This window comes from Pieris rapae, chromosome 10 (genome assembly GCF_905147795.1).
Source record: "Pieris rapae chromosome 10, ilPieRapa1.1, whole genome shotgun sequence".
Lineage (NCBI taxonomy): Eukaryota > Metazoa > Arthropoda > Insecta > Lepidoptera > Pieridae > Pieris > Pieris rapae.
In genome coordinates, this window is record NC_059518.1 from 5,270,896 (window position 1) to 5,415,074 (window position 144,179).

The 144,179-nt window shown below is 34.3% G+C and overlaps 2 protein-coding genes and 1 pseudogene across 2 annotated transcripts; all 3 read left to right on the top strand.

Annotated features, from left to right (window-relative positions):
* The first annotated feature begins 10,261 nt into the window (after positions 1 to 10,261).
* Positions 10,262 to 101,020, top strand: LOC110991315 (neuroligin-1-like). The gene is made up of 15 exons (XM_022256640.2): positions 10,262 to 10,625; positions 77,583 to 77,706; positions 79,926 to 80,118; positions 81,667 to 81,785; positions 82,044 to 82,193; positions 82,704 to 82,898; positions 83,107 to 83,242; positions 83,972 to 84,223; positions 84,662 to 84,923; positions 85,657 to 85,888; positions 86,693 to 86,830; positions 92,661 to 92,850; positions 95,889 to 96,016; positions 96,829 to 96,896; positions 98,346 to 101,020. The coding sequence occupies exons 2-15, from the start codon at positions 77,604 to 77,606 to the stop codon at positions 98,433 to 98,435; spliced, it is 2,256 nt and encodes a 751-aa protein (XP_022112332.2). The 5' UTR covers positions 10,262 to 10,625; positions 77,583 to 77,603; the 3' UTR covers positions 98,436 to 101,020.
* Positions 101,021 to 119,621: 18,601 nt separating this feature from the next.
* Positions 119,622 to 120,894, top strand: LOC110991285 (carbonyl reductase [NADPH] 1-like). The gene is made up of 2 exons (XM_022256599.2): positions 119,622 to 119,687; positions 119,900 to 120,894. Exon 2 carries the CDS (start codon positions 119,958 to 119,960, stop codon positions 120,822 to 120,824), a length of 867 nt encoding a protein of 288 aa, XP_022112291.2. The 5' UTR covers positions 119,622 to 119,687; positions 119,900 to 119,957; the 3' UTR covers positions 120,825 to 120,894.
* Positions 120,895 to 126,253: 5,359 nt separating this feature from the next.
* Positions 126,254 to 127,509, top strand: LOC111004489 (annotated as a pseudogene).
* Positions 127,510 to 144,179: the final 16,670 nt, after the last annotated feature.

Below are 144,179 nucleotides of genomic sequence, written 5' to 3' on the forward strand. Positions count from 1 at the left end.
TCTCTGATCATGCACATCTAAGTATGATTATGGAATTGAGAATACACAACTTTCTTTTCACTTTGTGTTGAAGCATAAATTTGTGCTCTATATATATTTGGATTACGATTAGCTGCTGTGTCTAAATAGATTTGCAGAACCTGATTATATCGTTTCAGACATTGTCTCGAATAAAATACTTTCCTCTAGTACTTCTATTTAAATATTATAAAAACTATAATTTTAATGTGAACTAATAATTAAAAACTTTTTTTATATAATATGTAGATTAACAAAGCTCTGTTTTTGACAAAGGTATAGAAGGGGAATTAATAACAATTATATTGCTGGAACAAGTTAATAAAAGCTCAGTAATTATAAACATTTTGGAAGCTCGCCGACGCCAAGCAATCCCAAGTCTTGACTAGTAATTTCCGGAGCCGGGGAGAATGGAGTGAAGAGGAAGAAGGTTAATGGTAGAGGTAAGGAAAAAATTTTCTTTTATCTGTTATTGTTTTCCGCATTTTTTCCCATCATTTTTTTCGTAATGATTTTGTAAATATGGGAATTGTTTTATTTATTTCATTTTATTTACATTTACTTATGGAAATAGCAGTCTAAGGCTAAAAATTAACATTAAAACTTATTTGTAACACTTATCTACTAAACGGTCTGTCACTATCATACATAAATATATATTTTCAATTACATTCTACCAATAACGATTAGTAAGAAACTTGAATAGTTTAGATCTTTTTGTATACCCCAGACATAACTTGTGCCTCACAGCGAACTTGTTCATTTTCAAACTTTGCATTTACATCACGTACACCGCATTGTTTTCAGAAACAAAAGCCAAAACTACGTTTCTATGTCTTTCTTCATAAAACTACCCGCTTTAATAAAGTGTGGTTAAAAGCTTTTTATAATAGTCCATTAACGTTAAAAACATCTCTGAATACAGCAATATTACAAGAAAAAATGTATACGTAGTAAAATTTGCGTCTCCAAGTTTCCCTTTCGAGCCGAACGGTTTTAAATGAATATGTCACTCTAAATAATATATAGCGTATGTAGAACACATTCATTTCTGCTTTTGACAACATCTCACTTCAACTGCTCAAAGACATTCCTATCGTTTATTAACAAGCATCGCAATTCAGTATCACGTAGGCATGTATTTACTAACTATACATTGACTGGTCTGTACCAGTACTAAATTGCAATTGTTGTTAAAGGCTGGAAATGTATTGCGTGCAGTGAGAAGTTTCTCTGATGTCGTGGTCGGGTGAAGGGTTAAGACGTGGTTAAGTACGAGAGGCTCCACAGAACAGACTAACGGCACTTGAGTTAAACTGTCAGTGCTCGGCCTGATACACTACACACTTGACACTACATAACGTAATATGAGGCGGTCAACTTAAAATGCTTTGTTAAAAATGGTTTCTTTCAATGTTTTTAAGATAAAATTATAAGTTCATATGTATACAAATAATTTTCTATATGATATATTTTAATAACTGTTAGTAGTTGTTACTTTTCATAACTTAGTATATTATGTAATGTAGTATTAGAGATTTATAACCTGCTGATCCTATGTAATTTTCGTTCGATCTAAAATTCTTTTTCTTTATTGTTCTGTTCCCTTACCATTGTCTGTGGCTATACGCTCAGCGTAAAGCTTAAAAAAATGTTTTTAAGATTTAGGCATATTATCTGTAAAACTTTTAAAGAGGTCTATGTTAGGTTAGGTTTGTTAAATAACAAAAAAAGGGTTAGGTTATATTGTAATGTAAAAATGTTGAATGTGATGACGTCTATTGTAGTATAATACACACATAGGAAATATTTACTATAGCCAGTATAAGATAATCTTTTTTTTATAGAACAGGGGGCAAACGGGCAGGAGGCTCACCTGATGTTAAGTGATACCGCCGCCCATGGACACTCGATGCTAGAGAGCTCGCGAGTGAGTTGCCGACCTTTTAAGAATTTTTACGCTCTTTTCTTGAAGGACCCTAAGTCCAATTGGTTCGGAAATACTTCAGTGGGCAGCTAATCTTAATCAAGGTTTTGTATGATAATTGAAACGATAAACTAGTTACTATTATAATAATTTTGCCCTAATTAATTGTTCATATAAACGCTTCACAGGACATGATTATGGAGGACTAAGAACAGACAATTCTTAGTCCTCCATAATCATGTCCTGTTACGGACAAAACGGTTATATTCATATGTAAATTGGCTAAATATGCGCAAACTGTATGCAGCACACCACGGTGTCCTTGGCAATAATTGAGATTATGTTTATTCACTTATATATTACACATTATATACCCATTTGTTTATAACTTCATTTTTTATGTAATAATTAGGCAGGAGGAATGTAGATTTAAGACTATTTACTTAATAAAGGTTTTTTTTTTGTATTTTTGTTTGATTTTGTTTTTTTGTTAAAAAAAGGAGGCACACATGTTAAGTTATTACTTAACATCCGCCCATGGAGTAACATTGCCAGAAGGCTCGCAAGTTCGTTGCCGGCCTTTGAAGAATTGGTAACGCTTCTTCTTAATATAATTACTTAAATAACTCGATGTTTCGAGTGCTTAATGGTATTCGTGGTCTGGTCAGAAGATTACTTCATTAAATACTACTTTTATTTTGAAATTATATACCAAAATCTACTACCGAATAGTTGGTATTTGCAATACCTATGTTGCTCATTAATATGACGTTTTTCTAGTATACACGGTCCTTCTGTAAAACAGTTTCTAAGTAAACGAAGTTTAGTTATAAAAGATTGTGTTTTTGTGTTGTTCACTTATTCCTTTGTTGTCGTCCAAGTGTGTTGTTTGTTGTATAGTTCGCACGAGTTAGCACGTTGATGACATCACTGATTGACATAACATGAAATTGAGAATTTCCACAAAAGAGTGTGTTAACATTGCCTTAAGTAATAATTGTAGCTAGAATTATATATTTTCTAATCGCTTTAACATTTTGAACGACTTTTTCAATAAACTGTAACGTATTTTTTGTAATTAATGGATGTAATTTTAAACTGCATTCTAGTCATTGTATACTTTCTGGTTTAGTATTAAAGTTTATTATTAAAAATATTTCTTTTGCGCTGTTCTCTCTTCAGTATCATAGAAATAGTTAATTAATTCAATAATAAGCATGTTTAGTTATATGGGATAAGAAATGTAACTACTTAATTGAATTTAGAATAAAATAATATTTTCCTTGAAACATAATTTTCTGCCCACCTCACTGAACACTAATAAAAATTCTAATTTATCCGGCTTACTTATAAACCAAAAATTCATTAAACAAAGATCCCGGGGGCGTTTCATTAAAATATCCATTTATATCTCGTTAGTGGGCATCGCACAATCTAGCCATTCAACCGTAAGTATCAATTAAAGAAAAACGGCGGTAAAAGTGTCGGAGATGGCTGCGCCATAGCTGTCTAGAGATAGGGCTCGGTCGCTCGCGGTCACTTCGTGATCGTGCGGCCTAAAGGGTTCTCACTTACCGCTTTTTAAAACACCTGGGTTGTTGAAGCATTGGGTATTAATTTTACGAGTATTCGTCTTATGAACTATACTTATTCTCGCATTTATATCCCTCGTTACTTAGCCTCAGCCACTAAGTCGTAGCTGTGAGCTGGAGGCAACCCTGCGGCGTGAAACGGTAAATCTTTGCGATACTAACCGTTAAAAGGATTTACTTCTAGAGTCCGCTATTCATTGGCGAGGCGCGAAGGCCCGATTGGATATTGATGGCCTCTCTTAAGTGTGCCGTATATCCTCGCCAGTGAATCTTTCCATTATTCCATACTTTCTGTGAACTCACAGGGTTTTATTAAATAAAATATTTAGAATTTACTTAAGTTTCGTCATTATTTTTACCAATTTTTTAAATATTTTTCAATTTTTTTTAGATATTCGCTAATTACATCAGTTTGTATCATCATCATGTATTGTATTGTATTGTCATCATTATACTTACATGGCAAATGAAATTTGAAATATTTGGTATTATTTGTCATATTGAGTGGACAGTTTCTTTCTCTCTTCTTTTTAAGTCGTTACTTACACTACACTAGCCAATACAAATATTAATGGCCTGGGGTGTTAAACAGTTTCTAGCGATAAACGAAAATAGTTCTTAATTTAGACATACTAACACTTGTCGACATACTAACCGTGCCTTCATATAGCGCAAACAATAATACATATTATTTGTCAGCACAGACAGTTGAATACCCAAGTGTCATAAAAAATGAGGCCAATGTTGTCCTATTTGCATCGGTGTTCGACTCTCATTCCTGAGATTTGATCCCTGGCTGTGCACCAATGTCTACGCGCATTTAACACTGGCTCGTACGGTGAGGAAAATATCGTGAGGGAGCCGGCCTTACACCCAAAAATCGAAGGCATGTGACACAGATACAGATCACCTGCATGCCTATTAAAAAAACGAGGCTAGAAATGGTTTTTATTTTTGAGTCGTCTAATTTCAATACCAGAAACAGGGCATGTTAATGATATATATAATTATAGATTTTGCATACAATGAGTGGTTAAACTAATATTTTATCAAAAGTGTTTTAAGGAAGATGCTGTTCTTTTTTCAACTTAAAGACAGGATCCTCAACTAGTCTAGCCAATAACTGGCCTGCCCGCAGGCCCCATTCTTAGGTCTCGACCTATCGACCCGTACCTTAGGTCGAAGGCCGTACCTGCCCGATAAGTCAGTTAGCGCGTCTCGATGTATGACGTCATGATGATTGTAGCCTCGGGTAGTGTTGCTATAGGTCATTGCATAGGTTGTTAGATTTATCCACAAGCGTACCTTACCTTCTTGTGATTGGACAGTGTGTAGGTCATCCTTCAAATGTTCTGAAGCGCTCTGGAACCAGAACTCAGCGTCTTATAATACTTAATTTTTTTTCAGACACCCTTTTGTCTTCAGTCACCGCGACCACGCACGCTGTAAAGCACGCGAAACGTCGGAAAAATTATAATTATGTAAAATAATTATAAATTTATAATACATAGCTTCAATCCATTGAAATAGTGTTTTCTTTAAATACGTGATTTGCTAATATCTAATAAATAGTCTAGTTAGTAATACTAGATTTATGTATTGATATTAATACAAACTATAGTATGAAAAGTTACTTCAAACTGTATTGAGTTAATATAAATTATAATTGCGTACAAATACTCAGTACTAGTAGTACACTAGTAATCCTGCTGTAAGCTTTGGCTTCCGCTACGGAAGTAGCCCCGACATACCGCTTCCGGTACGATTAACCCCCTAAATAACAATCAGCCTCTACAATTTATAAAGCTTTTAAACTAAACCAAACACATTTACCGCATATTAAACCTCTGTAGATTGACTAATTACAATACAATTACGTTGTAAATTAGTATCGTATTAGTACATATTAATAGTTAGATAATTTACGTATAATTATAACACCATTACTACTCACTTACATTCACGCACTTGCTATAATTTATATGAAATATTGTAGTTTCCCAGTATATAAGATCCAGGTCTATGAGAAAGTAGTTGATAAGTCAGAAGACATTATCGATTTTTAGAGCCCAGATAACCTGGATTCCTCTAAATACTTTCAGTCCCTGCTAGTGTTAATAGTGGCCATAGAAATACATAAAAATTAAATATTAGTACACAGCGGAATTTAAATGAATAAGGCGATCGAGCTTCATTTTAGTAATAGATTAATGTTTTGATTTTAATATGATCGTTTAATTTAGAAATAGCACTGAGATTTATCAACATAAGTATTAATAAAATATCGCATAAATAAAATCTACAAGAATGAATACGAAGCAATAACTTTTCTTTAATTTAGTTAAGCTTTCATTACAACTTTAATGAGTTGTTTCATTCGAGGTACAGCCGCTGTAGGCTAGGCGAGAAGCTTACACAATAGGTTACTAATAATACTTGACCAGCTCTAATGAAAATCTTTATAGAGTTGACATTTCCCGTTAAAGTAAGTTTTTGTTATGATACACTTCTATAAATTGGTGGTTTGTATTCACTTTTACAGTTACAGGAACGCAATTTATACGTGAATTATACGTATGTATTATATTTTTTACAGAATATATTTACTTTTTGTTAAATACACAAAATTATACATTTTTTTTATTGATAAAATAGAAAATCACTAAATACAATTTTAAATGTGACAAACACTTAAAGGCAAACAAGATATTTCTTGACAAAACAAAAAAAAAATGAAAACGATATTGATTTGATTTTTATGTTGCTTAAATATTTAAAGTTATTATAGGTTTTTTTCCTATGAACCCGCCAACCAGCATTTGGGACAGTGTTATAAGCAGAAATAGTGCACGCTTGACGCTTGGTGGCGTCTTTAGATAAATTTGACAAGTATCTGGATCCTGTGACAACTTTAAGATCTCATGTTGGAAAGAGTATAGTGTAATATTATTTTTACGTCACAGAAAAAAAATTTGAAATTTAAGACGTATAGGTCGTTAAGAAGTTTAACTTTTAGTTAGTTGAATTATTTTGTCATGGAAATCTAATGTTATTATAGTGAACATAACCAATAACATTGATTTATTCAAAAACAATAGGTTACTCAAAGTTAAGTATATAAAGTAAGTAAATATTAGGAGGAAGAAGACAGATAATTTTGCTATCTCTTAGTTTTTATATTGCTTTTCTTTTTTATAGAACAAATTAAATCTACAAACTTTACCTCTACAAATCAAAAGGAATCATGTCAACAACATTCTAATATACTTATACCGCTTAACTTTTATTTTTAATTACAAGTTTTTAATATCGCTTGAATAAATGTTGTCTTAAGAGATTGCTTTTGAAATAAATATTACTGGAAATTAATAGAAGTGGTCTTATAAACTAAGCGAGTATAAATGTGGCTCTCACCGCAATGAACGGTATTCATATTTTAACCCCCTCCAACTCCATCACCCGGCGAGCAGCTTTAACTAATAGTCGTCACATAAAGAGCTTTTTATAAAAACATTCTTTCACGTGTGCGACTAGCAAAGTGATAATTTTGTATCCACATGCATACTTCTTTTTTTCCCTTTGCGGAAAATTATTTTATAACACAGCTTCAAAGGAATAACACAATGAAGGGAGCCAATGCAATTTATCAAGTTTGGCGAACGTGCTACGTATTTCGTGGAATTTCCGTAGACACCAGTAGAGTGCTACATCGCTCCGGGCGGCTCTTGTATCGGCCGACAGAGAAGTATAGCGCCGCATGTTGTTTTATAATTTATCTGTTATCGCCGATAGCGGAGCTTTGCGCAGGGCGAAGGGGAGTGGGGTGTGCCTGTACTCTGTAATGAACTCGGTTCGCCAGTAAACAATTAGCTATCTGAGATTTATGCCTCAAGGATTATTAATTACTTAGACGTAAGGAAAACTGAATGACAGTGTTATTCAACGGTAAAGTCGTGTTAATATTGTTCCTGTTTTATGAAACGTGTATGCGTATATTTTTATCAATTTGTGACGTATGTACGTATTGATTTATTGTATTAAATCTCTGTAACACAATATATACTGTGGCCGATAATAATATTTGATTGTGTCATGCAAAAGATAAAAAAAGGTTTAGTCTAAGAAATAAGTAAGTTCTGACAATATACATAATGACTTATATTGAATACATCTTATATATAAAATTCTCGTGTCGCGGTGTTTGCGGTTAAACCCTCCGAAACGGCTTTACCGATTCTCATGAAATTTTGTGTGCAAATTGGGTATGTCTGAGAATCAGACAACATCTATTTTTCATCCCCCTAAATGTTAAGGGTAGTCCACCCCTAAATATTTTTTTTTAATTTTTAGTTAAATTTTTATTTTTTTATCAAATGTATCAACAGCATTAAAAAATGCATACAACCCTAAATTTTCAACCCTCTACGATCAACTCCTATTATTTATTATAAATGATATACATGGCCAAAAGACGTTTGCCAGGTCAGCTAGTCTACTTATATAATCTTCATATTAACAAGCGCCGGAAGTATGTACTGAATCGCGTATGTACGCGATCCAATACGTGTACAACAAAAGGCAGCAAGATTCAAGAAATCCTCTCCGACTTGAAAGTGCATAGACCTCTAGATCTCGGACAATGCAGTAATATGATCGTAGCGAGCGAAGGAAATCAAATGGCAGCCAATCTGATGCGATCAATTTCACGAGAATAGCTACTTCTAAATAAAACTGGATTGAACGATTCAATTGCTTTTTAAGGGTAATTCTGCAGAACAATTAACTCCTGAATGCCCGATTGTGGGAAACAAAATTTATTGCTAATCACCCAGTACTACGGAATCCACAATTATTTATACTATTGTATTGTTAATATAAGGAAATTTTTATTGCATTTTAGCTTTAGAAGCGCATTTAGTAAATTACAAATTACATAAGTAAGATAGAAATGAACTTACCGATTGCCTACTACACTACTATAATAAATCATATAAAAAAATCGGTTAATTCTACGTATTTTGTTTACAAAAACGTTCCGTCGAACGTAAATAGGCACCCTTTTTGTAAAACCTAAAAAACTTTCACTTTTTAAAACCTGCACTTGTCAACCAAAATTTTAGTCATACCACGTAAAAAAAAATAACTCAAATTTGTCTTTTTTCATCACAGCATAAATGTCATATGATAGAAAAAGACTAATTAATAATTTAGTTAAACTAGTTTTAATTAAAAATAAACTTTATGGCTGTATAAAATACAAATAAAGTTTGTACATGTTTGTTTGTTTGCTGAGGCTAACAATGACTTTTCAGGTTCAACTTGTCGGAAACCCTTACAATATAAATAACAGGGTATCGTTGATAAATTGCGTTACCAAAAAGGATACTACGAGAGGTACAAAAACAACGTCTAAGTAAAAATGTTTTATTTATCAGAGTTTTATTTAATTAATTGAATAACACGTACAAGAGAAAGGTCCCAATGTCAATAGACCACGGGGTCGTCAGAACACAGCTTGTACTAAATTATTCCATGAACCCTCACGTATAAACAGCCTTCTACTTCACGTATATTACGAAGCACCGCGAAGTCGATTCGAAACGATTTTCTTAAACGGGTACGCGCAAAAAGGTTAAACTTTCCGTAACTCCGCCCAAATAATACAAATTTCGTAAAAGTTTAACAAACGAAATAAGAAAAGTTGTTTCTTATTAAAAATTCATTATCGTTGCTTCGCTTCGCGCTTCGCTTTAGTTGTCTCAGACAACAGTTGTAGCCGTTAAAGTTGCGAGTACACAATTATTTGTTACAAATGAATTGTAAATTATCGACGTCACTTTCATACTTATTATATTAGAGATAATATAATTAATTAAGTTATTAAGCATACTTGATGACTCTATTTGAAAACGTGGACTTCGAAAACAAATTATATTAATTAATCAAAGCAAAGACGTCGTTAAAATACTTTGTTTCATAACTGGTATTTAAATGAACGTATGGAATGAGAAGTCAGTGATTTCTGGTGCTAGGTTGTATTTATACACAACCTAACATAATTAATGAAGTTATGAGGCCTACTAGATGACTCTTATGGAAAACATAGATTTTGAAAACAAATGATATTATTGAATCAAAGCAAAGACATCGTTAAAAGACTTTATTGCATAGCTGGTATTTAAATGAACGTATGGAATGAGAAGTCAGTGATTTCTGGTGCTAGGTTGTGTATAAATCAAGGTGGTGGTGACTGGCGAGTACAAGTTGCACAACGCCGTGGACGGTGCTAGTTTTCGCATAAATTTCCGGCAACGTTTATTGTCCGCAAGTCAGTTACTGCTGTTGACCAACTCTAGACTACAACTGTGCAAGTATGGTCTCCTTCAGAATTTGAATTAAATTATTTTTAAACATATGTTCGACTGTCTCTTATAAGTAGATTATAATTTCTCATTGATGAGTTAAAAATTATACAATTAGTTTTAGAGTATATTGCAGGTATAGTATATATCTAATGATTTCCTACATATTTTGAGGAAAACATATTTTCTGAAGGAGACGTGATTGATATCAAATTGGACATCGTTTGACCACTGATGTTGACCTTAGACCATATTAGCTTACGGTAACTCAAACGAAAACTTTGCGCGCGCCTCTCTCGCTCGTAGCTCCTAGGTGCTACGAGCTACGCACTCGCCACTCAGTCGCGTGGTGTTCGCTGTATTCTCCGCACGTTTCTCTCCGGAAAAGGCTTCAAGTATCGAAATAATTTCGCATCATATATTTGACTGAAGACGTCTTTAAACTTTCGCCGCGTTGTGGACTAGATCTTAGGTGGTATTGTGCTATGTCACGCAGTACGGGCCCGTCTGAGGTCACTCATCACCTGTCACATTAGTCTTGAGTGAAGTGTGTAATTATGTATGTAAGTGAGGGCAGAGCGCGCCGCGTGATTGTGTCGACCCTCATCCTGCGAGCGCCCTTTGTGTCCCGCAGATAAGTTGCCCAACTGACAGGATCTAGGGGACTTCATATTTTGATATGATTAACATTTTGAACATTGGATCAGTTCGAGGATTTTAATGACGGTAATTTGTTTTAATTTTTATATTATTATTATAACATTTATAATACAATTTGATTAAACTTGTTTACGATTGAGATAAAATAAAAATATCCGGCAGTAATGGAGCACCGAAGCCAATTCTATCTAAAGCTTGATTGGGTTCACTGGCGTTGAATTTCAACAGAACTGTGCAAACTACATATTCAAGTACTCGATGTGCAACATTTAATTAAATATAGAAAAAAATCTAATTCATACAGTTAAGAAAGGACCTTTTTCATTACATACTGGGTACTGGAGGTTTAATTAATGTTAGAACAATGATTGATAGTTCTTGTGTACTAATTATTATCCTAATAGTACTATTATAATCAAAATTGTTCCTAATTATACAAACACTGAACTGAAACTTTTCGTTACATTTATTATGATAATTATCATGTCATACAGTTGTATGAACGAATCACGAAATAGGATTATTTATCTTATATAAGCCGTGAATTAAATTTGTCATATAAATAAATATTGGCATTAAATGATACGACCTAATGGTTTTTAGATCGGTTCGTTACTCTTTTTGATAAGGGGAAGTCGTTAATTACTTGTACGGGATGACAAATGGCGCGTGGGGCTATTTATTGCAAAATGTCGATGTTATCTCTTATTGAGGTTTCGTTAATTATCCACAATTAAAGAATACCTACTAAAGAACGATTGATCTTTAGTAATCTTGTGTTCCTGATAGCTTTGTGTTGACAAAAATAAATATAAATTTACTTTATATGGATATATTATAAATTCATATTTATTTTATTATTTTAAGAGCTGTGTTAGCCTGAATTCGGCGTGCGACTCTCATCTCTGAGGTCGTAGGTTCGATCCTCGACTGGGCAGTAATGACTTTCGTTTTATGTGCGCATTTTACATTTTCGCAAAACATCGTGAGGCAGAAAGTCCACGACGTGTGTCATGCACAGAAGGCTGATCACCTAAGTAGGTGATCATGAACGATGATACAGATACATAAATCTGAGACCCAAACTAAAATAAAAGATTTAGGCATAACCTTTACTTTTTTAGAATAGTTATTACTCGTTAATAAGTAAACTACTATTGTCATACATTTTTTAATTTATTTATTTTACTAAGATTGATTCATGTAAAAACAAGTATAATTTGTTTCATTAGAAAACCGCTGTTGTTTGTATAAATGTAACAGTACCAGTCTTATTTAAGACAGCAATAAATGCATATAAATGGACTGACTGGAAAACTCTATTTTAGCCGCGGTAGCAAATATCTTATTATCAGAGCACAATGGCTAATTATTTTTACCATTTAGGCTAGTGTGTAAGCCCACTATGAGACTGACTATATATCTTCGTGTTAGTTACTGTCGTCTGGAAGAAGGTAATTGTTGATACAATTTAATACAAGAAGTTAATCTGAGATTGCAGGATATTGAAATATCTTATTAATTGTAACAGAATTAATGGCTGCTTCTGGTTATTATTTTTACGCGAAGTAATTAAACATCCCACGCTTAATCACTTAGCATACACTTACATTGATATTACATATGACATTAATTAATACACACGAAATTAATGTAATAAAATTATATGAAGTCTCAATTGTAAAAGTTTGTGCTGTGTATTTTTGGATGTTTTTGTATTACTGATTTCTATTTACCTTAGTAAAACATAGTAGTTCAAATCTTTTCACGTTTCACTTTACATAAAGGAGAGGGCTACGTTCAATTAAGGTTCTATTTTTAATTGGAGAAGAGTTGTTAAAATGTGAGCAAAAGTTGAAATTTTGTTTCCGTTTCAATGAACGATTTTAACAATTTAATTTGTTTCACTTGGAACTCGAAATTCCAAAGCGAAATGTTTCAATTGTGCCCTTTTGGTAAAAGCATCTAAGTGTCTCTTTATCATGCTTCACCTATTCCAAGAATAATAATTAACCTAAGATGTTAATATATAATTATATCTCAGAGAAGAGAGTATAATATAAATCAGAGTTTTAAAATTTACGGCCAGCGTAGTCCTAGTAGTAAAGTGAATTTAAACCGCGGCGGTATCACAATGGATGTCTCTTTCACAATACTTACTAATACGCCGAATGTAAACATCATGAGAAAATCTTAATGCAAAATCAAAGAAAGCACGGAGTTTTCACCTACTTTCTTACTTAGTACTCACTAATAAAACAAAATCATCTTAGTAATAAAAAGAGACTAAAGGGACTCCTTTTAATAATATATTTTAATTATAACATTTTAAGGTTAGTTATTAGTTATATTAGAATTAACTAAAATTATATTTTTTATTGGTTTAATGTATTGATGTAAACTGATAAATACATTCATTGACTTATATGAATATTTATTTTTTTATATTAAATGTACATAAAGATGCTCCTTACATTAATATTATACTGTCTTATCATTCACATTAACAAGTCAACCTAACAAGTAAAAAATAACACAACATAACACTACAAGTCTCCTCTAGTACGAGTATTTATAAGCGTTTTATTTTATACAAAATCGAGTGATTTAAGTGTTATTAGTCTCTATAGTAAAATATTATGAATATTATAATAATTCTCCACGTAAAATATTAAAAAGCGGAAATTAGTAGTGTGGCAATTCATCATTCCATATCGTTCGTAACTCCCGTTCACAGTTGTTGTTAAAATCCACTTTAAACAGAGTGTTTAGAAAAGTTTAAAAATTTAACTGATTTCGTTAAACGGAGGTTGCACACCAGCGCATGGTTCATTGGCTTCCCTCATGCGTATCGTTAAGCTAAGCATATTTCAGTAATCGCTATTTTTTGGTGTCGGGTCGGCGTCAATAATAAAAATAAAGAAGATATTTTATCTATTTCTGTAGTTTCTTAGTCAGATTCCGCTCATGGCGCCAGTAATAAAGTTGTTTTATGCCCGCAATATCTCGGTTCGTGGTTCGCATCTTGTTGCTATTATGCTGTAAATTTTAAAGCGTCCTTGTTTCAAAACTTCGTGGCACGTAAAGTATGTGTATAACAATAAGGTTCTCTAAAATTATTAACTCATATTACGTTATAGTAGGCGAATATAATATATTGTTAAAGGAAATCTAATCAAGATTAGGGTCTTTTAATTCTAACTGGACTGGAGCAGTTTCTATGTGATTTATATTTTAATTAAAATAACATGCAATATAGCAGTGACATTAATTAACGAAGCTGACCAAAGGTATATGTGGGTATAATAATTGTAATGGTACATACGTCCCTTTGAACCCACATCCCTGTTTGTGACAGAATATTAAGACCTTTAGAAATGTATTTTGTATCGAATATTTTGTAGTTTCATCAATGTTTGAGGGGTCAATAGCGGAATTCTGACCTTTCAATTCAATTTTTAGCAATGATTGATTCCTATTTTATATAAATATTTTATTTATTTTTAATAATATATTTTCACATGAAGGCTGGACGTGCTATTCAATACCATATTTTGTCAGACCGTCTGCATTATAATCGGTACATAAAATAAGAAATAGTTACAAATTTAATTACAGTATAATTAAAATAAATATTGAAATCGCGTACCTATTTCATTTAAAATAAAGTGTTATCCATTTTTGTATTTTGATCAAGATTATTTTTACTCTGAGCTCACTCACGGCACCATAACTACGACAAATGGAGAAAATAAAGCAATTTCTATTGAAGCTTCAATATTTCTGTTTGAAAATCCCGTATTTTTTGCCATGGCTTGTGTCAGTGAAATATAATTCCCCTACTGTCCTCAATAGTTAACTATATCTATTATAATAGTTACCTATAGCTGTTAACAATAACTGCGAACGATACTTGAGAAACAGAGAGACTATTTGATCGTGAGATTAAACATCGCGAAGATACGTTGGAACGGTAAAGAATCCAAAAATCGATGCTGTATCCAAAACACAAGCCTTTTCACTCACATGCTTTTAATATGCAGGAAGGTACAGAATTTTAATATTTAAATGTTTTCCTGGTTTAGCTGCCAGGTGAGACTTACCTGTTAAACCTGTGAGATACAATTTTACCATGTTGATGGCCAGGTTTTAATAAAAAGATTTACACATAGTATTTGGTCTATGACCTAATACTGTTGAATTAAGGTATGAAAAGGATTTCTTTTAAACTGTATTGATGTTCAAGAACATTATGATATCAGTAGAGAATTTATAAATTGTAAGATATTATACAGTATTCTATCAGTATTTTGACTTGACTTGACTTGAAAGAAAAATAAACGTGTGATTAACAAGAGCATTGAAGCATTTTATAAAATCGTAATTTCGCGAACTTTAGTGACGTTGAGCTCTCTGAAATATAGCCTAAAAGTTTTTACCAAAGCGGCAACATGGTTTTGTAGTTAAGCCTCATTGATTACCTGCTTTAATATTGCTTGTAATATTACAGAATTGAGAACTTTCCCATTACAGATAACATTTTTAAGTTTGACCTATACAAATATTCTTTTAATATTTTATGGAAGTATTATCATGAAATGGTAATTTAGCTCTTAATTTAACTGGTGCCTAAGGTACAGTAAACGCATAAGTGGGAGACAACTGAGAAGGTGGATAGACCATATTAAAGAAACAGCAGGAGGTACATAGCAGAGAGTGGCATAGCAGACAGCGCAGAGAAGAAGAGGAATCCCGCCAGGATTTGAAGGAGGCCTTTGCCAAAAAAGGGCACACAGATACACTAGAAGAGGATTAAAATGAAATTTGTTTAAATGTAAATATAAAATGTGTCTAAATAAAGGCTATTATTATTATTATTACATATATATTACTTTAGAAGATGCGACGTTGTAAAAAGAATATATATATCAAATTTAATAAATCATATCAATCCCAACGACATACGAAGAAGTTTTTATGACAGGACGATCTCATTTTCTCGGAGTTCTATGACGGGAAAACTTATGAAATATTAGGAACAATAGGAAATGTGTCGAGTAATACAATCTGAGAGAGGCGGAGTTTACGGCTCTCAAAGCCCTTGAGTCGCGTGAGGGGAATAACTGCGGATCAGCGACGGCATATACATGACGACATGCCACATCCGATTAATGAAGAGCCTGTCACAGTTTAAAATTGTAACTTAAACCTTAGAGATGCTCAATGACCACATTGAGTTGTGCGCGAATGTAATCACTTACCACTACATTAATTAAAAAACACATTTGAAATAAATTCCTAATGACAGTGACAGAAAACTAAACATGTTTTGTTTTAAACTTTGAAAAGTTATATAATTTATTTTCTCATAAATCATTCAAGCAACTGCAATAAATTTCGAACACACATGGAGGAGAATTTGTTTTTATATAATATAAAAGCCGATTTCTTTGTAGGAATTATTCTAAACTCTAGAACTCAATGATATATCTATCATCGTTAAGACAGCGATCGTAAAAAACATCGGTTGTCCGTTTTTTCTCAGACTTTCTTTGCAAATCAGAATTCGAAACAGTATTTTCATTATAATATATAGCCTGTTACATCCACAAAGAACGTGCCTTTCTATTAACGAATTTACAAAATCGGTTTAGTTAGACACCCTATAAACTTAGCATCTTTATAATATTAGTTCATAATCGGACGTCGAGGCAGAATATGAAATTCCACCCATATCACCTCGACGTCTGTTCCACAACTGAGCGTTTTTCAAGGCAGTTTTTGCCAAGCACCACCACTTCGTGGAATTAGCTGCCCACTGAAGTATTTCCGTAGCAATTGGACTTCGGGTCCTTCAAGAAAAGTGCGTACATTTTCTTAAAAGACCGTCAACGCACTCGCGAGCCTTCTGGCATTGAGGGTGCCCATGGGCGGCGGTATCACTTAACATGTGAGCCTGTTGGCCGTTTGCGTTCTATAAAAAAAATGGTATGAATGAAAATCACACTACAATAATATGATTTGCCGAAAACGTGTTTTAGCACTGTTGTTTAATTTTAATCCATGTTCAGAGCATAGCTGACGCATGTTTAAACTAAATTATGATCAACAATGTCGCGTGGCGCTATCGGGTTTAACATATATGTGATGCGACATAGCACATACGACATTAAATCGACATAGACCGCACGTTTCACTCGGTTTCATTGTTTTGACGTGTAATCTTTTCACTAAGCCTCAATCAATTAGTGTGTAGCAATATGTTTGCATGTGTTGCGATATCATTAGTCTATAACTATCGTTTATAACTTATATTATAAACTTTAAAAAATAAATTAATCTTTAGGTCTTATTCTCAGATTTCTGAAATCTGTTTCATGATCATTTTTAAATCTAATAGGCATGTAGGTGATCAGCCTCCAGTGCCACAGGCCGTCGACTTTTTGGGTCTAAGACATGTCGGTTTCCTCACGATGTTTTCCTTCACCGTTCGAGCAAATTTTGAATGCACACATAGAAAGAAACTCCATTGGTGTACAGCTAGGATCGAACCTACGACCTCAGGTATGAGAGTCGCACGCTGAAGCTACTAGGCCAACACTGCTCTTTAGTAAAAAAAATAAAGTAATAATCACACTAAATTTACACAGATAAATTAAGTGACAATATCATATAAACTGTTATAAATTGTTGGTTGTGATCTATTTTCATGCCTTAATGGAATTCATTTATGTACATAGTATTTATACATAAAACCGATATAAGTATATTTTATTTATTTGGCTCAAGAACTCATACGTCAGACTATGAAAGGTAATGGAATAAAGAAATCTCTTTAACCGTCAGTCAATTATGATGAAAACAAAAATAATAATTCTGATATTGATAATTTTGTAGCTAGAATTCATAAGTTAAACGTAGGCTTTTTCGCAAAATTTTGTTAGAGTAAAGCTCGCTCGAAACTCATTTAAAAGCTTTCATCTTGTGTGTTTTTTTGCGGCATTTTATGGTTCAATAAAATCTGAAATGGCGTCCGTGCACCGCTCACTGTAATGCTTACACCGCGTACATACCCACAGCTAGTACAATATTATGAGTCTAAATCACCTAAAATTGTTTCCGGTCCCAATAAGGGCAGGGGTCATCATTCCCAAGGGTGAGATTCAAGCAACTGTGGTTTTCTCTGACACTTCGAAAACATAAGCTTTTCAAAGCCCTTAGGCACGCTCATCATTCTGCAGGTTTAGTCTTTTGCTATCATAATCTTGATACAATATTGAGTTAACCTTGATACAATTTAAATTAGTTGAAAATCGAACCTAGTCTTCATTTACCGCGACTATTTTGAAGAATCATCAATCTAATTCGCTTCAATTGGTTTTAATCATCAAAGGAACAGCTATTTATTGTCTTCTTATATGCAAACATGAAACATTAAATGCATATGGTGGGTATTATTCAAATTATAAATTTATATGTAAGGAATAAAAATAAGGATTATTGTTGATCATATATTATAGTTTTCATTTTTATAACTATATACGCCAACGGTGGCACACTATCTCATAGATTAAAAAAAATTTTTTAATGGTAAATACAGTATTCATTAGAACGAAGCTTTAGCTAATAACGCTAAGTACTGAAAGTCATAAAAAGAACAACCTTGCGTTAAGCCTAACATGAGCCCCGATTCTGTTTAATACTAGCTTTTATACATCCTTTGAATGCGATATGTCTTAGATAAGTTAAGTGCTGTACTGTAAGTAGTAGATTCATTCCTAGCAGTTTAGCTTGATAAATTCAACAAAAAGCTTTGAATGGCGTTAATATATTTAAGAAGTGCATTTTGTTTGATAAATTTAATCGTTAGCACAATAGAATTGTTTAAAGAATCGCAAATGTTATTTCCAATGACTTATTATCAGATTAGCGATTGTCTATCATTACATTAAATGTTACTGTTTAATATGCTTGAGTGTGTGATGCATAAATGCATATAAAAAACAAGGGCGCTAATTCTTTTATGAATGTCTATTGGTGCAGAGCTGGGATTGATTGCTCGCATGCTGAAGCTAACACTGCTGAAAATTTAAAAAAATATTTTTTTCCATTATCATTCTGAGAAGATAAGAAATCTTAAATTAGGCGATGTTATTGCCGTGTTATTTAAGACAATACATTTGTTTTAGTTTGTTTGTTTCTCTGGAATCACGCAATGCGATCCATGCGATGCAACCTAATCGTATAATTTGTGTGGATTCCTATCGGAGTGTAGAAGAAGCCGTATTCGTACAATTTCATGGTATGGGTCGGGTGAACACCCCGTAAGCCTTTAATACGGATGTTTATTGTCGCTCTTTGTTTACTGAGAAATACAGATTATCGAGAAATACGATATGCGATTTTTATATATATATTAACTTTACGTTAGAGTTAAAACTTCTTTAGTTGTAAATTACTATTCATCAATCGTGGAGTAGCAAATTCTAGGAGACTAAAATAATCATTCTAACGTCTAAGTGTAAATTGTTAAATCTTTTATTATATATCGCATTCGCAATCCTACTGAATGTAAATAAAAAAAATCTAAATTACGTGTCATAGGATGATACCAAATGCGATATAGGACAATGAACTGTTTGAGTATGTTTTATGAACTTTATGCAGTATTTGCCTAACAGTTAAGTGTGCTATCTAGATAGGATTATGTGCGTGCCATCACCAATACATGTTTATTTGTATGCGCACAATTTACTTGCACGTAAGGTCAGAAGAAGATCGCTGTAATGTAAAATGAATAAAATGCAGAAATCAAAAGCAAAGTTGAAGCTTTTGTTATATTAAGGTCGTTGTAAATATTAAATTATTTAATATTGCTTTTACTTAGAGCATAGTTATAAGATGCTATACTTACTCTCTTTGTTACTACCATTTAACCTTGTTACACTTATTTTCTTAATAAATGAGCTAAAATTTCTTTGTAAATATTGTCGTTGTCACTCCGTGTAGCGCGTATCAAGTTACTCGTCCTTCATATATTGTAAGAAGGGCAAGATATTGGCTCACGTCCCGAGGGACAGACTGTAACAGTTCACGCGAGTCGTTTACGTTATTGAGATTATTGTGTTAGCAAAAATTTTGCGTCAAATTGAAAACGGCCTTGGTACCCCATTAAGCTACTGGCAGTAAATGTATCTGTATTAACAGTATTTTACGAAAATAGATCTCGTAAATATGGCCATACAAAATCGAACTAAAGGTGTTAAGAACTGAGGTTTTAACACAACCTTTACGAAAGTTTCAAGTAATCGTTTACGTACAGGCCTGGTTGCTGGCAGTTTATCGGCCTTTTCTCCCTCTTTAATCAGCAGCTCATGTCTGAGCGTCGTGGTCAGCAACGAAGCATCTAGAGCGGACTATCTGTTGCTATGGTTTCTGTCCAGCGCCTCCCCTATGACAGTGTATAGTTTTGAAGATGATGAGTCTTGATCAATCCATCTGGTTGGTGAATGGCCACGTGATCTTTTGCCTTCTGTGTTACCAACCACGATCAGTTTCTCCAAGTTTGCTGTAGGCATACGGTAGACAAGCGAGTTCGTATGGGAAGTTGGGCCAGGATTGATGTGTTGGTGCGCTTCGCAGTCCACGGTATTCTGAGCATTATGGGTCTTTACCGGAACATTATTAGGTATGGGCAATGCCCGCGTAACTGGCTGGCTAAATTAGTCAGGGCTTTACGCAAAACGGAACAAATTTGAGTCTTGTTGCGGAAAATGAGTCCACCCACCTAACCTAGCCTAACCTGCACGCGTAACTGGTGCATCCCTGAACAAGTTAATTCGCGCTCAGAGTACAGCCTTACACACAGTAATAATTTCCGTCCATGTGGTTAATCGGTACTTACAGCACTCACTAAAATATCTGCATTACGTACCGAAATGAAGTCGTCCCAGTACCTGGATCATGTAAATGGTGAACAATTGATGTGAGCGTAAAATCTAAATTATTCTGTAATTGTATCGGTTAGAAGAGCAGCGCTTTGAAGCTTTGATCCGGGTCATTTTGATGTGATAGCGATTGGTTTGAATGTCAAATGTCAAGTCCAGCACAATACGCTTTTAAGATAACGACGATCCCTCGTATTTTTTAAATTTTATTTGATCGATATTCTTCGATTATCATGCATATAATAAAAATGAATATTAGCGAATTTACATATACCTAAGTAGCAGACTCGGCCAAGCGTTGCTGTGGCTAAGGTTTTTGTTATATTACATAGTAGTAAACTATTCAAGGGAAACTGTAGAGGAACTTATGTGAAGGGTAGATAGCTTATGTGAAACGTTGGTACTTTAAACAAAGCGCTATCTGTTAGAATTGTACCAAATAGTTAACAAATAAATAATATTGCGGGTATAAATTGAGATGTAAGCTATCCTATCTTTTAAGTTAGATCAAACTGCATACGGTGTATAAATTTGATTGATATCGGTTCGGTAGTTTAGGAGTCCATCGCGGACAAACAACGTGACACGTAATTTATATATATTAAGATTGTCTACTGTTTTTTCGGGAGGAAAGTAGTTAGCATATTGTTACAGCTTGTGGAAGGTTCATATTAACAACGAATAAGACAACAACAAGAATAATTGAATATTCATTTATTAATATTTTCTTAGATAAAGAATTTAATGGGAATTCCTTATAGGCCAGAAGAGGTCAAATACCGCTTTAATAGCCTGCGACTTTTGGGGGATGTTTTCAATTATTTTACACACATTTATGTTCACGAACACGTTTTATGCTAGTGTTATTGTTACAAATGAAACAATAATATGAGCAATTATTGTTGTTGAAGCAGTAAGGGCCGCGGGAATTCGCTCAATAGTGGGCTTAATGTGGTAATATAGTTGGCTTTGTGGGCAGATGTATTGAGCTGCCCCCCTCCCTCTGATCCTCGGTGTAACGAGCCAGTGCAGGTTGATGTGCAATGCTGAATAAAATATATTGTGTAAAGTATAAAGACAAACTTATATATTACGATTATACACACAAACTTATATATAGGAAAAATACATTTACGAACATACATTACGATTCGGGAAATCGTTAAATTTAATTATTAATTTTTAAGTTAATATTGAATTTGTTTTGGACTTAACGTCCTAAACAACCTGATTAAACAAAACATACCTTCATAAATACTATTTATTGCTATTGTAGGTGCTTAAAAGTAGGGTGGAACAATTATTTTCCAATAAATTAGAAACAAAGATGTATATGTTACTCAGCGATAACGTAAATTTCTAAAGTAAGAAAAAATAAACATATGACCCTTATAGACAGGTTTTACGCTGTAGTATATATGTCAATACCACAACTGTCACCTAACACAAACGTCGACTGAAAGCAAATTGCTTGCTAAATAGACCGAAGACCACACACACCGCACTAATACATTCCCCTTCCCAGGCATCCTCACTATACGATTTCATTATCATTATTATTTACCTAACATACACTATTAATGTCGCATTTTAATTTTTATTTGTATATTGAACTTTATTTCTTATTACAAACATTTATTTTATTAACATGAGAAACCTAATATGTATATACGAGCGGGATACACGTTGCCAGTAGCCGTCCAAATCTAGTCCACTATGTTCACTCTAACATCAATTTATAATAAATACCTCTTTGAATTTGAGAAACGCATTTGCAACGTAAGCAACGTTGCAAATTTTAGACTGTAATTGCACGACCTAATAGATTTCTACAAATAATTTGTAAAGCTGGAGCCGCAGCAAACTCAAGCAAACTCGCACGACGAGTATTGCGTGTAATTGTGTAGTTGATTTATTAAATGATAAGCTACTATTGAAAGAGTTAGTTAAAATTTACTGGAATATACTAAAAATACATTTATTGTAAGCTGTGACATGAAAAACTTACTGAATCTTTATAATTTCTTATTAATTAGATTAAATTACTGTTCTAATATACCAAGTTCTCTAGCTTGAGCACAGACTACAATCAAATCTGAAACAAACAACCGTAGATCCAGTGAACATAGATAAATTAGCTTAATATTTTATAGCAACATTAACAGATTGAACTTTATCACGCGTTAATTTCGCCGGCAGTGATTGAAGGATGTTTACAACGACTAAGCGATAAAATTGTTATAATTAAACACTTTGTAATCCATTTTGTAATATTTTTCGCATCACATATAGAACTTCATTAATAAATCCATACAAAAATCGGTTAGACCAGAATGTTAATATGATTATTATTTGTTTGTTAATATGCAAGTTGTAAAAAAACTTTACTCTAGTTAGTTAGTTACTAAAGTTACCATTACTATTTTTTTATTTTTCTCAATGCATACGATTTTTTTACCTTATTTTGCGTGATAGAGATCTTACGTTGTAAGTGCATAATCTTAATTGTTGGTACCTGGTGATGGTCCCTGATATTTAGATTTAAATTGTGATATCTACGTAATTCCTTTGTTAAGATGTTTAAATTATTCAAGGATTAAGTGACAAACGCGGCTATTGGCGAAGTTCGACCACACTGGGTTCACTCTGTCCATTCAAGCTGAAATCGAGTCGTTAACTAAATTAATAATATCTTAGTCCCTTTGTAGTAGACAGTGAGTGTTAGTCAGTCGTCGGACCGAACAAATGGCCCGTGTAATGGCCGGCTACGCGCGGCCGCAAACCACACAATAACAACACAAATATCTAACAATGCACTGAAATTCCTGAGATACCAATTCTAAGCTAGAATATCCATATTTAAACGTAAATTAAGAAAGGATCTTTTGCGTCGCTATGTTAACTTGATAAGTAATTTAGTTACAAATTTGTAATTAGAAGGGTTTTTTTTTAATAATGGGGGGGGGGGGCATATTCTCTAAAGTTATTTTTCAATAATCCACGTAATATAAGTCCGAGTAGAAAATTCCGACATTTTTAGATTTTAAAATCTACGTTCCGTAAAAAGGACTTAACACTATAATAATCTTTTGCAATTAATTTTATAGTTGTTACAAGTTGGTTCTTGAAATGCTTGATAATCTATTAAATAACGAATGTAAGCTCATTTTAATATCGGAAGGGTAAAATATCTGAGCCCATTCAACATGGAAGAAAAATGCTCCTCCATGTGATGGAAATACCCCGAGTGAGCTCTATTATGTTTGGCTTTAGCCCTTATTAAAACATATTAGATTTATTTATTTACATTTCAACTGCTTAGCTGTGTCCAGCAAATTGCCACAAATTGATATACAACAATTTAAAGCTGTAACTGAAGAGACTTATTATCCTTTAAAAAAGTTTTGTTTCTATTTGAAAGCAGCAAAAAATAACAATATCCGAAATTATATAGAGGTTATCAGAGCGCATTAAACTTCTATTCAATTTACCCAGAAACCTCCACTAACTAGCGGCTTTTAAAAACTCTGAAGCTATTAACAGGAGGTTTTTATCTCGATCGGTATCGACGCACATTTCTTTGAATTTTAATTAAAACCGATTCAACTTTTAATGAAGGAGGGAAGCTTCGTACTCGTCTTAATTAAACCCAAACTTCAACTATTCGCTGCACCATTGTTTCGATGCTTTTTTCATGAAAGGTATTACGATGGAGCTATTAGTTACGCTCTGTGATTCGTTTACCGAAGTAGATTCCGTTTGTAAGTCTGTGTTATTTTTTTAAATTACAATCGTTCTATTTTTCTTTTAGTCATTACACCATAACAGTTCTATAGTTCTCAAGTTAAAGTTTTGTCGTAAACTATTCATACAATGTATATTCTTAAATATACGTTTAAAATATATATATATATATATAGGTATAGAGCAGTGTTGGCCTAGTGGCTTCAGCGTGTGACTCTCATACCTGAGGTCGATCCCTTGCTGTGCACCAATGGACTTTATTTCTATGTGCGCATTAAACGTTTGCTCCAACGGTAAAGGAAAACATCGTGAGGAAACCGACATATCTTAGACTCAAGAAGACAACGACGTGTGTCAGCCACTGGAGGTTGATCACCTACTTGACTATTAGATTTAATAAATGAAACAGATTCAGAAATCTGAAGCCAAGACCTAAAGAAGTTGTAGCACCACTGATTTATTTATTTATAAATTCTAATCCATAATAAAACAGTACTTCATTTTTAGACGTACTATACGTTTGAACTAGTAGTATTCTTTATATACTGAAAAAATGAAGTCTTATTAAAAATAGCAATGTCTACGGAATGTTCATAAAGTCATTATTTTCCCTCGAATTTCCAATAACAAAGTGCCTTGTACTCGTTGATCGGTGACCTGTTCCAGAGATCTACAGAAAGTTAAGTCAAAAGCGAAACCTTTTTTGTCGTTAAATATAAAAAAGTATCGTTTCCCGGATGGAAAAGCTCCTAAACTTGTTTGCGGAACGTGCTCAGAACTGAGTGCGAGCGCCGTCCGCCGCCAGTCACTTTCTTTTTGCTTCGTTAGAAACGAGAGAACGGGTCTTAAAGCTTGTAGCTACAAGCCGCTGACAGACACTTCGACCAGCTCAGGAATGTATAGACTTACCAATATTGCATCTGCTAGATCTATACTATAAGAACACCATCTTGTTTTTGTGCCGTGTGTTTTGCACTTTATGCCTGTGAACATAGATTATACAAGAGTAACCTCTGAAATAACAAACTTTTTTATCTTTATAACATACACATGGTATTGAGAATGTGAAACTAAATACGAAAACGATGGCGTATTTTGTTTGCTAAACAGAATCTCTAGTCTAACAATCAAATTTTGGTTGTGTATTTATTGCTGTGATCAAGATTAAGGTTATTTTCATGGTTTGCGAAGAAAACAATCCCACCAATACCATTATCTATTAACATTTTGCCAAATTTTGGCCTTAGATTGTCTAATTTGACACCTCCACACCCAAATAAAAATATGTGAGTTGGTCATTTCATTACATTCACATGGATAGTTGGACATGAAAAAATATTTTTTATAGCCTTTCTACAATACAAATGTTCTGCAGTAAACGCCATGCAAGTTTATGTTACAATTCATAAAGGCATGTCCACAATTCTGGATCATAGAAGTAAACATTTCTGTGAATTCAGTTTGTGTAGGAGTTATGCTTTGACTGACGTAGGGTCAACAGAAGTTGTTTATGTAACAAGTCTGTCACAATTTACTGTTACATATATGAACATATCTCAAATTGCATTAAAATTTATAGGGTCAGATACATGCTGGTATGTAAGGAACATTTATTTACCATTTTATATTTCCGATATTGCATAACGATTGTTGTATTATTTTTATTTAGTGATTAGTAAAATATACGTACACTAAAACCCTACTGAAACGTTTTATATAATATTAATTACTGAACCAGTAATTATTATTCTGTCTTTGCGGGAGTTAAAAGAGATTAGGTTCACATCTATAACACAGCATTACGGTCAGCAATTATAGACTTTTGAAAAAAGGTAAAAGGAAATCAGGCCAGTGCAAACATAATTAACGAAGGGAAATATTAGCGCAGCCAGGTTGCCGGGATGGAATCTCGTAACGAATGGCGTTTTGCAAGTATTAACTGTAATTTCAAAGAATTGCTTCGATGTTGCCGTGTGAATAATTAGCTGAACTCGTGCTCACCTAACGAGACAATTAAGTTACCTTCTCATTAGTAGCTCTCTGAGAGCATTACAGCTTTTTACACAAAAGTGTTTCATATACGCAATTACTTGATAAGGAACACGTTTTTAGAAGCTTACTGCGTTATCCTTAGTAATCAATGATTAGCTAACAGTTTTGTCTAAGATCCATTCAAGTATTAATTGAGCAGATTGATAAAAAAAGATTGTGTGTACTTATGTACACGCGTTAGAAGTTATACTTCTTTGGTGTATGGAAAAAAATAACTAAAATGCAGTAGTGATTAACGTTAAATATTAAAATTAATCAAAAAGATTTTATTGAAATAAATAAACTATTAGTAAATACTATCACCGTCGCATATGAAATTGATTATTTTTTGTAGGTATCCTCGTAAATGCATTTCGTTTTTAAGCACAGACAATTTGTGGGTTATATGTAATAAACACCCACTAAAAATGGGTGTCTATGGGCTGCGATGACTGCCTTTTTGGGCGTCCTACAGGCTCGTTTGCCCCCCTATGATATATAAAACAAAATAGTATTGACTTAATCACCAAATAAGAAAATCAATATATATGTTAACTTCATTGTAGTTTCTTCGTCATAACATATGGTACGATTTCTTTGAAAACGGTATTAAAATGAATCAACCTGTTTTTAAACTGTCTACATTAATTTCTATGTAATACCTTTATCTATTGTGTAAGATGAATAATATATTTAGTCGCGTCGTAGCCAGGTATTGAATCGATTCATTCCGTCCGAACAATCTAAAGAGTAATTAATTCACAAGTGCCAAAACGCTGCGACAAAACTGAATACTAAGCAGCACTAATCGGCGCACACTAAATCAATTAGAAGAACGACCGCCGACGGCCGGATTTATGCGACGGACAATAAAAGCCGATTTGCTAGAAATAATCACTAACTACCCTTCTTGTCCCTCAGCTATTACTTGGTAATCTCTAGGAGAGTTTCCTCTGAATCAATTACCCTTGAGCCCTTTAAGAACTATAATTAATATGCATTTAATTTTGTTTTCTTTCGTAAATCCCTCAGTGCCGATTTTGTTTTAAATATTAATTTTATTCCCTGAGCGCTAACTTAATCAAAAATAAACAACCCGTCCCTGTAGTTGACGCGTTTTGATAATAATGCTATATACGACTAATTTAAATGAATTATTTTAGTCCCTAAATCGGAGATGTCAGAGCCAGGAAGTAAAATTATACATTGCAATTTAAATATGACCATAATTACAGCAGAGTTTGTACGTATTTTTTTTAAATCTCCAATATATTAAAAACATTTTCCGAAGTTTCACTTTAAATCATTTGATTTTGTAATTACTAAGTAATACTAACTGTGTCTTTAGAGGTCCATATCGTTAAACGGTAAGTAGAGTGAAGACATACAATAAATACATAATATGTATAATATAGCAAATAAACACAACCAATTTAGGCTTAGTTAAATAAATTAAATCACAATTAGTTAAATGTATTTATTATTATTTGTAATTTGTTTGTTTCTTCCCTTTTGTAAATATTTTTGTAGTAAAATGTATCATGTATTCCATCTTATTTTCAGTGTATTTATTTCGAATTATATATAATTTATGTTAGCTACTAAATTAATAAATAAAGAACTTCACTTTTATGTAATTTTACCATAAAATAATCGACAAATATATTTTTATCCCTGTAATCATTACCCTTTTTTGCTCTCCATATTGTAAATGATAGAAATCAGAAACTATCTGCTGTGGTCTCTGGCAGAATGACCAGCGCTGTGGAACACTCTGCTCCTCAGCATAATGCTGAGCCAGGGCCAATTACAACCACAGCACACACGAATGACACACTTAAAACGTACATTGTTCTTTAAATGAAAAAAAAAAGGTTATCTCACATTCTTTTTTATGTTTTTTTTTTCTTTTGATTACTAGCCAGTGTTTCTGCGTGTGCGTTTTGTTTGTAATAAATGTGACGTCTATGTCTAAATCAATGGCATTCGTCTGAATTTTGGATAAAATTTAGAACAGCTTTCATATTTTGTTATTATTTATTGCTCCGCTTCTATTGGAGATTGATGGTTATTACCATCAATTACAAAGTTGTTGATGGAACACATGAGTTGCGGCCGGGACTCCCTAGGCCGTTTAACTAATAACTTTGATTGATGTCTCCATTTCTCACTTATTTTCCGATACTGTTTAGAATAAAAATAAAAATACAAACCTAAGAAACAAAGGACTCCCAACCCTTTTCAATTACTCAGCATATCCCTGCATAATATATCTCCAGTCTTTGATTAATATACAACAAAATAACACAAAATAAACATTGATTGATGAATAATAGATCAATCAGTTAGTAGAAAGCGCCGAAGTCGCGAAATCAAATAAAACCAACGTTTTAGTTACCGCCCTATTTTCTTTACGTTAAGCAGAGACGAATCTAATTAATAAATCAATAGGCGATGTTTTAAATTTAAAAAAATCTGAAATTTTAACAATCATAAGGTTGGTTAGGTTTTTGATATCAATCAACGATGTGCGTCTATCGAACGCAAAGGGGAATTCCCCGTCATTCGTTTTCGATCGGTGTATTTTTTTTGGCTTGCGCTTCTTTTAGGGAGGATTTTTCTGTAAAAGCCCAGAGCCCCACAAATTCACGGTCCAGCAATGTTTTTAAGGTATATATTGAATATTATAATTGCAGGAAGAGGAGTTTTCATTCGCATTTGAAGATTAAGGTTTTATATGGGTTTTCAGTTAGTCAATACACTAGAGTAAGTGTGAACAACTGACAAAAATAAAGGCTGCATTGGTTAGCATTTTCAGGTTAGTTTGAATAGTGTATATCTAGCTGGAGCAGTATTGGCCTAGTGGCTTAAGCGACTCTCACTTCTGATGTTGTAGGTTTGATCCCCGGCTGTATACTAATATAATTTTTGTAAATTTTCGCATTTTTAATGCTTGTTTGTATGAAGTAAAACTTAGTGAGGAAACCAGCATGTCTCAAATAAAAAAAAATGTCTCAGAGAAAAGGCTGTAGGTTCTGACCTAATCTATGAAATCTAAATGATCAAAGACACGTATGTAATTTGAGACCAAGAGGCTCTAGCACAACTGGAAGTAACTGTGCAAATATATAAATATATATGTCTAATGTCTATCTTAACCGCAGTACATACTAAAGCATTCTCTTTTATGCGAAAGTAAGTAATAATAATTTTCATGTCACTAACATTATTGTTTGTGGCGATATTTTTAATTTTGAGAATCGTTTTTGTAAAAAGCAATTTCGGAGATATTACTTATTTTGTAGATGTAAAGATTCCATGCCTCCCGCGCAGTGGGGTCGGCTATCAAACGATCTCCGACCTCAGAAAGGAGCTCCAATCAGCTTTTATCCGATTCGCTTATTGACATTAAAGAGATGTTATGAAAATACGCGATTCGTGTGTTTTTCACAAATTTGCCTAATATCCCTTTTATGGAAAAGACTGTAATATTTTAGAATATTACAGTCTTTTATATATAAGTTTTTTTTTATTGAGGGGAATGCATTTCCGCACAGAGCGTGGGACTCGCTCTAAAAGTCCTACCCACTAAAGCCCTCGTCACTGAATCTTGTCCACTAAATCTCGTCACTGTTGGCGTTACTTAGGATCCCCCGTGAGAGACCCCGTGACTGGCTGCTGCAGCAACCATCTTCCATTATATTGGAATATAATATATTATTTAATGGAAAATAAATAAATAAATAAAAAAATAAATAAATAAATATTAACATCGCCTTAGAAGTCTTTACAGTAGGGTTTCAATTTCTTTTTACCCAACATGTGATTCGCCGCCATGTTCTCGCTTGAACATATAACACAATGTGGTGCTTCGTCACATCTGACAGCGTTGTGTCCCGCATTGCTACGGTCCACCGTGGATGTGCATGACGCCCGTGTAATAACATTATTACCAAAGATTAAAGGTAAGGTATAGAGAGATATATGTATGAACAGTGAAAGAGTAGTTAGTAAAAAAAATCTAATTCTGTCTCGAAGTTTCTACGGCCATCGTGATTATTATATTTAAATTATACAACGATAAGAAACTCAAATTACGACTATAAGTATCAACTTTATCGTGTTCTTAACAATGTTGACCAACTTTTTGTTTTTGTGACACACAAAATCAATAATCGCTTCGAACAAGCAATTAGGAGATTATAACTTTTATCGGCTGAAAAATGAAATGCGACATTTGTGAATTCTTATCCAAAGTAATTTATAACGCAAACAAAAATATCTATTGTTTTCATTATAATTAAATGTATTTGATATTATCGTTTATATGTGTTCTAGTCCCATCTGATCCGATTTAATTAATTTAAATATATTATACATGTCATATTCATATCCTATTTGGAAATCACGTCAGTGGTTATTAGGCACCCACGCCCACCCACTGAGCGACCTGGTGCAGTTGGCCTCTCAAAGCGCTTTTGATTATGCATAACACTTATTTCGAAATATGAAGTTAAGAAATACCTCAAAGCTTTGAAGTATACCAAAGTATCTCCATCTCAATCTAAAGTATAATAATCTAAAGATTAAATCAATAAGAATACAAGAAGAATTCAATTATTTTTTTAGTGGCATCACCACTTTGTGGAACCAGCTGCCCACTGAAGTATTTCCGAACCAATTCGACTTAGGGTCCTTCAAGAAAAGAGCGTACCAATTCTTAAAAGGCGGCAACGCACTCGCGCGCCCTCTGGCATTGAAAGTGTCCATGGACGGTGTCACTTAACATCATGTGAGCCTCCTGCCCGTTTGCCCCCTGTTCTATAAAAAAAAATTACTTGAAATATATAATCGTATAATTATTAATTTACTTTTATAAACGTATCTGAAAATAATTTCGCACTGGAATCGGCCGAACACATACACATGATTGCGTGTTAAGAAATAAGTCATGTAACACGAGGTAAAAATAATATATATCACTTATTTCCACTTTGTAACAGAAAGGTTTGCAAAGAACAGTCGTAGTTTGAGGGTAAAAGAAAAGGTCCCTGGATCAGTTTTATTCAGCAGATTAAATACGATTAAAGAATACTGAGCCGTCAGCGGCGGGCGGCTTGATAAATTGTTGTTTTAGCGAGCTCTGGCCTCCCATCTGCCCACTGCCGCCTTCCGTAATAAACGTTAGAGGAATTTCTAAAAATATATAAAAAAAAATCGAAGGTTCCGTTTTATCAATTAAATATAGTATTTGTATGGGAAAATATCTATATGTAAAAAATGGTTTTGATTAAAATGTTATCTTGAATCCCAGTGTTGCAGAAAATATATGCCTACTGCACCTATGACTAACATAAATAATAACTACAAGTATTGCAACTTTATCGTGTTGACCAACTTTTTCTTTTTTGTGGCACACAGCACTGCACCTATGACTAAATTATAGAATCTTTAAAAGCGATTGTGTGATTCCTTTCACTAGAATTGAATTAATAAAAGGTTTATACACCAATAATATAAGACATCAGTTTTTATTATAAAGTCTCAACCATTATAACTACACGCATCTAATGTGCTGTTCTTGTTAATAACGCGAATCGTCCAGATAAATTATTTTTATTAAGTAGGTTCTATCTGAAGCTTCGATCGCGTAGATTTCCTGTATAGTAAGATTTTTTGCCACTTCAACAGTATCTACATAAAACCTACAATTATATACCTAAACCATCACTATGACGTTCATATATACTAACGAGGCTAACCGACTTTATTTTAATTAATAATATAATAGTCATACTTTTTCATTAAAAAGGTAGTATACGTTCAAATGAAAATTGATGATGAATCATTAGTAATTAAATCAATATTAATATCCAATTCGCTAATGCATTGTATGATATCTCGTTCAAATATGACACAATGATTGCGATGACTGTCGCATACATGTAAATTAGCCGCTAATTCCTAATCTATGTTATTAATTCACGGAATTCAAACATTTATAAAGTTTGCTTTTGGTTGGCTTTGCTAATTTGCTAACTAATAGTAGTTATTCATCGATAAAACGGTAAATCTTTTATTTTTATCTTAATATTAATGTAAGTCATTATATACGTCGTTTCAGTATGTCCATCTCTTCTCTTCCTGAAGTCTGTAGATATTTGGGTCAAGTGCGTATAATCGAGACACATAACATATAGAACGTTCAGTTCATATGTGCAATATCGAGCATCGAATGTACGACCCACATATCACCTCAAAGCTACTAGTCTAAAGGTTTTTGGTAGAATTTAATAGTTATAAAAGAGAAAATTTAAAATACATAGCCGACGTCAAAACATACCAAAAGTATGAAAATGGATTTGATGTGAATATTTAAGTTTTCTTTCGTAAGTTTTGTCAATTTTTATAATAATATACCTATATATAAAGCAATGTAATAACGGTAACCCGCTTGTGTATGTATGTTCTAATATGTGATATCGTATTATGTAAGGATCATTCGAATGTTCTGACAAATACACGCATAGTTGGGGTCACTTTGATACCGATTATCGAGACATAGTTGCGGCCTTGGCAAGGCTCCTGTGGCCGCCTCGGGCATCCCTCATTCCCTTCGGAACACCCATACTCCCACCCTGTCGTTACAAAAATATGTAGTTCGTTTGTTTGTCTATTATTATACACCGGATGACATATGATAATATATGTTGTAATAGTAAATAACCTAGCCTAATTATTTATGTAATGTGTTTAGTTATAATTGAATTATTTGTATTAAATAAATACATGTATAATGTTACTAAAGAAGGTTATCACTTTAAATTACTGCGTCGTAACATTGGTCCTTTTTTTTATAGAACAGGGTTCTTAACTTATTCAGTCCCATTGTAATATGTAAATGTGTGCGTAATGTGTTACAAACTTTCGCCGTAACCGCTGCCTATAAATGTTATATTCAGTAAATTCTTGAAATCGAAATAGATTCGGGTTGTACGAAAAATCGTTAAAGTGAATAGTCCACTTGAGCACCCAGTCAAGAGTGCGGAATGTGGGATGAAACCGTTAAAGATATTCGACTCACGCTAACCACAATTCCAATCGCGCCCGGTTGAGCCCGGTGCAATATCAGCCGGCTCCTCACAGACAACTTGTGACGCCCGCTGAGACCGATCTTGAGTGTAAATTGGGAAAGTTTGGGATTCCTGGATTAACATAGGATTTACGAGATTGGCGCGTACTTTGTGACTTACGACTCTAATGTCGGCCCGCCCTCGTTACAATATTTTTAGCAACTGTCTCACCTTGGAAATTGGAATTCTTCGAAAGCGGTACTTTGTTCCAAAATATTTCGCTGTATATTTTGAATAAAAAATAAATCAGTGGCGCTACAACCTATTTAGGTCTTGGCCTCAGATTTCTGAATCTGTTACATGATCATTTTTAAATCTAATATGCAATAGGATCAGCCTCCAGTGCCTGACACATGTCGTCGACTTTTTTGGGTCTAAGACATGTCAGTTTCCTTACGATGTATTCCATCACCGTTCGAGCAAATGTTAAATGCGCACATAGAAAGAAACTCCATTGATGCACAGCCCGGGATCGTACCTACGACCTCAGGTATGAGAGTCGCACGCTGAAGCCAACACTGCTCTATGCATTTGTATTTTGAATTATACATATAATTTCTTAAAATGTTTTCATTCAAGAGTCTGAATCCTTACAACAGCGTCACAATAGATTAAATTATTTAAACATGCTGGCAGGACATGGGCTGCTTCCCGGGCACTGTCTACCTACTAGAGAGTCGAACTGCCTCGACCATGTTTTTCTGAAATTCGATAAACTTAAGAGCTCTGCTTTTGTGGCTGTCTTGACTACAACTATCACGGACCATGCCATGGTAGTATTAAACCTAGCACAAAAAACTGTAACTAGAAACTGCCATAGGTATTCAACTTCTATTGACTTTGAAAACGCGTGTAAAGACTTATTTAACTCAGACATGTCATTTTTCAATATTTACAATGATCCGGAGACCTTGGCTAATAAATTTATCCATGAAATAAAAACCATATTACTTTGTAACACTAAAACTAAGACAATCTCTAATAGCAAGCGAATTCTTAAACCTTGGATATCACTAGGAGCCCTACGCTGTATTAAACTTCGCAATAAAATGCAACTTAAACTAAAGAAAAATCCTTTTAACGTAATCTTAAAAATAACATTTAGACGCTTTCGTAACTTCTGTTCAAACTTAATTAAAAAACTTAAACGACAATTTCATAAAACTCAAATAGCTAACTCAGTTAAAAATCCTAAACAGCTTTGGATAAAAATTAATGAAGTAACTCAATTTAAAACCCCCAAATCCTCAAATACATGTCTACTGAATATTACTCCGAATCCGCTTGACTCACTAAACCGTATCAACCAATTCTTTGTTAAAATAGGGTCAACTTTAGCTGAGGACATTTTACTTAACTTCGGTAACCCAACAACTACAGACATTTGTTCTCGGGTGTCTTCGTTTGTTCTTCTTGAGACTAGTCCTCGTGAGGTGGATGCTATACTCATGGGTCTCGATTCTGGGAGCGCACCTGGTTGGGATGGTATACCCACAAAGTTTTTGAAAATGTCCAGAGACTTTATTGTCCCGCTCATTAGCCAGCTGGCTAATTCCTGCTTCAAAACAGGAATATTTCCAGCCGTATTTAAGAGATCGTTGATTACGCCTGTGCATAAGAGTGGGGACCTGAACGACGTCAATAACTACCGTCCTATATCCGTACTGCCATGTATCTCTAAAATATTAGAAAAGTTACTGAACAATAGACTGGTCAATTACTTAAATAAATTCAAAATTTTATCCAACACACAATACGGATTTAGGAAGGGCCTGTCTACACAAGATGCCGTGACTGCACTTACTAATGACATAATTGATAATGTAGACAGAGGTATTAAATGCGTAACAATATTCTTGGACCTTAAAAAGGCATTTGATACCGTTTCCGTTCCCATTCTTCTGCGCAGGCTGGAAGCCATAGGAATTCGTGATACAGCTCTCTCCCTTTTTAGAAGTTATCTACAAGGTCGAAAACAACAAGTTAAAATTAATAATTTGATAAGTGAAGAAGAAACCGTGGAATATGGCGTCCCGCAGGGAAGCGTGCTTGGCCCGACATTGTTCCTGATATATATAAATGACCTTTGTAATATTCGGAGCAATGGTGGACGGATCTACTCATACGCGGATGATACCGCGATTGTGTACACGGGAGCGACTTGGATGGCTGTGAAATCCGCAGCTGAACTAGGTCTGGCTGAAGTAGCTGGCTGGCTTAATACCAACTTACTTTCACTTAATGTTAATAAAACAAATTTTATATGTTTTACTGCGAATCAAAGATCTCAGCCGGGTTACGACTTTGGAGTTAGGATTCATAGGTGTGGTGATCCGATTGCCCAGAATTGTAGCTGTCAGACCATAGAACGTGTCAACTCTACCAAATATCTTGGAGTTACAGTGGACCAAAGGTTATCATGGCACTTACACATCGAAACAATTATGGCCCGGGTTAGAAAACTTATTTGGATATTTAAAAACTTACGCTACGTCATGCCCGCGTCATTGCTTAATAAAGTTTATCTAGCCCTGGCTCAATCTATTATAATATACTGCATTCCCGTATGGGGAGGAGCAACTAAAACTAAGTTTTTAGATTTAGAGAGATCTCAAAGGGCCCTTATTAAAGTAATGAACTACAAACCATATAGATACTCTACCGATGACCTTTACAGAAATAGTGGCTTAGTGAGCGTTAGAAAATTATACATTTTGCATATCACCCTACGTATGCACAAAACACTACCATTTAGTCCAGGTAAACTAAAGAAGAGACGTAAAGATATTGTAGCATACGCCCCACGCGTGCACACAGTTTTTGCTCAACGTCAATATACTACACAGGCTGCCTACATCTATAATAAACTGAATCAGAAATTAAATATATATCCGATGTTATTATATAATTGTAAGAATACCGTAATTGGGTGGTTGAAAACTATCACATATGAAGAAACAGAATTAATTTTGACGAGAATCAGATAAACACACACACACACACACACACACACACACACACACACGCACACACAAACACACAAACACACACACACACACACACACACAAACACACATGCACGCACTCACACGCACGCACGCAAAGACCGTGCGTTATTATTTGTTTAATTTAGTTAGTTTTTAATTCAAAAATAAATAAATAGAAAAATAATATATTTTGTAACTAAGTTTGTCAAGTCATATTTCAGTTGTTTTGGTCCAAACATTGTAATCTATAATTTAAGGGAAGTTGCGAGGTTGCTCCATCACAAGTATTATTTAACTTACTGGGGCTACCTCAATTTTACATGTATGTTAATGTTTGTGATTCAATAAAATACTTTTTTTTTTTTTTTTTTTTTTTTTTCATACCCTGAGAACTTATTGATAAGGGTCGGTTATATAAAAGGATAAAATAATAAATGTCTCCTGGGACACGCATAATGTTTCACGGATAAAGATAAACGATTTCCTGTTGTGATGAAAACATTAATGTTCCGCCTAAATCCATATCATCCATCAGCGGATATTTCAGATTCAAATTAACTGCTATCTGTGGGGATGTAAATCAATAAAAAAAATATAATAGGCCGAACGGCGAGCGCCCCACGAAACGATTAATCGTTTCATTTATCATCGGGCGTCCTGAAACAAAAACGGACTCTAAGGACGATTAAAGCTGAGCTTCGAGATAACGATGTACTTTGACAGATGGCCACAGCGCCACTCCATCACTAAGCCCTACTCCATACATGTATACATAATGTCACAATAAGCAACTCGCTAAGAGTAAGATTCAGAGTTGAGTTAAATCCATCAAGTTTTTCTAAGAAATTCCCATAAAATCATCATTGGTGATTCACGTTAAAGTGCTATTAACACATTGAATGCTTAAACAATAGATACAAAGTAATAGAAAACCAAAACTTTTTATAGCGAATTTTGGCAGGATACTCGGATCCGAGAGCTAGGGATGGCAATAGCCCCGCTACACTCGGATCCGAGAAAAGAGCACTTAATGTGTTAAGAAAAGTCACTACTCAGGTAAATATATGAGAAGTAAAATTTCAAGTAGTAAATATTCACCTTTGTTTCTATCTCTCAAATTCTGCTAGCACTGTCATGAAAAAATTGTGACTTTTATTGACTGTGACATTGAAAAATTTGTTAAAAAACCTTAACTAAATATGACCCGCCAATCATTACTGCTTGTTTAGGACTAATTGTTCATCAATCAACATCGAGGCGCCGACGAGTGCGCAATTATTCGAGCTATCCTAATAAATCAAACAAAATTATTGAATTACGGAGAGGAGCGTGAATTGTACTTGAGATACTCGTGTTATGACAATTACGGCCACCGTCGTTGAAAATTCGTGTAATTTGATTGCTTGAAGAGTGGATCTTGATACTACAGGAGTTTTATCGTTGACTCTTATAAATTATGTTTAACGCATAACAAGCAGCTATCGATTTTATATATTCCAACATCCCATGAGGATGTTTCCTCATACATAATTATCTATATAGTATATATATAGATAATTATATATGTATATATATAAATGTCATGGCATCAGGCGACCGGCTGGACCGATTTCATTAATTCGTTTTTGTTGTGTTTATTATTGTCAGGAGAAGGTTTAAGAAAGTTTAAGAATAATTAACCACCATACAATTCAAACTTTTTTGATGTAACCTTGTGGCGTTTGAGATGACAGTGACAGAATGCGTGCTGCAAATATCGTCAGAGGATATCAGAAAATTATGTTGATAAAATACATATAAAATCAATAAATTTATTTTAAAATGGTAAACTATGTAATAGACTATACTTATAACTAAAACAGCACACTAAATCATCAAAGTTTTAAAAAGACAAGAAACTGTATGAGCTAATATGTAGGTATATAATATCTTTAAATATATGTATGTCACTGATCTCTTAAACGTCTGGATCAATGTGAATGTTACTTTTGTATGGGAGGCGCCCTGGATGGCTTAGATCACAAATCAGGGCCGGCAGATAGCGCTGCAGTCGGTATTCTCATACATTGTTGAATATACTAATTGCTTGAAATATCATGCAAGACAACGTCTGTTGGGTCCGCTAGTTATAAAAAATATTGTTAGCATAATGGTATGTACTCTCAACCAGGTGCCTTCAAACTTCGACGGTGGAGGATATATTTCTTTATTTAGTTACTTAATAATAATTTTAGGATAAGATTAGGTGTCAAGGGTCGAGTATGACTCGGATATGTCAAATCCAGGACGTTTTTGACATGTGGGAGTTATACTTATAAAACTTGACCCTGCACGTTATACTTAGGCCGATTAAGTAAATAATATCTGTCAAATACTCCTCCTACTTTTTTCTTTTCTTTTTTTGAGTGATACTTCATTGGATGTTATGAAGCTTCTAAAATAATTTAATTTCTTTAGTAATTGGTTTCGTGTCTTTTGTTAAAAACTGCAAGTTTTAAAGTTTGTCTTCTAGAATTACTTAACAAAGTCAATGTTTATCTTACTAAATTGCTTGCCAGCAAAGTTCTAAGCTGTTTTCTAAATTAAAATGCTTTATAAAAGAGTTTTGTAGATTTGATTTTAGATACATTTTTATGTTTGTATATCTTTTCTCGTTAATAGGCCGCAACGAAGGCGGCAGTATCACTTAACATCAGGTGAGCCTCCTGCCCGTTAGCCCCCTATTCTATAAAAAAAAACGAAGGAGCCGCCTATTATCAGTTTAGGCAAGGAGCAATGTTGGACTAGTGGCTTGAGTGTGTGATTCTCATACCGGTTCAGGTCAGTTGCAGGTCCTAGGTTCAATCCTTTGCTGTATTGAAGGATTTTCTTTCTTATATTGAATGGTAAAGAAAACATCGTGAGGAATCTGGCTTGGCTTAGAGCCAAAAAGTCGACGGTGTGTGTCAGGCACAGGAGACTGATCACTTTCTTCCCTATTAGATTCACAAATGATCGTGCAACAGATACAGAAATCTTAAGATAAAAAAGGTTTCAGTGCCTTGATTTATTTATTATTTTTTTGAAATGGATATTAAAATTTAAATTAGAAATAAGTTTTGAAAATAAATGTTATGTGTAAAGAATGTTTTTCCTTAAATATTTTCATGTTCAATATCAATCGAACAACACAAATATAAAATCATTTTCACTGTATTTTCTATTTGATATTTATACGAAGGTTGAAAATATTGAGTGAACACTTAATTAACGTTACTTCAAACTTGATGATAAACATGAAAGGAAAGTAAACTCACTAATTTATATTCTACCTTTTAATGATATTTAATTTGATGTTTAAATACTACGAGGAGGAGCTAATTAATATCTTATAATTTCACTTACGCAAGTCAGCATGTGTACCCAGTATATAATTAAATTTTACTTATTATAAAAGTACACCACATCTCATTTCATAAATTTTAACAGTATAAAGTTTATTCAATCGTTTTAAAATATATGGCGAATCAAAAGAGAAGATGAAACTTCTAATTTGTACTTGAATCTTCTTTATTTAATCTGTAGATTTAACTTAATCATTTAGTAATGATAATATAGTGAGATAATAGGGTAAATACCCACTACTGAATATATCAAGCTTTGAATGGTTGCGAAGATGTCGGGTAATGGGCGACTGCAACCAGGTCAGTGCTAGACACGGAATTAGAAAGATTCTGTTGATGTTGAACGCTGGTAATGAATCAGGTACATTTATTTGTTTGTATTCTGTAAAATATTAGACAAATACTACTTACTTGCAACATCACGTAGATTTTTAAATTTTTACCAATTCTTAAAAGGCCGGCAACACACTCGCGAGCCCTCTGGCATTGAGAGTGTCCATGGTTTGCCCCCTGTTCTATAAAAAAAACATGTCTTTATAGAACTTTGGTATTTATTCAATTGACTAATAAAAGTGATCTTGTTTTGAATTAATTATTGATTAAAGTGTCGTTCTATCCACGAAACGCTAGTTTCAGATGTAAGATGTAAAAAACTGTAACGGCATCGTAAATAAAGTAAAAAAGGCAAAAATTACAGACTGCGATCCTGATGTTTAAAGACTCAAAAACAATTCACTTAATATAAATAAATAAAATAAATCAATATTTAATAGTTTAGAAGTAATTTGATTCAAACGTCTAAAACGACGCCATATACAATAACATAGTAATCATATAATGTATTTTAAAAAATCAAGTTGTATTGGTCTTTTTATCATTTTTATATGTTCTGTACTATTTGTTCAATGTTTCAATATAGTAAAGAGAAATGAAAAATGAATTTTAAACGACACAACTAAAATGTTTACTCACATACAATAAAATAAATTAAACCGTACAAATAAGTAAAATACATTTCATGTATTTTTGCATATGTGTGCGTGTGTTTTGCGTATGTCCAAACATACTATGTAATTCTAAGCATACAAATAGTTCGATAACTCCAGACTGTAGTTTTAATTCGGATTATCGGGAATCGCACAGATAATCGTAAAACTACGACTCTATTAAGCGAATGCCCGCGCAGCTCATTTGCTCCTCCTATTATTATTCCCCTGGCAAAGCCATCCATCATAGAGTTTGCTTCATCCCCACTAATGATTTTAGTCGCCTTCAGAACTTCTATATGACTGAGATACATTAACGAGCTCATCTTGACGCTCAAATTGGTTCTGAATACTTTAAATGTTAAATCTCTATAACTAGATTAATTTGTTCATCTCTGCCATAACTTTGCTCTGAACGTGTAGTTTATATTGAACACTTCTGAAAAGTATTGTATAGTTTTTAATTGATATTTATTGGGGCTCGTATGTTATAATGTTTTACAACTAATTAACTGCAGTGTTTTTAGAACGTAGCACATAGTTTAAAACATATTTATATTTGGAAAAATAAAAGCTGCATTGTATGTAATAATTTCAGAATGTCCATACTTTCTTCTAACCTTGATTTTAGTATACATATGACAAGGTAAGGCTGAAGTTATGTGAAGGCTTGATAGTTATGTTTTACCTACAAGATTCCGAATGCGGTTAACTATTTATCGCGTCTTAACTTAGCTCACCTATCAAACAGTAAAATTTGAAAATGCCAAAACACCATGCAATGTAAGAAATATATATAAAATTCGTCTTTGACGCAATATTAATATTTCATCTAAATAAATTTTTCCCATTGTTTTATATCAGTAGGTTGCGTATAAAAATAGCTGCTCTCGCAAAATGAAGATTGCTCACTTAAATGTTAGAAGAAAGAATTCCGGTCGCCGCTCGACGGAACAGCGATGAAATGGGAAAAACGTCAATCCGACATTTCGTAAAATAATCGTCTACAATTTCACTTTTTAATGGTAACATCAAGATTTTATCACAATTTTATCTTCGACATCAAACATAATGGCTCTGTAATCCAGCAGTAAAAGCTTGGTACCAATTATTGTTCAAGACAAATGTAAAAATGCCTTATATGCATATAAATGCCATATGTCTAGGTATGTATGTTACTGTTATATTTGTCTTAGTTCTATAACTGATTGGATGCGGGAGTTCTTATAACTAAGGGGACAATATCTTTATTTTAATTTATAAGACGAGTATATTTCAAAGCGATTTAGTAATTTCCGTGTATTTGTGTCTCGGAACCTGTCAAAAAATATCTCAAAGTATTTAATTGGGTTTTCAATTTTTGTATCAATTAATTTTATAATTAAAAAAGTCACCGTGCAATTAATTATGTGACTTGATATATTTCGCCAATACTGAGTTATTTTTTGTTTTCTCGTAGTTTATTACTTCATAAGTGAATGCATTGGAGTAACACAAACAAAATATTCAAACATTAGAAACTTGTCAACACCGAATAGAAAGAAGCATACATAATATAAAACTAAAAGATAAAGTTTGATAGATAACAAAAAAAACAAACTAAAATTATAGACATAAAATACCAAATCAAACAAGTAAAATGGAAATGGGCTGAGCATTTGGTAAGAAGTAATACGGAACAATGGACCAAAGAAGTTATGGAATGGTGTCCGAGACATAAAACGAGAAATAAAGGTAGACAACATCGTAGATGGAAAGAAGATATTAAAAAGGTGGCAGGAGCAACATGGATGAGGAAAGCAAGCGATAGATCTTTTGGGGACGCCTATGCTGAAAAGCAAGACTATCTAGAAACCGGTATCTAATAGGAAATAATATGACATTTCCTTTAAATAAATTTCGTTAATAAGTAAGTAGTAAATAAAGTAGAAATAAGATAAAATGTATATTTATTTATTAAGCGAATGAAGATTAATAAAGTAAATATATTTAACACGTTAAACTGGCGCTGCAATCGTAAACTTACTTAACCAACTAATAATTTATAGATATTCTCATGTGGAGTTTTTGAAGTTGAAACTATAGTGTTATCTGTATTTTTGAGAATACCTACACTGACTCCTTATACTAGTCCGCTGCTACGGTTCTAACTTATATTAGAAATATATGTGAATCACCCTTACTTTTTCGTATAAGGAATACGAACAAAATTTTTCGAAGTCTTGTAGTAAAAATTGTTGGCTCAGATTGTTCATTAAATGGAATTCAATTTAAAATTTAACATTTCACTGCTTTGGTTGAAATGACGATGTCGAACAATGAAATTTATTGCTTTCTTGAAATTGGCTTTTAATTCATTATTTTGTGTAGCTTTATTTATTGATTAAAGTTAACCACATCATACATAGTACTAAATAGAGGGTATATGTTACAAATTTATCTAAAATGTATGACAAAAAAATACAATTAAAATATATAATAGTTAAAATAAAAATTTCAGATTTTTTGTTATGCACAAAAAAATAAAAACGTTTATATCATATAAATATAATCAGACACGAAAATTTTGCGGGTCAAAATGTGGTGTAACGTTCCGCGCCAGTGAGCCGAACATATGAATTCTGCTTCATCCGTTAACGGATAGAGGGGATTGGAACTGATACCGATATATCTATTGTACCCTGACTCAGCATGTTTTGTCAATGCTCTGGTAAACTATGAAATGTTCAAACATTGTGAACCCAGTGAGATTCAACCAAAGCAAAACAACACTAATAATTTCATAATACATTTCTCTCATATAAGCAATATGTATACTTTTTAAACTTATAGTGTAAGAACTAAAATATATTATTAAAAAGAGTCCCATTAGGCAAGGTTACGAAGATACTGGCAGCGTTCCCCCCTTTGAATAGCCAGACTAATTCTTTGTCTGAGGTAGCTGCCAGCTCTTCGGTCTCCTGTGATGTCGACTAACCTTTTTGATATTTTCCTAAAAAGCCTTATACTTAGCCTTAGGATCCCACGAAAGGGTATCGACACCGTATGGGGCAAAATTATATTCAGATCCTAAACCCCTGTATTTGCAGGTTTTTTCAGCCGCATCACAAGGCGCACCAGCTCTGTTGTTGGTTCTATGAAGATGGGAAGGGGCCAGTATGTCTGAATAGGTTGCATTCCCTGCCAGCACCCGGCTCTACTTCCATGGAATCAACCTCATACCGTCCGGTCTCTTGACATCGTCTCTTGTAATTTCAGTCGTCTCAACCTGGCACTTCGACGGTGGCAAGGGACCGGCGTATGATATCGTTGAGTGCACTTAATGTGATTTTAAAGTTTATTTACTCGACTTAATCAACGACAGCATTATATGTATTTTTAAATGCCTGTAAGTGACGAATGTGCACGGTGAATGCTAATTTTATTCAGTGACAATTCTGCGATTATGATATTTTGTAGTTATCCCTAAGGATAATTGTGACATAAAAAATTTTAATCCCGAATCCCCTGTTGATATGTGGTGAGAAGGACTCTAAAAAGTTTGCCTTTGACGAGTAGAAAAACTATAATAACACTTCCTTGGTGGAAAATATATATATTAATATATTTTATGTGGAAGTGTTATTTCATACACGTTATAATCAGTCTAGTTCGTTAGTTTTCACCTACGTGGTACTTTGAGATTTAGCTTCCAACAGTCAGCGAACTATCGGAATGTGTAATGGAGGGTAGTTAGAAAATTACCGGAAGCCGGATTCGGGTCATGACCAAATTGATTCCTTTATACGATGGGGCTTTGACGTTCCAAACTAATTTTAGGGCTGCCGTCAAACGGAATAGTTATAAAAAGATTGACTGATTGATCTTGTTTGGTATTAAAGCTGGCTTCACAGAAAAATAAGCCTTTCTAAATATAATTTAGAGTACAACTGTTCTAGCAGTAGTGCAGTGTTGGCCTAATGGCTTTAGCGTGCGACTCTCATACCTGAGGTCGTAGGTTCGATCCCCGGCTGTGCAATGGACTTTCTTTCCATGTGCGCATTTAACATTCGCTCGAACGGTGAAGGAAAACATCGTGAGGAAACCGACATGTCTTAGACCCAAAAAACGACGACGTGTGTCAAGCACTGGAGGCTGATCACCTATTTGCCTATTAGACTTAAAAATGATCATGAAACAGATTCAGAAATCTGAGGTTGTACGCCACTGATTTCTTTTTTATTTTTACAACTGTTCTAATACTGTACAATTATTTTAATAAACTAAATTGCCTATTTGTATACTATTCCAGTTTTCTGTATACAGTTTACTATTGTAAAGTTTATTTATAGTGGTCCAGCATCCGGTTAGGAACCTTTTGGTTGCTTCCGGTACGTGTATACCTGAGTATCTTTATCAAATAATAATGTAACCCTTTGAAAAATACACGTTCCACCCTAGGCCTATTTAATTCAATCCTTAATAAATTATTTCAATTAGCCAATGAACTGAGATTGAAATAACTGTGTAATTTGTCGAATTACATGTATTAAATGCATAAAAATCAGTAGAAATTTTACGTAAATTGTAGTATGAGTTGTTACAATGTTAAGTAATATGTTTTAATATACATACGGAGAATTAAAATATCTTATGCACACTTTTGACTAAACACACAGATATATTACTAATTATAGGGAATTTACAACGAAGGTTAGTGTGTGGGTTTAAAAATTTAGATTACACGTTTAAACTTAGACAAACGAACATTACCGAACAATCATAAAACAGAGATCATTGAGATAATTGTAAAGTGCGTATTTATGTAAGGCTAACAACTATAAAAAGGTTTTTTAGTTTTTTCATAAGCTGTGTGTGTGTAAACTTTTAAATATTATAAACATATATCTTAAGAATGGTCAAAGTAATAGGAACGTAGACCAAAAACAGACCGTAGCATATATCGTAGAGCTTCTACGGACCAGCTAAATAAAACACGGTTACAATTAAACCAAAAATAATATCATTGTTGAAGGAAAGTGAAAATGTTGTAAAATGTACGTGAGTCCTTTGCAAAAGGAATATTTTGATAGTGATATTATTCCGGACGGTCGCTCATCCTGTGCAAACTCACCTGCTCGCTTTCGTCTCTTATTGCTACTGATATTATTTGTTTGAGATCATACGCTTCTAAAGGCACGTTATTTCACCTTTAAATTTTTAAAGTGTATTAGTTATTGTAATATCAAAATTAAGTTAAAGTAGCATCGCTTCATACAAGCTTTAGCGTTTATTTAAAAAAAGTTATGAGCCGAGTTAGATAAATTCAAGGTAAATACAATTTGAAATAAATCTAAAATATATTGACAAAAAAAATTGTGCAAAAACTAATCTACGGCAAGCCAAACGCGATGTCGTAACATCAAAAAATGTATACAATAATCTGTGGATGTGTAAAACGAGATGAGGGCTATCAGTCAGGCTGACGGGCTCCAGGGGGGAGAGAGATAGCTGTCAGTGTGGGGTACTAGGGGATTATCCGGCGATACATTACATTACTTCTCATATTCCTCCGCCATCGATCAACGCGCCAATGTACCGTCATATCGACAGCTTAAGCGATTAATTGCTCTGATTGAAACTTAGACGATACACAATCATGTTAGCGTTACCAAGAGGCACGCCTGTTATTTAAATAATAGTTCTTCTGATTTATTTATATTCACCCGGATTATTATAAATTAAAATCGATTTGTGAATTCTATTAAGGATTACTAAGTTTAACTTCTTATTAAAAGATAAACTAATCACATTTTTATATGTCTTATTCTATATAGTTTCTAGAAGAATCCGTCGATAAGAACGAATCATAAAAATATTTCCGTGTTTAAAAAAAAATATATCTATCTGGTTCTATTCGTGCGTTGTCACGCCAGTGAGATTTTGGTCAGCTAATACGCATATCGAAAAAAACTCAACCTGAAACATTAAAACTTCATAATAATTTGTGTAATGGCAAGTTTTTTTTTAAATAGAAAATCCAAACACTTTTTTTTCATTATATATTTTAACGCTGTAATTTAGAACGAACGTGTGTGAGATGAATGATTTGTCAAGATATGTTTGACACTCTCCCCAAGGCAGTATTCCTCTCACGAAATCACTTTGTCGAAATTGATTGGTTTGCTCGTGTTTCATTGCTTACCTTTTAAAAGCTTTTTACATTATGTACTTGTAAAAATATTTTTCCACGACCGACGGAATGAGGTACTCGTCCGTAATTTCATCATGTGAAAAATGCTGTGAAAATCCTTCACGAGGTTAGCTTAATATTTTTCTATTCGGGCAACCTTGAGATTTAATTCTTAGGAACTAGTGATTTTTATGTAACAGATACCTATGCTTATCAAGAAACATACCTGTAAAGTTTTTGATATCTATCTATTTTGACTATTTATGTTAGGCTATCACAAGATTCGATGCGACTCATATTTCTCCGCAAGCTTAGCCTCACATTCTTGGGAAGTAATCCCTCTTGAGGCAAACACACTAGGCTATAAATAGATTTATACATTAAGGGCGTATAACATATTATAATTTTTTATAGAACAGGAGGCAAACGGGCAGGAGGCTCATCTGATGTTACGTGATACCACTGCCCATGGACACTCTCGATGCTAGAGGGCTCGCGAGTGCGTTGCCGGCCTTTTAAGAATTTGTACGCTCTAATTATTTCAAAGAGATTTCCGTAACGTCCTTCCGTTCATTAGTGTTATTTTGTCTTAAAAATTCATGCCGTCGAGTACCGTCACTTTGAAAGACTTATTTCATTTAAAGCAATATTGATGTCAAACATTCGGTATCAATTAAATCTCTGTGTAATCGTCTCGTGTTTGCCTCCGTTTATTCATTATGTCTCTTTGTTCTAACGAATTGGCCGAAGGGCGTTTTGCTTGTTCCCTTTTAAATTTAATTTAAACGCCTCTTTGATTTGAAACGATTGGAACAAGGAAAAATTAATCGGCTTAAAAAATTATTTACGCATTCAAATAAATCGTACATCGAGTTTTCATTACTAATTCTGAACCACGTTTCTTGAGAATTTTTTGTAACCTATTGCTAGTGCGAGGTTTTAAGACGCGTGAAGGGAAAAATCCAATAAAACAACGTATATGATGTTGTTGTGTTTATTATGTTGTTTTTCTAAGTAAGAAAAGATCCATTCCTTAGTTGTAGTTGGAAGTAGTAAATTTCACGCTTTCGCTTCTTAATGTCAAGTACTGTTCAACATTAAGAAGGTGTTCATTCCAGCTCCGAATGAACAAGTACTTGCTAACGGTCCATTACCAATGAAATGAATAGAACATTTTAATCAGAAAAACTACTGAAATAGAGACGTAAATCTGTGAACACAGCAAATAATTTTAAAAAATTCAAGTAAATACAGTTCTGTATTTACTTGAATTTTTTATTTATAATTGTTTTATATTTATATGTGCAAATGTTTACTATTGGTAAGAGTTAGTAAAGTGGATAAACTATTCTACCAGAGACAGTTTAAATTCCGATCGGAAAGTATTATATTTTTATTGCAGAATAATAAATTATTATTATTATTAATAGGATACTAAAGTGAAACTTCGCGAGAAAACTGGCTGCTACCTAATTCAATATAAAGTTAAATTTAATTGAAAAGTACTAAAATCCAAGAGCAAAAACTACAGGGCCACTACATTACTTTTATTATTTATTTACCAGCTAACCATTTTTTATATGTTTTTTGAAGGATAAATAATAAACGAACAATTCGTATAGGGAGAAGAGGAGAAATGGTACCGTGGCGTTATTACTTGTCGGGATTACTCATATCTCGCGTCAACCCGATTTATTTAATGCTGATTTATCGGCCAAAAGCCAGCCGCTTATAACAAATTAATTCATTTATCCCTTCATAAATGATATGTGTTTTTTGACGGATAATTTTGTCGGCGATAAATAATATGAGAATTTTTTCTTGTATACTGTTAGAATGAATATAACTCTTTTGACTGTTGTATGTTGGATAATATTTCACATAGTACTTAATGGTCGAGAATATTTTGGTCAGTTGTTTCAGAACCCACTACTGCTGTGCATGATTTGAGTCTTGTTAATCTAATATATAAAATTCTCGTGTCACGGTGTTTGTAATTAAACCTACCAAGTGGCTCAACCAATTTTCGTGAAATTTCGTGTGCACATCGGTTAGCTCTGCGTATCTATTTTTCAATTTGTTGGTCCAACCCTAAGCTTTATTGTTGACACAAAATATATTTTGTTTTTACATTGATACAGCATACAATTTCAATTTCAATTCACAACCCTTAATTTCCATCCGTCGAAATTAAAAACTTATGACTTGAACTCTGAGGTTTATAAAGAGAAAAATTCACAGAAATCCTGAAAACCTTGGTATGTCCAAATAAGTAGGCTAAGTCACATCACATAAAGAGAAATTAAGGTCGCGGGGATAGTTAGGAATGATTTATTCCACTACATTATTGTACCTTAATAGTTACTACTAATTCGATAGAACACCAAAATAATACCCACACCAATTATAATACATAAAAAAACATTAAAAATTATACTTATATGCCTAAATCTTATAACTAATAATATAGCAAGAAACTCTTGTGAACTCAGCCAGTGTACAAACAAATAGGTCTACCTCCATAGAAATTTCTTTAATTATTTGTATTAGTCGCGTGAGTGGCGCTTTGCTAACCAAGTTGCATGTGCGCGCGGTAGATACAATAAAAAATGATATAAATTCTTATTAACATTGTCAACGAAAAAATAGCAGCTCCAGATTTACTAGCAGACCGACAATTACAGAAAATCAAACTACCAAAAGCCGATCATTACGTACATAGTACTTCAAGTCTTGGGTGTCGCTCGCTTAACGAGACACATCTCTCATCACCCCTCGCTGCATACCAATTAAGGAACTACTTTACTCGATACTCAAATGCAACTTCTGCAATCCCTGTTTCTTTAACCCCTAATCATTCGAATAATTGTTAGTATAAGCTTTTTAATTAAGTTGTCAACTAGATGATACATAACTTCATTTTAAACTGGAGTATGCATTTCTTAAGATGATAATAAATAAGAGAACCCGCGAGCATACTGACATGCTATTCCTGCTTAAAAATATAGCATAATATAATTTTTTGTTACTGGAGGCAAACGAGCAGAAGGCCCATCTGATGTAAAGATATACTCGCAAGCACGCTGTCGGCCGTTTAAGAATTGGTATGATCTTTTCTTGAAGGACCCTAAGTGAATCCGCATTGTGGTGGAATCACTGAAGTATTTCCGAATCAATATAATGGTAAAAAAATCTGTTGTGTGGTATTATTTTATGACATTATGTCACATTATTATTATGACATTTAACTAAAAATTTTTGGAATAATATTCCATTATGTACACATAAATTTTTGGAATAATATTTCATTAAGTACATATTAAGAACATATTAAAATAGAGTGGAGCACTGGCACAAATGAATAATATTCTATACACTACACGGTCAGCTGCTGCGAACTATGTGCACCGCCATATATTAGCCTTGGCTGCTATGACGAGCGCCTTTCACTTTATCCCTACTCCGCGGCCGACCGTCACGCGACATGCGCCACACAGACCAAAAAGTTTGAGACGATGTAATAAAAGTTTAACTTTAAAAAAGACTATATTTGTCACTTATCACATATCACCTTAATGCAAATTAAATTAACCATGAATGAGATGGTTTAACTGAATTTCAATCTTTACCTATATAAAGGAGTAAATCTGTTGAAAGTTGTTCTACTATCGGATTTCTCAAACGAATTCAAAAGGCTGACCTTTAGCAGCTCGTTAATTAATAGTAAATTAGAAGTGAATGCTGAAACCCAACTAATGTAGTGAATGCGTGAGGATGGGTTTAAACTTGCTTAATAAAATTAAATATAGCGAAGAAATTCTCTAAGAAGTGAAAAATTTGATTTAAAAATGTTTCCGCTGTTTGCGATAGTACAAGTCTTGTTTCAATTATATTTCACTCTTCGGGCGATACGGTATATTTTATTACACTCCACTAAATGCTTTGTCGTATTTTATCATCTGTCTCGAGAATCGACGATCCGGAATATTAAATTAGACCATCGATATTTTATTTGTAGTAATGTCTCTAGAGAACCAACGGATTAACCTACCTTATTTGGATATAATGTTTAAAGTATCAAAGAAAATTATATTACAACTATAACATTTTCCATGTGATAAATATTGTATATGGGTCAAAGTCAAAGTCAAAATTCATTTATTCATTTAGGTAACATAATGTACACTTATAAACGTCAAAAAAAAAATTTTAAATGAATCTAATATATGACACCCTCCACGATCCTCACCATCTTCATATATGACATATTGAGTAATAAAGATTAATAAAATAAATTAAAAACAGGTTTGTCCTCTATCAACAGGAGGCATGGTGAAATAGGAGCACGCACTTACATACTCGTGAGAACAACACGCAAATACGTAGTATAAACAACTAATATGTATCACCGCATACACGAATTCAAGTACGACCAGTCACCACAAGTAGCAACCGTTCACGAGTATGACGCATGGCTAGCCATCGGCCCCCTCGCCATATTTTAGGCAGAGAGACAACCCGACGCATGGACGCCGCCACAAGCAATGACATGAAGTGAGCATGACGATCCTTGAAATGTGGACTTGGCTACACGGGAAAATATGCATTTGACAAAATTGCTATGTATCAATTTATTAGTAAAATAATTAATAATTTAATAATAATTAATAATTAGAACTTTTTTGCGGTGATGCCGCGTTGGTTGATCACATTCAGGTCCTTTATTTCTGTCAATATTCCTATTTCAACTGGTTATTTCATTTTTCCATTGGCCCCACATTATTTATGACCGAGTTCTCTTCACGAGTGATAAATTACGTCCCCCCTATCCCTCAAGCCGGCACATTTGACATCTACACGGAAATAAGATTTCTTCTATGAAGGCAATATGCGAATCGTTTTCTGAGCACAAAGCCGTATTGTACCGTCGACTTCCCTCGCATATACGTCATAGCACTCTTAATCTTCATATTTCTCATACAAAACTATTCTCGCACGTAAGATTTTATATTTATTTACGATTTAACACACGATAACTGCAATGCCGTCTAAATAAAGTAATTAAGTTAAACTATAATACTATTCATTTAATTTATAATTGTAAAATCAAGCCCCATTTCATATATCTAATTGATATATGGGGTACAGTATGCAAAAACAAAATTTCTACCTTACAAACACTACAAAATAAATTAATAAAAGCATTATTCAGATACAATTTTTTAACACAGACTAATAAAATCTACCAAGAAACCAAAATTATGACGATTAAACAACTATATGTGTATAGGACCTGTATCTTAATTTAAATAAAATAAAATAAATAACTCTCTCCATAGTACCAGTAAAAAAATGAAATACAAAACTATACGCAATACTCGTCGAGCGAGTTTGCTTATCTTGCCGAAGCCGCGTACAAATTATTTAAAGAAGTCTATTAAGTATGAGGGTGTGCAATTATTTAATCAATTACCATCTAAAATTCATGTAGAGTGAACACTGTTGACTAAAATTGAGACGGCTTATGGTAACCTGTATCTCGCTCGTATATACATATTAATATGAAGTTTCTCATGTAAATAAAATATTTTTTTTGTTATGAGAAATAAAGTTCTTTAAACAAACTATCCTGGAAACAAACCCACAATCATTATTACGAAAAAATAAATATGTAGTCCAAATATTGAATGTGAATAATTATGAAATGAGGTCAAGTCCGTCGCGAGAACTTCAAACAGCCTTCTATTCAGGGTTTATTACGAAATAAAAATTGTACCTACATTGCGCCGAAATAATTAATTAACGTGAAAAACGAAAATTCCACTTTGTTTCAATTACATAATAAATATAAACGAGAGAAGTACAATAGTCGTGCGGGTACGTTATGAACTCAGGAGGGCCCTTAAATGTTTGTCTCAGCATTTTGATAGCTGACTCACAGCTCACGCGACTTTACCCTTTTGATACTTGGAATACTATACGTTAATATTCAAGACTAGCGGCCCTTACCGTCTTCGCACGGGTGAACAATTACTTTTTAAACATTTTTGTAGATATTGATATGATCTTCAATATTGTGGAACAGTTTTTTTTCTATCAACAACAGTTTTCGCAGCGCAGTTTTAATACCTTGGGTAACATTATTGTAGTTTCTGTAGGGGTTCTTATATTTTTCTTGCAAATAAAATAGCCTATCATTATCAGAGATAGGTATAGTAGCATTCAAATGGTGAAAGAATTATTAAAATCAGTCCAGTACTTATTGAGCCATTTCGTTATAAATATAGGTACATACAAATCTTTCCTCTTTATAATATTAGTATAGATTGTTTTAATAATAAATAACATATAAACAAAAACAAAATGTAAACGTAAAGTAATGTTACTAATGAGTGAAAAACAGTTCTCATTTAAATATTTAGAAAATAAAATTCCCATTATAATTAACCAATGAAACATTGTTATATACGAACTTCTATAATATTTTCTACATACAAAGAGGTCTTTGATTCCACGACTGCTCACACAAATTAGGTATCACATACATATTACGCAAAAAGTAACTACTTCGTGTATCTGAAAGTTTGACAACTGTGGTATCAAATCATAAATAGTATGCAGTGTATCGAAGGATATCAGTGAAACAATAAAATTACAAACACCTCATATTTATTCGGCGTTTTATTTAATATATAATTTTGTAATGGTTGCTTGACTTATTTTTGTTGTTTTACCAACTATGTTATAATCGAATTGCTTACTATACCTAATAAATTAAGTTTACAGTCATATAATTCAGTATTTTTAAACATCTTTATGATATATAGTCAGAAGTTTTATCTGGCTAATGAAACGGATCCTAAGTGAAGCGTGGAATATGCGAAAAGTTTCGTCAGCTTTCGTTCAGCGGCCCAATAGCGCGGGAAATCGCCCCCCATTCCTCCCATTGCCTCGGAATTCGCCGAATGTTCATTGTTCAACTTAAACTTTGTGTACAATACACTCAAAATTGAGCTTTTTTTCGACCTTTACAAATAAATACCGAAATCGAAAGTTCGCTAATTAGATGCGATATTGACGCTATACCACAAAGTAAATTATTATAGATATTACTAGATGACCTGGCAAACGTCGTTTTGCGATGTATATCATTCATAATAAAAAATAGGGGTTGATCGTAGAGGGGTGAAAATTAGAGGTTGTATGTATTTTTTTAATATTGTATCATAAAAAAAATATAATTTTTTTTAATCTAAAAATGAAAAAAATAGGGATGGATTACCCTTAACATTAAATCCGATTCTCAGACCTACCCAATATGCACAAAAAAATTCATGAGAATCCGTCAAGCCGTTTCGGAGGAGTTTAACCACAAACACTGTGACACGAGAATTTTATATATAAGATACAACTACATATTAATAAGAATATTTGTTAAGTAATAATCAGTTGGGAATGGAAAAAGATGTGTTCGGTATTTACTTAAGTGTAATATATTTAACATAATAATAATTATTAAATATTGATAAACAGTCAGTTAAAACAAATTTCAAAAGTTTTGTTTCTGTGGCTTTTAAAGTATTTTCTCAAACTTTGATTTTGTTCTCTTGAAGAGACTTTTGGGCCGTGGGGTTCAAGGTATAGGCGCTCATTTAAGTTGGCGCCTGGTAAATAGTGCCCCAAATTGCCCGTTTGCCCCCTGTTCTATAAAAACTGAAGTGCTGCTAGCATTAGGTAGGTTCACTGCCACAGAGACCAAACTTCATAAATTTATTTTAATTTTCTAATTACCAATATATAAATGGAGGTTGATCTATCAAACTTTGATCTTAGGATATGTTTCACAATGTATGGATAAAGTACCAAATAGCTATGCAACACATAAACTATTCGAAAGATAAAAGTTCCGAATAAGATACTTCGCATTTCATGACGTATAGCGCTATCTGACTAAGTAATAAATAGCTTATTTGGGACTTATCCGGACATTGTGAAACAGACAGAAATCAAAGTTTGATCTTTTGTTATCTCTGAAATTAATTTTAGTATCCAAAATCGACAATCGATATACAAAAGGAGTAAGAACTAAATATTTGAAGTTCACAAAAGTAGTTACATTTAATTGAATTAATGAGTTGTCTTATCGTGTTTCTTGTTTGATTTGTATTCGATAGGCGCATTGGAGAATATTTTATTCATGGAATGATTTTTAACCGCTAAAACAGTGACTTGTTTTTATAGACTTGTGTGATTGATGAAGTGTCCTGAAAGCGTGTCTCTATTACCACGCTACAAAGCTACCGGATGTATCCAGCCCGCATCCGACCCTTACTTTTGAAAGAGCTTCGTACAGATCTTTGACGCCTTGTTTTAAACACAACGTATTTCACGTTGACCTTTAAATACTTTAGGATTTTTGTTGATTACGATTATAATCATTATTTAAAAATATTTGCGTATTACAAATTTAAATTTAACATTTGATTAAAATCCTGACTGACACACGATTTTTAGGCATTTGCATCCTGGTTTTATCACAGTATGAAAGAATAAAAGATGCATACATAAAAAGTAAATGGTGCACAGCCGAGGTTTGAAGATGAGCTCAAGGTTGGGATCTAGAACACGATTATTTGCGGTGATCACCATACTATAGGTAAATAGTGTGCTCATATTTAACTAATTTTTTGCAGTTACTAGGAAAATCTTCTCTTCTTCTTCTCTTGTTACCTCTCCTTTACTGGAGGTTGTCCGTCTTTTGAAGCGTGTCTTGTCCTATGCCAGATGCAGAAAATCTTTCGCAGTTGGAATACCTGTCCACTCACTAACGTTGCGAAGCTATTTCTTCCTTCCACCAATACGCCGTTTACCCTGGATTTTACCCAATATAATAAATTGAAGGAGGTGTTAGCGGTCATGGCGCAACACTTGGCCCGGTACGAAGAAATAATAAGATATACTTTGAACCAATTTATCTTGCTTATATTTATATAATTTAATTTCCTGTCGAGCTATTCCATCCCCTAACTAACTGAAACACATAGTCTCGGCACGTAACTTGGCAAGATTTTGAATTCTTGTATTGAAACTTAAACGCCGCGAACTACTTTCAGTTACACCAATTATATAAACTATAGTTTTTATTTATTTAAAGTTTCTATTGAGAAAGACTAGTACTGTTTACAATAAATAATCATTTGTTTTGTATGCGTGATTTGTAATAATAAATGTATTATAACGAGCACAATGGTGCGCGTATAATAATATAATACAAAATTTTTTAAATTAATTTATTTTCTATTAGCTACTTTATAGTAATACAATTGAAAACGTATTAATATATATGACTAAAGTCATATAATAAGCAAAACAAGAAAACTAAAAACCTAAACCTATTCATAAATAATGCATTTCTTGTGAACAGCTACGTATCTAAATATTCGTCTTACACGCAATCATATTCACGGTAAAATAACTCGTACTTTGATACTACATATATATATCAGTACCTCTTAAGGTCTTTCAATGTAATAGGCGAGTAGGTGATCAGCCCACTGTGCCTGACACATGCTCTCGACATTTTAAAGCTGTCGAGCGCATGTTTAGTGGGCACATAGAAAGAAAGTCTATTGCCCGGGATCGAACCTACGACATCACGGAAGAGAGTCACACGCTGAAACCTACTACTAAATCTGTGCGTCTGACAAATAAAACTTATTGCCAAAGTAATACAAATTAAAGCGTGGAATTATGAGGCTCAACATGCAGAATGGTTGACAATAATGTCGTCAAACTTAGTTATTTTAAGCATGGCATTAAGGAAGCTGCAGTGTGAGAAGGGGGGGTGGGGAGACTGGGGCGGACTCAAATAATTTGAAACTCCCAAGTTAGCCGCGCCTGTCATACTTTGATAAAGGTTCCCTAGCCTTGTTGCTTTCAGAGATCCATCCATGCTTTTGCGCGAATTATTACTCATATTTTAAGAAAATTTATCCTTAATCTTGAGTTGTTTTATTTTTTCATTGGAGTTAATTGAATTGGAAATTGTAAATTACTTCAGATAAAAAAAGAGCAGTGTTGGGCTAGTGGCTTCTGCGTGCGACTCTTATCCCTGACCTCGTAGATTCGATCCCCGGCTATAACAATGGACGTTTTTTCTATGTGCGCATTTAACATTCGCTTGTACGATGAAGGAAAACATCGTGACGAACCGGCTTGCCTTTGACCCAAAAAGTCGAGGGCAGGCACAGAGGGCTGATCACTTACTCGCCTATAAGATTAACAAATGATCATGACACAGGTACAAAAATCTGAGGCCTAAAAAGATTGAAGCGCCATTGTTTTTCTGTATTCCAGATAAAAACACCGAATTATATCGTGATTTTTTACATTTAAACGTAATACCTACGCCACGTTGTTTATATTTATTCCAATACATGACACAAAATTTTTCAACATTCTACTATTATTGAAATATTTAAGTCCAATTAATTAGATTAAGGTTTATCCTACCAATAAGTACTAAATAGCTTATGTAGAACTTCTCCGTACATTGTTAATAAAGCCCTAAAAGTAAAGAAATAATCGATTAACAACGGAACCATTATTGTTGTCAACTAAGGCAGACTTAAAAAGTCTAACGAAGCTCGCGTAGGGCGGGCGGTTGCAGCGGCTTAACGTCACTCTTCTAATTCAATTTATTTTACATTTTCCTTTAAACTATGTCTTAGATAAGCGCAGCTCGCTCGACTAACTTTGTCACTTGCTCTTTCAACAAAAGCGCTGTACTATTAAACATAACTACAGTTTTATGAAACTTGTTTAAGTTTGGCCGTCGTTAAGTAACACTAAACGATAACTAAGATTTATTCAAAGATTTTATATTATACTAGCTGACCTGGCAAACGTTTATTTATAATAAAAAATAGGGGTTGGTGGTAGAGGGTTGAAAATTCAGGATTATATGTATTTACTAATTCTGTATCATAATTTTTTTTATCTAAAATTGAAAAAAAAATTAGGGGTGGATTACCCTTAACATTTAAGGGGATTTTCCGATTCTCAGACCTACCCAATATGCACACAAAATTTCATAAGAATCGGGAAGCCGTTTCGGAGGAATTTAACCACAAACACGAGAATTTTATATATAAGACTAGCAGACTCGGCCAATCGTTGCCGTGGCTAAGGTTTTTGTTATATTACATAGTAGTAACACCTTCAATTCCTTGCCCTGGGACTGTATCCTGGATGGCCTGCGCCACCACGGCTTACCGGCCCATATAAGAAGATGTGTAGCATCGTACCTTAACGGCCGTCGTGTCATCTTCCCGAAACAAAATAGCATAGGGAGCCACCTCATCAAGTGCGGCGTTCCACAAGGTTCGGTTCTTGGCCCCCTCCTTTGGAACATAGGTTACGATAGAGTGCTGCGAGGGGAACTGGTTCCGGGAGTGTCAACGATATGCTATGCAGACGACACCCTCGTGGTCGCTATTGGACAAGATTTTAAGGAGGCGCGCCTTCGAGCGACAGCTGGAGTAGCTCGGGTGGTTTCTGAAATCAAAAAGATCGGCCTCGAGGTCGCCCTTCAGAAATCAGAAGCTATATGCTTCTACGGACACAGAAAAGCTCCACCCCAAGGCGCAGACATAATTGTCAGTGGAGTAGTCATCCGGGTTGGTACCACGCTTAAATACCTAGGGCTGATTCTCGACCCACGGTGGACTTTCAGACCACATTTCGCAGCACTTGCCCCTAAGCTCACCGCCACCGCAAACATGCTCTCGCGCATAATGCCGAACCTCGGCGGGCCGAATGGGGGGTGTCGCCACCTTTACGCAAATGCGATCCGGGCGAAAGCACTCTACGGGTGCCCAATATGGGCCGACAAACTTACCAGGCACAATCGCACGATTCTCAGGCAGTCGCAGCGAGTGATCGCAGCCAGGGTTGCGAGGGCGTACCGCACTGTGTCCTATGACGCAGTGTGTGTCATAGCCGGTACCGCACCCTGGCATCTCGACGCGGTTGCTTTTAGCGAAGTATATTGGCGGAGAGCCGAAACCAGGGAAAGAGGAAGCAACCCCACACTGGAAGAAATAAACGCTTGGCGAGCCCTGGAAGCCCAAGAAATGCTAGCAGAGTGGGAAAAGGAGCTGGCGGGAGCGACTGCCGGTAAATATACTATAGAAGCCCTCAGACCCCTGCTCCAACACTGGGTAAGGAGGCGCTGGGGCCAGCTCAGCTATCGTCTTGTGCAGATCCTGTCCGGACACGGATGTTTCGGTAGTTATCTGCACAGAGTAGTAGGGTGTGAAGAGGCACCAACCTGCCACCACTGTGTCGGAGACAGCCCGGATGATGCCCTGCATACGCTGAGAGACTGCCCAGCATGGGACGTGGAAAGGGGACCGTTGCTGGATGCACTCCAGGGCGAGGACGCAACACTTCCAAATGTATTGAAGGTTTTAGTGAGCGCGAGAAATGACGGCCCGTGGAAAATATTTTATAATTTCTGCGAGGCGGTCATGAAAATAAAAGAAGAGGCGGAAAGGACCAGGGAGCTTTGTCCCGATGCCCATCCGCGACGGCGAAGAAAACCACAGGCCCGTCGCATAAACGTGCGACGCGCTCACCAAATTCTCGCCGCCTAAAAAGTGCCTAAGCGGGGAGCAGGGGTCCATGCGTCTAAAAGAAGGGATGATGACCCATCCCTGCAAGTACTGGACCCGATCTCCCCTAGCTATTTGTAAATGCGTATGGCCCGGTCTGTGAAAGATGCTTGCTGTGTCAAGCATCCTCACAAATCAACAATGGGCGGGAAGAGGCGGACGCAACCGCCGCATCGCGAGTTGGGAAGCGGATAAGGCTCTGCTGTTACCGCATCCCGCATAAGGCGATTGTTGGTGGCACCTTGGGGTTTTAGTGGGTATGCACAATGGCGAGTCCCACATAATCCTTCTGCACCAAGCAGTCGCGCCGCGGAAGGGTATGCGCAAAGCATTTCCCCAAGAAAAAAAAAAAAAAAAAAAAAAAAACATAGTAGTAAACAATTCAAGGAAGATCAACAACACAGCGCCATCTGTTAGAATTGTATCAAATAATAAACAAATAATTTGCAATAAAATAAAATTGCGACTATAATTAAAGATCTAAGCTATCCTACCTCTTAAGTTGGACCAGACTGCTCACGGTGTGCCAATTTAATTTAAAATCGGTTAAGTAGTTCAGGAGTCCATCGCGGACAAACATCGTGACGGGAGATTTTTTTTTATAGAACAGGGGCCAAACGGGCAGGAGGCTCACCTGATGTTAAGTCATACCGCCCATGGACACTCTCAATGCCAGAGGGCTCGCGAGTGTGTTTTAGATTTATATATATTAAGATATATTCTCTGCCGTCGTTGATGATGCATATTTAGAAGTAAAATAATGCTTTTACATTACCTGCTATGATCATGAAGGCAATATTGTAGGTAAAGTGCTCCGTAACATTAGGAGCTTAGCTTTGGAGGTTTGATCCCCAGTACAAAGTTGGGCACCTTAAAGCGACCGTCAGAACACGGGGCTTACTAACTTTTCCTTTACGACCTTTCACGATAAACATTCAGAAACTTCCAAGATCATTGTATTAAATATTTAGAATTTATTTAATACGATACAAAGCTTTTTTATGCGGAACCGTGTCTTTAATAACATTTGTAGCCCTTATTAATTATAGCACAAAAACATAGCAGGTTGCACCTTTCTAAATAAATTATAATGAGGTTAATTTGTTGTGAGGTGCTCCCTGAGGCACCGGCAGTCCACAAAGAGCTCACTGTTATATAATACCTACATTATGTGTTAATTATTATATTGATTTAATTACTCTTCTTAGCTCAGGTAAAGAGGAAAGGGAAATTAACTGGGAACTATTAAGTTTTGTTACATAACCCATCAGAATAAAAATATAAGGGCTGCATGCAACAGAAATATAATAAAACCGAAATGATATAGGTAATTGTATTTCCAATTAATTTCAAACAACTCTGACCAATGTGCATTTCATGATATTAATGCTGCAATGTCACTTTTGACGCGGAAATTTCAAGAATCATAAGAAAATGTATGCGAACTTTTTATTTTTAATAATTTACTCAAGCTATATCTGATGTCATGATAAGAGAGAAATGAAGAGAGAAAATAAATAAGTACAACGTTAAGAAATATAACTAAGGTAACAGATCTTACAAAAACAATGAATAAACTAAAGTCTAAATTGGCGGGTAGACCAGTGGACATGGCAAGGTGAACAGAGAAGTGGAGCAAAAAACTACTAGTGCCCAAAGGGGCCCTAGTAGTTTTTTGTTACAGCAAACGGAAAAGAAGGAGACAACTTAGAAGGTGGATGGACCAAATAAAAGAAACGGCAGGTGGTACATAGCAGTGAGTGGCACAGTGCAGAGAGGAAGAGGAATCCCGCCAGGATTTGGAGGAGGCCTTTGCCAAAAAAGGGCACACAGATACACTAGACGAAGATTAAAATGGAAATGTGTTTAAATGTTAATGACAAATTTATCTGAATAAAATCGATTATTATTACTTTTTAATTGGGCACAGGTACTCACAGGGCATTATCCACAAACAAAGAAATCAATATACAACAGGAATAAATAAAATAAATCAGTGGCGCTACAACCTCTTTTGGTCTTGGCCTCAGATTTCTGAATCTGTTTCATGATCAATTTTTTAAATCTAATAGGAAAGTAGGTGATCAGCCTCCAGTGGACTACACACGTCGTTGACTTTTTGGATCTAAGACATGTCGGTTTCCTCACGATGTTTTCCTTCACCGTTCTAGCAAATGTTAAATGCGCACATAGAAAGAAACTCCATTGGTGCACAGCCGGGGATCGAACCTACGACCTCAGGTATGAGGGTCGCACGCTGAATCCACTAGGCCGACATTGCTTTTACAACAGGAATAAACTAAGACGAATAAGCAACAAGAATTGCGTCGGACCATGAGCACCGGTTTTAATGGTAATATGAAGTGTCACTATATTTTAATGGTAACATTTGTGATATTATCAATTTTTATTTTGTGTTTGGCTATAATAATTAAATATTATGATCGTGATTTTTATTATTGCTACAATAGTGGATTTGCTTTTGGGTAATAAAAGTTATCTAGTACAACAAACTGTATTTTATTATGTCACAGAGCAGAGAGAGATGTTATTAAAATTTCGCGCCTTTCTATGACGGTTGTCATAGAAAGGCGCGAAATTTTACCATACATTATGCAGAATAAATTACAGACAGCAGAATAAAATATATGTTATATTTCAACAAATTGTAAGAAAAAATATCGAAAAAAAAAAATATTTTACGCGGTCTTTGAATTTCAGTTGCATTGCAAGTCATTCCAAATATACAAACGCACTCTGCTGTGAGCAGTCGAAGAGTGAGGTAGTGTTACACCGCGCAATAAAACGATCGTAAAATAACACGCGAATTTAAGTTTGATAATTAATTAGTGAGAGTGTATTGTGCACTGTTTTGGAACGGCTGTTATGTTTGCACCTAAGATGTGCTGATTTCAAAAAAAAATTCGGGAATAAGGGTGTTAGTCTATGAAATGTAAATTTGGTGCCTTCAGCAATTATTATAGAATACATTACTTATTGTCTATGTTATATCTGGTATCTATGATTTGCTCTGTGTAATATAATTAAGCTTACTTCCTTTTTCGCCATTGTCTGGTTAACATTAAAATATAATTAACACAGTGATTAAATAAAATACTCGTTTCATTTAACAGGTTATGGGCCCAGACCACCTGATTTTATTTAAAAACAAAATAGTTAAAGTGAAAAGTACGAAATTGAGTTCAGTATAACCTCAAAACTCGCCACGCGTTTTTCAATTTTCTTCATCAGCAAAAAATGTCTTCAAATAATACGATGGCACTGATTGAAAAGCTGACTGGAAGAGAAAACTATCCTACGTGGAGATTTGCAGTGCAAACCTACCTCGAACATGAGGAATTATGGAGTTGTGTCACCGCGAAAGACAATGAAGCAATTGATCCCAAACTTAACACAAAAGCGAAGTCAAAAATTATCTTATTAGTACATCCCATCAACTATGTACATATACAAGAAGCCAAAACAGCTAAAGAAGTTTGGAATAATTTAGCCAAAGCTTTCGATGACAAAGGTTTGACACGCCGGGTTGGTCTGTTGAGAGATCTGATCAATACAACACTTGAAAATTGTCTGAACATTGAAGATTATGTTAACAAGATCATGACCACTGCTCACAAGTTAAGAAACATTGGTTTTGAAGTCGATGATGAATGGCTTGGGACTTTATTACTTGCCGGTTTACCAGAAATGTATCAACCAATGATCATGGCACTTGAAAGCTCTGGTGTGACAATTACAGCTGATTCTGTGAAGACTAAGCTTCTGCAAGAAGTGAAAAGCTCTGAGTCTAGTGCATTGTATGTCAAAAGTAAGGGAAATCAGTTTGTCAAACAAGCTCAAGATAAAAACAAAACAAGTAAAGGTCCAAGGTGCTATGTGTGCAATCAATATGGGCATATAAGCAAATATTGCCGAAGTAAGAAAAAGGAACAGAAGTCTAAGGAGAACACAGATTCTGGGTATGTTGCTGTGCTATCTGCAACAATAAACAACGACAATAATTGGTATATTGATTCTGGAGCATCAATGCATATGACAATGAATCGTAACTTGATTTACGATGAAATTACACCTCCAATTTCCACAATAAGAGTAGCTAATGACAAGAAGCTAGTTGTGAAGGCCTGTGGAAAGGTAAATATTAATGTTGTCAATACACAAGGTAAGTTGGAAACTATCAAGGTACAGAATGTTCTCTATATTCCTGAGTTGGCTACGAATCTTCTCTCTGTCAGTCAGATAATAAATAGTGGCTGTCAAGTACAATTTGACAAACAAGGTTGTAAAATTTTGAATAAAACAAACAAGCAAGTTGCAGCTGCTAAAATGATAAATAATATGTACAGGCTAAATACACATAGTATTCCAGCATACATATCTGCTTCAACAGAAAATGATGATTTCTACTTATGGCATCAGCGTATGGGTCATTTGAACTACATTGACCTGAAGAAGCTGGACACCTGTGCTGAAGGTGTGCAAATGTCCCTGAGCAGTAATGTGACCTGTATTTCCTGTATAGAAGGTAAACAAACAAGCTTGCCATTCAAAAGTGAAGGTTTCCGAGCAACAAAATTGCTAGAACTTGTTCACTCTGACGTATGCGGGCCCATGGAAGTGAAGTCACTTGGAAATGCAAGGTATTTTCTTACCTTTACTGATGATTATTCTAGAAAAGTGACTGTTTTCATTTTAAAATCAAAGTCTGAATGTCTTAATAAATTTAAAGAATACAAATGTCTTGTAGAGAACCAACTTGACACTAAAATTAAAGTATTAAGAACCGATAATGGAACTGAGTATATAAATAATGATTTTACTGAATTTTTGAAGTCATCCGGCATACAACATCAAACATCAATTCCATACACGCCTCAACAAAATGGCTTATCTGAACGTATGAACAGGACACTGCTTGAAAAAGCCAGATGTATGTTAATCAATGCTAACTTACAGAAAAACTTGTGGGCTGAAGCAATAATGACAGCAGCATACATAGTGAACCGTTCACCTACACGAGCACTAAATTATAAAACACCTGAGGAGATGTGGAGTGGAAGGAAACCTGATGTAAGTCACATGAAAATATTTGGTTGTTATGCAATGGCTCAAATACCTAAAGAGAAAATTAAGAAATGGGACTCTAAATCACAGAAACTTATTTTTGTTGGTTATTGTGAAAATAGTAAAGGATATAGATTATTAGATTCCAAAACAAAAAATATCATAAAAAGTAGAAATGTAATTTTCCTAGAGAATAGTATAACAAGAAATGTGGTTCCTCTCTCATTGTCAGAATCAGAAAATAAAGAATCAGATCATGTAATTGAAAGTTTTTCAAACCGTGAAGATAACACCACAGATTTGTCGTCTCATACACCCGTGGATCACAGCGATGGTTCTGATGACCCTGAGTATGTACCGGAGATGTCAGTGAAGTATCCTCAGAGTTCTAATATTACACTTCGTCCTCGAAATAAAATTAATAAGAACACAGAACCTAAGACATACCTATGCTCAAGTAATGTACCACTCTCTGTCACACCACAAACATATGCAGAAGCATTGTCATCAAAAGACTCTAACTTGTGGATGAAGTCGATTGAAGAAGAGCTGAAAGCACATAGTGATAATGGTACATGGCAGTTAGTAGAACAGCCACCTGAAGCTAGAGTTATAGGATGTAAATGGGTGTTTCGTATAAAGGATGAAACTGAAGGACTAAGGTACAAAGCAAGGCTATGTGCTAAAGGATTCACACAGAAAAGCGGTATTGACTATACTGAGACATTTGCACCAACTGTCAGGTATGACTCAATTCGCTTACTTTTATCTGTTGCTGCAGAACAGAAAATGTCAATGATACAATTTGATATTAAAACTGCATTTTTATATGGTGAGTTGAAAGAACAGATTTACATGACGCCGCCAGAGGGCCTTACTGTTCAAAAAGATATTGTATGCAAGCTCAAGAAATCTTTGTATGGCTTAAAACAATCACCTAGGTGTTGGAATGCTAAATTTGATAATGTTTTAAAGAAATATGGTTTTAAGAACAGTCATGCTGACAGATGTGTTTATGTGGGCTGCATCAATGGTATTAAAATATATTTATTACTGTATGTGGACGATGGATTATTACTGTCTACAGATGCCTCTGCTCTTACTCAAGTAATAAATGACTTAAAGAAAGATTTTGATGTAAAGATTTGTAAATCATTACATTTTATAGGAATGCATATAGAAAGATGTGATGATTATATATTTGTGCATCAAAGTACATACATTGAAGAGATGCTGAAAAGATTTAACATGTGTGATACCAATACTAATAGCATTCCTGCTGATCCGCATGTTACTTTGGTAAAAAGCACTGAGTCTGATAGCAACAACAAACACATTCCTTACAGAGAAGCTGTGGGTTCTCTCATATTTGCTGCAATAGTGAGCAGACCTGACATCATGTATGCAGTGTCGACAGTTGCTCGCTTCCTCAATAATTATGATCAGATGCATTGGAATGCGGTAAAGCGTATTTTTAAGTATTTAAAAGAAACAAAACATTTTGGACTCTGTTTCAGATCAACTCAAAGTAACATACTTGAATGTTACTCTGATGCCGACTATGCCAATGATCCTGACACCAGAAGGTCTATCACTGGTTACATCTTCATGAAAAATGGAGCAGCAGTGACGTGGAGCACTCAACGACAATCAACCGTCGCTCTGTCTACCACTGAGGCAGAGTTTATGGCATCCTGCTGTGCTACAAAAGAAGCTCTCTGGGTTCGGCAGTTAATGCTTGATATTAACGAATATAAACAGAGTTGTATTAATCTTCATATAGATAATCAAAGTGCTATTTGTTTGATCAAGAATAATGATTTTCATAAACGATGTAAACATATTGATATTAAGTATAACTTTGTAAAAGAAAAATACGCACAAAAATTGATAGATTTGAAATATGTTAGTACTAATAGTCAGTTAGCTGATATATTTACAAAAGCTCTATGTAAAGTAAAATTTCAATATTTCAGAGAGAAACTTGGTGTGATTGAGAAACCAAAAATGTAAAGCTATCATATTACTGTGTTGCTCAAGTATGTTTATATAAAGTTTTATAACTAAGCTATTTAATGTTTGGTTTTCATTTGTAAGCTTTAATAGAAGGCTCAAATTTAGTAGGAGTGTTAGTCTATGAAATGTAAATTTGGTGCCTTCAGCAATTATTATAGAATACATTACTTATTGTCTATGTTATATCTGGTATCTATGATTTGCTCTGTGTAATATAATTAAGCTTACTTCCTTTTTCGCCATTGTCTGGTTAACATTAAAATATAATTAACACAGTGATTAAATAAAATACTCGTTTCATTTAACAAAGGGGAAATCCAGATAAAAATAAAAAAGCACGTGGCACGTGGTCGAAGAAATACGGGCCTCTGGCTTAAGTGTAATATCTCTCTCGATAGCCGTCAACGAGCCGAGTTCTATGATACCTCCAGCATGAAGATCGGTCCAGAGATTTTTCTTTAAAAGGTAATAAATACAAATAACCTCTTTAAAGAACCACAAAAAGAAAAATAATTCAAAAATAAAAGCGACGACCCTCACATTAAAAATATCTATTAGATAGAACTCGCAACGCCGAAACTTTTGAGGGGTCGCAAGGATTTTTCGACCCAGAAATAGAAAAGTTATAAAAAGTTTTCCCAAAACAACGTGGCACGTGGTCGGTGAAATCCGATTTTCCGCAGTGAGTGCGATACGTCGTTGGATAGCCCTCATCGAGCCAAACTCAGCGACGCCTCGAACTTGAAGAGTCGACCAACCGGAGAAGAGCTACGGGGACGGGAAGAATCCTGGAGGAAAGCGTACATATCTCGGGAACGGTGCGTCCTAGCCAAACTTTGACCCCATTCTATCAACATTGATAATATCCCTATAACACAAAAAAAACAAAAAAAAATAAATAAATAAAAAAAAAAAAAAAAAAAATAATAATAATATTATTATTATTTTTTAATCTATTATTATTATTATAATAGTAAATGAATAAATAAAGAAAATAATAATAATTCCCCCCTTATCCACAGTCCCCTCCCATAAATCCCCACAGGGCTCACCCTTCCCGATATACTTAATATTAAGTTAGAATTAAGATAATTTTTACCTTTTTTTTTTTTTTGTTCCCTTTTGGGGACAGCTACTAGAATAAGTATAACTAATCTTTGACAAACTGACGGCTGTCACCCTATTGGGGACAGACCCTTAGACTAAGCTAAAACTTTTAAGTATTGTTATAGTTATAGAAAGTGAAATTGAGTATTGTCTAGTTTAACTTATTGACTGTCTAACACCACCCTTTTGGGAATAGACATTAGACTTCAAGACCTACTTTATATATATACATATTTGACATATTTGTATACATCGATTATCGTTTTGATTGACTTTTATAAACCCGTCTTATTGGACAGTGCTGTAAATTATTACTATTGTTATTTATTATATAGGACTACTAGGATGTTTGGGTTGCGCACACCCACCAAACCAAACCCCTCGACATTCGTGGAGGTTAATAAACAAGATAGGCTTAGTGCACACACATCCGTAGTGGCCGCTGGTGTCAGGAAGAGCATTGATCAGTGGGAGGGGGTAACAATTGAGGAAAAGAAGGCGAGAACCCACATAAACTCAAAAACTTATAAAAGCAAAGCTGCTGAGGCAACAGCCGTTCAACAAAGTGCCCTCGTCCAACTAGACGCTGCTCGTACTTTAAAGGGCGAAATTAAAATAGCTGTGACCACTGCTATAAAACGACTGTGTGAGCTAGTCAAAGAAGCAGAGGCCCAGTCAATGGAGGGAAACGAGAAGAAGAAAGACAAAGAATACGAGGAAGAAAGAATAAAAGACAATGATAAAATTGATAGTACACGACAGGCGAAATCAAACGAGATGGATGACCAGCTGATAAGACTAGAGAAGGAGACTAAAAAATTAGAGGAAATTACTAAGCTACTTCAAGAAAATATTAGTGAACAAAATAGAAGGGAAAAGAGACTAGAAGAAAAAATAGAAGAACAGACAACAGTCGTGAGACAAGTGTTGGAGGAGAGACGATCCTATGCCAAGGTGGTAACGAGCGGAAAAGAAAGAAGCGAGAGGCCAACCAACACAAAACACGGTGTTAACATGGAGAACAAACGTGTGGAGCTGCACTCCATGATAATAGCACCACGAAATGAAAAGGAAACGGGAGACCAAGTAATAAATAGAATCAGGGAAGCCGCAAATGTTAAAAAGGGAGGCATTAGAGTGGATATGATAAGAAAGATCAAAAATGGAAAAGTAATAATAGGATGTAGAGATCTAGAGGAAAAGGAGAGACTCAAGCAAAACTTAGAGAGTGAAAATGAACACCTGGAAGTAAAAGAAGTCGAAAACAAAGACCCACTAATCATCCTTAAGAATTTGCTGAATTACAATACAGAAGAGGACATAAAGCAGGCAATAAGAACACAAAATAGGAAAATAGTAGAACACATAAGAGAAGAAGACTGGAGGATGACCGAAAAATACCGTCGCAGAGCGAGGAACCCACATGAGGGTCATGTCATTCTTCAAGTCTCACCAAAACTATGGCAAGCTTTGACTAGTGCAGGAAAAGTGCATGTGGACCTTCAAAGGGTGTGGGTTGGGGATCAGTCCCCCCTGGTGCAGTGTATGAAATGTCTGGGATATGGCCATGGGCGTAAGCACTGCACGGAAGAAGACGATTTGGCCTGTGCTTGTGCCTACTGTGGAGGAACCCACATGCAGGAGAAATGTCCTAAATATAAAGCAGATGAAAAACCCACCTGTATAAACTGCAAAAGGGTTGGTCTCGAGAGACAAGACCACGGAGCCTTCGACGTGCATTGTCCAGTAAGGAAGAGGTGGGAAAGTTTGGCCAGAAGCAGAATAGCTTATTGCTAAGGTCCAGCAAAAGGTTAAACCGATAAAAATAGTGCAGGTTAACCTGCAAAGGAAAAGCCTTGCAATGAGCGAACTTATTTACGAGGCACAATCTAGAAAAATAACAGTCGCTCTAGTACAGGAGCCATACATTGGAGCCCTGGGCAGGGTGAAAGATTACAGTGGAGTGAGAGTGGTGCAGTGCCAGAATCCTCCGGCAGGTAAAGTTATAAAGGCAGCAGTGTTGATTTTTGACGAGGATATTGGTATTATCCAATACCCCGCACTAACAACAACCAATATAGTGCCTATTAAACTGAAGACCACGGCGGAGTCTGGCATTGCACTGATCTCATACTACATGGAACCAGACCCAGCGGATATAGAACCCTATCTAAAGCACCTGGAAACAACGGTGAATGAGCTCAAGAGAAGAATAGTCCTAGGAGGTGATGCAAATGCTAAAAGTCCGTGGTGGGGAAGCCCGAAAATAGACAATAGAGGACAAGCCTTTGGAAGTCTGGTAACTGAGCTTGGTCTGCACATACTGAACGATGGGCAGCAACCAACATTTGAGGTAATAAGGAGAGGAACCAGAATAGTCAGCCACATAGACATAACAGTGTGCACGAGTGACCTACTGGGAAAGATCGAAGATTGGAGAGTGGACATCGGAATGGTTTCTTCGGATCATAATGCCATACTTTTCAAAATTAATGCAAACATACATCAAGGAATTCATAGAAGGAGTAAAACAAAAATTTACAATAGTAAAAAAGCTAACTGGGTAAAGTTCGAGGAAGAAATGTTGTTTAATATAGAACATTTTCAGTTAACAGAAGAAGTCGTAAGAAAGTTAAATAAAGTTGAAGACTTGGAACAAATAGTAGAAAAGTTCACAGAAGTAGTAATCAAATCAAGTGATGTAGCAATTCCAAAAATTAAAACCGGGAAGAAAACTAAAATGGCTTGGTGGACCGAAGAACTACAGGTGCTCAAGAAACAGGTTGAGACTAGAAAGAGGAGGATAAGATGTGCCGCAGCACGCAGAAGGCCAGAGGTCGTAGGTGAATACCTTACATTAAAACAAGAGTATGAAAACCAGATCAAACAAGCCCAAACTGAGAGCTGGAAGAAGTTCTGTGAGAAACAGGAAAAAGAGACAATGTGGGAAGGTATATATAGAGTGATAAGAGGGACAGAGACCAGAGTCCAGGATATACCACTTTGCAGGGACGGTAGATATGTTAGTGAAAGGGAGTCAGCGGAGACCCTGGCAAGAACTTTCTTCCCGGAAGATACTAGTGAGGATGAAACTGAAGACCACGAATTGGTAAGAAGAAGAGCAAACACAGTAAACAAAGAGGAACATAACTTAGTCTATGATACCCCTTTCACAATGACTGAACTCGAAACTGCCGCTCTCAGTTTCAACCCCAGAAAGGCCCCCGGAGAAGATGGCATAACGGCGGACATAAGTTGGCACGCGATAAACGCGGCGCCTAACTTATTCCTCACCGTCCTAAACAAATGCCTGGAGCTAGGGTACTTCCCCAAATTGTGGAAAATTGCTACAATAATTGTATTGCGCAAACCGGGTAAGGCCGATTATTCAAACCCGAAGTCTTATCGACCCATAGGCTTACTACCTCTTCTAGGTAAAGTATACGAAAAGATGCTAATCGTTCGGTTAAAGTGGCATCTAGTCCCGAAAACCTCGAAAATCCAATACGGATTCATGCCCCAGCGGAGCACTGAGGACGCCCTATATGACGCAGTCACACATATACGCGCAAAGCTGAAACAAAAGAAGATACTAACCATCGTATCACTCGATATAGAGGGCGCCTTTGACAGCGCTTGGTGGCCGCAAATTAGAGTCCGCCTGGCAGAAGAACAATGCCCATTAAAACTAAGGAAAGTTATGGATAGTTACTTACATGAAAGACAAATTAAATTAACCTACGCTGGACACACGGTTGAAAAAGTTACTAACAAAGGCTGCGTTCAGGGTTCAATAGGGGGACCAACAATGTGGAATCTAATATTGGACCCGCTCCTCCAGGACTTGCAAAATAGTGGTGAGTACGTCCAGGCTTTTGCGGATGACATCGTTTTGATAGCGGAAGGAGAAACCGGTAGCGAGATCCAGCAGAAACTCAACATAACATTGAACCGGATACATAGATGGGGTATCCTAAACAAACTGAAATTTGCGCCACACAAGACCAAAGCCATGGTGGTGACTCGCAAACTAAAATATGACACCCCACGGCTAAATATGAATAATGTACCGATACAGATGGATAACCACATCCGAATCCTCGGAGTTGATCTGGATTCTAGACTCACATTCAACAGACATGTGGAGAGAGTATGCCGGAAAGCCATTCAGATATATAAACAGCTGGCTAAAGCCGCGAAGATCGAATGGGGACTAAACCAGGAGGTTATCGCGACCACGTACACTGCCGTTATTGAACCAATCGTAATGTATGCGGCCGCGGTGTGGGCTCCCGCGACAAATAAAATCTGTGTACGGAAAAAACTAAACCATCTGCAAAGGGGCTTTGCCCAAAAAATTGCCAAAACTTATAGGACGACATCGTTACACGCGGCAACCCTACTGGCCGGGATACTTCCTCTAGACCTACGTATTCAAGAAGCCGCTGCCTTATACGAGATAAAAAGGGGAGTCAGCACGGAGATACTGAAGGAGGGCGAGGAATTAGAGAAGAGAGTGCGATATGTGGATCTCCCACACCCGGCGAAACAAACAAAACTTGACTATAAGATGCTCACAAATCCGGAAGAAATCGCAAGACACGGCGGCACACAAATCTATACGGACGGCAGCAAAACAAGTACAGGAGTGGGCGCCGCTTGGACAGAATGGAAAGATGGAATGGAAATAAACAGCAAGAAAATGAAGATGGCGCCCCACTGCACAGTATTTCAAGCCGAACTGATGGCACTACGGAACGCGACTAGCCACGTAGATAAAAACAAGCGCGACGTTAAAATATACAGTGACTCAAAGTCAGCACTAGATGCTATTGTGAGTGGACGATCTCTCGATCCCCAGGTAGCCGAGATCCGCCGGAGCCTGGAAGAGTGCCGGAGAACAGGAACTCATATAAGCCTCTTCTGGATAAAGGCGCACGTTGGTACGCCGGGGAACGAGAGAGCGGACACATTAGCAAAAGAAGCGTCGGAAAAACTAAGGTCAGAACCTGAATACGCTGCATACCCCCTGTCATATATTAAACATCAGATAAGGCAAAGGACTCTGGAAGTATGGAATGAGCGCTACCTGGGGGGTGAAACAGCTGGAACTACAAAATTATTTATAGGCAATGTTAAAACTGCGTATAAATTGGTAAAAGAGAAGCGTTTCACACCCCAGATGGCGCAAATTCTAACAGGGCACGGAGCCTTTGCATATTACCTGCACAGATTTAAAATTAGGACAAGCCCAACATGTGCCTGCAGTGATGAAGAGCAAACAGTGGAACATGTGCTTCTACACTGCCCTATATTCGCATCGTCCAGGCACGACCTGGAGCAACAAATACAGATGACTGTAGACCGTAACGGCCTACAGGACATATTAATAAAGCACAGACCGTGCCTGGAACGGTTCTGTGAAAAAATAGTTGTATATATAAAGGCGGCAAATAAAACAGAAAGAGCGGGTCTCGCGGGGAATTGCGCCCCGGCTCGCCCATGAATATTGTTAATAAGAATATTACCGATGTAGTCGGGGCGTAATTCCCGACGCGTTAAATAATATCAGTGAAATATAAAGTCCCTGGACACTATGGCAGGGGAGTAGAGTGAAAATTATTTAAAAAAAAAAAAAAAAAAAAAAAAAAAAAAAAAAAATATACAAACGCATTCAATTTAGAAAATAATACTTCGAGATCACTGCTCCATTATAGTTTGTAGTACTACTGCTAGCTTTAATCCATTTTTCCGGTCTACTTGTGTGGTCCAATGTTGTTAAAAGGATTTTTAAATAAAAGTTTAGGTCGTACTGTAAAAGTCGAACCTTTGTCGATATCGATTGTATTTTATAAACAGGAATTGTGCTGCATACTGAAACTACAGATTCGGAAATGCGTATAAATTATTTTTTACATTTTTTTTTACTTTCTACTTTTTTAGTGTAAAAAAAAAAGAAATAAAAGTAATAATGTAGCAATAATAAGCAGATGATCTAGTAATAGTATATTACCAAAATACAGGTGATACAGTGTCGACATATAAAGATATGCTATTTCAGATTTTTACAAGTTTTAATAAAGAATTATTGCGTTACTTTCATAGTTTTCGCAATAGCTTCCGCTGTGCTACTTAAGCTAGCAAAAGGAAGAATTTTGCCGTTATTGCCACATTAAGTAGCAAGGTATTATAGAAAGTATAACCATTCTATATAATTGAACAATGCATCACAAACTACTTTTGAACCGGTAACTATGGGATCTTCTTTTGCGAACAAACAAAATCATGGAACCAATTTTTTTAATTATTATTAATTTTGTGCGAAAAGTGTGATTATTAATAAGCTCCTAGCTAATAGCTATAAAATAACATACATAATTTATTTCCAACACACAAATAAATGTCTAGTTTTCCATACAAAAGGTACCTTTCCTTTACAATTCCAGATAATAACTAAAATATCTACATACATATTTATTTTATAAATAATTCTAATAAATCTAATCTTAAAATGTAATAACTAAAATATATTATTACATATTATATTTATTGTTAAAAGGCCGCAGTTTGCAGTACCGTGATAAACGACACACCATGTACACGAGCCTGTATTATATATATATATATATATATATATATATAATAAAGTATAAATATTTACGTATACGTAAATATTTATACTTAAATATAATACGGGCTATATAATTCGATTAAAAAATTTAAAAACAAATTATAGGAGTGTTTTGTGTTAATCATTACTGCTACAGGCCCCTCCGGTCTGACTGTCATTTGATGCAAGCTGAGGTTTTCCGAAACTCCACGAACACTTTGTCACTAAGTGCTCTTTTTATCTGATTTCTATAAAACTTTAAAATAAAATGAGTTCACTGAATGAATCATGATGATCATTAAATTAAATTCATCTTTTTTGTTTCACTGTTTAATAGATTCATTGAACTTAAAAATATATTAACGTTACAATATCCATAGAATAGAATCTATTCCATAGAATATTCTAATATTTGAATATATTTTATTTTTCTGAATGTAATGTTGTAATTCATTAGTTCGCATACTGAAACCTGTATAAGATTATATATTTAATAATCAATTACCTTATTTCATATGTTTTGCGTGAAAGAACTCCTATATTCGCTTACTAATTTTTAAAATAATAACATTGAATATTGGTTATTTGCAATGAAGACAATGAAGAAAACCTTTTGTTATATTTACAAAGATTGGGTTGTCGAATAATACATATTGTATTAAGTCTTGTATTCAGTGAAGTGAAGTGTCTACTGACCTATAATGTGCCAACAAGTCTAACTAATATTCCGAGAGATATCGGATATATTTTTATTATCAACAAGAAAATATTTATGTTTCTGTGTTTTGGAATATAGTAGTCAGATTTTAATGAGTTACAATGTTTTTAAAATTCGAATAACGTGTAGGACTTCCACCTCCAACCACCCTCCATCTAGTCATGATGAGAGGATGACAATTGAAAAAAATACAAATTTGGCTGTAATCTATATAACAAACGCTCTATCAAAAGAATAATTCTTTTTCGTCTTTATAAACTTTATAATAATACTCTGCAGCGTTAAAAAACTATTCAATATTCATATCAATGACATTGTCAGTCAGAGGCAAAAAATAAAAGTGTATTTCGATGAAACTGTATAAGTGAGCCTTCCAATCAGTCTCAGCGTCGAATGAATATTCAAAAGTGTCATTTCTTCGGACATTTCTTTGTCCGGGAATGAAATTGATTCGGGCTGGGACTCCGGGTGCCATTCCAGCCCCTAGCGAGGGACGGGTTTATGTAGATTGGGGTCAGGGGTTCAACCGCACACCTACAGAACCGCTATCATATCACTGATAGCGGATTTGCCTGAATATAATTCCATATTTAAATGTTAATACCTGAATTTAATATGTATTGTATGTGCATAAAGGAATTTAGCTAGCGTTTGAATTTCATAAGATTTTCTTGAAGGCTGACCTGTTATTCTAAATTAAACTTCAGATTATGACTCGAGCGTCTATATTAGCTATGGTTCAAAGTGAATTGTCGTTTATGAAAACTGTTCAAGAAATACATCAAAATTAATGTAGGAAGGATCATAATTTTGTACATCGACATGACAAGTAGAAAATATACAGTAAATGTACAAAAGTAAAGCGAAATTTTAGATCAAACATATATATTTTACTTGTTTGATCACTGTCGGTAAATTTCAATACATAAATGTTATGTACGCAATAACGGTATAGGAGTTTATCAAAGTTACATTTAACCTATAAAAATCTTTCGTAATGTTTAACGATGATATGCTGCCGTAAACAAGTTATAGGCATTATATAACATTCTGGCCATACGCAGGGTGACATTTACAGGTTAGGACAAAATAATATTAACAATTTAGTTAATGCGTTTTTCTAGGCAGTTTTGCCGCGCACCACCACTTTGTGGAACCAGCTGCCGACTGAATTATTTCCGAACCAATTCGACTTAGGGTCCTTCAAGAAAAGAGCGTACCAATTCTTAAAAGGCCGGCAACGCACTCGCGAGCCCTCTGGCATTGAGAGTGTCCATGGGCGGCGGTATCACTTAACATTTGGTGAGCCTACTGCGGGTTTGCCCTTTGTTCTATAAAAAAACATTAAAATTAAAACTAAAATGTATTTATCATGATTTTAAAAAGAGCAATGGTTTAAAACCGTTCTTCATTATCTATTCTTTTTCATTATATATATCATATTCATACAAAGAATATATGCATTATAATTGATAGGAAATATTGTTGTACTTGTTTAAAATTGGTCCTTCCAAAGTATCCATTATGGGGCTCGTTTGATGCCAGGCGTCAGTTGCCGTGAGATTATATCTTTCGGATTCCGCGAAACTCTACAATATTGAGTTGAATAATTAATTGAGACACAAATCAGCTCAGTTAAGGCTGAGGAAAATAAGAGGTGATTAATTTCCAATACGTTAAGAAGGATTTCGCTAATTCACTTAGCGTATTATTGCTATAGTAATTATTGATTAAGCAATTATTCACGGCAATTGTAATCGCACGAGATTAGTCCAGCTTACTGCGCGTCGTAATAATTGGAAGCCCACCCCACGTCCTGCTGACATTTCAACTTATTGGACATAGATTTATAGTGGAATTTACACACGGGCTCAGATAACGATATAATTTAAATCAAATATGCTATGACTAGTTATCGATAATATGACCGATTCCAATTAGTCGATCTACAGTACTGTTGTTATTATAATGACAAATTTAAATGTTACCTTACTTCTAACTGTTTAGCGTAATTTTTTTACGGATGTAATTGTGATGAAAATATTAAGAAGATGTGCAGTGTTTGTCGAAAAAAAGGGAGAGAGACCGATTGAGTGAGAGTGAGAAAAGGAGATCAAGAAAAAATACCCACTATTGATTCATGTAGTCGTTTATTAGGTACATATTAGAACTTTAGAACTGTCGCATAACGTCTGGTGCAGCAAACGTAGGTTTTTATTTATTTATCATAACAACGTATTCAATATTTAAACAGTATGAATATAGATATACAAATACATGGAGTGATCATATACTGGTACACCTATTAGGGCTTTGGTATTAATTAATTTACATAAGAAGTTTCTCTTCTGACATGTACGTACGTACGTTTTTAGGACTTTATAGTAAGGCCCTTTTTTAATCGATTATTTATTTAATGTGTTGTTGCAGCCCCCTGTCGCGTAATGGCGCATGGAGTGGTCGTGGCGGGCGTGGTGCGCGCTCGTCCTCACCGCGCTTCACCTCGCCGCCGCCGGTCCTCGATACAGCTCGCGAATCGTGCACACGCAGCCAGGTACATTCTACGTTATCTAAGCTATTTGACTGTCTTTTGTTTTAGTTATTTTCTGTCTCATTTATATAGCGCTTATTCGTTTGCAGGTCTCTTGTACATGCGTTTGTATTTTCTAGGAAAACTTTTAGTTGACGATGCTAAGATATCTTTTACGGGCACGCGATGCTGACTGTACTACCTACTCTGGTAGTGTCTCATATTATTCGCAAAACAAATTCACACGTAATTATTTGAACCTTATCTGCGTTCGCTCTGTGAAGTAATGCTCTTCAGTAAAACAATTTTCATAATTGGATTAGATTTTCCAGAGATTACCTTCAACAAACTTGCAAACTTACATTCCAACAACTTTAGCCCCTTTAAACGCAGATAACGTATCTTTCGCTTTGCGGTTCTCTGATTTACCGTGAGATTCATTTTATATACTCTCAAATTATTATGTAAACTTTATTATTAATATTATTAGGACCGTTAGCGTCTTTCTCTTGAAGCAATTCCTTCGGGAGAAGTATGCGAGACGCTCGTTAAAATACTCCAAATTCCTTGGTAAAATTTAAACGATTTAAGATCTCATACCTAATAAATAATTCATATAAACGGGACCGTCCTTGAATGGAACCTGCTGATGATTAAACCACTTGTAGGGCTGAGGGCTTTATTGTAGATGATATTGTTGGTGAATAGTTTTTTTTATTATTTCATATAGAACAGGAGTGTAAACTAGTAGGAGACCGCCGCTCTGTACACTGGTGGAAATAATTTAGTAGATAGCTGGTTAGACTAATGGTGAACAGTATCAGTGAAAGTTTGTTACTAAAAGTAGGTAAACTTAGATAAAGATGCTGGCAGTATTCATAAGTATTTACGTTGAGCGTTGGATATATTATACAGCATGCACAGAGTTTGAACATAGAATACATCATAATAATATTATATGCATACATTATAAACCTGGTGAGAAAACCGACTAAAAAGAGCACCTACCACAGTATTGATACAATTCACAGTGAATTAAGTTCATAGAGCATCAACTGTTTGTTAAGAGTCTAATTTTGTAAATTTTTAATGTTCTTTGTTTTTAACTGCTACAAACGGTAAGCTTTCTATATTTCAGTGAAATAGATTCTGTGGCGTTATTTTTTATTTGTTCTTTATGAGCACCGTGATCAACTTTCAGAAATATGCCATCGGTTTGGTATCAGAGGTGAACTGGTTCTCTCAAATTGTTGTAGTTCCGAACCACTAGTGTGTATTTTACCCACCAGCGCGAATAAATAAATTATTGAAGCGATTAGTATGTACAACCTAACTGAATATTTTATAGCTATGCAAATTTAATTTTGCACTGCCTTAAATTCTCGGTAATTTGTGTGACATGAAACAGGTTTTACGCTGCATTTTGTGTTTAACAACAACACGGCGTGCATTCAGATGCGAGACAGCCGCAATGTATGAAAAATTAGGTATTGTGTGACGCGGACGAGCGTGGCCAGACTTTATTAAAGTTTTTAAATTGCACTAAATTAAATTATTCCACTATTTTTAATAAAACTTTGAAACGAGAAGGTGAATTCATTGCATTCATTATTACACTTTACCCGTTCTTTAAAAATATTTTATTCTTATTTAACTATGAGTATGATTGTACGTCTACTATTCCCTAAATCCTGAAAGTAATTAAAGCATCGTCTGAACCTCTCACGTACTTGTTTATACAAATTGATTAATATACATCTTTGTAGCAGTTACAACTGTAAAATAGCATCCAAAATTATTCAAAACATTCAAAGAAACTAGCCTGTAACCAAGGGATCCAACACGGCTGGTGGCATGCTGCACTACGATGTATATTGGCCATTAAACTATTTAACCATCCTAGAAGTTATAGATCACTGCCGTGTAATTATTTCAGGGGGAAGGTGATTATTTTTTTAAAGGCAAGGGCCTTTACAGCGTGGGCGAGTTTTAGACCATAAGTTTGACACCAAATTCCAAATAACTATGTCTTTATGTTATTATGTCATGTTAACATTTGCATGCCCATTTATAAATGGCTGATTGTGGAGATTGTTTTAATCAATCTATCTAATTGTACCACTATATTAGCAATAAACGATTTCATTTCATAAATTAAATAATTCTAAAAGGTTCACAAGCTGGAAAAAAAAATATGCCAGTATCCGTAATCATGATAGTATGACCATCATAATGTTGTGCAGGAGCCATCCGTGGTATCATAGTAGAGCCGGCTTCACGAAGACTGGAGCCTGTGGAGGTGTTCCGAGGGGTGCCTTACGCATCACTGCCGCCTCGTTTGCGCGCTCCTCTACCGCCTACCCCTTGGCCTGGCACGCGTCTCGCCGACACCTTTGCGCCCGTCTGTCCACAGCGAATTCCAGATATAGCCAACAAGTATGTGAATCACTAATTATAGCACTCATGCATCTATATTAACTTCTGTTACAATTGTGACATAAAGCGGATGCCTTATAAGAGCCTCAGATAATAAATATGATGTTTTAAACGAAATTGTATAATGGCAGAAATAAGTAAACATTTACTTTATTATATAATTCAGTACATGTTTGAATAAAATACAACATGAACGAGAAAGGCGCCCGAGGCTAGAACTCCTCGGGCGCCAGTATAATTAAATAAACCATTGACCGACACACTCATTTCTTTAAATTGTACTCTGAACTTTAGTAAACTAAGTATATGAACTTATACGTTGGTATGCAACGTCGATGGCCACCACATCCTTTGTGAATTAATTTTGTTAAGTAGTGTAAAATCCTATTAAAAATTCTTTAATAGAAGTGTAATTAAAAATTACGAAACGCTAATCTTAGTGGCGCCATCATCCTCATGTTAATATATCGTTATTACAGCTTTGTTGGAGATAGTAGCGCAATATGTTAGCAACCTCAAAGACTCCGGGGAGCACAAGTGTTGATTAAGTTGGAGTAGCGTTCTGACGCAGTTCAATTATATGTTAGGGAGTTATAAGCTGCCAATAGCTAATGTGGGTTATCAACGTGATAAACATTTTCTGATCTGGATTTTATATCCTTTCTTTGAATTTAGAACTGAGTAGATTAGAGTTTCTAAATGTGTGTTAATAATGCTTATTCCTAAAATTTATAAGTACAAAAAACTGATTGTGATCGCACTCCTCCAAAACAGCTTGACCGAATTGTATTATGAATCACATATGCGTTTAGGTCGTAAAGGAAGTGATTACATTTGGACGTTCTTTTATTTGGGAGGGAGGCTTTATAACAATACTTTACAACCGAATTATTGCGTGACTATAAAATAAAAATTAAATAAAATACGTTTATTATTAGAAAGACAGGTTTATTATTAGATGAACATAAGATAGACAGGTATCACCTATTCCACGTCATTAAATTTGAACCTTACTCATCGGCAAAGTGGTAAAAAGACAGAGGGTGTAGGCCGAGAGAAATGGCGGCGTAAAAAAACTCTTGGTACTCTTTTAAAAAAGCAATTCATCAAACAAAACAAAATAACAAACACAGCGGTGCTCAAGTATTTTAAAAATGATTATGTTAATGATATACTTTTTTTTATTTTTTTATTTGGACCACAAAATTAGGACAAACACATGTCAACATCAACTTACATACGAAAATATAACAAAAGCGGTGCCGTCCCTAGAACATGTGGACACGACCAGCGAAATTAAGTGAATACAATAAAGTGTCAAAACAAAAAACAAACAAAAATCTAAAAATAATAGCTATAAAGAATTAAAACACTATAAACAAGAAAAGAAATTATTGGTACTGCGTCCTAATTTTACTCCTAGCTGAGGCCAGCAAACCATGAAAAATATCAAAACTCTGTGCAATATCATTATGGTGGTGACACAACCTATTAATTGGAGAGTTTCTGCCAACGTTTGAACCTTTACTTAATAAAGTTATAACACAGGACTGCAGCGTTGTCGAGGATGCCGCTTGGGGTTTACAACGAGCTGGTGGCATTAAAACCACTGCTTGTCAATCAGAGCGAAGATTGTCTCTACCTGAACATCTATGTACCCGGTAGCGGTAGGTTTCACGAATATCTTGTTAATACTTAAATATCTTAATTGTATTAGGCAAGTGTCGAGATCAAGAGAGGTATGGTTAGTGAAGGTTTATGTTCTCTGCCTACCTATTTGGGATATAGGCGTGAGCTCTATAAATATTTAATTAGTGTTCGAAATTAGTTTTAATTGAGCTTGTATATCATGAATGTCATGAGTAATTTTAGAGTTTAATGTGAATCCTTCAAAGATCCATATGATAGAAATATATTCTGAATAGGGTCCCGAGGCGTCGAGGCGCCCTATGCAGTTGTAGTTTGGGCGGGCGCCGGCCCAGAAGGCGGATCGGGCAACGCTTTAGATGGAGCAGTTTTGGCAGCTCGGGCGCACCTGCTAGTTGTCACACTCAACTATAGGATAGGATTACTTGGTAACCTTAGAAATTAATAATATATCAGCGCATTAAGTTTCACATTTCATTGCTCTCCAGCCAAATGGGTTTATTGGCGTTTGGCACCGCTACTTTATTGCCGCCGCTCAGAGCTTCGATCTAAATCATTGTTACAGTGACTTCATTATGACAATATTCACATTCTAATAAATTACTATGGACACCTCTGAGTGAAAATAAATCCACAATTTTTTATCCTAATATAAATAATATGCAAATCTTATGCAAATGTTGAAAATTATTAAAACATAATGTGAATATAAAATAATATAGAATATGGATGATAAAGAACCTTATGCAACATGGCAATAAATAGGACCTGTAATACAAACTCTGAAGTTGAGGTTTGGCCTGTATCGTAATGCATTTATAACATAGTTTTAGAATAAAGATGATCTTATATTTGCTTCTTTTAAAATGGAGTAAAAAATCTTGCGATAAAGGTATTTTCTTCATTCCTAAAAACTTTATCATTTAATATATGATTAGGTTACTTAACGACGGGTGAAGATGATGAGGCTTCACTATCGGGAGGCGCTGCAGTGATGGACGTAGTGGCAGCGTTATCCTGGATACGAACAAACATCGCTGCCTTTGGCGGTGATGCCCACCGTGTCACGCTCCTGGGACACGCCGCTGCCGGAGCATTAGTCAATACTGTCGTCATGCTGCCCAGCATAAAAGGTTGGTTGACGCGAAATGAGAAAATAGCCTCATTCTGTAATAGCAAAGGTCCAATTAATAAATGAAAACAATCATCGCAGTCTAAGAGATTATCCTTAGAGCTTCGGTAGAAATCTTAATTAATTTCTTAGCTTAACCGTACTTCGGCTTATTAACTAGAAATACTTATCTATAAGGGATTTTTAATGGATAATCACTTTCTCCATAGGTCTAGTATCTCGCATCGTGCTCCTAAGTGGGTCCGCACTAAGTCCAACAGCATTATCACCGGACCCCGCGCTAGCACGGGAACACGCCGCGCAAGCTTTACGCTGCACTAGAGATATGCACCCTGGAGAACATTGGTACTTCTATTCTTCATATTCATTAAGGTTTTATAAAGAACTAGCGGATCCGACAGACGTTGTCCTGTCTATACGTCTTTAATTTGAAAATTTCAAAACTAACTTTTTTTTAATAAGCTAAAACATTCTGGACCATTTTGATGAAAATTATTATTCAAATGTTATGACAATATCTAACGATCCAGCACATGGTCTACAATAACACAATGATAACAAAACTTTTTTTTAATTTGATCGCAGCGCTAACTGTCGGGACAGACTAAAATTAAAATTCGAATATTATTTAAAATTTGACAGTGCGATGGTAGCGCCGTCTGTCGGATCCAATGTAAAACATTCCAAAATCATCAACTACTAATTAATTAAAAAAAACATTGTCCAGCGGACAAAATTGTGAATCTTAACCATTCTCGAATCTCCACGAACACACACAAAAAATTTCATCAAAATTGGTCCAGTCGTTTAGGAGGAGTTCAGTCACATACACACGCACACAAGAAATATATATATTAAGATAAGTGTTTTGAAGGATATAACATAAAAAGTTCTATACCCTAACATGGGCCTTCTAAAAGACCGAGCACTCTTCTGGTCGTTCTTCATAATTAATTATTAAAACATCTAATTAAATTCGGTAAAAAATTTACCTGGCTATTTGGGTTAATGGGTTTTGATGCACAAAAGGTCCATATGTTTTTAGAACTATTTTCCCAGAATTATTAATTACAGGTTAATATCGTGTGTCTCGAACCGTCCTCTGGCAGCGCTCGTTGCTGTAGAGGCGCCCCGGGCGCGTTTTCTTGCGGGTTGGGGTCCTGGTGTACCCCGCTCACGAGACTTGCCCAATCCTTCACCAAGTCGAGCGTTGCATGCCAGCGACACCTTCCTAGATTGCGCCCTGGCTGTTATCGTTACTACGACTGAGAGCTATCACTTTTTCAGCGAGGATGATATACGACACGGCTTTGAAGAAGAGTACAGGTTACTAACGTTATGTTATATGCAGGCTTATGATTTCAGTTATGATTGATTAAGATATTAGTAAATATTGTCCTAAAAAATTACAGTATTAGGCTGAATACAAGTACAAGTAGGATATATTTTTAATGTGCATACAACATTTGCTTGAACGGTAAAAAAAAACAGAGTTAGAGGAAACAAAAGTCTTTATACAAAATGGGAAATAGTCAAATATAGAAAAATAACCTCGTACAGATTTTTGTCGTCCCCTATCTTTAGGTTCAAAATCAGCAAAATCTCACAAACTCTGTCTGTACAATAGTAGTATAAACGTACTGTAGAAAATGCATCATTGTGTAGAGTTCTTTAATAAATAGATATTAAAAGACAGTGTTTGTTCGAGCTGTTGGACATACAAACATCGAGTGATGATCGTATTTATTATATCTATATCCGCAGAAATCGGGTGTTGCGTACGTACGTCAGAAACGTGTACCGGTTCCATCGCAACGAAATTTTTGCGGCTGTTCGCAATGAGTACACAGACTGGGAGAAGCCAATACAGCATCCAATAAATATCCGCGATGCTACCTTGGAGGCGCTAAGCGATGGGGCTGGTGCTGCCCCCGCCTTACGAGTCGCCCAACTGCATGCACGACGAGGGGCGCCTACGTACCTTGCCCACTTCGCACATCACTCACGTGACGCAGATTATCCGCAGGTGCCTTAATTATATAGCAGTAGAACACACAAAATGAGTAAAAAAAATTGCTAAACTACTACTATGACAGAATGAATTTTATAGAATGGCATCAGTTTATACAAGAGTGTGTTGATAGCAAATTGGCACACGTGAAAACGAAGTGCCTCAGTCAGTACAGTATTTTCCCTACATCACCTTTTTTGTCGAACACACTTAGAAAGCTTACAATTTATCAAAAGTTTTTATAAAGTAATTGTGTTTAGTATACGTTATAATATGATTTGTACATGAACAACAAATAACATATATTTAATGTCTCGGGTTGTTCGATTTATATTGTGTACCTAAGTCACAAATGAAAAATAAATAACGTTAGAAAATGACGCCGAAACTCCAGATCGTAAGATTACCGTTAGAGAAATCCGATGATGGGACGTAACATGACTCGTTTATATATTCTCGAACCATAACTTTGTATTTATCTTACGTTATGATTAAAAACGATTTCACCTTTAGCTTTTAAGAATATTCTTGCCTATATTTTATTATATTTTCGTAAAAAAATACATTATTGATATTAAAAATATATTTTTTAATTTTCGTAAAAGCAAGTTAATCGCTGAAAGAAGGACATTCATATTCAGTGTTGTTTAGGGTGATTTCTTAAAATATCAGTACTCATTTGCTTGGAACGCTATTAATATTAATCAGTTATATATGCTATGGTTAAAATAAATAATTGGTTATACAGCGGTTGGGCAGTGTGTCCAGTGAGACTCTGCCATACTTCCTCGGATTACCGCTTGTGGGTGGGTTATCACGAAACTACTCCCGCGGAGATGTGACCGTAGCGGAAGCCTGTGTAGCGCTTCTCGCCGCCTTCGCCAAGACAGGAGACCCTAGTCCCAAGCCGGATGACCATCAGGAGACCGCTCTTTCCTGGCCCCGCTATGAACTGAACACGCAACAATATTTAAGTATAGGTAAGCTACGATTAGTCTGACCAGAAATAAAGAGCAGTCTAAAACATTTAACTTTTGAGTTAACCCAATCGATTTAGATCACGATCAAACTGTAACTGGAAATAGAATTACAGGTTTTAGTATAAATTGAAATTATCAATATAAAACAAACACCAAAAACAAAAATGAAAACAAGAAGTACTGGAAATACGATACATTATGTAACTGTTTAATTTATAAATATATTCTATTCAATTATTTTATCAAAATAAGAACGGAATCGAAACCAAATAAATTGGCTGTTAGCCCCCAGATTTAATAAACGGTCTCTCAATATAATTAGGTCAAGGTCACGCAAAAGCAATAAAGTTCCCTTTCAGTCTTAATCAGATTCTGTGGCAGACCTCCGGCTATTCTAGACTAATTCGCGCCAAACTCCTGTCATAATTTTGTGGATTTAGTCGTTTGATTGTTCTTCACTATAATGATTACCTGATACAAAGATAACCTGATAGTTCTCGAGAAAATCAACGAACAATCTAGGTTGGATTTCTTAAAAGAAACTCGATGCTCTGCTGGCGATTTTCTCTAAATAAAATCATAAGGTCAAGGTCCATTGCCGAATATAGTGATAAATTTGTGTTTCATGTCAAAATATCATTGAACCTTAGATCTGAATACTATACTATATATATAGTAACATCTAAACTTAAAGCAACAATCATATTATTTTAAAGCCGACTTAATCATTAAATGTATGGCTTATAAAATGAATAAGATTTAAAATAAATGATAATGACATGTACTAAGACATTTGTTTCATAGGAACAAAGATGCGTGTACGCAGCCACTACCGCGGCCATAAGCTGTCTCTGTGGCTGCATCTCATTCCGCAGTTGCATCGAGCCGGAGCGGCACCAGCCCATCACCAATTTCAGGATCTTCACCCAGACATGTTTGCCGGTCAGTCACTTATTTTGTCATATAAGATACAGGTATCACTTATTCCGCGTCAATAAATTTGAATGGGCATCACTAATCATCGGCAAAGAAGACAGAGGGTATAGGCCGAGATAAAAAGCCGGCGTAAAAAACTCTCGGTACTCTTTACACTATTATTAATGTTTAGATAAGTAGTGTTGTAATTCTCATCGAAGTGTACTAGTTATATTTACCCTATTGACCTAGTCTAGTTGACCCGCTGTGTTTCATTTAGGTAATTCATAAACAGGAATTGATATAGATTATTTAAAACGATTTTTTTTAATAAAGATTTTCCTAATTCAACACTGGCGAAGGAATGTTAAAGGGCGTAGATTCGTTTATATTTATATAAATATAATAACATAATAACCTTAAATATACAATAGGAATAACAAAAAAAATAGTTCAAATATATTGCAAAATACACACAGAGAATGCTATTTCCATATTTCAAGCAGTAAACTTCAAAAGAAACTAGTTCATTAATTAAAATTATAACGCGACTTCTAAGTTTGAATTTCAGAAACAATCATTAGCGGAATTAATGAAAATCAAATATTATTTCCTCTTTTACATTGGGTGCTCATTAAACGTGAATAAAATTGAGCTGGGCGCCGCACAAAGTTGGTCAAAGCCCGAAATACAGTTACTGTTCTGCAATCTACGGTTCAAATTATATTTAAATAGGCGCAAAATTTAATGGACGAAATGTTATGAGTGAGCAATTAGAGCGATAGTCCGTGACGGAAACTTATAAACGCGAGATTTTAGGGCGGTTTAATGGCGGGCGCGGCGCACTTCCGTCGCCGCCCGCCCTTCGTCTGACGCTGAATAAAGAATGCAGTTTTTGTTGAACGACGAACAGTATTCAGCACTCGTGAATATTTAGCATTCGTATTGGATTTTTGTTTGGTTTTTTGAAACAAATGACCTCACATTCTGAAAGCAAAAAGTGAATTTTGAAATAAATCGAGGCAAAAGATTACCATTAAATATCTCATATCTTTCGACATAGGAAAACTACCAGTATATGTGTTTAAAATCTATATAAGTAACAGCAGAAAGTGTAGAAAGAATGTACGAATGAATACGAATGTACTATATCACGTGATCTAGTTATTTATTCATTACAAATTATTCAAAATAAATACGTTTTATAAAGCGATGAATCGGAACAATATAAATAATGTAAATGTATCTTCGCTTTTATTCTACACCCACTTGAACAAGTTCATATTATTAAAAATGTTTTAATTATCATATTACATACATTATATTATAATTTCTTACAATCTCATTTAGTTGACATTGTTTCTTCTGACTGTAATTTGCTATTTAAACCTAATTGCGTAACTACAATTATTTATTTAAATCTTAATTATTTATCTTATTAAAAGAACAACAACAAGAATTTGCTGTGTTTAAGTAAAATTACACTAATTAAGTAATTTTCTCGAAACTTCTAATATGAAGCTTGTAATTTAACATCTCTGTCATTAACTATACGTAACTCTTTTTTTGGTCGCTACCAAACTTTAAAATAAAATAGCCTTCTTGCAGAACACCTTATTTTAACGAGTTGGTATTCGAAAAAAAACTTACCTTCTTTGTTTAAGAAAATATAATGACATTTACAATTACTATAATTGCTATTGAATAATATAATATAACAGAACTATTCTTCAGATTTATACATTTATATATATTTCTGAAAACACAGAATTAAAATTCCATTGGGTTTAGTAAGATGCCTTAACAGTGTTGTATGTAGAAAGTCGAAAACTGAATTAGTATTAAAATGACAGTTTATTATCGTATATTTTCATAGTTTTAAACTTTACAATTCCCCAGAGGTACACAGCCGAGATTTGAACGCTCGACCGCCTACTTGTTTTACGCTGAATCCACTAGACCTATCTTCAAAGATTCTACTATTATAATATCTTGTAAAATGTAAACAACAATAATGATTTTAATTCTCTTATCATCGCCCACAATTATTTATGGATAAGTTTTCTAAATGTCAAACGCGAAAAATAACTTCTTTTTGTAGACGTGTATTTGTTTGTTTTCGTAAATAAGAAATAGCTTTATTAAATTATTATCGAAGGGAATGAAATAATATCAACGTACCGGTAGCAACTCGATATGGATCAAACTGAGTGTATCTGATACCTGGTGATAGCTAATATTAATGACGTCGGAACATCTAAAAGGGTTACAATGTTTGCGGAACCGCGAGAGATATTATATTTATCAGACCTATTATGGCTACGGGATGTTGTCCCTTGACTATAATAGGAATCGATCGGCTTGGGTAACATCGGGGATATCTCGTTTTTGTTGTAACATATTTTTTGTACATATCAAAAAATATTTAATCAAATGCTTTCGTGACTAATAGTCATGAAAAATGCAAAGTATTTGTTGATTTTATTTATTGCCAGCTGACCCGGCGAACTTCGTACCACCTAATAATAGTGAATGAACATCGTGTTATGAGCTGATCTTAATTTATGACTATATGAAATGAATAGAATCGATAGAAAATTTATGCAAAGTTCACTATAATCACCGAAGTGCAACACTCAACTACAATGTGTCTTGATTTATTAATAATTAAGTTTATTATATATTTTCCTTAATCTATTACATATATTATTCTACATTATTAAATACGCTATTATCCGATTACTGTGTGTGATTATTTAAATACGTTTATTAAATTAAGGGAAGGAATTTACCGTATCGACGGGATGAACTTGAAATATGAATGACAGTTACTTAAAACTTAAAATGAATAAAGACTTTTTTATTATTATTATTATAGTTACGTAATTCCTGAACATTCGTTTGGGATTTTTTTCACTTTTTATTGTCAATTTTGTTCACAACAACAAAACAACAAATCAAAACATATAAAAAGCGGTCTAGCTGTTATCGAGTTATGAGCGTCGAACTAAGCCGACTTTGTTTTATGTAATATAACGATAAATACTTCAAAATATGCATAGGCACAGTACGAAAGAATTTAATTATTATTATTGTAAAATAAATTCTTATAATTTAAACATTTTACGGTACATAGAGGCACAAAAAGGTCAGCCCCCTTCAAAGCATTTTTCTCCTTAACGATATGAATCTGGAACTCTCTATATGGTGCTTAGTAACTCAGTACGTTTTGTTATAAGAATTATTCGTGGTGTTCCTAGCCCCGTTGGCGCGTTTCGTTCATTTGGGCGGCTGGACGAATGGCACGTGCCTCGACTTTAGATCGCTTTTGTCTTCAGCCGTCTAACGTGAATGCAAATTACTAATTTGGATAATTGTCACTTTATTCGGGTAATTATTGCTTATTTTAACTAAATCTGACAACTCTTAATTTTCTTCTGTAATTAGTTCAATATTGAATTTATTTTTACATTATATGGATTGTATGATGTCGATCACGTGTGGATAAATTTATCATTTATATGAAGTTCTGATGGTAAAAATTACAAACAATAGTAGTCTCACTGTAATGCATATTGTAATTGAATTTTCTCTTCTAAGAAATTGCAAGGGTATTTTCGGTTTTGAAATTTTTATAATTTAATTTAGTGACGAACTATGAGCGTAAAAATAATCTGGTCTCTACCAGATCTCATTATCAAAGCCATTCCGGTCAGCAGCGAAATTTCATTAAAACACGCTTGAATTCAATGACATTTCTTTCAATTTTAATAGGCATTTCACTATTACAGTTATTTTTAAATTGTATTCAAAACCAATATACAATACAAAACACGTGTAACTATGTTGAAATCCAATGAATACTAATATTAGTCGATCATATATAGTATATATAACTGTGCTTATAATCCATTATTTCATTTGCACCCGTGTGGAAGTAACAGTTGAGTCTATCCCTAGAGCTGATGGCTATATTAAGGCAGTTGCAGTAAATTAGCGCTGATTCATGCCTGCCCTTCCCGAGGTTCTAAGCCTGCGACCCCATTAATAAGCGGAAATTAACTCGCCCACCTCCGTTTGCCAAGTGTCTTATTTCTAAACCGAGAATAATAGCGGGTTGATTGTGTATATAAAACTTATTTTTATAATATTAATACAGGTAATTTATTACTTTTTGATACCTTAATCCCTTAGTTAATCAGGTTTATTTTAGCATTGACCAACTGCTGACACTCCTCACGAGTGTTCCAAATTTTTAACAACCAATTCGACTTAGGGTCCTTCAAGAAATGAGCGTATCAATTCAAAAAGGGTCGGCAACGCACTCGCGAGCCCTCTGGCATTTAGAGCATAAGAAGAAGAAAAAAAAAGAAAAAAAAAGATACTTCTGACATTTATTATAATTTTTATTTACACACACATTTCACAGTCCACTGTACAACGGTGTAATGAAAAGCACTTCAACACTTCTGCCGTCTTTTCATTCATTAGGAGTTTGTATTAAGTATACCTCTTAGGATAACACTATCTCAAACAATTATATTATTCACACAACTCGACGTTTTGATTACTTTGTCGTTGTTTGTGCGCTGTGGTCAACAGAAGACTACCTTTTTGTGTTAATGTAATTAATAACTAACTGTCCCTGTGGTTTTGAACCATCTAACATACGCTTTCACACATGAACATTTTATACAAATTCGTTTGGCGTAAGTGGGTCAGCATGTCGAATAGTGATTTCGTCTTAAACCTCTTGAACAGATATCCAAACGTAGAAACTCTTCTATTAACATAAAGCATGTTAAACGGCTATTTTCGTTAAGTGGATTGATTATTATTCATGAACATGACAACCATAAACTAATAGAAATCTTAGGTTTTGAAATTAGGTACATTAATTATTATACATACTTTTACTAAACAATTTTACATCTTTCATAGATCTTGAGATTATACTCTTCAGTGTATTATTAAAAACAAATATATTTAATACGTAAATTGTATCAGGAGGTTATGAGTTTTCGTTTAGGCCAATGTCTCAAAAATTTAGAAACAACTTTACTCATCTAAAACTTATAACTACGAAAAGTTTTATTTCATAACATCTCCATAAATACAGCTAAAACAGGGATTACTATGTTAGTTTAAAAGAGCACCCATTGCCACTAGTAAGCAAGCTGAATGTGACTCCAAAAGTCAACAGCGCGTTCATCGCTTTAGACGCGTGGATTACAAGCCTCTACTGCTCATTGTGAGTGTTTTTGCATCTTACGTCCCACATTTCTTAATGATACTTAAAATAGGGATTAATACGATTTAAAGTTACATTATTAATTTAATACCGCTATGATATTAATTTATTAAATAGTATAATGATATATTACGGACGTTATAACATTTTATATTACTAGTACACACGCCACGGTGACGTCACTAAACCATATAGAAGCGAAACAAAGCGCAAAACCTATCGAACGTAAATGAAACACACGCGACAATAAAGTCAGACAAATAGCAGCAGTAAATTGCGGCCAATGACGTCACATATCACAAAATACCGTTCCGCCCCACTCCCGTAGTCATATAAATCTCCCGGTAATTCCTGTTTCTTAAACTTTATTTCGTAAAAGTCTTTGCACGTAATTGGTCCCGCACGAGATAGCATGATACGGACCGAATTTACGACAAATGTGACCTTATCTTTAGCATTCCAGTCAGACACTTCTGGGAATATGGTGCAAGTGTAATATATTGGTATTTGAAGATTTCTGTTAACAATTTTTTTTCGGAATTAAAGCATTGGAAAAAAAGTGATCGGATATTATGATGATCTTTTAATAACAGATTTTTTTCACAGGTGACATATTCCCTGAGATGTACACAACCACAACCTCACTGGACGAAGAAGAGGAGAGCGAGGCTGAAGACAGCCTAGAAGCAGAGGAGTGTTCTCCTTCTCCCTCTGCACGTCCCGCTCTTGCCGCCCTACCGCCTCCCAGACCTTCCCCAAAAGAGGACTCGCTCACTTTGGACTCGCAATACTACAGGTAACCTCAATGTTAGATAGAAACTTATCTTGCGAATTAATAACGAACCAAAATTTTCCTTTAGAGATACGACGAGCGAACAATGGGATGAGTGCGGTTTAATATCATAGAGTCGAGAATGAAATTACTTTGTGACATAAATTTGGCTGCGATTAAAACCCAAAAATATACCTCTTATTTGCGACTGCCTAACACAACTTTAGCCATTAATAAAGGTATTGTTTTAGCCGTGTCCCGCTGGCACGAGCTGGATAATTGCGAAACTTTTAAAATCAAACAATGCCTTACTTTTACAGTGTTTGTTGTAAATTTCGCCGTGAATCTAGATATTACGTCAGAGTTGGTTCGCTTCTTGGAACAAGGAAGTGGTAATGACTCCCCCGGGAAATGCGGTATTGGATATGCGGTTAATGCAATATATAGCTATCTATTATATACAATTGGTGTATACGAGTAGGTTATGGGATCTTTTCTTATATTCTCTTCTGTTGAGTCTCAGATTATACCTCTAGCTTACTAGCGTCCTGTCCCGTCATGACCATAAATCCATAAACCTAAAATTGTAACTTACTCGTGAATTACTCTAGATGAATGGTGAAAGTCGCAATGAATTTTTGAGTTTATCACGAATAGACTGACAGATAGATACGTCCGTGCGAGTGACTTTAACACTAAGTCACTCGCACTTCTAATACATCCACTGTACTTTCTGAATTTTTTTCTGGATTGTTATTGCGATCAAGGAACTACCTATAACTTGGCAAAATTTCATGGATAGATTATACAAGATAATATATATTCTTGATTAATTAACTATATTCTGTAGAAAAAATCAAAATCAAAAAAGATCTGTCTTGTTCCATACATAACGCCAATTTAATATATAAGGACCTAATATAATTCTCATCGTTAAGGCAGCAATCGTAAGAAACGTCGACCGTTTTTCACCGAAATACTTTGCAAATCGGACTACCACGAAAAAGTCTTTTCAATTTTCAGGTTAATACCGTACATTTACAAGTAAAGCGAATTTAAATGTATTGGTAAAAAATGGTAACACTGACGAATCTTATATTAGAAATTAAAATAAGTTCGCACATATTGGTTTATAACCTGTTCAAATCAAGCCGTTATAGCAAATTAAAAATGTATATTAATTATTTCCAAAACATTTATAGAATATGTTTTAGAAATAAACAAATTTGGATAAAGTTTTACCTTATCTTACGAATAGTATAATGCCCTGTCCAATTTTCTCTAGTAAAGTTTTTGTCACATAAACAGTAGGAGGAAGAAGCGAAAATATAATATAAGGAAATATGGTTCTTTTATTATTAAGTAAAGAGGAAAATAGATACCGTATTTTAGAAGCTCGGATCCCCTTATAGAAGATTATGCTTCACACAAACATACGTTGCATATTGTTTTATTTATTTCTTGTATAAATGAAGCTATTCTATAAATATATCAGATTTGATACATTATTACATAACTCGGTTAATCAATTTAAAACATTCTAATCAAACATTATAAAGCATGGTAGGCCAGAGTAATTTTATTGATGATTTTACCTAAAAATATACTCTATGGAAAGAAGCAATGCTATTCTGACAACATAGGACATATTTTGTCATATTGGAAATTGATATGGCGCCAATTTGAAAAGTTATTATTTTACGAATTATATATATCAATACTGCATTATGAAAATCTTTTCAGGGTAAAAAGGTAATGTATAAATTGTAAATGATGCCTAATAAAAAACAAACAAGGTTTAAGGGAGACAGAAGGCTTTGGATAGAGGCTACAAGTCACGACTCCGTTGTAATCCCGCTAATGTGTTTACCTGCTGACAGTGCATGTTTTGTTAGGGCTGACAGGCTTTATGAATTAACATTCCAGTAACATCGCCTATAGGATATTTTTGTGAAAAAATTTGAAAATACACTTACATTTGTTACAGTTACAATTGAGATGTTTAATTGTAATATCAAGGCATAAAAATGAATGCGAACTTTTTACAGTTTCGTCAATTTGGTGTTCAATAGAACTGAACAGTCAAAAAGTATTATAAAATACTACAAGTATTTAATAAAATACTTTTTACTTTTTGACTGCTCGGACGCATTGTTCATTGTTTTCATGTATTTTTTTAGCCCTAATCAATACGAAAATGTAAGTTTATTCTTGGAATTAAACTAATTAAATATTGTTGATTCACACTTCTAAGAGTCAATGAAAATTTAAAACTAAGAAACGGTCAACGATCCAATAATCTCTAATCCAATTGTAAAACTGAAAACATGTTAGTACACATACATAAGATCCGTTGATTCTATTTGACGGTTATTATAACCTCTTTTCAAATATTGAACCGACAGCAATTTGCCAAAGAGTGATAGATCTACCTCAATAGCAAATCCATTGTCTTTTTGAACATAAATGACTCATTTCTCAACTCGCCTGACTCCAAAAGATAATGGGAAAATATACACACCGGGTGGGCTAAATTAGCCAGCCAAAAGAAATGTACCTAACGATGTGACAATATTTAATTTATATAAAATTTAAAGATAGAGTTTTGTAAGAAATTTTGTATAATTAATATTTTTGTTTGTGGTTTTCTTATAAAAAGTAAAATAGTAATTCAAGTATTGTGTTAAAGTAAGATTTGGCGTAATGTTATATTTGTAGTCGTACATTATTTGACAGGTACTTAAGTTATTTCGTAAATTAAAAACGCGATTTTTAAACTAAAAAATATTTTTGCATTTTTACATTATTTATAAAATGTAGTATAGTTTTTAATTTCAAAACATTAGAGATAATTGAATGAACTCCTCTAAAAACATTCTCAATGTTAGGCCGTAGTTACTAAAGAAATTAATTTAATAAATAATGATTATTAAACCTTTTGAACTGATTACAACATTTCTATTATTGATACTCAAGGGAAATAAAACATATTCATTCAGTAATACATTCTTTAAAAACGACTACTGCTTATCATGTATTAACTACATCATGATCCTCATCAGCTATACGGTGGCGCTGGGCGTGACTGTGGGCGCAGGATGCTTTCTGTTGGCGCTGAACTTAATTGTATTTGCTGGTATTTATCTGCAACGCGGCAAGCGGCGCGCTCGTTCAAGACCCCGACGTGAAGGTAAAAATAGATAAAACTTATATGGTCCTGGTACATTTCTTAAGAAGCGGTCATGTTCTCTTCAAATTCAAAAATTATTTAAATCAGTACGTACTACGTACCGTTTATAATATTATGTACCGAGAATTTATAGCTGTCGCAGTCGCACCTTTATCCTAGATATTTAATTTTGTACGTTTTAATAATTGATGTTGAAATAATTGATAGTCGTCGCCAAGAATCTAAAAACTCATTTCATAAATATCAATAACATTCTTCTTACTAATTCTTATAATAATAATCTACTTACTTTACACGGTGCTTATATAAAGATATATACTTAAGTGGTGTCTGGTCGTACTTGAATTCATGTATGCGGTGAAGTTAGTTATTTCGACAATGTATTTGCGTGTTGTTCCCACGAGAATGTAAGTCTCCTATTTCACCATGCTTCCTGCTGATAGAGTGAAGAGAGATCTTTGACAATCTGATACAAATATTTGTTTTTAATTTATAATATTATTACTAATTTATAATATTTTTAAGATATCATGTGGAACATGGTGTAATGGTTGCACCTCCTTACAAACGTTGTGTAAAACAAACAAAAACTTGCCGATTAAAATGAGTGGCGGAGAGTTTATTACCAGTTCGTCTCTTCCCTTGCCCTTGATTTGAGAACTGGCAGTAAATAATTAGAAGCATTAAATGTATATTTCTTTTTTTGACGTTTATCAGACTGTAATTGTGTTACATAACTTTTTTTATAAGGTTTATAATTTTAAAGGATATACTGAAATAGATTTAGGACTTATTAGTTATATTGTAAACAGGCAGCGGGGCATGCAGAGGAACCGCACTTACGGAGGCACTCACGTCGCCCCGGAAAAGCACGCTTAAGGTAAACGTGTTCACATATAAAACCTATTTTTATGAACCTCTTTTGAGATGTATATACGCTGTTATATTGTACCAATATGTGTTCTGTATAACTTATACCGAAATGTAGAGTATGTGTACGACGGCAGTATCAAGAAATCAGGCGCATTTTACATGCTTAAGTACGAGGAAGCCTGATATCCAGGGAGTGATAATACTTGGGCCGCCGTAACAATTTTTCTTAAACATATGTTATTTAAAATATATTTAGACTTCAGAGCATCGATCGTATATATATGATCTGATTTATAAGCCTTCATAGTCCGATTCTTATTTATACAGATGTATATATGTAATATATATTATTTATTTTAGAGAAGGTAAGACTAGTTAGATTTTTAGTAGTATTTTAAATTATCTGTTATTTCTTTAAATTTTTCAAGAATTGCTTATCTTCGTTATGCTTTTTGTTGTTACAAAATTCGCAATAGCATTTGGTATTTTCGATGCTACTTAGGACTGCTCAACCAGATATTGTAGCTTTTAACGCACTCAATTCATTCATCAACATCGGATCGGAACGGACCCCACTCGGTTACTTCCAACAGCATCAGCAATTATGTTCCCGTCAGAGGTCCTGATTTTTTATTAAACCATATTTATTGTAAAGCAATATATTCAGTCAAGTAAATGTACAATTATTTTTAATACAAAAAATATTCACTCGGGCCACAGAGCAATTGAAAAACAGCGAGTTCGCGTATTGGCGTAAGTATTGCTTTAAAAGAAATGGTGCGGAACAATGCATGACCGGGGCAGGGGTAGGGGGTAGACAAATAGACGCGTAATATCGATGGTTGGAATAAATGCAGCTCCGTGTGATTGATGCGAGCAAAACGATCGCATAATGGGCCGTGATGACTCGCCGAGTGTGTTAGCTATGCTATGTAAAATTCGCTGATCTGGCAAACATTCTGCCATAAAAACATTAATTATGCAGTGGTAATACATGGGAGTATAAGGTCGGTAATGAAGAACATATGTAGTTTTTTGTGCCAAATTATGAAAAATAAAAATCCATAACCACTCTAAGTGGTTAGGGATTTTACTTACTTGTATACTATACACGGAGTTTGTGGCATTCTATGCCATCCGATAATTCACAATTCGATTATAAAAATCATATAAATCGCTTCGAGTCGAGCAAGTACAATCACAGTCACTATAGAATTATATATATGTGTGTATATTATGAAGTCATTTAGTTTCTGCCAAAAAGTAATTGTAATGACACAAAGCTTTAAATCTAAAGCTTCATACATTTATAGCCGCCTAATAAATGATATTATTTTTTCTCATATTACGTTTTCACTGAAATTTTAGTAGGATTTGGGCTGGACATTTAGCCTCATAAATTAGTGGTTTATGTGTGTGTGGTTATTTTGAGTAATATATCCATCGGTGTCCACAGCGCAGCAGCGACTTAGAGTTGGTAGAAAGGCCGGCCACCGCCGCCCCACCGCCGAAGAAACGCGTGCAGATACAAGAGATCTCTGTATAGACGATTTCTGAACAAATATCGGTGCAAATACGTTAATGTTGCTGTGTGAAGTGTATTATAACATTTTCTAGTGAGTTATTAGTAAAATCTAAGTATACAGACCATATTTATAATGATTCGTTATTATATCAGTATAATGTTGTGAAAACGGTATGTAGTAAGTGATATAAAATTTGAAATTATGTAGCTCAAATGATAAACTATCCCAATGACCTCTGTAGTACTACTGCGAATTATGAATGAACATCATAGTGATAATATTCTTCGACTTTGGTTAATTTAATCGTGGTATATTGATTATTTCCAGCTTTCTGGGTATCTCAGATGTAAATCTTCAAAAATCCTTACCCAATTTTTTTGCCGTCGTGTTTTTCTGCCGCAAACTTTTACCAAACAACACTGAGCTAACATAATTATTTTACGATATGAAAAAAAAACATAGAGGACATTACTCAATCCCTCAATCCGCTGGCGCTACGCCCCAAAAAAATTATTTGCCTCCGAAACGAAAAAAACTTTAAGTGCTCCCTGTTCCGTGCCACCTACCACCAATTGCTGGCATTCAGCTGCATCAGTTTCTTCACAACTCTTTCGGTCCACTGGCACTTAGGCCAACCTACTGGAATCCGACTACTAAGCCGGTTCGAATAAGCTTTCTTAACCCCCTAATCACGGCCCACACTCATGGTAGCTCTACGTTGTCAACAGTCCTAGTATTCGCATAAACTATTGGGCTGGGTTACCTCGGCATATTTTCGGACTCTCCAATGGTTTATAAATGGGTGTCCTTTTTGTCTCCATGATTTAGTAGATATACTGTTGTGTAAGAATTATTTTCTAGTATTCTTCACAAAAATGAGTTCGTGGGCGAGTTTATTCTCATGTTGCGAAATGATAGAACCAGCTTTTGCGGACGTCTACTACAATTTATGATATACCCTCAACACTAGTTAAGTAAGCAGTTAGGTTCATGCGTCACAATTTACCAGTGAGTGCATTGTGCAGTTGAGTTCACTTGGGTGCATGTTCCTGCATCGCTGGGCCGCACATTGCACATGTCGACACCCGTCTAACCTCGTTACACATGCCACCCCGTCACACAGCCTCGACGCACGACTTAACGACCCCTTGTTGAGATGTCCGGCGGTAAACAAAACTTTTTACTAAGCAGTGTTGTTAGTGGCGTTAGCGAGGGACCCGTCCGAGTTCGTAGCTTCGATCCCCTGTTGTGCATTTTTCTTTACATTTGCGCGCTGAATACGCTCGTAAAGGGAAAACATCGTGCGGAAACCTTAGACCAAACTTTACCGTGTATTGGGCACACCTGATCACTTGCGTATTAGAAAGAAGAATATCACATAACAAATATAGAAATATGTGACTAGGGTTTCTTGGTTTAAACATTTATTGCATCCTTTTTATAATCCAAATGAAAATTTTAATTCTCTCTCTAAAATGATTTGTTGTTCGGTGGAAGTTTAAGCAAACAATGTACCATTGTCGTACAGTAAGTGAGCGTCTTAGGGCGTGGTGTGAACTCAGAATAATTAATCATTCCGTATGATCGCGCACCGGGGAGCTGTCGCGAACTTGCCCCATTCATGGGCACGTTCCTTGCGACTTGTTTATTCAAAGAATTCATTTTAATTTTTCGATGTAGTCCTCAACGCTTTACGAGTTCTTTTGTTCGTTGAATTTCTGTAGTCTAGTCGCGGATTGTTTAAATAGTATCGCGTTTTGCAATTGTTTTGTTGTATCTTCAAAAAAATTTATTGTGTCTGTTATATGTCGAATTTTCTATATGTAATTAAGAGTTATAGAAATCGTATACGTTTTATTAAATCTGTGTAAATATATACTTATTTTCGTTCCTAACTAGTTGTAAGATGTGTTTTGTATCTACTAATTAAGATATATGAATGAGATAACAAGCGAATCTTTAACATTGTTTTAAATATTAAGTTAAAATACGCTACATTACTAGTTTGTTCTGGGCCTTGATACCTTTACCTACCAATTCGCCTTACATTATGGAAGTTTCCAAAGTTAATACAAAAATCGATAATTGGCCGGTTTTCCAGTTGGCAAGCACCGATCTGGGATAAGGTATTAACGTTATTTTCTTTACTTTATATAAAATTGGAAAGAAATTATAATAATGGTATCATAATACAAATTTGTCAGCATATCAATATAAACTTTATATTCAACAAAGACTTTTACGTTACCTAGAAATTGTGGGCTAACTAAATAGTTCTTTTAGACAGAAAATGTTTGTAAAATTGGAAAATTCTATGAGTCCTTAAGTGGAAAATTATCCTTATTTTTGTAGCTGTTTCAAAAATCCAAAAATATTATATTTTTAGCGTTGACAATCTAGAAATGTAATAGTAGTTTTCTGTACTAAAATCACTGCCTTTATTGGAACATTTTAACACAATATTTTTTAGCTTGTCATCTTCATTAAAAACTAAATCAGTCTAATTTCATTATTTTTATAAAGTACTTTTAAGTATGTTTACGCTTGGTATTTTAGTATAATGGTATTTTATTTAAGATTTTAAAAACCAACATTTCAGATTATTTATTAAGAACCTACACAAATTGTTATTGTCAAATATTGTTTTTAAACATTGATATTTTTAATAAATTTTAATTTTTTATCAAATTTTAATTCACTCCACACGAACGACGAACAGGTTAATTTAAATAACACAATATAATATTTTTCATACTGTCAAATTGCATTTTAGACTGAGTTAGCTTTTATGAAAACGTAAGTGTGAATGGTGTCTATAGATGTAAATAAGAAAATACAATGTACTTAATGTTAGAAAATTGTATATAACAATTTCATGACTAACTGTGACTATTAAGATTCTTATCGTGGTTTAAATAAAAACCATTCTTCTCAGTTATTGTTTTATTTAATTATTGCTGCTCCCTTTACATGATATACCTTTACTGCGTGTAGTATGTTTCATAGACGATAGGAAAACTATAGACAATTACAATGTAGAACATACATTGAATATTTATTCATGGGCTAGTACAACCGCTTCTTATGTGTATGCAAGACGTTGTACAATAATTTCTGAACAGATAGTCTTATCTAGATCTGTATCGCTTCATCACCATTCGATGTTTGTGGTCCAAGCGATTGAAGTAAGTCTAAGTGAAAACTAATTGCAACTGAAGTCAAACATCTATTTTAGATTAGACGTTTTCAAAGTATCACCGTAGTGATATTATAATTGTTAGTAAAAGCAATATCTATGTTACTTAGTTTTGTTTCTCTTAGATACATTATGAATGACCAACTAGGCTCCAGCTAAACCACTCCTTAAATTGGAAGTTGTATTCGTTTCTACAACTTCCAAGCGAAGTAAGAGAATTTTTATAAATAAATTAAAAGCTCTCGTTAAACGTAAATTATTTAATAAAGCTTTTTAAATATTTGACAAATATTTCAGTGATCCTTAGGAATGCTTAGGATAAATTTTACCAGTTCAAACAATTTGTATGGTTCAAACCTTAGCGATTAATAAGAAGGTGGCAAGGAGTTTCTTGCCCGCTCTACGCCCTTGACTTGTGAACTGGAAGTAAATGTTAATTTTGAATCAATTTAATATATTTTCTTCTATTTTAAAGTTATTTTGAGTTTGAGTATGAGGAACATATTTATCTACAATTTAATAAGTTATGTTAAAAACGCTTCTTTCTACGCACTATCATATTATGAAACCTGCTGCCATTCCAGTTATTTCCAAACCGTTACCTTAAAATCCGCCAACGCAATTTCAACTCCATATGCCCATGGTAAATACTTAAATCGAAGTGACCTCGACCATAATTAACGTGGACGTCGCTTGAAATGGTTGTAATTTATGAAGATGGAGATTCTGAATGTTTAAAAACACTATTAGTTATTTTCAATGCTCCAAGTCATCGTTGAAGCATTAGCGAGCCGTGAGGCGCTCGTAAATTGTTGTAAATGGCTTGAGCTAAAATGGCTAAGTGGAGGAAATTATACAAAAACGGAAAAATATGAAGAGTGACTTCGCATAAACTGCACGACAGCTTGTCCGATACGAGTCAGGGGAGCTATTCTTCTTCTATTCGAAAAACATTACATTTTTACACAATTTCAATTTTTCTCACATTGTGTATTCTCTATAGAACAAAGACGTTACTTATATTAACTATTAAAATAATTTGATTGGTGATTTAATCATGACATATTATCATAACACACTTACATAACTTGTAAATAATAAATTTTTAAATAGGTAAAGTTGAAATTGAAGTTGAACTACATAGTCATAATTTTTTTTAAATAAATGCTATGCGACACCAACAAAATTAATGACTACAACTGATGTATCCGTTATTGTCTATGAGTGAGTGTCTACAGGCAACGGTACCATAACATAAGATATCATACTCCCCGTTTCATGATGTTCTATATAATAAATATCACGTGTAAAAGAATAGACCCCAATCAAGCTCGTCCAGTCACGCACAGATTACACGACCAAGTTTTACCGAAGGGGAGTTTGTGTATTATCTATTCGCCGCGGCTAACTTTCCTTTAATGGTTTACGCATTTTTGATGGAGTACAAAGGAAATATGTTTCAAAAGACTTTTGTAGTTGTATCAAATGCTAAAAGTCATCTAAATAAATAAAAATAAACCTTAAATATGTATACGCAAATTCAAAGACGGCTGCGAAAATATTGTTTTTCTTAAAACTATGTTTTTTTATGGAGAAAGAAAGCTTAGCGTATTATTTCGGAAAAGGGAACAGTCTGACAGAGATAGCATACTTTTTCATATGTTGGTATGTACTAAGTCTGCATAGTAAAAAACATTATATTAAGGCGAAATGAAGTTTGTAGGGGCTGCTAGTTTATTATAAATAGTGTATAAGTCGTGAACCGAGTTTTCGATAAAGGCGGTGAAAAACGCGACTCAAAGTACAAGCATAATACGTATACATTATGTAAAATAGGTGCGTCGCAATAGCAAACCGCAAAATGTTTAAATATACTAAGTCCCTCCATACTAGGGTAATTAATATTAATAAAAATAATTTGGATACAGCAAATAGTTTTACTTACTGGCGGCACTCAATCTATAAGGAATTAATTCCCTTAATTATGAGAGAAAATAATAATCTAATATTAATCATATTTCATATCATGTACACGAAGGACCTTTTCATTTATTTTTAGTATTACACACATTTGTAAATTAAGTTTTACTATCATACAATATTATCAATAAATAAACGTGACGAGATAGTGCTTGTTGATAATACTTCCTGTACTTTTTACGTTACTTACCTGTACTTCAACCTAAGAAGTTGAACTTTGCTCAAAGGAAATTGTTATTATCGATAGCTTTACGTCTAACTGCGATACATTTTTCTATGAATATGCTTTCTTAGCGCCTTCAAAATAGTTTGGAATACATTTTCTTATAAATTTCTTTTTCTGCTTAAATTAAATTTGTAATATTTTATCTGAATTACTATTAATTTATTTATTAAGTCTACGTCATCATACATATTATCTATTATGAAAAACAATATATTATGTAAACATAAGTTTTGCAAAAAATATGAATTAAAAAATACAATTAAAAACATATACAAGATAAGACAAACACTCAATAAAATATAATTACCAAGAATTTTTGGTACATAAAGCAGAAAAAAAATCATCAGCAAAACAGCGAAGTAGGTTCGAGAAAGGAACCCAACAAACGCCAACGCCAACAACCAATCAGCCCACTACCGAATATATCCAGCTCCGGATAAGCTGTGTTCAATCCGTTAAAGTCGCGAAGAATTCGACAAAACTATCGGCTTGCATTTATATGGCTGGACGTTTGATAAAATGTTTTGCAATTAAATATAGCCTTTATCACACATGCATAATGTACCATTCGTTAAAACATACAAATGCGTATTTCTTCTTTATAATATCTCTATCTAGTATAGACTATTCTTCAGAAACTAGCTAATAATTAGTCGTGTTGGAGCCAATTTAAGTTCTAGTTCAATTGAACATTAATAATCTTTTGCATCTCTATTATAAGTGGGTCTTATTAAATCAAGCAAACAATAGCTTTGAACGCGTTCACCGAAGCGGAAGACGACGGGGAAGGGAAAGAGGGGGAGGAAAGGCCGCCATTTATAGCGAATGCAGTTAATTTATGACCGGATGTGAATAGATGGAAGTATCTGAGGAGCTCATCAATCTACCCACCCACTGGGAGAGCTGGGACAGATGATATCATATTGTATGGTTTTATAGATGGTAGGTACATACAAGTCATAGATTATATTTCTTAATTATCTAAAAGTCTACTATCCTTGAAATATGAAGCCTATTATGAATAGGAACCGAAAATATAAAAAACATGATTTATTATATGGATACTATTAAAAGATAGACAATCAAACTATCATTATTGGAATCTGTCTGTTAATTACCTCGCCGGTGCTTTAAGGGACATCCGACAAGTACGCAACATTAATTCACTGATCTGATACAAGCGTCTAGATATAGCACGTCTAGATGTCTTGTAATAAATTCTTATAAATAAAGGACTTTGCGAAAAAAATTACTTAAACAAAATACTAAAATAAACAGCTACAAAAGTGTTTTCGATGTGGCCATACATCTTTCTGTGTGATATTCGACATATTTGACAGTTCTCAAGACGAGATTGTACCTAAATAATTAATGCGATATATTATTTTGATATTTTATGCTATGTATAAGTAGTAAGTAAACACAATTAACTCTGTTGTGTTTTACCCTCATATATTGATAAGACGCGAGCCTTAGGCGGACACGGGTTGCCTGTACGTGATCTTGCATCGCTGCACTTGGATATTATAATTTCCATTAGGTTAATTCCTTTGATATGAGCATCTCCCTGCACTTCACAGAGCTCACTGCACAATACTAATCGATTTGAGTTGAGTGCTTGTATAATATTCATTATTCAAACTTAAGACATGTTTCATGTGTCTTATATGGATTTCTTGGACATGTTACATAATAGTTAAGAAAGAGATTTAATATGACGTCAGTCTGTGTGTACACATAGGCTTTCGCTTTTTAACTCAAGTGTACGGCAACTCAACAAAAAATCTTGTACGTAGACAGTTGCGCAGTCATTTTTTCGGACCATAACAGATGCTTAGTTGGTTATGGTTTGTCCTGCGGACATTCAGGTAGTCTTTCGGACTCTGTCATTTCTTGCAACCATCTGAATCGTATGGTATCTTTATAAAAGCTAATTTATGATAGAGAGGGTGTAAAAGAAGTTCCATAGAAATTTATATAACATAAAGTACAACTTCTTTCCTTACCCCTACGCTACTAAGTTCTTGATAAGAGGTTTAGACCATGATTCACTATTGCTACCGAAAACATAAACTTTTTGCTGTCATTCAAAAATCTCCCATTCCCCGGTTCATCTTGCAGCTTAACAGTTTTCTCGACTCATCCCCGGAGAGAGACCTATTTGTGAAGCGTATGCGAATATTATATAATGATCAAAGGGCATACATAGAGAGGATTAATGAATATCAAATGATTTTCTGTGGATTTTGGATTTTGTAAAGGTGGGACATTTTCTACTATATCATTTTATAGTATTTTTAACATTACACATACTGCTCTAGAATGTACGATTATATACTTATTTAAATTCATAACGAACTTTATATACCAGAATAAAATTAGACATGAACATGAACATAAATACTATTTATGAACATAAATAATATTTATGTTCATAGCACAGTGATGACAATTTGTCAAATCACCTTAACGTTCACGTCTCGCTGAAGTTCAAACAACAAAATCGGATACATTAATACAATAGCCAACTTTTATAACAATGTGTTACTCCAAAAGTAGTTCGCTAACGGCTCAAAGGCTTATAGTTGTCCCGACGCGCGCCGCTAACTGAGTCTCTAGGATAAGCAACCTTTTCCAAAGATCCGAATCTCGACAAACGCCGAAACGAGATGAATCTGAGACTGACGATCCTGAATAATGCAACATTCCATTATATGGAGCGGAATTTGTTCCGCAAAACGAGTCAATTCATCTACTTCTTGTTTGTCCTTTCACGCCTATCGTGATTGATGTTTTACCGGAGAATGCTGCTAATCGTATTTTTTTGTATTACTGAAGCAACTGGCAGAGGCTTATAGTGCTTTATCTTGCTTATTTGCCACGCAAACTTATTAAAAAAAAATCACAGCATAAAAATGTTAAATTCTATGTTGATACTCATTAGCAGAATTGATTGATAGTAAATTATTTAATGTAATTCGTGTACCACTTTAAACTTGGCAATTTAACATATAACGAATATTATAGTACTATATACTATACTACTAATAGTACTATTTATATGAGTACTAGTGACCCGCCCCAGCTTCGCATGGGTGCAATGCTGATGAAAAGCAGGTTATTATTATGTATTCTTATTTCCGTCGCTGGAAAGCTCCGATAATATACGCGTTCGATCCCTGCTAAATAAGCTGTAATGGGCTGTATAGATCTATATTAAATGTACAATGTATTCAAGGTACTTAATTGGAGGATTAATGCTGTATTGGTTAAAATCGCTTCGAAAATTAGCCATTATTTGTCGTAAAAAGTAAATAACAAAAAAAGTTATTGTGGGTTATCCATAAGAGATAGACATATACCATAACGGATTTTTCTGTAGACCTTTTCAATGTGTACAATACTTAGTACATTATTTTGATAAAACTCGTAGGGTTCAGCTTGCGTTTGCAATGTAAGCGGAAAATATGTATACGCATATTTTCCGCTACTATACTGATATTTACGAAATCACATTAGAAACCTCAAAAATAACAGTACATCTACATATAAACCTTCCTCTTGAGTTACTCTATCTATTAAAAAAAACCGCATCAAAATCCGTTGCGTAGTTTCAAAGATTTAAGCATACAAATGGACATAGGGACAGAGAAAGCGACTTTGTTTTATACTATGTAGTGATTATATATTTTGGTATGTCTTCGAATTGTCAGGTAAATCAATAAATCCTGAAAGTATTACAATTATGTCTTCCGCGTTATTTGTAAGCGGTACTTGCTGTTAAGATAGTCGACTGCTCGAATACACTTGGTGTATTACTCCTTAATATACTCCTTTTAAATCAAATTCTTTATTCTGCAAAACTGAAAAGCGCTAAGAGGATGCCATCCAATTGAACAGTGTTAAACCTTTTATAACCTCACGAGGGAATAAAAAGCAAATGGAACTAGATTTTCTAATAGTCAAAGAAATCTGATTGAATTTGAAACGACTTTATATAGTTCTTCCTTATCTAATATTTTACAAATCTTGTAAAGGCTTCGCGACATGTTTGCTCTTACATTATTGGTTATAAATTCTTTACCAAAGAGTTTCAATTTTTAAGTAGTTAATCAGATTCATAGGCCTAAAATTATGTATAATATCAGGCTTTTGTCCGAGATACATTCTCCGGCCTTGGAAAAATGGTTTTCCTGCGATAGTTTCCTTCACCGTAGGAGCGAGCATTAGTTTGGTAAACTTTGGTACATAGGCGCAATCGAACCTATGATCTCAGAGATGAGAGTCGTACACTGAAGCCCCTAGGCCAATATACTGCACCCTGTTAAACAAAATATTATCAATGCAGTGAAAATATAATTTTAAGCTGAACAACCTAGCTTTCGAAAGATGTAAGAATTATATCAAATTAACTCTCCTGTTCTCTAGTCACCATAAAACATTGGTTTTCTTTCAAGTTAATTTTCAAACCTATTATTAAAAAACAATCAAAACCTAGTCTGTATGTATATAATCAAATGACATTGCTTAAAAAGTCTCTGCGTCATGCAAGAATACAAGATTTTACACCACTTCAAGCGCACAAAAAACAACTCATTATTTCTCTTTGTAATTTTAGTGTAAATAAGAAAAGCGAGAGAATTTACGAGTTACTTGAAGAAACAGTAATAAAGTACAAAAGGGTAAGGTTAAACAGAGCCGATTAAGACATGTTTGAATACATCTCGGGCAACATTAACCCCTTTCCCGAAAGTGGGCTAGTGTGGGAAGGCGAAGAATTGGCACATAAACCAGTATTTCAGCGAGAGTGGATCCCGCTATTACGTCGGAGATAACCCGCCTTACGTCTATGGCCTTTTACGCAACTGCAGATGTATATTAACCCACAAAGTATATTATTCCTTGATTACCTTTGAGTCGTTGTCAGAGACACACTTATAGACCTGAATATAATCTTTTTCTAATGAAAAAAGCAACTGGTCATTAGGTTAACTTTAATAAACTATAAATTTGAATGAATATTAGATTAATAATCGTACATGTGCGAACGTCTACCCTTAGAGTTTCACGATCGAATAACGATTGCACTATTCTTCTACCTATGCATTTAACACACGATAGAACGGCAGTTAAAACATCATGAGGAATGCGTCAGCCTGCCTACTGAAGATTTCAAAAGGTTTCCTACAAAATGATCACAAACCGATACAGAAATCGGAGGCCACGGGAAACGCTTCTAGATTTCTTCTCCACGGTACAATACGATGTGCTTTTTCAGTTCAAATGTCTTCATTAAATTTGGAATAACGGAACAGTTACAGCCTAACAATAAATAATTTACCAAAGATTCACGTGCAATTAATATTTTTGCTCATATATTTTATCTAAATTTTGTTCAAATTTTGACTTCGAAATAATAATATTTTATAAGAGGTATTTGTCACAGGGTGATCATTTTAGATTTATTTTCTATTTATCCATTTTTAATTATCATTACTATGTAAATTATATACATGTGAATTTAATTACTCTTAAAACATTTAGCTTATATCATTAGCATTGATATCAAATCAGAAAATGACGATAAATATCGGACATTACATGATAATGAGTGTGAACCAATCAGTATAGAAGCCTCTGAAAACCTGTTGCGTTATACAAAAGTATAAGTTTAATCATATTAGCTTTTGGAGATAAATACGAATTTTCAAAGCGGCAAGAAATCTCATAAGCCGAGCGTGAATTCTACATCCTTCATAGAAAAGGTACGCTATTTAGTTTGGGAAAAATTGGACTTAATCTGAAAAGGTAGTGAGGGAGATGGTATTTATTTGTTTACAGGCGATATGTTTCTTTGGGAAGCGTTAGAGCGAGATTATTTCGTAGAAAATAGCTTTGAAGGGGTTCACACAAGAGACGTTTATTCTATTACAACAAACTATTTTTAAAGAACCGGTGCGCGGCCAAAAATTGCCTTTAAAAACTCTCATTCGTAAAATGACAGATGTCGAGGTAATAAGAATGGTATTTCGTTTTCTGCCTTGATGATTCCATTCGATGATGAAACTCAGCCGCAGGTCCGACCAACTCCGCTGAACACTCTTCACGTTAAATGCGGTAGAAGATGAAAAGAAATCCCACATCTCTGCGCAACGCCAAGTACCTATGTAATAAAATTTATATAGTGTACCCATACATATATATACATTTCAGATTTGTTATTAAACCCTTGTTATAAACTTGTCAAATTATGTTGATAAATTTTAAAACGACGACTTCCAATGTTTTATTTTAATTATAAGCAAAATATGCTATTAAGTTTTGTAAAATTTGTCAACATAGACCAACTACGTGCTGACCTGTCGCAAATCAGCATGTAACCTATGTATAACAATATTTAACAATAACAGTATCAAAGCCTTACATTTTATTCCTAAAATGATAAAAGCTAAAGCCTGAAAATATAGGGGTTTAGGCTCCGAATATGATTTTGTCCCATTCGGTGTCGAGACCGTTGGTCCGTGGGGTCCTAGCGCTGTAAGGCTGTTTAGGCAAATATAAAAAAGGTTAGTCGACATCACAGGAGAACGAAGAGCTGTCAACTATCTTGGACAAAGAATTAGTCTAGCTATTCAAAGGGGAACGCTGCCAGTATCGTCGGAACCTTGCCTAAAGGGACTCCTTTTTATAATATATTTTAATTATTAAATTTTAAGGTTAGTTAATAGGATATAAGAATTAACTACAATTATATTTTTTAATATATTATGAGATTGAATAATAACTGTAAATTATGTTATCTACATGAATAAATTCCTAAAATTATTTTACGTATATTTGATACTCATACTGACTTACTTTTCAGCAACTAAATATGCAGCAAAGTTTTAAAATAAAGCCGTCAATGCCCGACTTTTAATACTTATGAGCTGCAATAACCCGTGCAGCCTCCGAGGTCGGTACTGCACTCAACGAAATTAATTCAACGAACCAAATTAAGACGTCTGCGATATTCTCACCTCGGCTTAATAGGAGCTTAACTTAGCTCAAGTAACGTTTAGAGATTTAGGCTAAAAGCATAGCATATTCACGTGAATTAAGCAATTGGATCGCTTCTGAGTTTAGACGATAATTACAGTCGTAGAGGCGCGCGCGGCGATGGTTTGCATTACCGCCAATTGAGTTCCCTGAATGCCGCTAAACGGTTTTCCTGCTAGAGAAATATGGCACTAATACATACGGAATATAAGCGACATTCCCTCGCACGCGGATAATGCATGGATGAATTTTGGTTACAAACTACCTATTGAATTGGTGATTTTTCGGAATGCCAATTACATTCGGCCGATTAGTATAATAATGACTTGTTAGCTTGACTCCATTAGCAAAATTTGTTAACAAAATTTGATGGATGAATGTTTCGCATTGCCTAATGTGTTGAATTATTTAAAAGAATAGGAGCTGATTAAATATAGCTGAGCAGTTATGAAGTATTGAACTTGAAGACCCTGGAACAGTGTACAGAAGGAAGTTTTTTTTTCACAGTCCAAAATATTACGCATTGTGTGTACTGAAGGCCTGATCATTAACGAAAAGAAAAATAAAAAAAATAATGCAGTTTGTGGGCCAATGCCCGCAACACAACAAGGCCCATTGACTGTCAGATCAGTAGATTTTGTTGTTTTGTTATATAATATATGACAGAAAAATTGAAAATAAACAGATCAACATCTCGTATAAACACATAAACATAAACGTATATTACAGATATACGTTTGATAATAGGGTACAAGTAAAATCCCTTGGATCGTAGGCTCGATTCCCGGCTGTGCACCAATGAACCTTCTGTATGCATTTAACACTTGCTCGTACAGCAAAAGAAAACATGGTGAGATAATTTGTTAAACCATGTTGTTGCATTTTTACACCCCAAATATGACATATGTCTGTCACTGAAAACTTATCACCTACTTGCCTATTAGAAAAATCAAATAATGACGAAACAGATAATTAAGAATTAAGTTTGTTTATAGAAGAGCTGGGAACCCTGACACAGGTATTTTTTACTTAAAAGGGTTTCCAAATCTTACACCTAGGAATGAAAATGTACCTACTTAAAATGATTAAACACTTTATTATTATTATAGATCCTAAATTTTTTGCGTCACTGGGTTTTTTGTTCAACCTAGACTCGAGGGAAAAACCGTCCACAAATTTAACGTTATTTTATTTTTATTTATTTATTAACACTTCGTTGCATTACATAAATGGAAAAAATTAAACATAATTTAATGACAAGCAACTGGCGGGCTAATCGCTTTAGAGCGATTTCTTCCAGGCAACCACTCGTTACCTAATTTTTTCTTAGAAAAATCTATCAATCTTAATATTTTTATGCAACATCCAATCAAAACCTCATAATTAGATGTGGACTTATTTATTTATTTATTTTTACTTGCTCAACACTATGAGCTTAACTTATCCTTGGAAAAGCTAAACACGCTCCTTAATTCACTGCAGCTGTTATTTCCTGTCATAAGTGTAATTATAAATTTCAGTACTTGTATAAAATCATAATTAAAATTATAGAAAGTAAGGAGCGACCATGTAAATCGTTGAAAATGAATAAATAGAGAAATACATAAATTAAAAAAAATCAACGATGTTAAAATTTAGTTATTTATTATTATTTTTATAGACAGGGGGCAAACGGGCAGGAGGCTCACCTAATGTAAAGTGATACCGCCGCCCATCGACACTCTCGATGCTAGAGGGCTCGCGAGTGCGTTGCCGGCCTTTTAAGTTAACAAAGGAACGCTAAACGTACAGCATAAAATTAATACATAATCATATAAAAAATAAAAACAACCTTTTAACATACGCATATCTTATCTGCAACAGGTTAATGTTTGTACAAAAACCCGAGTAAAAAGAATCCGCAAAATATCCCTTTTCCAATTCGGTTATCACGATTATTACCTCTGTACCCCTCAAAGGTATGTCCACCACGAGATCGTAATCACGTGCCCAATCGTTCCGGTACCTTCTAACAGCAAAACCCATTCCGCAATACCCGACCCCCTCAAAAATAAAGCGGGCCGTAATTTGAGCGAACTTCGTAATTAAGTGAAATCTCGTATAATCCCGAGTAATTCTAATATAACACAGGGAATTTCCCGCTCGCAGTCCCCGGTACTTTTTTCCTAATAAATTTAATTCCATTTCTGACGCAGAATTTAATTAACGAGAGCCTGACAATGCAGGTAACGCTGTTGTGCTTAATCGTTCTAGCCCGGAACGAAATTATTATTAAGTAGGAACAAATTACGTCGTCAAAATGCCATGGCGGTAACAACGATTCATTTACAATTCGTCTGGGGCTTTGCGTTAATTTTAAGGGGTCAGGTTTTGGGACAGAATAATTATATCAATGTTTAATTTAAATAATTAATAAAGTACGTAACCTCGCTATCGCATTGTTAGCATTGAAGTATTTTTAAGGCGTCTTTATTCACAAATAAGTCTTCAATAATCAATTGTGTTTAGTGTAGGTATTAGTAATTTTTTTAATGTGCTGAGAGAACCAGCTACCCTGAATTATTTCCGAACTAATTCAACTTAGGGTCCTACCAGAAAAAAACGTACCAATCATTAAAAGGCCGGCAACGCACTCGCCCACTGGCATTGAGAGAGATTCTGGTCGGCGGTATCACTTAACATCATGAGCCTTCTGCTCGTTTGCACTTGTTAAAAAAGAACAAAAAATACAACCTTCTTAAATTTTTCTTATCACGGTCTCAAAAGAAGTTGGGCTGCAATTATCATTTGTTATGAATACAATAATATGTGTATTTAAACGTAACCTGTTAAACCAGTTACCACAATAAAACGATAACATGACATATGCCAATGAAAAAAATAATAAAAAAACTCTTAATCTCTCGTCAATAATAAGTATAGATAAGTAACTATTAATAGTATCTACTGGCCTGAAAAGATCTCTAAACAGCGCTGCTGAGAAACCACTATCAGCCAGCACATCAAGCAAAGCTTATGGAAATGGATAGGCCTTACACTACAAAGAGATCCCATTCCGTTTGGACCCCGCAAGGAAAACCGAAGTCACATCCCAAGCAAACCATGCCCCATACAGAAGCAGATGAGGCAAAGAGAGCTGAACTGCCTTGGAGCGAGGTGAAATTTGAGGCTCCAGACCAACCGCGATGGACACTAACTGCCCCATCTAGGGGACATTAATTCAAGAAATCGAGTTCAATAATCTCACAGCCTAAAGTGTTTATTTCATTTAACACAACTATCGTTACAGGTATATTAATGCCATTTAAAATATATCACAATTTAATATAACTTGTAAAGCCAGTTACAACAATAATACGATAGCATAACAATGCAACTGCAACTTGTTAATAGCTTTCAGTATTTCCGCGAATTTGGAGAAGCCACTCTAATTCCCGGCCAAAGTTTAAAGTGCCCGAATTTATAATCCGTAGCGTTTGTACGAGAACACTAGACCATACTAGCACACACCATACACTATACATCACACATACATCTCGATTTTGGGATAAAACCTGTCACCAGCCTGCATTTTAACGTTCGCAAATTCCTTCAATCTCCATTGAATAAAACCACTAAACGATAGATCGTTTTGTTTTACAACAAATTTTGGGATATGTAAATCAAAATAACGTTGTAATAAACTCGGGTTTGTTACAGTTTATAACGATGTCATTAGAGAATTTGTGAATTTAATGATATTTCTTGCTTTAAGTGTGGTAGAAACAAGATCAGGTAAACTTAATTAATTACATAAATATTTCTTCTCAATAGTTTACCATTTACAATCCTGATACTTTTCGTGTCAGTTTTCATATATACAAAGCCAATATATATTTAAGCCAATTTAAGTATAACAATAATAATAATAATAAATTATCTTTATTATGGTTATTATGATTAAACTAAGTATGTCTATTTAATATGAATAAAACTTTCGTAATATAAAACTGTGAGAAGTGCAATATATCATCGTCGGACACAATACAATACTGGGCCGTACGCGTTTCTCGCCAAAACCGGAGTATTCAATGTTTCTATATTCCACAGGCATATGCAGGCATCGCTGCACAGCATCCAATACTGATGGAATCAACTACACAATATATAACATAATATTGTATGCAGTGTACAGTTATGAAATAATACAGTGGTGAAATATTGTTTGTGAATGTATTAAGTAATAAAAGTTTATTTGTTAATTTATTTATGATTATTTTTTTATGAATCCTCTGTCCTGTTAATTAAATGTTAGCTTTATAAGTAGTTTACTATTAAAATATTTTTATTGGATTGTAAACGAAAAAGCAGCCCACAGTGGTTACCGATAAAAAAAAGAAAATACGTTTATTATGGAACATAAGATAACAGGTATCACTTATTCCACGTCATTAAATTTCCTGTGGACCTGCAACGCCAGTAAGTTTTCAGGTGTTGCCTCCTCTGTTGTCCTCCTTTAAAGACACGCTCTTTAAGGCGTATCTCTTCAAGCATAACTGGTTCGTTTTCCAATCTGTGTAGATTTCCTTACTGTGGCATATGCACTGTGCCAACGGCTGTCTCTTGGCGGATCACTCATACCTTATTCATAGCAGAGCCGAGGGGAAACTGCACCAAAACGGCACACTTTATTTTATTTACTTGCGCTTTGTTTCCATTTCGCAGGCAGATCTCAAATCTTTTACATTTTCCAGCTTTACAGCGCAATTGTTTTCCCTACATTTTTAAAGTATGCCCGTATTTTGAGCAACTACCTAGCATATTCTTTTTTAAAAAAATATATCTAACTAGCAGACTCGGCCAAGCGTTGCTGTGGCTAAGGTTTTTGTTATATTACATAGTAGTAAATTAATCAAGGGAAACCGTAGGAGAACTTATGTGAAACGTTGGTACCACGACACGGACCTAAACTAAACTACCTTTAACTCAGCGCCATCTGTTAGAATTGTATCAAATAATAAACAAATGTTAATGTTATCGTAATTTTAGTAAGGATGCCTATTTTTTTTGAAAATGAAATATAGCCTATGTCACTCAGGAATGATGTAGCTTTCCAACAGTGAAAGAATTTTTCAAATCTGCCAAGTAGTTTCGGAGCCTATTCAATTCATACAAACAAACAAAAAATCAAACCTTTCCTCTTTATAATATTAGTATAGATAACTTTATATAGATATACAGTATGGTAATTTTATTGTCTCTGGTATATAAATTGTATACGCATAAATTTCCTTTCTACGCAAGTCGAATACAGTAAATTTACTTTTATATCTAAAAAATCCAGACAGAATTGGAACCATTTTTGTTTCCAAGCCGGTGTCAGCACGCGTCACCGAGTACGATATCATTGAGAGGTAGATACATAAATCACCGGACAATATAAAGGTTCCGGCGCGATGCCAGACCTCGCCAGACCAGACCTGCCAGCCTGCTTGCCTGGCACGCTGCCAGACGATTTTAATTAAACCGTCTCGACTCATAATCCCGGACAAATTGTTAATGAGCGTTATGCGAGGTTTGACGAAGTTACGATCAAATATTTTAACCACTTTAATCTTATATATATAATTCTCGTGTCGCGATGTTTGTGGTTAAACTCCTCCGAAATGGCTTTCCCGATTCTCGTGAAATTTTGTGTGCATATTGGTTAGGTCTGAGAATCGGACAACATCTATTTTTCATCCCCCTAAATGTTATTGGTAATCCACCCCTAAATTTTATTTTTTTCAATTTTAGATTTAAAAAAATTTAATCTTTTTATGATACAGTATTAGTAAATACATATAACCCCTAATTTCACCCCTCTACGATCAACCCTTATTTTGTATTAAAAATTATAAACGTGGCAAAACGGCGTTTGCAAGGTCAGCTAGTTTATTTATACAATTTAAAGAAACCCTTGGTCTGCGTATAACATACTAAAAAACTTTAATTAAAACGTATAAAAGTTATCCATTGATGAATTAGGTATTGACAAAGAAGCGACAAAAAATAACGCCAAACAAAATAATTGAAAAAAAAAAGTTTTCGAATTCGAATAATCACTTGTGAAATTAGTTTTTGCATTTTCTGTTAAAGCTTTTCAGTGAGTCACGTGATTCTATCTTAAGAAGAATATTTATTATTGATTGTTGCGGGATGGTGTTCATAATTCGACGCGCTTACAAACATTTTTTGTATAAATAAAGTAAGCAACTTTATTTATACAGAATTTACGCCCAAACCCAATAACCTATGGGTGGTATCTAATGGTAGGTCGGATCGATATATGTGGATAGACCTTTGTATTAAAATTACAGTTCAACAGTGCCAATATCCTATCTTAAGATTACAACTTACACCAGTTTTAATTAAAAAGCTATTTGATATGTTTTAAAAATAGATATGTATATTTCAATATTATTTGTACGGTTTTCTTTACTTTATTTGGTTTATATTGATTTTCAAATATGAGTGTATAGAGCGAAGAGATTGCATTCTATTCGTCGCCAAAAACGGATCTTCTTCTTTGGGTTTGGTTATTGGGATGCAGATAGATGATCTCAGATTGTTTTGAATCTAAATAGTGGATTAATTATTGGGTTCGAGCGTTAGTCTCTTGAACAAGGCTAATTACAAATAATAATAAAAATACTTTATTGACTTAATTTATAAATTTACATAATATATAAATGTGCTGTCTTAGTGCTTAAAGCAATTTCTAATGTGTACCATTTTTGCACTTTGTCAGCCATTTTGAAAAGCATATGTTATCTGTGCACATGTATGGCGTGCATAATACTCAAAGTAGAACCATAACGCATACGACGTACAATAAAGGCAGTCGTTCTCCCGGTTATGGAGCTCGCGAAGCGTTTATACTGCAATAATGAACACGTGATGTCATAGTCATTACACCTGATGGCCCAGTGTTCGAGGGCTGATCATGCAAACTTCACTTCTTACCAACTTCACTTATCGTGTAAAACGGAATCTTATACTCGTATTTAAATCTGTTCATACGTAAAAATTCTGTATCGTTAAAGGTTACAAAATTTTTATTTAACCCGAAAAAAATTACTATGAGTATAAAATAAAACAATGTTTGAAAATTTATTTTAAAAAAACGACAGTACAAACGTCATATTGACCGAACGAAATTGTACATGGCATGTATATTTCGGTTTTAATTCAAGCTCGCTATATTTAATACTGGGAATTTTAAAGCTCTCCTCGATAGAACTCACACTGCAGAGGTAATTAAATTTACAATTTTAAAGAACTGGCAGAGTTCTCTTTGCTACTACTTTGGTATAACTAGTAATTAAAAATAGGCCTTTCATCAACGTGCTTTGTCCTCGAACCTTCCATTGGATACTGGTATTTTCACTTAGCAAACTCTCTTAATAAGATCTGTACGATCTATGGATATACATTTTGCGCAACGAGGTTTCTTAGTTTTATAAGCGTGGCGATTACCAAAATCGTCGGAGTTACGTCCCGAGAGCATTGCCAGGCACAGGCACTCTCTTCAACATTTAAGCATTCATTTAGCAATTAATTACCTGTACAAAATGGATTCATTTGAGGCAGACTCGAAATTAAGTTTTTAAAGGTAAAAACTGCAAATCCTTTCACAATTTTTTGTTAGTTCTAGTTTTATTTTCATATATGCATGCTTAGTTCGTCAACATCAACAGGCGATGCGCGAGTAGCTTGTTTTGCGTCAAACGTATAAATTATTAGTGTTTGACTTATGTTATAGCGCTTTATACAATGTTATTTATAGTATTTTATTATTCTGATTATTCATACATAAAATTTTCTCTGAATATTGCGTCTGTAAACCGGCGCCCTATTATTGGCTTTTGGTGCCGATGGAGAGCGTACTTTCCTCTCCAAGGAGCTTAGCTGGCTTTCCTGAGTTTACTGTATTTACTAACGTATGTTTATCTTCTACTCTCAGTATAAAATAAATATTGATTAAATAAAAATATAAAAATTAATAATGTTTCAGAGTTTGTTACGTGGGTAACACTCAAAAAGAACTGGACACTTAGAAACATTGCTTAGAATTACTTTGTTCGAATTTAAATTTAAAAATTCTTTGGTAACCTAAGCGATACGGGCAAACCTAGGCATTGGTATGAGTCAAGTTCATAAAATATTACACAAACATTTAGGCGTCAGGAATTAAACAAAACCTTCGAATGGTCAAATGTTAGATAAATTCAATGAAGGTAATGAAAGCTAAATATATTGCTATCGACTCGAAACCAAAATAAAATCAGCTCAATGGGTGTTTCGAAGATCGGCCAACTAAGTTAAAGATAGGAAGAAGTCAATAAACAAAACATGATTGCCTCATTCTTTGGTCGGAAAGAATGAGGCAATCATGTTGAGGCAAAGAAGATGGAAGCAGACAGCTACTGTAGACTGGTATGTCAATCGCTGTTTGCCTGTTGTCCTGGAAAAAATCGACAGCAACGCCCTTCACACAGCTCACTGAAGGTGTCGAGATAATGAGTCATCCCGCTATATAGTCCTGACCTGGTGCCCTGCGACTTTCAAATTTTATTCCCAAGAACTAAAACAATAAAACTATTGGCATCTCTTTACAAAAAGCCGTTTTACATTTTCTAAACATTTTCAGTGTTACCTAGGTATTAAGATAAGTCTTTGTTTTTACGAGCAAATCGTGCGAATATACCACGATTTCTGTATATACTAGTCATAAACATAGCGATAGTTTAACAGTATACAGTTTCTTTCTATACAATAAATATTTCATTATTAAATCCAACTCTACTAAATGTAAGTATTAAAAATTAATAAATCCTGTTGTTCTTACATTACAAGTACCAATATATAAAAGCGATACAATCATTAACAATAGGGCATATATTATCTGAGTGTTATCGACCGAAGCATTAATTAATTTTTGTTTGAAACAATTGCTTTGTTATGAACACTGTATAATGATGCACATTGTTTCGATAATATTTAACCGGTTTTATTAAATATAGATAAGCTCAACAAAACGAATTAGCTGCTCGAGCCGAACGAGACTGAGCAGTCGCTATCATGACTGAACGTGTTGCGGTCGTCACGGGCTCCAATAAAGGAATCGGTTTCTCCATAGTCAAGGGTCTCTGTCAAAGGTTTAAAGGAGTAGTCTACCTCACCTCCAGAGATGTCAAAAGAGGAGAGCAGGCAGTGTCAGAACTTAACAAACTAAAACTCCATCCTCTCTACCACCAACTCGATGTAGCTGATAGAGACAGCGTCCTGCGATTCAGTGAGTATCTTCAAAAAAAGCACAGAGGTATTGATATTCTCATCAACAACGCTGCTGTCGCCAATAGCAGAGATCTATACAACAGTTACGAAGAAAACAAATACATCGTCGACATCAACTATAAGAGTATATTAACGATTCAAGAACTGATATTTCCATTGATAAGAAATAATGGTCGCATTATAAACATATCGAGCGACTGTGGCCACATATCTAATGTGAAAAATGAGTTTTGGTTAAAAAAGTTGTCCAAAAAGGATTTAACCTTAAAGGAAATCAATGAATTTGTCGATTGGTTCCTGGATTCGTGTAAGAACAATACTTTCAGAAGGGATGACTTTGCTGATAATGGTACGGTGGTCGCTTATAGAGTGGCTAAGGTAGCATTGAGCGCCCTAACTATGCTCCAGCAGAAAGAGCTAGATGGGAGAAATATAAGTGTTAATTCAATGCACCCTGGCCTGGTTCGCACGGACATGACTTTAGGTGCTGGGTTCTACCATGCCGACGAAGCGGCCGAAACACCTCTTTACCTCGCTTTGGAAGCCCCACAAAGTCTGAAGGGTGCATATGTGTGGTATGATAGGAAAGTTCTAGACTGGTACGATCACAAAGCTGATTATTATTTTAAGACATCCACGCTTCGGACATGATCGCAATGAGAGTTATACGCGGCAACTTAACACTCTAATTGCCTTTATAAATAAAACCATTTCTTAATGAGTATCTTGAATTTTTATTAAAAAAAAAAGAAATATGCAACACTCCTTTAACAGGCAAACACTGAATGCTTTATACTTAATAGCTATTGGCTATAATATAATAGATATTGCTACCTAACGGAATTCTTACAAACTATATGTGATCTAAAAAAAGGGAGATATAAATGATAAGTTATTGAATTTAGAGAAAAGATAGCTTAGCGAAACTGCCGAGTAAGAGAGGTAGAAGGGCGTTTACTCTTGATATTGCTATTTGCTTTTATTTATATTTCGTATGATACTAAACATAAATGTTACCACATCTTTCCTTTGTTAGGTTAACCAAAAATCAGAGGTGATACAGACTTTTAGGTCTCAGCTTCAAACTTATAAATCGGAAAGTAGGTAATCAACCTTCTGTGCCAGACGTCTTCAACTATTTCTAAGACAGTCTAAGACATGCCAGTTTCTTTACGATATTTTTCTTCACATCAATGAGAGCGGGTGTTTAACGAGCACATAAAAGTCTGATACACAGACGGGTATACTACGACTTCAGGGTTGATAGTCGTATTCTGGAGCCACATGGCTTACACCGTTTAAATTCAGCCTTCAAACGAAAATATCAACATTCATTAATGTTTATTCAGCAACTTCGCCATCGCTTTCTGTCCAGTGCTTCTCGCGTCTAGTTTCGGACCTCTATTAACCCCCTACCCCTAGATCCTTGACAATTCCATCTCACCAACGCAGCTTCTGTCTATCGAGTTTTCTATTGCCACCTTGTGAACCTCAGCAAGGGGGTTCTGTCGTTCGCAATTCGTTGCACATGTCCTAGTAACTTGAGCCTGCACTGTATTTATTGGAATAATTTGTCCAGGATGTTATATAGTTCTCCATTATTCTGAATACGCCAAACACCGTCGCGTGTCATTGCAAACAGGACAAAAAGATTCTTCGTGGAATCAAAACGATAATATCATAATAATCACTAAATGCTTCATAAGTTATGCCTGTTTTTAATGAAGACATATTTCATTTTCGACAGCCTTATCTCAATTGAATTTCATAGATAAGGCTTTCGTCTTGCCGCCTACCTTAATGAATTATTCATCGCTGAATTATACAGATATTGTGTTAGTGCAACTAACATTATGTTATTGTTTGAGCTTTATTAGTTATGATCAATAATTTCAATCAACTAAGTACTGGATATAATTGTTAATTGGTTACGAAGTTGAGGTTAATTAGGAGTTGTCGTACTCTGATGAAATTTTATACAAGTAAATCATAGTTTCAAAAGTTTGATTGCTTCATTTTCTATTCGTTATAAATTGAACTGATAGAAATTGAGCATTAACTTTTCAAAGTATTTTTTACAGCCGTACTCAGAGTTAGTAAAATTATCTTAAATGTTTCCATAGCACAAATTAAAAAAAAAACTTAATTTATTCTTAAACAACTTAACTACCACTACAGCTCACTTCAGCTGGCATTGGACAGGTTTATATTATCAATGTACTAGTGGAAATTGTTGCATAAAATGGATTTTTTCAATTCTTCTTAATAGTAATAAACCTTAATAGTAATAAAGTTTTATTATATAAATTGCGATTAATTTATCTCGACTATAGACTGCTCTTAAAACTTTGACAAAGAGCATGATGTTGCGGAACCTTACAACCATTTTGTAAAAAAAACGTGGAGATTTAAAAGAATGTTTATTTCCTTGATGAGAACTAGCAGTAGAACCTTATTTTTTTAATTAATTTCTTATTGACGTTTATAACTGAACATTGCGTTAACTGAATGAAAAATTGATATTTTGATTTGAACAAACAACTATTTATAATATTCGTAGTACATAATATAATCTACATTATTATAGTTTTATGTTCGTAATTTCAATAATACGATATTATACAAAAACCAGCTGTTTTTAGAATATAAATTAATTTCAAGCTTATACGAATGTGTGTCGTTTAACAATAGACGTATAAGAGATAAAGCATATTAACTTGCGCTCATTGTTACCTTGAAGAGAGTTAGTACGGAGAACGACGTCACTGATTACTGTATAAATTAGATTGCCCCGACTCTCGTACTAATTTTATATCTAAAAGCGTCTCTAATATAACCCTGCTTCTTCAACTGATATGAAAATTTTTAATGAATTTTAATTTTCTATAATTAGTCATTCCTTCGTAAACTAGTAATACAAATTGTACGCCTCAGTATTCGTTTCTTGCATTAGATATAAATCTGACGTAGGTGAAATTGTAAATGAACTGGAGCCAACCTTTGCCATATGGCTCATTAAAAGTTATCCAAACAAATCAACTTTTTGATTTGCCTAATAAAAAAGATTAAGATTCAAAATGTACAGTAGTAATCTATACGAATATATTTAATAGGACTTTGGGCGAATTTTTATTAACATGGTTCTAGTCTATACAATAATATAAATTAAGATTTACATTTGACGAGGATTTTATCAGGCCAATCCTTGCTTAGAACCAGGACAAAAGTTTGTATAATCTGTTCGTAATTCTAATAATTGTATAACCATATCCAGTTTACTCTCAATTATTAAACACAAATCCAATTAAGCTATAAATTTGGAATATACAACCACATAATTTATGCTTATTTAAAATGTATTAAGGGTGTTATATTATGCAAGTTGCAGTTGGCTTACCACATAGTTTCAATAATACGCACAAACTTTTCAATATTGAGGTTTCGTACCACCTCATTATATTCGAATGGTGCTAATAATAAATAAAGAAATCTCTAGGCAATATTGTAAACTAACGTTGGTCAACTACGGAAATATTACTTTTTAGCTTTAGAAATTTACTTGTTAGCTTCCTGTTAGCATTAAAAGTTATCAAATACGCTTCAGATGTGAATAAGATCACTGATTATATTCGAAAAAAAGGTTAAGAAAATAATTAAAATATATCGATTGCAAGTTAATTTAACAGAAAACATTAATCGGGCTGCATTGTTAACGCAATGCAGCCACAATAGTACTGTTTTTCAACTTTAATTATATTTAACAACGAACCTTTCACGTCCGCAACACATCTTTCTATAATTCTGCACGTTAAAAGCTATTATATTATTTATTATAAGTAATCAAAATCTTTATAAATCAGCACACGTTATAACTGTTTGATCATTCAATTAATAATAATAAGATTCAGTGGCGCTACAAACTCTTTAGGTCTTGGCCTCAGATTTCTGAATCTGTTTCATGATCATTTTTTAAATCTAATAGGCAAGTAGGTGATCAGTCTCCAGTGCCTGACACACGCCGTCGACTTTTTGGGTCTAAGACACATCGCTTTCCTTCACCGTACGAGCAAATGTTAAATGCGGACATAGAAAGAAACATCATTGGTGCACAGCCGGGGATCGAACCTACGACCTCAGGTATGAGAGTCGCACGCTGAAGCCACTAGGCCAACACTGACCATTAAATTACCCAATTTAATTATTTTATTTATTTCAATTGTTAATTGTAGGGCTAGTACGGAGAGTCTACAGACGTACAATATAAACTTATGTTAGTAGTTGAAAAATTACACGTTACTTTTAGTACAATAGTATTGACTACCTCAGTTTTTTTGTGTTTTAAGTTTTTTATTTAATTTCTTTATGATGTATATTAATCTTATTTTAAGGATATAGTTAACGTATATCGTATGTACGAAATACAATACATGGCGTCCGTATCGTTTCATCGTGATTGTTCGGAGTATAGTTAAGACACACGATATGAAGCATCCATCCATCCATAATCAGTGGCAAATAATATATAAAATGAAATTGATATTTATTTTCCATACAAAACGTCTATAGATGACATAAGAGAATAAAGCTTATATATGAGTGTAACCGCAAAAGCCAGAAATCACACAATATTTTGGGTTGTATCAAAATTCTGAGTGTAGAACTCGTATCATTAGCATAGTCATTAATTCGAGAGCAAAGAAAAACTGGGTCTAATTGAAGTGTCACAGTTGTTTATTAATGAGTTACAGGAGTGGAGTATCAGCGGGTCATGTAAATAATTCACGCCTGATGAATTAAACCGAACCAACTTTTTGTGTTTACGTTTCAATTAAAAAGTTTCGACATGTTTAACATGGGATGAAGGAGTATGAGAAACAATTAGTAATCCTTTTTCAACTTTCTATGCCTTACTGATGTTTTCAGTGTTATATTGGATTGAGTTGTTGTATACTTGACCATGTTCAAATCAAATCAAATCAAAAATCATTTATTCATATCGATAAGATAATGTACACTTATGAACGTCAAAAAAAATAAATACATTAAATGATTCTAATTTTACATTTACTGCCAGATATCAAGGGCGTAGAACGGAAGAGAAGAACTGGCAATAAACTCTCCGCCACTCTTTTTAATCGCCAAGTTTTTTTTTACACAATGTTTGTAAGGAGCTGCAACCATAACACCATGTTCCATATGACATCTTGAGTGATAAAGAATAGAAAAATAAATTTAAAACAAGGATTTGTCCTCTATCAGCAGGAGGCATGGTGAAATAGGAGCACACACTTAGATACTCGTGAGAACAACACGCAAATACGTAGTATAAACAACTAATATCATCACATACACGAATACAAGTACGACCAGTAACCACAAGTAGCACCTGTTCACGAGTATGACCAGAATGAGTATTTCCAGAAGTATAGAAAGTGAGGCCTGATCCTGGTAACAAAAACTAAACATTTGTTATGACTTTTATCATGACAACCCCACAAAAGGTCAACATATCATTGAACAATAACAGAAATAAGTCAACAGAAATCTAACAACACTTATTAAATAACAAACAAATTGTACCTGCTTTACCCCCTGATAAAGGTTACAAAGAACAAAAGGTCAATTAACAAAAATAAATGAAATTATTGAGAGTTACGCAGGGGCTGCGGAAAACCGTAATTTGTTATTCTGATGTAATGCTAGTACCTGGGTGACCTTGCTTTGGTTATAAGATGCTGTGTGCCATATTACATAGCAGATATTTAAAGAAAAGGTTTCGAAATCGGTACATAATAAAGCTGTTATAGATTGTGTTATAGCTTAGTTTTAAGGTTCTGTCTAATGAAATAATTCAACACAAAATATCTTTGTTTGGAGTTTTCATAAATTCATTTTTTCAATTCTGTTTACGCAAATAATTCATTAAATTTTAACAAAATATAATTATGAAATATTAATTATTAATTCTCGCAGGATTTATAATTTACAACTTAATTACATGTGTATGTAGACGCGTTTATCATAATAGGTAACGTCAATTCACAATGTAATTTATTGTAGATATAGTGACATCGACATTTGAGCCAGTTTTCATATAACACTGACCGGTTGCGAACATGTCTCGCGTTGCTCTCGTCACTGGTTCCAATAAAGGTATTGGATACGCCATAGTAAAGGCTTTATGTCAAAAATTCGACGGCGTTGTGTACCTCTCGCTCCGAAGTCCTCGGTAAAGCAGCTATCAATAAACTAAACAAACTTGGACTTCGACCGGAATATCATCAACTTGACGTCACGAATAGAGATAGTGTTATCGCGCTTAGAGATCACATAGCATCGAAACATGGAGGTTTAGACATCCTCATCAATAATGCTGGTTATGCCAACAGTGTACTCTTCAATTCTTATGAGGAGGATCTGAAAGTGATCGATATTAACTACAGGGGCGTACTGACCATGCAGGAATTGATATACCCTTTGGTAAGAAATAATGGGAGGATATTAAATGTATCCAGTGACTGTGGACACCTGTGCAACATCAGAAACAAATACTGGATAGACAGGCTATCGAAAAGGGATTTAAAAATATCTGACATAAACGAATTCGTCGACTGGTATCTCGATTCCAAAAAGAACGGTAGTTTTAACCCAGATGATATAGTGGATAAAGGTAGTATAGCTGCCTATAGAGTATCAAAAGTGGCCTTGTGTGCACTAACAATGATACAGCAAAAGGAGTTAGAGTTTAAGAACATCAGCGTAAATTCTGTTCACCCAGGCTTCGTTAGAACTGATATGACTATGAAAATTGGATTTCTGTCCAGTGACGAGGCAGCCAAGACTCCAGTATACTTGGTTTTAGAAGCACCTAAGTCTCTGCGAGGTGCCTACGTGTGGCACGATGGAACGGTTTTAGATTGGTTCGATCACACAGCAAACATTTACTTCACCAACAAATTTGCTAGGAGTTGGGTACTGAGCAGTGTTATCATCAATATAAAGGAGTATATTTTGATGTGGATAAATTATATTTTAGAAAAAGTACGGCTTCCTATAACAAATAAAGCTTTGTAAATAGTCTCACTCACACATTTGCACCCACACACTTACTCGTGCACTTAGGCGTGTTGATAACGATTGAAAAAAAAAAATAAGGTTAAATAATGTAATTATTTTAAGTAATTAAGAATAAAGTTTGTTTATGGAAGAGCTGGGGACCCTAACTCAGGTATTTCTTACTTTAAAGTAGTATTTAAGTTTCCAAATCTTACACCTAAGAATAAAAATGTACCTACTTAAAAGGCTTGGTTAAATAATAAATAATTTGTTAAATATATAGACACACTTTGAATATGCCCTTGAACATTTACAATCACCAGCGACCTTTGATATTCATTGTAAACTACAAGGAAAATATTTTAAAAACTAAATTCCTTTGCAGCGTAATAACATGATATTACTCATAATTTAAACGAATCTCTGTAAAGCTAGCAAATTACTTTTTAAGTGTTCAGTTGTATTTCCTATCACAAATACCTGCTAATGATACCTCTATTTATCAGTGCGCATTCATATCGTTTATCGCGATAACATACACGGTATTCACGATTACATTGAAAATAGCAATAAAAAGATTTCATAACATAGTTATATCGACATAATACCCTATTCCCAGTGGCTGACTCTGCTAGACAACGGCGCGTGGCGTCAACGCGTCGTCGCGGCGCGTGAAGCTGCAATAAATTACTACGACAACGTTGCACTTTTCACTGTTCTCCCCACACCCTCTAATACCCACCCATCTATACCTCGTCTGTTAGTCGGCGTCATGCCACCTGCATTAATTCCTTCCCACGTAGTTGCGGTCGGTAAAACAGCTTGACTTTAGATGAATGTAATAGCTAGAACGAAACTAATTTTGCAGCAATGAGGAGACTGAACTTCTGAATTTACTATATCACGTTGTAATTTCTAATTCCTTTTTATGTTAATTTTTTTTCTTCATTTACTAAACGATAATCGGCAGAGACTCACCCAATTCTGAGCTAACGTTGAGAAATCTGGACTAAGAAACTGAATATAATATAACAGGGATATATATCTATTTTAAGAAAGTTAAATTATTGTTATTACTATTGCTCATAATTAATAATTCATAATGCATAATAATGAATTATTATTAATAGTTCATAATTGTTATTCATAAGAATATACTAATACAAAGCGGTAATTCAAAACATGTGAGTTTCTTATCATCAGCTGTTGGCGTGTCATAAGCGTTCTACAAACGTATGCTAATAGGAGGAATGCCCACTTCCCGCGATATAAGTACTTTATTTCTGACACACGGAAACACGGATTTATTGCATTTTCCTTCTTAATATCGCAATGTCTTCGACACAACATTAGTATATCAAAGGTTCACGTTACCGCTATAAATTAACGAACCAAGGTAGCTACTTAAACGAATTTATTGCTAGGCATTACGGTGTACTGTTTGTTTTAATGGATACGAATATTTTTTATGGGTCGGTTCGGCACGGAAATGCATATAAAAACTATGCCTAAGTGAGACAATTTGTCAGGTACATACTGCAGTAATGTGTCGCAATGGCTAGAGTGTTTTCATTACCATTCATCTATACAATCTTGCAAACCCTGATCGATTAAGTCCCGTATATCCCTAATTCCATCAAGAATAATCAACGATTTTTACATTCAATAGATATATATTTTTGTATTGGGTTAATACCAGCTACACGATACTTCTGCGGCTCTGATATACAATATCTTGTATTAAAATATGTCAAGAATTCCTAATTGTATTTTTCACACATTAAAAAAATCTGATCAGTGAGGCTGTGACTGATTATCGCAAGTTTATGTACATAATTAATGTAACTGCTTTTTCTGGATAAAAAAACAAGCAAAACTTATGAGTTTCGTTTTTATTACTATGATATGAGATATAATATCGACTCTGCGTGTTACTATTCCGCAATCAAGAGTATAAAATAGGTCAGATATTCATAAAAAGTACTGCAGTTGCTACAATTCCTTCATAATCGATATGATCGACGTAAAACCAATTTTCAGTCAATCGAGTGATAATTACAGTAGTTTATTGACACAAATGAAAAGTACTTGCTTCTGAGCAACAACGAGCCGGTATCATTAAGTCGATCAATCAAATTCGGAAGTGAGTGGCTCACTTTATTGGCGTTTTGACAACAATGAGACTGAAACAATCACTTTTGATTAATTAGCTTTTACTTTTGTAATACAATATGGTTGAATAGTTAAAACAAGATCGTGCTGTCTTTTGTTTTAAGAGAATTCCCTCGGGTATTCAAACCCAAGACTATGAACCAATTGATCTTTCCAATTCCGTTAATAACACTGGTATAGTAGCGGCAAACATCGTGAAGTGAATGACTGAAGACAAAAATAAAATGCTACAGAACATCTTATATATAAAATTATCGTGTCGCGGTGTTTGTGGTTAAAGTCCTCCGAAACGGCTTGACCGATTCTCATTAAATTTTGTGTGAATATTGGGTATATCCGAGAATCGGACAACATCTATTTTTCATCCCCCTAAATGTATATTTAGGGTAAGGGTAGTCCACCCCTAAATATATATTTTTTAATTTTTAGATAAATTTTAATATTTTTATCAACTGTATCAACAGCATTAAAAAATACATACATCCCTAAATTTTCAACTCTCTACGATCAACCCCTATTTTTTATGGCAAAAAGACGTTTGCCAGGTCAGCTAGTTATACTATAATATTAAAGCTTCCGAAATGTATAGCATTGAGCTATTGAGGTTTCAATTATGTAACAATTGATAAAAAAATCAACTATAATATGGATTAAATGGAAATAAAGGATTAAATTGAATATCAAGCAGTTTCAGATAGCAGCAATGGTAGTTATTTACAAACTTAGAAGCGAACGATTAAAATGTAATTATACAAAACCCGTTTCCCAGAGGTTCGCATCCGAACAAAGCGAACAATGTTGCCTCAATTAAAAATACAAATAAGATTTTCCCGCGAGAGAAATGCGAGGAAAGGATTGAAGAATCTCTGCGAAGGCGGACGGCGAGCAAACTTGCAATTTTAATAACACGTATCAAAGATTAAGCACAGTGCTCACTCGAGAAACGTTTAACATTTACTATTTTTCTTGTCAGAACACAGGTTTTAGTTTTGGCAATATTTAAGGCGCTTATTTTAAGACACACCATCTCTCTTGACACACTTGTATATCGTATCTATAAAATAATCTATGTATAAAAAATATTGTAAAGTAAATTTTGAAAATATAATAATCATTTCACATTACGAAACCACTCAGCAAGTCAAAGATTAAAATAACAAGTCAAAGTTTAATCTGAAGTTAACGAAATTTTCCGTGTTTCGCGCCAAAATCGATTTGGAATTTATTCAGCTATAATCTGTAGCCAATCTAAATCTGTATTCCGGCAAAGTTGGCGGGCTTTTGGTAAATTTAATTCCCTATCAAAATGGAGGCCCGGACCTGCGTTATAAAGTTGCTGAAAAAAATTATCAATCTCCGTCGGTCGGGTTTGATTAGAGATAATTTAACTTTGTCGCTTTATACAATTTGCGAGATGAATTTAAAAAAGTTTTCCTTTAAATCTTCTTGTTTTTACGTAGCGAATATATTTTACTTTTTCTATGATACACCATAATAACTATACCAATCTCAGTGAGTCACTAAATGAACACTTGATTTATTTTATGTTAAGCAATGAAATACAAAGTTCATGTTTCGGCACAATGATTATTTTCGAGACTATAATCCGAGAACACTGTTCTCCACTTAGTAACTGAAGAAGACGTGTATTTCGTTTAAATAAACGTCTTTATTAAACACTAAGTCATTACATTATTTAATATGGTACAACAATGATTTCAGTTTTTTGCAGTTGTATTAAAATATAAAGCATATGTCTGTTATAAAGTTCTTTTACCATTTAAACCTCTTTAGGTTCATTAACGTATACCTACACACTATTAGGATAGTATAAAGAAATACAGAATGATATGAAGAAAACGTAATAAGAATGTTTCACATAGTATTGTCTTTTATTAACATAATTTTTACACAGATGATAGATAGATTTTTTACAGATGTAAAGCATGCGAAACTTCGGTTAAACTTAAAATTATTTTTAAATTATTATAAATTTACAATAATACATAACTTCAATCTATTAAAAAAGTGTTTTTCTTTAAAAGAAAGTTTCATTTAGATTCTGTATTAAAATGCCTAGTTTAATATTATGTCCAATTTAGTAATTGAAATAAATGTTTTATAGTGGATAGCGGCAGGTGGCCTGGCAGGACACTGTCAGCCTTTGTAACTGTTTTATTACGGAGCCCTAGCGCTCCGGGTGACACATACATGATTAATGTTTCTCTACAAGTACATATGCGACAAGACAGAGATTTATTAATTACCCTAATTTTTGGGAAACGGTTAAAATTCTGTTGTTCATGTATGGTAACTTTTAATTGTTTAATCTTTAATAACTTACTATATTAGTTTTTTTTATGTAAATAATCCTTGTGTGTAACTTTTACAGTAGGAAAAGATTTGTAAAAATTATTAAAACATATAATTATGTTTGCATAATGCGAATATATTGACACGTGTCAGACGCGCAGTGAGTTTTAAAAAAAAAAAATTATTTCAATAAGTCCTTTGAGAAGGAAAACATAACCTCTTCACCCCTCTGTAGAACAAGCGAGATTTAGAACCTCGGGCGGTTTTATTCGCACATAAATTCTCAACTAAATCCCTCAATCTCGTTCCCATAAAGATCGTAAAACGAAAATCGAAATGATTCTGTCAACAGCTGCTATTTGGGATGCAAATACCACCCGCCCCCGCGCCGCCCGCCCTAGCGAAGTGTTTTCGTGAAAAATATTCTCAGAGCATGTACCCATGTATTATGTAAATATTAATCACACTCCGCAGTTACTTTTAATTTGAAAAGCTTTGAGAAATCTTGCAAAGTTTTTCTCGTGGGAATACAGGCGGAGCACTTAATTAAACCAATACGTAATGTTACCCGTATTTCGTTTTACTAAACATGGGGTTCAGTTTCATTGTAAGGTTATATTAAAATGAAAAGAATGGCTGAGAGAAATATTTATTAGAAATGAATCAGCGCTAAAATCTTGTATCCTACGGATTGATTAAGAAGCAATATAGTGAGTGGCATTTCTTAATATGCGAAGTCAAAATATTATCAGGTATACATATAATGTAGAAATTATGTTTTAGGCATATTCACAAAATTTATACCCGTATAATTTTATCTCCGTCCATGGACAGTAAAGTTACATTTTTACCTCCGAGATTTCAATTTCAAATAATGTTATTGTTAACTCGTACCTGCAACAAACGTTAAGAGAGATATTAAAATTTTAATATTACCCCAAGCCCTTTTTGTCATTTAACAAGTCTTGAATTGTGAAATTAATCCCCGCCTCTTAAACATTTCAGTAAACTTAAGGCTGCTGTACACAGCCAAGTACATTAACATGTGATCGAACATTAAATACTCTGATATTTTATAGCAAAGGAACTTATCAACCTGCCTATATAGAGATGGATAGACGACGAACTGATACTATTTATCGATGGGAGATACCCGCGGCTACCTAAAATTAGTGGACTGAGAAACCGTGGCCAGCTAAAATTCAGATAATTTAATTGAGCCCGAGAATCTACTTATCAAAAAAAAAAGGATTTTACACAAAAAAACATTCAAAATAGGATTTCAGGTTAGATCAGGGGTGTCTCACAAAGATAATGAAAATACCCATTAGATATTATAAGCACTTAATCGCAGGCTTATGGACAACCTAAGGAAGCCCGGGACCTAAAACCCCTTCTAAATAATTAATATCCAGAGAATAACGGAAATTGAACAATGCCTCAATAGCGGTCACGCTCTGAATTGTAGAGTTTCTTAATTAAATAATACATTGCAAAATTTCATCTTTTTAAAAATAGTGTAGCTTTAGTGTGTTGTGTTTACTTTAAAATTAAAGAATTTATTCCAATTATTATTATGTAATTTAAAAATCTAACTGTATCTTGACAAAACAATTTATACGTTTGGAATATTAGTCAAACTTATCGTTATATACATAAAAAGTGTAAAGCTGTAATATAATATAAAATAAAAGCTATATGTACAAATAAATTTACTTTAAACAAATAGTATTAGAGAGACAATTTTGCATACAAATAATGTTTCTAGGAATTGATTCACGTTCACAATACGTGCGGGGTTGTGGGGCGGGCAGGTGCATTTGGGACAAAGCTTTGCCGGAATATTCTCAACATAATACAACACTGCCATTATTATGAATGCAAAAGATTAAACTCGTTATAATAAAACTCCATTTTCACTGGATAGAAGCCTCGCGCAGATCGGGAATTCAGATTGCAATTATGACGGCGAATGGCGCCATTTCTTTATTTAATGACGTCATTACTATGTCGGATTGTTTTCGGCAAAATTATCTTTCGAAAACTCACGTATTTATTTACATTCTATAATATGAATGTTATATAAAGTAATTAACATCGAGTTGAGACTTGAGTTATGGCGAAGCGAGGAACTTATTTGTGAAAGTACACAGCGAACAGAAGTAATAACAACTTCCGTAGTAAGCAAAGTATCAAGAAATCTCTTGTATACAGGTGCAGCGCGCATGTAGGGTGGGTAAGGGCGGTTGGCATGAATAGCAGTGCAATGCAGTATATTGTTTGTCGCGCACTCAACCGGACTCTTTATAATTGGAGTTCCGTTAATGAACACCTCATCAAAATTTTATTTTTTATTCAATAAAAGCATATACAACAATGTCGTGTGAAATTATTTTTACTCTCACAATACATGACACTGATTATTTATTCATAGCGAGTGTGATAAATTACGCAATATTTTGAATGAAAATATGTGTGGTGAAAACAATTTTTTTCCTTCTACATTCGGTGTAAAAAGTATTGTATTGATTTAGTATTCCCTGACTACTCAAATTAAATTTCATTTCACATCAATCAACAACATCACATAGTAATGTGAAATAAACCATACAAAGAGCGTACCAATTCTTAGAAGGTCAGCAGAACACTCGCAATTCACATGGCATTGTGGGTGCCCATGGGCATCTAACTTCAGACGAGCCTCCTGGCTGATAAGAAAATATAGACCATTTGACACTTTCTGAATATGAATCGACATACTTAATCCATTTTCCGTGCATAACAGCGAATTTATTATTAAATTGTTTACATAACACGACGAGATGAGAAAAATATATGAAACGTCATGAAGATTGTACATATAAGTTTACATACCTGAAATATTTAAATATGTATACTCTGAAAGAACAATACATATTTTGATATACGTATTTTGTCATTCGGGGGGAAGAAAAATGAAATATGTTACAAATAGTATTTAAATCCATCGTGTAATTCAAATATTGACACAAAACCATTCCGTAGCGAATAGAAAGCGACGCACAACAATAGCTAACACAAAGGTGTTCAAATGAGAGACGTAATTTCAGGAGAATAAAAGATTTTTCAGCAAAGTGCCGCCCGCCCTCCACGTACTTCGCCCCGCCCGCCCTAAGATTCGAAACAAGATCAATGCCCTTCGATATTTGATAATTAATTCAAACTTATTTATTGTAATTCAGTTTCTAAAGATTTAAATGCTTGTGTATTATTAAACTTGTAAATTTAATAATACACAAGCATTTAATTTTTGTATTAAATAAAAATAACAGCTTATTTAATCATGTAAAGTGAAAGGGTTAAAACTAATATTTACATTTTATAATTTTTTTACGTTGAAATTTAAAAACAAAAATCTTCTCAAAAGTTCACAAGCCTTACTATGGATATTTTGCTATCAATACATACTCTCATTTCTTTGAAAACATTATATGTACGTATGTATTCTAAAACCATCTCTGTAGTGTGTGTACTACATTTATGACTCCCAATATTCCAGTGAGGCAAGGGGCATTCACATTTCTGCAACAATGTGGGACATTATTTGGTGAGCAGGTAAATTTTCTGTAGGTATTGTACTCACACACCTACTGGATTTTTCACGATAAGAATATATAACTATATGCCACATTTTCTTATATATTACTGTAATGATTAAAACTATAATAAGATACGAGTACTGATAAATCATTGCCTTCGCCTTCGCAAAACTCGAAGGCGTCCTGATCCATTCGAGAATTTCGATTTTTATTCCGGAAAAGAGAACAGTATTTAAGTGTAGCATAGCAAAATGTTCCATATGTTAGTTGGTAGATAATAAAACGGTAGGCTAAAAAATCATTGATTTATTTAAAAATTCGCAAGGGCAGGCTCATATAAAATGAGTTTTTGTAAATCCGTATAAATATATGAAGAAATATTTTGTCTTTTCCTTTTAACTGGAGTGAACGGCTGGAGCACTTCTCGTATAAAAATTAATTAGCAGCAGAGCTCACGAGGCTTCGCTCTACACTCGGGAGCGGTTACTTCATTAGAAATGCCTTTCTCAATTAAATAGGAAATTATAAGAGCATACTCAACCACAGTTTTTACTTGAACGCCAAGAAAACTTAGCGAAAATCGAGCGCGTGGATTGAAGCCTGCTGATGGAGCACCTTTATTTTTATTCAGAACTTAAAACGTATAATAATAATAATAACAAGAATAAATAATTAACAATAATTAATTAATGAATCATATTTTATACTACCTAAATAGAGATTTTTATACCTATCTTAATATATATATTTCTTGTGTGCGTGTGTACTCCTCCTAAACGACTGGACCGATTTAGACGAAATTTTTTGTGTGTGTTTAAGGGGATCTGGGAATGGTTTAGATTCACAATTTTGTCCGCTGGACAATGTTTTTTAAATTAATTTTCAATTTATTAGTTGTTGTTGATTTTGGAATGTTTTACATTGGATCCGACAGACGGCGCTACCATCGCAGTGTCAAATATTAAATAATATTCGAATTTTAATTTTAGTCTGTCCCGAAATTTAAAAAAAGTTTTGTTATCATTGTGTTATATCGTGTGTGACCATGTGCTGGATCGTTAGATATTGTCATAACATTTGTATAATAACTTTCATCAAAATGGCTTATTAAAAATTGAAATTTTGAAATTAAAGACGTGTAGACAGGACAACGTCTGTCGGATCCGCTAGTATTAATGTAATATTTTTTAATTTACTTAATACAATTGCAGGCTATTTTATTTTTTGCACCCTTCTGTACCACTTTCAAGGCAGATTAAGGATTTATTTATTTATTTAACTATAGTGTCTTCAAACCTTAAACAACACTAATTAAATCAAATTTATTAATCCAATCTTATTAATTCATACATTGAACATCTTAAATTGGGATAAATTCATAAAATCCTTGAGATTTTCAAATTATCACTTTTTATGTAACAAGAGGTCTCAACGGTGGAAGAATTACCACGAAACCGATGTGCTCAGGACATAATAAATATTTCTAGGGATGAATGGAAAGACGAAGCCAAAAGTAGATCTAAAAGAAGACTTTTATCAAAAAGTGTTCCATATACATAGTCTAATAGGGATCTAATTTCCGCGTTTGTTATTGATTTTATTTAACCTTATGAGTTTTATCTACCTACTGATTATGGAAACTGGTTGTAAGCATTTATGTATAATTTTTAATCTTTACCATTTAACGTGGTCACCACTAACCACCGCGCTTTTAAAAGTAAGAAAACTTAAGTGAACAATTACATTCATGAAACTAGAGATAGTAAATCCTCTGGGTATAGCATCTTAACATGTAAACCACGTTATATATGTACTCATACCGCATAACTCTATTATTTATGTCCAGAATACTAGAATGGATGGAATTAATCATTGGCACTTCTACCTACACAAGGTGATCGGCCTTCTGCGTCTGCCACTCATAATCAAATGTCTAAGCCTATTTCCAAACTATATTTTCCCGTAACAATAATAAATTAAATCGGAAGATTTAAGTAAGATCGTGATTCACTCGCTCTTTCTGTTACTATCGATACTTAGTCAATTACTAAGTATCGATAGTAAGAGAAACCAATTTTATACCAATCGCCACCGCTCTTCACACACTCCAAACAATAAAACTCATTAATTAAAACCAAATTACTTTGAGAACAACATCAAACTTGTAAGGTTGAGTCAATCATTTCTATTTGTGTATTTTGATGGAAATATATTTGCTTCTCTCAGATTACTAATTTAGGAAGTAAGCTTTGTTATATTTGATGCTTGTATCTTTAATATCATTTGTATGTACCATTTAATGAATTGTTTGTTAGCTAATAGAAGAGCACATTTTTAACAATTTCTCAACATCTAATATTGTATATTAAATAAAGTCTCTTAGTTCAGTTTAAGTTCCGTGGGAGAACTTAGGTTAGATTCAGAGAGAGGCATAGATATAACAAGAAACAATAAGTATGACTCTAAAACAAATTGTAATTATTGATACAATACAAATTAGTCGAGACTGAGCGTGACTCTCGACTAATTTATAAGTAAAACAAATATACATACTTTCATACATATTTAAATGTAATACTTACATACTTTCTATCCTAATAACCTTGCGCGGCTAGCAACTGGATTATTAGAGCAGCAGCCGCAGGAACGACTGACTTATGTGCTCTGTGGCAAGGGACACCGCCAACGACTATAAAATCCTAAATCATACAAAAGTCTAGAGAAATTGTATTGCCCAATTTCATCAAGTATCATGCTTTTTATAAAAAAAGTTTATGCAATACTAAATCTAGTGGTTTTGTTGAATATATATTACGCTGATATAAAATTAGAATAGTAATATTATTTTAAGTAGTTGCAGCTACCCAAGACTGAATTTTATTATAGACTGGAATATTTCCGTAATAGATACTATTGATTGATATTTGAACATAATGTATTACTGGTAAAAACTACATATCAAAATAATGATTGACTTTTTGATAGTGGATTGCCATGATTGGGATACACACTGTCATTGACCATTATTTGGTGATATTTCGGAGAATATATATATCTATTTCCGGGGTGGCGCAAAATGACACAAATGGACTATAATAAGAGTAGAATCACTCCAAATTATTAATTTTCATTTAACGTATAGCAAGCTTTAAATACAGATAAATGATAAGCAGACGTATGTGTGTTTGAAAAAGTATAGGTGTCATACCTATACATATACCTACATAGAGATGCATTAGTCTCAACGACTTCAAAGTTATCTATACTGAGAGGAAAAAGATAATAGTTGAAAGGAATGCAATGAACCAAAAAAATCAGTAATAAAGATAAAAAGCATGGTTAGACTGGCAGTCAACGAGAACTTTAAAGAGGACGTATACGAAACGAAATGCGTAGGCGTTTGGCCATGTAGAAAGGATAAATGAAAAGTATTTTACATACTATATTTCATACTAGCAATCGTGGATAGTAAGGTCGTGGGTTGTTGTAAATTCTTGGATGAAATCCAGGACGTCCCTACTAGAGAAGGAACAGGACAAAAGTACCTATAACCGACCAGTACGCATGGTGAATGTCCTAAGAGTGTTTGCAAAACAGGCACTTCAGCATCGAACCCAGCGATTACCCATGGTCTCTGCGGGGAAAAACGTGAATGTATAAATAAATAACTGCAATTTAAATACAATGTCTATTACCTTTTACAAAAATATTGTCAAATTTAAAACGACAGCAGTCATTTGCTGTTTCCCGAATTTGCTCCTGGGGATGCTGTTATTTTCAGAGCACCCGCAAAACGTTACAGTGAATGAAAATTGTTAAAGTACACTTCAAATAAAATGTACATAAAACATGTGCCTCGTCCCTGTGGGAGTATAGATAAAAAGATAAACATATGTACGGCAACGAGATTTCCCAGCTACTTCACTTGTTTGTAATATTCATTATTCAAGGCGCGCGTCGGGGGCGTACATCTAAATTCTAAAGCGATCAACTACTCGAAATTAAATAAAACTTTGCTTTCAATAAGGTGAAAGGGTCTTCGAGAAATTAGTGCACCCTTCAAACTAATGGGTCTAATTAAAACTGCACAACTCCAGTCAATACTAAAAAGATCATACAAAAATAGGAATTGAAAACTGTTTAACAAGAAATTCCCTACTTACGTTACGTTTATAAATAAATGTAATATCCATTTTACAATTTCCTTACTTCGTCCGCATTCATAGTATCTGATATTGAACTCCCATTTACAATTTAATTAAAATTGACCGAAATTTGTTTTACTTATTTTAATAAGTTAACTTTAGCCTTACATTATTTAATTACGAATACACAATAAATTAATGTAGCTTCTGGGAATGTGATCAAATATTTTGATGGCTCTTTAGTAGTTATTTTTGTGTTTATCTTGGTGCTACATGCTGGACCTATGGCATGGCTCCGTTGATAAAGGCATGCATTCCTTTTAAATTACATTCTTGCCTTTTAATTATTGCCTGGTGAACCTATGCAACTTTTCTTCTTGTCGTCGTCACACAGTTCGTGTTGTTTTGTCTTGACGAACGTGTTTATTATTTCTTCTCTATTTTCATTTATTTGTCAGTTATTTTTTACACAGTTATTTTCAGAAAGGCAGGTGGTAGAAATGTAACGAGTAAAGGTTTGCATTTAACACATTCCGCGCAAGCCCCCATTCTGAACAAACAGATGTAGTTAAATATACGTAAAAAATATGAATATAGGCCATTTGCGAACGATTGCCGCTGTTGCAATAAATTAATAATGCCAACAGTAAGCTTTCCACGGCTCGCCTATAACGGAAGCTTTTATTTTTATATCATAAACGTTTTAAACCAAAAAGTGCAGCGAATGGCAAAATATTTCTTTATAAAAATTTAAAATGGAAAATTAATATCGTTCTATTTAAATAAACTTTTAACACCAATTATAATATTATTATCCTTTAAATACATTGCACATTTTGGACCATGAATAATCTGTAAATTAACACGCGATTCTAGTTCCAAATTCAATATTCAGTTTATGAACAGTGTGCTCATAGGATTGCGAATTAACACTATGGATATTGACATTTTAAAAAGCTACAATAAAATAGTCTGTCTGTCTCACGCACATGTCTTTTCGCATAATCGGGGAACTTTTTCCGTATTATAGAAACTCTTTGACTATTTGTATCTGGCTGGTTTTGGTATCACTAAAAGTTTAGATTTAGAAGAAGAATAATACCAAATTCAAATAAGGAAAATGTCTGATGTTAATTTGTTTTTCGTACCGTCAAGATCAGTGAATCAAATGAAGAAATTCGATTTAAAATTTTACTACAAAAAAGTAAAAATGCAACGCAAGCCGCAAAAAAAAATGCAATGTTTATGGACCTAGTGCAGTTTGTGAGAGTAGCACTAATTTGGTTTTAGCGTTTTTAATCCGGTAATTTTGATGAAAGATACACGTCGCTCAGCTCGCCCTATTACGGATAAAATGGATGCCATTTTTTCAAAAAGTAGAGTAAAATCGGCATATCAGTAGTTACGACGTTGCTGAAGAACTGAAAATTGACCACACAACAGTTTTGGCGCATTTGAAAAATCTGGGTACACTAAAAAGCTCGATATTTGGGTACCTCACGAGCTCACTGAAAGAAACCTAGTGAACCGTGTCGTGAAGTCGTTTGTGATTCTTTATTACGACCTAGTGAAACCGAATCATTTTTGAAGAGGCTGATAACTGAATTGATGAAAAGTGGATCACGTCCAACAAAAAGGTTGTGGTCAAAGGACGGCAGGCTTCACAGACTGTGGCGAAACCCGGGTTAACCAAGGCAACGCAACAAGGTGATGCTGTGTGTGGGATTGGAAAGGCATTAATTATGAGTTGTTACCACCAGACAGGAGCCACCAGGACACCAGAACTCTACTCCGAATAACTGATGAGATTATAGAAGTTGGGAGAAAGCGGCCGGAATTAATCAACAGGGGTGTGGTTTTTCATCTTGATCTGTCCTTACACATCTTTAGCCACTCAGCAAAAATTAAGAGAGTTTGGCTGGGAGGTGTTAATGCATTCGCCGTATAGTCCTGACCTTGTACTTTCAGATATCTACTTGTTTCTTGGTCTTTTTGGAAAACTTTAGGCAGTGCCAGGTTAACATTACGAGAGGATTGCCAAAACCAACCAAATTACCTAATAAAATAGTTCCCAAAAAGTGTAAATAAAGTATCTTAATAAAAAATAAATTTATTTTTTTATCGAGTGTAATGTTTGGGGACATAATAAATCAATATATTGTCGAAATAATCCAAAAGTTAATTTAAATAACTTCCTGCTTCATAGGAGTTGTAATAAAAATACAATAATTTCTATTATCTTGTTCTTGATAGGCCTAGGCATTCATATACTGCTGACAGTGATTCGTTATTAATTGTCTCAATGTCTAATGTCTCGGCTGATACCGTAGTATTGTGATAGTGGGTGATATGATCTCATTGTTATTATATCAAAGCTTTGTTCTGCCGCTGATGGACTTGAATGCGAGGTCATAGGGTAACCACTCACGAATATTTCTCATTATTCTAATGAACTGAACGAGATAGTGTATGATTTAATATATATGCCAAATAAAGATATTTGAATGGAGGCTGATGGTGGAAGGGTGAAAATTAAGGTTTATATGTATTTTTTAATAACTAAAATTAAAAAATGTGTGTTCACTTATAAATACAAATTTATATAAATGGATCAAGCCGTTTCGAAGTAGTTTGGATACAAATACTGAGCTAAAGGATATATGATATTTAGAAATAAAAAATTAAAAGCATCTTCTCTGAACACGAAAACTAAGGCCGAATTATATATTTAACGTAATTAATTCACGTTTACATCCGTTAAAGAACTTAAAATATCTCTCACAAACTGCTAACAAGTAATGGTATTCTTCATTTTATCAGCTATGCGAAAAGCAATTTCGTTTGGATATGCTGTAATTACTGGGAATAGCTGAAGGTAAATTATTGATAAAGTAAATGGCTCGGCTCGTGGGGACTGTATTACTCGATGTTATCCGACTGACGCTGAATATTTGGTAACCCCTAGCGTGTATAATGCAGAGCCGAGTCACTGAGCTAATGTTGGCGGCCTCCATCGATTCCATACATCGAAGCACAAGGTGGACGGTGACATGCAGTAATGGAACGAACTTCAGAAATTAATTACTGCGTAATGGACGGCATACGATAGTGTGGTTGGTCTAAAAGCCACATCGATACATCAATTTAGATGGTCGGACTGTTTTCACAATGTGAGTTAAAAACTGTCACGCTGTCGTATATTTTATTGACTTAATACTGATTGATGGTTTAACGTATTTTCAATGGTACAAGTAAAACAAAAAACTCCTCGCTAGAACAGTGACAAGAAATTTATTATTAACAATTGTTTATTGTCTATTATCTACATAGTTTACCCATATTAAACTTGTCTATTTTAATAAATATTGTTACACCTCGCGTTCAAATGTCTTTGGAACAATTATAAACTTTAGACGTAACTCATTATTAGTTTGATTAGTTTCCTATAATAATTTTGAGGCGTCGGCTTAAAGGAAATATTATGTAACAAGTATTAAACCTTGTCATTGTATTTTTAAACTAAGTTTAACTTAACTAAGAAGCACTTATGCTGCATCTACGTTTAAATTAAATTTGCTATGGCAGTGACGGGACTGTGATTGGTGTATGTACATCTCGCAACCAACTAGGTTGATAATTATCTGTTCATATGGTGTTTTTCAAACTTTCATGAAAAACAACAAGTAATTTTAAAATAAATATTTTTTAATTCATATGTTTCATCTTTTTAATTTTTGCAAAATAATGGCTCTATCGGACGTATGGACTAAGCATTAGTCAGCCAGTTTATTAAATGTTGTAACAAACGCTACGGCTGAATATCTTTCAGGCCGTTAGTTAAACGGTTTAACTTTAACTTTAATCAATATTGAACGGCTGATTAAGTTAGTTGGCTGCGACATCTACACAACCTAAGAAATAATTAATTTTCACCCTGATTCACTTTGAAACTGTGTATTGGTGTGTTGTTCCCACAGTAATATAAGTCCTCCTATTTCATCGTACTTTGCTGAAGGAGGTGATCTTACAGGTGAGGTTACAATAAGCAACAGCTTAAAATACTATAAGATCTAATGGTTGGCTTACAAACATTTTATAAACAATTCTGGTGTTTTAAAAGTGTAACGGAAAGAATATTACCAGTACCCTCTTTTGTTTTATACCCTTGTTTTGAGCTCTGGTAATTTTTGAAGCATCAGTGTTTTTAATGAAGTATTTTTCATGATCACAAAGCAAATTCAAAAATCTACGGCTCAGAACAAAAAAGCTCGTAGCGCCACTGGTTTCTTATAACCGGAATTATATTTACTACTGGATTTAAAAATTACATTAAATATCATATACAAGCTTATATCTTAGATAACACTGAAGATTGTCTGTATTGAGTAACGGATTTTGATTGCAGCAAATTACAATTGTGTTTTCATACACATTTAAACTAATTATCATTGTCAATGAACGGTATGGTGCCCGCCATACGAATGCCACGTGCGTCGAGAGATGATCGCGTATAAGCCGCAAGCCTCCGCCTGCATAATGCCTGTTTGTGGTCTACACGACCTGATACTCGCTACTTGCTATATACGCAATACAATCCTGCATCGATTATTCATTATTAATGCGTAATTGAATACACAATGTTAACCGAACTGCGAATATACTTAGAGGCAGTTGTGAAACATTGTTCGAGATAATGCGATTGGTATTGTGTATTTTGAAACAATTCAGTTATGTATTCGTAC

Coding starts and splice junctions, on each gene's coding strand:
- LOC110991285 (XM_022256599.2), top strand. CDS start 119,958: ATGACTGAACGTGTTGCGGTCGTCACGGGCTCCAATAAAGGAATCGGT.
- LOC110991315 (XM_022256640.2), top strand. CDS start 77,604: ATGGAGTGGTCGTGGCGGGCGTGGTGCGCGCTCGTCCTCACCGCGCTT. Junction 82,194..82,703: donor CTATAGGATAGGATTACTTG/GTAACCTTAGAA, acceptor ATATATGATTAG/GTTACTTAACGACGGGTGAA. Junction 85,889..86,692: donor GCAACAATATTTAAGTATAG/GTAAGCTACGAT, acceptor TTTGTTTCATAG/GAACAAAGATGCGTGTACGC.